The sequence below is a fragment of the Alnus glutinosa genome, chromosome 2 (assembly GCF_958979055.1).
Source record: "Alnus glutinosa chromosome 2, dhAlnGlut1.1, whole genome shotgun sequence".
Lineage (NCBI taxonomy): Eukaryota > Viridiplantae > Streptophyta > Magnoliopsida > Fagales > Betulaceae > Alnus > Alnus glutinosa.
In genome coordinates, this window is record NC_084887.1 from 24,507,264 (window position 1) to 24,629,061 (window position 121,798).

At 36.9% G+C, this 121,798-nt stretch overlaps 8 protein-coding genes and 1 long non-coding RNA gene across 11 annotated transcripts in view; 4 read left to right on the forward strand and 5 right to left on the reverse strand.

Annotated features, from left to right (window-relative positions):
- The window catches only part of LOC133860396 (uncharacterized), a 2,962-nt gene extending 950 nt beyond the window's left edge, over positions 1-2,012 (reverse strand). The window contains exons 1-2 of the mRNA XM_062296012.1: positions 1,805-2,012; positions 1,273-1,346 (exon numbers count right to left, since the gene is read on the reverse strand). Of these exons, the coding sequence (XP_062151996.1) occupies positions 1,273-1,346; positions 1,805-2,012 (282 nt within the window). The remainder of the gene's footprint in view (positions 1-1,272; positions 1,347-1,804) is intronic.
- Positions 2,013-10,733: 8,721 nt separating this feature from the next.
- Positions 10,734-12,052, forward strand: LOC133861877 (protein EXORDIUM-like 3). The gene has a single exon (XM_062297696.1). It carries the CDS (start codon positions 10,821-10,823, stop codon positions 11,835-11,837), a length of 1,017 nt encoding a protein of 338 aa, XP_062153680.1. The 5' UTR covers positions 10,734-10,820; the 3' UTR covers positions 11,838-12,052.
- A 2,359-nt stretch (positions 12,053-14,411) lies between these two features.
- Positions 14,412-21,163, reverse strand: LOC133859357 (protein LPA2). The gene is made up of 2 exons (XM_062294746.1): positions 20,680-21,163; positions 14,412-14,889 (listed from the first exon to the last, which is right to left on the reverse strand). Exons 1-2 carry the CDS (start codon positions 21,101-21,103, stop codon positions 14,744-14,746), a joined length of 570 nt encoding a protein of 189 aa, XP_062150730.1. The 5' UTR covers positions 21,104-21,163; the 3' UTR covers positions 14,412-14,743.
- A 1,121-nt stretch (positions 21,164-22,284) lies between these two features.
- On the forward strand, positions 22,285-28,747 carry LOC133861885 (uncharacterized). The gene is made up of 14 exons (XM_062297705.1): positions 22,285-22,620; positions 23,508-23,641; positions 23,739-23,888; positions 24,007-24,118; positions 24,212-24,515; positions 25,281-25,494; positions 25,680-25,769; positions 25,914-26,169; positions 26,349-26,461; positions 27,330-27,428; positions 27,515-27,562; positions 27,684-27,794; positions 28,070-28,160; positions 28,312-28,747. The coding sequence occupies exons 1-14, from the start codon at positions 22,386-22,388 to the stop codon at positions 28,410-28,412; spliced, it is 2,058 nt and encodes a 685-aa protein (XP_062153689.1). The 5' UTR covers positions 22,285-22,385; the 3' UTR covers positions 28,413-28,747.
- Positions 28,748-29,702: 955 nt separating this feature from the next.
- On the reverse strand, positions 29,703-60,068 carry LOC133861884 (mitochondrial intermediate peptidase, mitochondrial). 2 transcript variants are annotated; one of them, XM_062297703.1, is made up of 17 exons: positions 59,721-60,067; positions 59,530-59,611; positions 59,308-59,360; positions 59,104-59,158; positions 51,228-51,366; positions 51,075-51,129; positions 50,713-50,935; positions 50,342-50,437; positions 46,010-46,129; positions 45,777-45,902; positions 45,416-45,571; positions 42,682-42,798; positions 39,140-39,265; positions 38,990-39,057; positions 31,392-31,527; positions 31,118-31,283; positions 29,703-30,416 (listed from the first exon to the last, which is right to left on the reverse strand). In XM_062297703.1, the coding sequence occupies exons 1-17, from the start codon at positions 59,918-59,920 to the stop codon at positions 30,166-30,168; spliced, it is 2,169 nt and encodes a 722-aa protein (XP_062153687.1). In that variant the 5' UTR covers positions 59,921-60,067; the 3' UTR covers positions 29,703-30,165. The 2 variants fall into 2 exon arrangements, with proteins under 2 accessions (XP_062153687.1, XP_062153688.1); XM_062297704.1 differs by lacking the exon at positions 29,703-30,416 and having other exon boundaries at positions 31,124-31,283; positions 31,397-31,527; positions 59,721-60,068.
- A 12,349-nt stretch (positions 60,069-72,417) lies between these two features.
- On the forward strand, positions 72,418-82,472 carry LOC133861997 (probable serine/threonine protein kinase IRE). 2 transcript variants are annotated; one of them, XR_009899105.1, is made up of 18 exons: positions 72,418-72,904; positions 73,081-73,148; positions 73,258-73,434; positions 73,564-74,928; positions 75,502-75,674; positions 75,840-76,086; positions 76,600-76,692; positions 76,783-76,923; positions 77,029-77,121; positions 77,434-77,632; positions 77,730-77,815; positions 78,482-78,570; positions 79,497-79,548; positions 79,634-79,690; positions 79,776-79,937; positions 80,297-80,377; positions 80,749-81,107; positions 82,134-82,472. XR_009899105.1 is itself a non-coding variant. In XM_062297831.1 (17 exons), exons 1-17 carry the CDS (start codon positions 72,505-72,507, stop codon positions 80,836-80,838), a joined length of 3,573 nt encoding a protein of 1,190 aa, XP_062153815.1. In that variant the 5' UTR covers positions 72,418-72,504; the 3' UTR covers positions 80,839-81,221. The 2 variants fall into 2 exon arrangements, 1 of the variants encoding a protein (XP_062153815.1); XM_062297831.1 differs by lacking the exon at positions 82,134-82,472 and having other exon boundaries at positions 80,749-81,221.
- Positions 82,473-82,574: 102 nt separating this feature from the next.
- On the reverse strand, positions 82,575-83,621 carry LOC133860397 (NAC domain-containing protein JA2L-like). Its single transcript, XM_062296013.1, has one exon. It carries the CDS (start codon positions 83,619-83,621, stop codon positions 82,575-82,577), a length of 1,047 nt encoding a protein of 348 aa, XP_062151997.1.
- A 5,745-nt stretch (positions 83,622-89,366) lies between these two features.
- Positions 89,367-106,141, forward strand: LOC133861832 (uncharacterized). The gene is made up of 8 exons (XR_009899082.1): positions 89,367-89,505; positions 90,268-90,415; positions 96,008-96,103; positions 96,319-96,431; positions 99,730-100,274; positions 100,403-100,609; positions 105,360-105,393; positions 105,809-106,141. It is a non-coding gene; the product is annotated as an uncharacterized LOC133861832 (long non-coding RNA).
- Positions 106,142-111,579: 5,438 nt separating this feature from the next.
- Positions 111,580-113,247, reverse strand: LOC133861887 (MYB-like transcription factor ODO1). The gene is made up of 2 exons (XM_062297707.1): positions 112,932-113,247; positions 111,580-112,193 (listed from the first exon to the last, which is right to left on the reverse strand). The coding sequence occupies exons 1-2, from the start codon at positions 113,192-113,194 to the stop codon at positions 111,674-111,676; spliced, it is 783 nt and encodes a 260-aa protein (XP_062153691.1). The 5' UTR covers positions 113,195-113,247; the 3' UTR covers positions 111,580-111,673.
- Positions 113,248-121,798: the final 8,551 nt, after the last annotated feature.

A 121,798-nucleotide genomic window follows, 5' to 3' on the forward strand; every position in this document is an offset into this window, starting at 1 on the left:
ACTAGTTAATATATTTAATATGCTAACTATTTATTATGTTAGTATATCGACTAATTTTTTTTTTTTTAATTTTTTAATATAAACTTCTCATACTTCATTAATCAAGCAAAAAAAACTGACCCTAAAGAGGGATATAGGGACAAAATTGTTCCCTAGTTACAATACTAGTGATACTCTATGGAATATCCTCCAACGAACATAAATCTACATTATTATAAGTTGCCTCTTTAGCAAGTATATGTGCAGCAAAGTTAGCCTTTCTATGAACAAAGATAAACCTAGCAAATCAAAACCAAGTCATTTCCTGTAGAATACTATCTATAAAATGACCGATCTGTGATAAATGGGGAGGATCCGAATTGATTTCTATAACAATCTAAGCTGTATCTCATTCAAATATAACTTCAAAGAAAACCACTTCTTTACTAAATTGCATAACACTAAGAGCTACTATTACTTCAACAGACTTAGGATCTACCGTCACCAGTTGAGTCAAGCTACGAGCTCCCAAAAAAATTCTCATGCAATCCCGAGCAATAATCCTCATCCTTATACATCCATCCTTACTATTTAGAGAAGCATCCCAGTTTTCTTTTATTACTCCACTTGGGGGAGGTTTTTAGGTAAGTTGTCTTCTTCGTGATTCAATCTCCAATGGCTGAATGAGTTCCTGCTCATTCCTGTTGCATGGTTTAAAATCTTCAAGGGAAGCTGCCGCTTCTATATAAACAACAATTGGATGAATAAAGACTCCATAAAAAACCCATGCATTTCTTCTTAACCAAATTTGACGGGCAGTCTCTGCCATTAAATCTAAAACCTCTCTACTAAACCGTTGCAAGCAGTATTCAAAAAGCATCAGAAAATTAGTTCCCTCACTATAGCATCTATGAAAACTGGATGAACTTCCTCTTGAAACATCCTTGGCAGCAGGGCAGTTCCAGACGGCATATATAGTAGTTTCTTCTTCTATACCACAGGGCATTTTGTATCCTCTACCACCCTCCATTTAAATAAATTAGTCCTTGTAGGAAGCAAATCATTGCATGCATGCCAAATAAATAGTATTACTGGATTAGGTACGTCCATAGCCCAAACAGATTTCCAAACATCATGTCCCTTCGCCACATTAGAGCATTGTCCTCCGAATCTGTCCTATAATTCCTTCCCCAAAAGGTATGCATTGTGTAATGTGAAAACTCCATTTGTGATTCCCCTCCATATCATCCGATCATGTGGTAACAAATGACTCTAGGGAATATTGGAAATTACCTTAGCTTCATCTTCTGAGAACATTTCCTTGATTAGGTCTAAATTCAGGCCCTTCAAATCTTGATCTATCAAAGCTGCAACAGTGGATTATTCTTGGAGGAGATTGGACAGTGTACGTAGTAGGTGTTGGCAGCCACCTATCCCCCCACAGCTTGATGAAACTGCCATCTCCCACCCTCAACATCAGTCCTTGTTGTAGTAAATCCCTGGAATTGAAGATGCTCCCCCATGCAAAAAAAGGCCAACTCCCTAGAGAAGCCTCAAAGAAGGAAGAATTTGGGAAATACTTTGCTTTTAGAATTTGTGTTGTAATAAAAGAAGGTTCCTGAATTAGTCTCCAGCCTTGCTTTACTAGAAGGGCCTTGTTGAATAAAATTAAATCCCTAAAGCCTAGCCCTCCAACAACTTTTGATCTTCTCATTTTGTCCCAACTCATCCAGTGTATTTTAGAGTTTTTTGCCATATGGCTTTACCAAAAATTCGGCATCATACTATTCAACTCCTTACCCAAAGATCGGTAGTTGAAACACACCGATGTTGTATGTTGGAATAGCCTGAACAACCGCCTTCAGCAGTACCTCTTTGCTTGCACGGGATAAGAACTTCATTTTCCAGTTGTTGAGCCTTTGCGACACCTTCTTCTTAATATTATTGAAAGCTTGAATTTTGGATTTTCCAACAAAAGAAGGCAGCCCAAGATAAGTGTCTATGCGATGAGCCTCTGTCAAACCAGATAACATGAGTATTTTCTACTTTCTCTCATGGCTTGTGTTGCGACTAAAAAATTGAAATCTTTTGCATGTTAAGTTTTTGCCCCGATTCTGCTTCATATATGCCCGAAATTCTCAACAACCTTCTCCATTCTAACGAGTTAGCCTTGTAGAACAGCATGCTATCATCAGCAAAAAATAAATGGCTTAACCAAGGGCCCATGGGAGATGTAGGAACTCCTGTAATTTTCCCCTTCTGCTCTGCTTGGTGGAGTAAGGCACTTAGAGCTTCATCACATAATAGGAATAAGTATGGAGAGATGGGATACCCTTGTCAAATTCCCCTGGAAAGGCCTTATATGCCCCCACTGGATTCCCATTAAAAACAACAAAATATGAAACAGAACGAACATATGTCATCACTAAATGAACCCATTTATCATAAAGCTCATCCGAATGACAGCAGCATCCAAAAATGGCCATTCAACCCGATCATAAGCCTTACTCTTGTCGAGTTTTAAGCCCATAAGACCAACCTTGCTCCACATCTGTGTCTGCATAGTGTACATTGTTTGATATGCAGCAAGAATGTTGTCTGTGATCAACCTTCCTGGGATGAATGCACTCTGTGTATAAGAAATGATTTATGGCAACACTACTTTAAGTCTATTAGCTAGTACTTTAGAAATCAACTTGTATATCACATTACACAAGCTAATTGGTTTAAATTCAGTAACACTTCCAGGGGAGTGTAATTTTGGTATTAGAGTTATAAATGTAGCATTAATCCTTTCATCCATCACACCCGAGTTGAAAAAATGAAGGATGGCAAAAAACATACCTTTATGTGCACAGTAGCGCAATTGTATTGATAAAAGCAAGCAGAAAATCCATCTGGACCCGGGGCCTTCAATTGTGGCATTTGGTGTAAAGCATAGGAGATTTCCTTAATTGTGAACTCTGCCAACAATTTCTGGTTCATCAAAGGGGTCACTTTTCGGTCAAGTGCCCGAACACAGGCATCCACCTCCAACTCCTTTCCAGCAGTGAACAGGTCTTGATTGTAATGCACAAAGGCTGCTTCTATTTGTTCCTTGGAAGTGCATTGTCGACCATCCTTATCCTTTATCTTCCCTTTCTGATTGCGTCTATTTTTCTGGTTAGAACATGCGTGGAAATATTTTGAATTTCTATCACTGAACTTGAGTTGGTTTTCTTTGGCCCATTGTTTCCATTTCAATTCTTCTTGCTCAAGGATGGCATGCAATTCTTCTTTAATGGGGGCCTTTGCATCCGGTAAATCAGGATTGTCATGCATCTGGATTGAGTGCAGCTCCTAAATTTTGTTATGTATATGTTGTTTCACCCGACTACCTTGCTTACCCATTGCTTCACAGATCTTCTGCAGCCATTTAGTTTACCATGTATAGTGCACCCAAGGTCGGCCTCCCTCTATTTTATACACCATACCTTCTTGTTTATTTTGCCATGTTCCTTCTGTTTGGTCCAACTTGCTTCATATTTGAAAATCTTGCTTTTGCTCCAATGGATATCCTTTGTATTGGAGAATGCCACTAATAAAGGGTGATGGTCTCAGCTACTGCGGGCAGGCACAGACACCTCAACCATGTCAAACTGCAAGCTCTCCAGCAACTTCCTAGTGTATTGGCTTACCCCTATTTGGGATAAATCAGTTTGTGGTTGAGAGTGAACGTGGAGGTGTCCTTTACCACTTGAATCGACACGTGGGTAATATGTGTTTGATATTGGGTCATTGTCCTACTAGATATCACTGAGACCTTCCCCCAAGCTGTGCCACACCATCCGGCCTAAATCCGTATCCCACCTGCCTATGAATTTATTAGGAAGCTTTCCTATTTTATTCCCACCCAAACCTTCCAAAAAGTCTTCAGCTGTCTTTCCCTTTTAAGACTCATTTCCTATATTTTCCTTTCGTAACTCCCGCACATAGTCCTCCAAGAAAATGCTAGTAACGTTTCCAACATTCATGAGCGTATCTTCCTTAGAAAATGTCGCCTGTAACGTATGCTCCTTGACCGTATTGGGCGCTATCATCATCATGCTAGGGTTTCGACCCAGAGAATCACCATCGTTGCCTATACTGGGGGCTTCATCCATGGGACTCACCACCTTGTTACTTTCCGAGTTGTTACTAGATTCCCTTTGGGCCTGAAAGCCACCAGCATTCCCATCAGTTCTAGTTCTGCCATAGTGAGGTTCTCCTCCCACCCCCTACAATTGGGAAAGGTTACCCATAACCATTGGCCATATGGATATTCTTCTTCATTGCTTGGAGGCCGACGACTCCCGATTCTGTTGCACCTTAATTGACCATGTTTGATAACACTGCACTTGAAGCAGAACTTAGGTAGTTTTTTATACTTAAAAGCTACCCATATCGATCGATTCTGAACATAGAGCATACGTCCCCAAGCCAAAGGCTTATAGTTAAGTCCAGCATTCTTTTCACTCAGAGATATTCACCCTAGCCTACCTCGTCATCAATAATATCAACTTCCTCCACTATTCCAACCGATGCTCCGATCTTCTGGCCGATAACCTTTCCCATGCATGCAAGGGGCAAGTTGTACATTCTCACATAGAAAGAGGTCTGTTCGAAATTCATATTAGAAGGAGGTGTGAGGCCGTCAAACTTTTAGAGAGAGACCAGATTCCGAATAACCATGGCCTTCCTTCCATAATCCTTGATTTATCCCACTCGTACTCAAACTCCACGACAAACATGTTTTCTCCTACCATGCGAAACGACACCGCTTCCATTGGTCTCCATGCCCGAAGCAAAGGAGCTTTGAAAAACTCCTTCAGTACAATTATGTTTGCCAACAATTTTCCAACCAAACAAGCTTGCCCCCTATTCATTAATGGATCTAACTCGGAGGCCTCAAAAGATACCCCCGAATTTTCATCCTCCAATAATGAAAACTTTCCCCCAGATTGATGATAATTTCTCATCCATAGGGATGCACTCAGTCCCCACACACAAAAGAACGAAATAAAGAAGATTAGAACCAGTGTATCACCCGAAAAAATTTAAGCCCTAGATGGACAAGAGAAACACAGCTTCCCCCCTTTGTTTTAGAGAGAGACAAAGGGAGAATATTGACTAATTAGTTAATAATATAGTTAATATACACTAACATATTAACATATAGTTAAATATGTTATAACTATTTAATAGTATATTAGCCATTTTAATTAATATTTAGAATACTAACTATAGTTAACTGTAGTTAGTATATATTAACTAACTTGTCAATATGTTAATACTTATACAATACAATCTTATATTTATCTAGATTATTGCTATTTATGCTTAAATATTTATAATTTATATCATACTCATATTCATGTAACCTATAGAACATACTTATTACTTAATAAGTAATGCACATACTTATATTTATATACTTAATTAATATATAGGAAAAAAAAGAAGGAAAAATCAGTACATGTGGTTACATCGATTTGCAATAAGCTCACTGTTGTACATATAAAAATGTTATAAGAGCTCCCTAGTGTATGCAAGGATAACAAATAGGTTCCTGTGGTATGCAAAAATAACCCATAAGTCCATGCACAAATCCCGTCCAATTTTTTGAAGGAAACCGTTAGATGCCATGTTAACACTACAAGGAGCTTATTGCAAATCGGTGTAACTAGATTGACTAATTTTGTATTTTTCCTAATATATATTAACTAACTAGTTAACATGTTAATACTCTTATACACTATAATCTTATATTTATATAGGATATTACTATTTAATTATACTTATATTTTATAATATTTATTGAATCCTCAAGCTATGACAAGTATTAAAAGGAAAAATCGCTGGAATAAAGTTATCAATATATTTGTTTTTTAAATAATAAAAGGGGGAAGAAGAGAGGAATGGTCTAAAGAGGATATTTTCCGCTCTTGATTCTTACAGAAAAAATAAAAAGAACTGTAGGAATACTTCTATAGCAACTATGAAAAGCGACTTATTTAACAATGGCATATACCCGAAAATTAGCTCTTATGGAGACCTTAGAAGCTGTCCAAGGCAACGGCATGTGCCCAGATATTCTCTCAATTATCAATATTTCTTGAAGGGTCAGTTTGGCATTTCCTCAACAGATAAGCTCGATGGAACAAAGTTACATCGTACGTTGATTTATTTGTTTTCTTTTTCTTTTAACTTTGTCGATGTTTTATTTTTTATTTTTTGAAAGAATTTTGTTAATGTTTTATTTTTTTTTTTTTTTTTTATATAGGTACGTTAAGAAGAAATTACATTAAACTAGGGCTGGGCAACCCATAACGTTAAGAAAAAAACATTAAAACCTATGAATGAAAGTACGCGGAGGCAATGCTTCCGAAGATGCGGGCCTATTGGACCTTGACACGGATGCCAAGAACCTGGGCCACCATTAAAGGTGGTAAAGGGTGGTTGCAGAATCACAAGGATCCAAACACCACTGGGGTAACCATTACAGAGATTACAGTAGAATATACAACAGAAAATCCTACATAACAAAGAAATACAAAAAACACACCTAAACAAAACTGCCCAGAAATACAAAAAGAAAAAAAACACAACAACACAGCAGCAACCGGTCAGCAGAGGGGCGTGGGCTGGGAGTCCCCTGAGACAGCGCGTGGAGTCCACGCGCCTACACCAGAGGACCTCTCGCCATCGGCTAACACCACGCACGGCGCGAGACCACCAACAGAGGCGGGGGAAGGGGGAAAACCGGTTTAGTCCCTGGCGGCGCGTGCAAATCACGCTCCGGTTCGCGGGAGGCCGGTGGAACCGCTTCTGATGTCGATGGAGTCGGATGGTGGCGGCGAAGCTGATGGAGAGGCGCGTGCCCTGCAAATCATGGTGGAGGATCATAGATCTGGAAACAAAATTTCTAATCCAAGAACCCAACCAAAAGACACAGTGAGCACTATGGATGGAGGAAAAGACCGGTAGATGAGGAGTTGAGGAGCAGAGAAGCAAGAAACATAAGGCAAAAACAAGATCCAGCAAGAGAAAGGCTAGAGCATGTTGATGCAGGATAAAGGCTTCTTCAGAGGAAGAAGCAAGAGCCACAACGGAGGCGGCGGTAGAGGGGGATAAGGGGGAAAAAGGAAGAGGGGAAAAAGTAAAGGGAGAGAAGAGGGAGGGAAGCCCAGAGCTTCCCTCCCATGGCGATGGGATTATTTGGGGGTTCAGGGGAAGGGGAAACAGGAGAGAGAAGAGAGCGTTTATTTATTGATCGTCGTTTTTTTCTAGCAACTTTAAGACCGCTCGGAGCTTTTGGATTTTGAATGTATTTTGTTAATGTTTTAAATTACATATTATAATTACCCATAATTGATATACTTCTGTTGAAGTACTTGTAATCATAATTGAAATGTGATGATGTTACGTCTTCTTTTGAGACCCATAATTAGAAAGTTTTAAATAGTAGACAGGGTTGGTTTGGTAAAATCATTTAGAAGATTTTTTTTTTTTTTTTTTTTTTTTTTTCATGTTCTAAAAAAGGACATAGGGATTGGAGAGCTTAATAATTTTTCTTTCTTCTCTTTTTGACCCTCAGAAATCGTAAATTCAAGAATGACCTTATTGTAAGGACTGTGTTCTCATAAGAGGACATATCAATGGGGTCCCTTTGCTGTCGTAATTATACCCTGTAATGTAATTTTAGGAACCAAAATGATTGCTTCCGCTCCCCCCATTATTACCCAGGTGGTGGACGGAAGCAACTATTTCGGTTGCCGAAATAATACCCACCATTATAAACTAATTAATTGTTTTATTTTTATTTTATTTTACAAACCCCATTATAAATTTATTTGCTGAGAAGTCTAGTTGGAATAAAAAAAAAAATTAAAAAAAAAAATATCTCTCTTAACTTTTTAAGTACCAGCGCAATTAATAATAATAAAATAAAATAAAAAATGCTATTTTTCTTAGGTGCCTTTGTCAAATGTGGTGTCAATCCCTTTCAAATTTGTAGGCACCAAGCTAGATTGTACTACTTTTAACTTTCTTACATTATTTGTTTGAAGAAAAGACGTATAGCCACCATTCATGAGCTTACTGTACGATTGTCAAAGCATTGAAAATAACATTATACAATTTTGGTTTTGCTGGTGGTTAAGGTAAATGGTCAAAATTGGCAAAGATACGGATAACCGGTAGTTGATATACAAGTTGTGCTTTTAACTTGGGTGTTTTTGGTAAATTAAGCATATACGAAGAGTAACAAATTATGCGGTCATGACCTACGTAAGGCAGCAATATAATAATTATGGATAAAGTATGGATCGGGAAAATTCTTGAGAGTATTCATGATATTGTAATTTTAGAACATTCTACTCTTACTTTATAGAGATTTAGTCTCTTATTTTAGGGTCTAGAGTTTAAGAGCTAGGCTTTTCCCTAGGTGGAATATATATCAAAATACAAAAAGAAAAAAAAGAAAGAAAGTTATATATGAATAAAAAAATAAATCTGAAAATGGCATAATTAAAATCCAAATAACAAAAGAATATTCTATCTGTTAAGTATGCTTAACGGAAAAATCTTCCAACTTGTGCAAAAGACGATCTTGTACAGTACACCTTAACGAGTGCGATTAACATTATCATCAACATTTTGAACTCGAAACATCTATTCTTATACTATATTAAAAAATCTTCAATTTCAAAAGTTTAAATTTTTAAGAAAAATTTCACTTATAACTTCTGATATTCTATCACGTTTACAATTAAGTACTCAAACTTTTAAAAATGTCAATTTAGGGTATGCATTTTTCAATTTTTTTCAATATCAACTATTTGTTAGAATTTTTTGTGAAATCCTGTTAAAATTTTCAAAATACCCTACTTTTTTTTTAGAAAAAAAAAAAAAATTGTAAGGATTTAGGTGTTGGTAAGAATTTAATGGAATTTACAAGAATAATCATACCCAAATCTTTGATTTTTTTTTTCTTTTTTTTTTTTTAAAAAAAAATCACAGGGGTATTTTGGAAATCTTGGTAAGATTTAACGGAAAATTCTAAGGGAAAGTTGAAATTGAAAAAATAAATTTAACGATTGATATCCTAAATTGACACTTTTTAAAATTTTGAGTACTTAACTGCAAAAGTGATGAACGATTATGAGTTATAAGTGAAGTTTTTTCAAACTTTTAAGAACATGTTACGATCTTTAGTGTCCCACATGACTTAAGTACAATTTTAATAGTGTGTATATAAGTAAAGCTGATTTTCAAAAGTGAATTCTATCAAAAGTTTGTATAAGAAAATGATAATATTGTCATGTGCTGCATATTGACCTATACATAAATCAATATTTTAAGGAAAAATTAAACTTTACCTCCCAACGTATCACGCATTTTTCAATTTTGCCTCCAAAGTGAAAAATTTTGTAATAGACCACAACAAAGTTTCCTAATTTTGAAATATAGCCTATTTGTTACTTAACTCTGCCCTTATTGGCGGAAATAGACTCACTTGTAACGCACGTAATTTTTTAAGATCAATTCTTCCTGAAATATCCGTTAAAAAAATCAATTTTTTTTTAATAATAATAAAAAAAAATTGGGGGTGGCTTTAGCAGGTGGCCAGTCACCGCCAAATTGTCCAAACTCCAAAGTTACCCCTAATTTTTTTTTTTTAAAAAAAAATAATGATTTTTTTAGCGATATTTGGGAAAGAATTGCTCTTAAAAATCAACGTGCGTCATACGTAGGTCTATTTCTATAAAAAATAACGGATTTAAGTAACGGATGAGTAACATTGAAATTTTTTAAAATGTGGTTAGGGTCCATTGCAATCATATTAAAAAGAAAAAAAAAAAGAAAAAAGAGTGAAACATTAATGAGTAAAATGTAGTTTTCCATTATTTCCTTTTTCTTTTTTCTAACCAATCACCTAAATGAGTGTCCTAAGATCTAGGGCTATTATTACGTAAAGCTTATATAGGACAAAAAAATTGATGCCATATGATTCTCATAGAAGTCTCAGATAGTGCTTGTGAATATATATATACATATATGATATATTATATATTTGGAGAGGAACATTGTTTAAGTTAAAAGCACGAAAAAGCAGACGTAGCAATTTAATAGTGAGGAGGGCCAGGGTCGGGGTGACGCTCTCTTCTTTCTTTGTTGTGGACGAACAAATGAAAGTTGTCTTTGATACAGCAGTGGAACAATTTCAATTGTCGCCATAAAAACAAACCAACGGGCCTTATCTATCGATCCCAGCACCACCTGATCTTGACACATAATGGCTTCGCCAGGTGGCTACACTTGGACACAAGTTGGTCCGCAGCTGGGGGCCTGGACCACGCACCCTTCCTTCTGGTCCACCCACAAACAAGAATAATCCGAATCCCCGAATTACCCCCCCCCCCCCCCCCCCCCCCCCCGCTTCCACCCTTTTCCCGCGCTACAATGCGCTAAATAGTACATGGTTAGAGATCCACATCGGATCAGACGAGGACACTACCATCATGATGATCATGATCATCATCATGATGCTCCTCTCCCCCCCCGCCCTACCCCACTCCACTCCCCTGTAGGCCCCACTTTAAGAATCTATCTGTCCTCCATTACCCGCAAATCAATGCCCCCAATTTTTTTGAATAAAATTGGGAAAAAAAATAAAAAATAAAAAATATATTTATATAAATAAAAATAATACTCCATGCAACTCACAACATAAATAGCCTCACGGCCCTCACTGACCCATTGCTTCCCATTTTGAACTCCAAAAATTTCACTCCCTCACTCACTCTCTCACTCACACTAAAATGCGCTATCCGGCTAATTTCTTCCCCCTCACCCTGCTTATCGTACTCGTCTTCATCAGCCCGGTGATTGGGTGGCGGCCATGGCCCCACAACAAAACCGAAGCCTATGATTCAGTCTTTGGAGGGTCCAAGAAATACGAGGGCTCGTCGGAGTTCGTCCATTTACGGTACCACATGGGACCGGTCCTGACCGCCAACATCACCGTCCACACAATCTGGTACGGCACTTGGCAGAGGAACCAGAAGAAGATCATCCGCGAGTTCATCAACTCCATCTCCGCTGCCGATTCCAGGCAGCCCTCCGTGTCGGGCTGGTGGAAGACGGTGCAGCTCTACACGGACCAGACGGGCGCCAACATTTCCCGTAGGGTGAGTTTAGGCGAGGGGAAAAACGACCGCTTCTACTCGCACGGGAAAAAGCTCACGCGCTTGTCCATACAGTCCGTGATCAAGAGCGCTGTAACGGCCAAGACAAAACCGTTGCCGATAAATCCGCAGAGTGGGCTCTACCTTCTGCTCACATCCGATGACGTGTACGTCCAGGATTTCTGCGGCCAAGTGTGTGGGTTCCACTATTTCACATTCCCGTCCATTGTAGGGTACACGTTGCCGTACGCTTGGGTGGGGAACTCGGCGAAGCAGTGCCCAGGAGTGTGCGCGTACCCATTCGCCGTTCCGGATTATATCCCGGGGCTGAAGCCGCTAAAGGCGCCAAACGGTGACGTAGGGATCGACGGGATGGTGAGTGTGATTGGACACGAGATCGCCGAGCTGGCGTCGAACCCGTTGGTGAACGCGTGGTACGCCGGGCAGGACCCGAGCTTCCCGGTCGAGATTGCGGATTTGTGCGAGGGGATCTACGGCACCGGCGGTGGTGGGTCGTACACCGGGCAGCTCTTCAACGGGGAGGATGGCGCCACGTTTAACATGAAGGGGATCCGACGGCGGTTCTTGGTTCAGTGGCTTTGGAATCATGTGGTTAATTATTGTACGGGCCCAAATGCACTGGATCAGTAAAAATATCTCTCTCTCTCTCTCTCTCTCTCTCTCACTCAGTTTCTCTCTGCTGTGTATTTGGGGGTTTTGCAATTTCTTTTTTGGTGTCTTGTCGTGGGTTTGAGTTTTGGGAGTGATTAGTTAAGGTAGTTAAGTTTGTTAATTATGTAATAATTAATATTGTTGTATACTGTCTTCGTATACAAAATTAAATGGGTGTTCCCGCCTCATTTGAAGTGGGTTTGGTGGTGGTGATCCTTAAAGATATATTATTATTATTATTATTAATTAATTAATTGTGATTTCAATACTTTCCTTCAATTTTTTGAAGTGGGTACAAGTACAACAATTTGGTAAATGAAGGCACAGTACAGTGGTAGCTCTACGCGCTGTGAGTACTTAATGCACCCTACTCGCCCTCTACAATTGGTGGGGCCCTTTGGTAGCTGGTTGAATCGGCCAAGACAAAGAAGAGATTATACGGTATGGACCGTATGATTGGGGTTTAAACTAATTTTAAATTTTGACAGTTGAATAAATAATAATATCTATTTCAAATAAAATACATAAACGTTCATATTGCTGTTAATTCCTTCTTCTTCTTCTTCTTTTTTTTTTCTTTTCTTTTTCTTTTTATATATATATTAACAAAGAAGCAATTATGTTTTGTACTAAGAAGCAATAATGTAATGAATAAAACCCTTCGTACGTAAGCCCAAGGGGGTGGCCTAAATGGTAGGGCTAGAGGATTTTAGGAATATCATTGTTTGAGGTTTCAAGTTCGAATCCGGTTAGGTGTTATCTCTTTCTTGGAGCCAATTATTTGAGCGTTTAAATGCTCTATTCCTAATGTGGCATTGGGGTAGGGCCAAGAATTAGTTTTGTGATCAAGACTATTATTGTGCGTGATACAGCAACGAATATAGTATGGTCGATCATAAGTGATTTAAAATATTTTAAAAAGAAAACAAAAAACTTCAAGGAAAAAAGATATTTGTTAAAAGTAAAAATGGTCCCACATTCAGGCCAGTAGGCAACTATGCATAATATGCAACAACTCCCGGACGTACCTTTAGCATACTTTAGGGACCCACGTACTCTTTCTTTTTGCCATTTTCTGAGGCAACTTTATAGGAATTTGCGCCACCGGGCTTATGATATAAAAGTAATAATAATAATAATCTTTTGTTTTTTTGAAGGCTTTTTCAGTGTTACCCTTTCTCTAGAGGGGCGAGTTTTGTTACATACTTTAATACAAAGGGACCAATCGCTATTATCCACAAAAAAAGAGAGAAAAAGTGAAAAATGTCATCGAAGCGCTAATCCTGCCACTCTTCATTCTACAAGTGAATGGCTCAATGCTCGCAACACATCATTATCGTAATGGAAAAATTCAATTTTTTTTTTTTAAAAAAAAGTGCTCTAATCAGATATAAAAAAGTAAAAATAGTTTTAATTATTTTTTATTTTAAATTGTTTGTTAATGTTTTTTGTTTTGAAAATACAAAATAAAAGCTTTAACAAACAAATTGATGCATGAATCAGGTATCCAGACATGCATTTGTGTTTAGGGTATTGTGACCCCGACTTATTCAGAATTTTTAATGAGGTATGTTCTTGCAACTTGAAGGTGGTAAAGTTCAAAACCCGACCCGTTTTGGGGCAAAAATGTGACTTTTTGAGTGAGAAAGTAAACACACAAGAATCAAAGCCATAAAATGAAGCCTAAATTGGATAGATTATTGGTGCATCTGGTTTCTTTTTGTTCTTTGGTTTGGACTTATAAACTACTCAAGGGACAAACCTTCTTCCATTTCCATTTGGGTATATATGTACAAATGTATCTTAATTTATAAATATAATTTTAGGTCAATGCACCTTTTTTTTTTTTTTTTTGAAGAGAAATATTGGTAGATGTTGGAGGCTTTAGCAATTTCACCTAATGTTCAAATAGGAGGACTCTTGTTGAACCAATTTGGGTAACCCCACCTAAAAATATAAAAAAAGACAAATTGGGTTGAAGACCGAAAATGAAGTGGGATCAAAGTCATCGGTAAACGAATTTTGGGGAAAACCAGCTGGCTCTCACTTGTTATATATTTGACCACTCTTAAGAGTAGGTTGAATGCTGCTTCCTAAAGTGCACCACATAAAAAAAAAATATTATTCCTTTCTTATTGTTCAAACCAAAATTTATTTAAAACTTAGTTATAGAATTTGTTAATAGCTGGCATCGGCGGAAAGCGATAGCGGCGCCTGAGCTTGGCCTTTGACCTTAACCTCTTTTATTTTTTTTTTTTAAAAAAATAAAAAAAATAAAAAATGGGTAATGAGGGGCCTAGAGGGGTCTACCAAGGTGAGAAAATCTCATAGCGTGATCTCAGCTTTATCTATTATTATAAGTAGAGTAGTAGATGGGTGTTATTTTCTTTCTTAGGCTCCTATAAATTCTCAATGGGCCATAAGGGCACAGATTAATCTTAATATTTAGCCTATCGCATGTGCACATACACGTAATATTTAGATAGTTGGTGCAAATTGATTAAGCATTAAATGGGGAGGGGGGGAGAGCAATTATTAGAGAAGAGGGGGACCTCAGCCTGAATGTCATCTAATTCTCATACAACTTTGATGAAGTGACACCAAGAAACGTTGAATGGGATTAAGATCCACACCTAACTGGAAAGCGGCATTCTAATGATTGAAGGCACCCCACAAGTACATTTTCTAAAGAAACTCATCAATTGATGGCACCTAGAGTTGTTTAAAACTTGATATTTTCTTATCTGATTCATCTTTCTATCAAGCATGGCAGGCACAGTTGTACAACCTCCTAGCTAAAGAAACCAGTAAAAGATACTCACTTAGAAAATGTAACAAATTTCTCCTTGTAGAACCTGAAAATATCAGTCTATATTAACTGAATATCATTTCTCATCTTTAACTTGATCATTCTGCTGGTACTTGAGCACTCCATAAACAACTGTTCCCGCAACAAACAAGAAGACTGTTGGAGTAAAGGATGGGTACAAGTACTTCACAAAGAATTTATCCCACTCTTCTGGTAGGAAGCCTGTAAATGCAAATCAGCTACTCAGTTGCACTATACAAGCAAAATTAATATTAGCTACAGAAATCAAGACAGCAATCAGTTTCTAGATTTAGTATATTATTTTATAAATTTGCTTTAATTAACTGTTTTGGTCATATATGTGGAGGCAGTTGACAGGAGTGCATTAATTATATGTTTTTCAGCTTTATTATTAACTTCTAACCAAACTGGGGTCTGAAAGGGTGGCCACGTCCCCCAGCCCATAAGAGAAGATTAGAAGCAACATAAAGGAATCATGAGAAGCATTTTCTATGTATATGCTTTGAAAAAGTGAACATATGCAGTGGAAATAAACAACATATCTTTGCCAACAAAATTTCCATTCATGAAGTCGATTGCTCGATACTTATGGAGCGAAAAGCACAAAGGCTTTACAATACCAGGAAATTATTCGGTAGACCAAGAGAAACCAACACTATCTTCAGATAAGAAATACATAGTTAGTAATCCTTAAAACAATTTTGGTGTAAGACCTTCCCAGTCAAAGTTGTGTTGAGAAAAATTATATTAGAAGCCCCTTATTGAAGACAAAAGTAACAGGATATGCAAAAATCAGTTGGGTGGAAGACATTATTGAATTTTTGAAACGTACAAATGCAAGTATGAGTGGTTCAATTCCACATCTAGTAGTTACAAACCTAAGTGGTTAATATATAATACAAATTGCGAATTATACATGCTCAAGCTTCTGATTAAACGGTATCTAAACATGTTATATTAATACATCATTTGAGGACTCCAAGAATTTATCTTCCCTAAGCTGTTGTTGGCTTCTCTGGAAACGGCGTCAGTGTTGCTTTTCTTTTTGTTGTGCTGTAATGGGTCTTTCTAGATGGTTGTGTAGAAACAAAATTGTTCGAGCTCGCAATGGAAGAGGGTGTTTCCGTTTTACGTGTTTTTGAAAGGAGTAGGGGCTTTATGCGTTCTATATCCATGGGTAAAGTTATTGTGCAATGGTTGTTGGCTATAATGGAGGAGCTGCTTAAAGCAGAGGCCATAAAGGAATTCTTGAAGTCCTCCATAGTGGGCTCTAAAGCATATATCATACAGAGGAGTGCGAATAGATTCGGCCACTATTTGGTTGTCAAAGAATATGGCGGTGGTGGGCGGCACGATTCCATTGTTATACCAGAGGGCTGAGAAGGAAAAGAACGGAACAGTTAGGCACTTGAGCTTCGAAAGGTTGCAACTTTCTTCAGTGCGTCAATTGGTGGTGGACAAAGAGGTGGAAAGGGTGTCTTTCCAGCCATCATTCAGCGGTGGTAACAAAGTAATTCTTTCGGGGAAAGCTCTTTGTGAGAACACATCAAAAAATATGGAGGTGCATCCTTTGGCGCCCATGAAGCTAGAGAGCTGGGGATAGAGGTGGCACAATGGTCGTGTAAGGATTCTAGCGACCACCACTGATGATGCAGGGATGATGGTACGGGGGAGGTTAGCACAAGAATTTTACCGATGACGGCTGTCACTTTGTAACATGTGGCAGAGAGGTTTAAATGAGGAGGAGATAACAAGGAAGGCTACAATGACTAATGATTTGGAAAGTACAACTCTTTTGGAGAAGGTGAGTTAGAGGCAAAAATCGAGGGTGCTATAGTTAAGAGAGGGTGACAAGTGCACAAAGTTCGTTCATCGAGTGGCCAATTCAAATAGAAAGAATAATTCCATTGAGCAGCTGGTGGCTAATAGTATAGTTTGTTTAGATCAGACTAGGATCAAAGAACACATTGTGAATTCAAGCCAGTATACGATGAAACCCTAGCTAGGTTTGAACGAGCCACTTACACATTTGAACGAGCTGCGGCCAGTTTTTGTAACCTGACTTATTTTCAGTGTTTTCTTAGGATTAGGAGTCGAGGTAGTATAAATATGTTATGGTTGTCTAGAGCCTTAGCTTTGATGGGCTTTTGATGTTATTTTGATTAGTTATCAATGGGAAACATTTTTGGGAGTGGTTTTGTTTTCTATCCTATCTCGAATCCTTAATTGACTCTTGGTTTGGAAAGAGTTGTGATTCTAGTTTTGTTTGTCTTTGCGAACCCACCACCCCACGTTGCGTCAGTTTCTTTAGTAGCTCTTGTGGCCTAAGACAGGGAAACCTATTGTCTCCTTTTCTGTTCGTCATTGTTATGGAGACATTAGTAAAAATGATTTATGCTTTTGTGAATGTGGGTCTTCTATTAGGCTTCAACGTGGGGCCTAGGAGTGGTGGTGCTATCAATATTTCCCACCTTGATGTCTGCGGATGACACCTTGATATTTAGTGGGCCTTAGTTTTGATGAGCTTTTGATGATATTTTGATCAGCTATCAATGGGAAACACTTTTGGGAGTGGTTTTCTTTTCTATCTTATCTGGAATCCTTGATTGACTCTTGGTTGGGAAGAGTTGTGATTCTAGTTTTGTTTGTCTTTGCGAACCCACCACCCCACTCTGCATCAGTTTCTATAATAGCTCTTGTGGCTTGAGATAGGGAGACCTATTGTCTCAATTTCTATTCGTCATTGTTATGGAGACATTAGGTAAAATGATTTTTGCTTTGGTGAATGGGTGTCTTCTATCAAGCTTCATGGTGGGGCCTAGAAGTGGTGGTGCTTTTAATATTTCCCACCTATGTTTGCGGACGACACCTTGATATTTAGTGGGGCTAAACCATATCATTTTTGCAACTTGCGTTGTTTGTTTTTATGCTTTGAAGCGGTTTCAGATTTAAGGGTTAATCTGGCTAAATCAGAGTTGGTCCCAGATGGAAATGTCATTAATGTTGAAGGCTTGGTTAGTATTTTCGGTTGCAAGGTATCTTCTTTGCCTATGAAATACCTAGGTCTTCCCTTAGGAGCCTCATTTGAGGCCAATTTTATTTGGGACAACATTATTGAGAAGACAACATCATTTGGCTGGATGAAAGAGGATGTACTTGTCAAAGGGTGGGAAAGTTACACTAATTAAAAGCACTTTATCTAATTTGCCTACTTCATGTCTCTTTTTCCCTTCTTGGTTGGTGTTGCCAATCGTATAGAGAAGTTGCAGTAGAATATTTTATGGGGTAGCATGGGTAAACAGTTCAAATTTCACTAGGTTAGCTAGACTAGGGTATGTAATCTAATCACTGAAGAAGGGTTGGTGGTCTGAAATTTATTTGTGTTCAACTGAGCTCTTTTTGGGAAGTGGCTTTGGCGCTATCCTCACGAGAGAGAAGCCTTATGGAGGGTAGTTGTAGATTCTAAATACAGTATTGTAAGGGGTGGGTAGTGTTCAAATGAGGTCCATGGGTCGTATAAAGTGAGGCTTTGGAAAAATATAAAGAGGGGGTTAGGGAGAGATTTTTAGTCATACTAAATTTGAGGTAGGTGATGGCTTCAAAATTAGATTCTGGCAGGACGTATAGTGTGGGGATCAAGCCCTGAGCTTTCTAGTGCCTCTCATAAGTGGGATATTAACTTTCTTATAGCGGTTCATGATTGGGAGGTAGATCTCTGTGCCTCATTCTTCAATTTGGTGTATTCCGTCCGAGTGAGACCAGGTGGTGAAAACAAAATTTGTTGGGTACCTTCTAAGACATGGTTGTTTGATGTTAGATCATACTATATAGTATTCTTGTTCCCTATGATAGTACTCATTTCCTATTGATGAATATTTGGAAGAATAAGGTTCCCTTGAGAGTGACGTTCTTTGCTTGGTCGGCCGCATTAGGGAAGATTCTCAACATAGACACTCTAAGGAAATGACATATCATTGTGGTTGAATAATGCTGCATGTGTAAGAAGAATGGGGAGTTAATGGATCATCTTCTACTCCATTGTGAGAGCTCTTCGCTTGCTGGAGAGTGCAAAGTGCTAGGTTTTAGCTTGATGCAGTTTGGATGATGATACCGTTTTGCCTTATGTAGTGTTTTTGGAGGGAAAGAAACAATCGGAGATTTGAGGACCGTGAGACATTGGTAGAATTAAAGACTTTATTCTTTAAGACTCTTTATCATTGGGTTGTTGCCGTTGATTTTAATATTTTGAGCTTCTTTTTTTTTAGATCTTTTTTCTGCTTTTAACTAGGTCTCTCTTTTGTATACTTCCTATGTACTTGGGTTACGTTTTTGTATTACAGAAACAGAGTCGCAGAAACAAGAAGAGAAACAGAGAGGAAAGAAGAATGGAGAGGAAAATGAATCAAGATTGACAAAAGTTATGGTTGTTTGTTGTATTTGAAGATTACTAGACCAGACCTTTCTTATTCTGTGCAAATTCTTAGTCAGTTTATGGATCAGCCTTGCCAAATCCATCTTGATGTTGCTCATCGTGTTTTATGGTCCATCAAATCTTCTCCAGGTCAAGGATTATTTTTTCCTTCTTCTTCTACTTTTCAATTGATGGCTTTTTGTGACTCAGATTGGGCCGCTTACCTTGATACATGAAGATCAATTTCTAGTTATTGTATTTTCTTAGGAGATTCGCTTATCTCATGAAAATCTAAGAAACAAAACACGGTCTCACTCTTCTGCATAAGTTGAATATTGATAAATTTCTTCTTCATGTTGTGAGATAATGTGGCTTTTTTTCCTTACTTCATGATTTCCAAATTTCACATCCTCAGGCTGCCCTTTTATTTTGTGATATTCAAGCAATATTACACATTGTTGCTAATCCAGTTTATCGTGAAAGAACAAAACATATTGAAATAGATTGCCATCTTATTTGTGAGAAGATTCAATTGGGTCTCATTCGAACTTTTCATGTTGCTTCTAAACATCAAGTAGCTGACATTTTCCAAAGGCTCTTGGCAATTTTTCTTTACTCAATTATTATCCAAGATTAATATTCTTAACATTCAAAATTCATCTTGAGGGGGAGTGTGAGCAGATTAGCTTATCAAGTAAGCAAGATGAGCTGGAGCAAGTGAGTTACTGCATGAGCTGGAGCAAGATGAGCTGGACAAATTAGTTTTGTATTAGTTGAATCAGTTTTGCATTATTTAGATTATATTATTCTTTGTTATTGTTTCATTACTTGTATAAATATGAGCCATCGCTTGTATAAGATAACATAATGACTATGCACTTTCATTTTTCTCTCCATTATTTCCTCTCTATTTCTCTTGTTTCTGCAACTCTGTTTCTATAATATAGTACTTTTTAATGAATTTATGATTACTTATATTAAAAAAAAAAAAAGTGTGGCAAACAGGCTGCTGTACAATCATAACTAGTAATCCTGCAGCTTTGGTATGAAAAAAGGGCAAAAAAAAAAAAAAAAAACAGAGCTCAAGGAGAAGGCAGTGATAAGATATGGCTGAATAAAACCTGCACGCCTTCCAATAAAACAAAAAAAGACTAACTATTTATGATTGAAACATGACCCAAACAGGCTAATAGCATAGCAGCCCCTTTGAAATTGGGAGCCCCTTTAATAGTGTCAATCACCAATCCCAATTTGTTTCAATTTTTCTTTTCCTGAACTAGCTTGGACGATCTAAATTCTTAACTCTTTATAACCACCATATCCTAAGTTAATTACCAGAAATCGCAGCAGTTTTTTCAACTGAATTAGTGCAAGCATGCGTTAAAAATGGCTACTGATCTTCAACATCAGCATAAAAAAACTACAATCCTTAAACCTATGCCACAAGCCCCACAACCATGCAACAGATAAGAAACCAATAACACAAATTTAAAGCCAATTCAGAACACTGCGACCACTAGAGAATTGAATGCACTCAAAACAATTTTCAAGCTTAAAAAACTAAGAACAAGAATTCATACCCGAGGCCGCGAGAGCAATGCCCTCGACGAGAATGATTCCGCCGAGCCCCAACCAAGCAAGAAGAAAAGCACTCTCATTCCTACTCTCCTCCTTTGCCTTAACCTTATCTTCTTGGCTCACAAAAGCCGAGGGTTTCTCAACCGGTGACCGCCTAATTATCGATGCCCTCGGATTTGGTTTACTAGAAGGCCATGATGGCGAGGAAGATCCAAACCCCAGCCCAGATGAGCCGGTTTTCTTTGGTGGGGTTGCAGCAGAGGCGGTCTCATCGAGGTTGGTCGTGGGTTTCTGGGATTCTGACGGGTTCTGGGAATTTACGGAGTGTTTGGGTTTGGTGGGTGAGTGGAAAAGAGGTGTTTGAGGAAGATGATGATAGGGTTTGTTGGTGAAGGAAGAAGATGCAAAGTGGATATGTAGCGCCATTTTCAGTTTAGTTGGTTATGAACGAATGTGTTTTGGTTTTTGTGGGGTGTTTTTTGTGTGTTTCTGATAATGTCATTCGCCTCCCATTATATATATGAAATTTTCACAATACCAAAGACGCGGTCTCTGATAATTATACTTTAGCCCATTCAATTATTCTGCAATTACATTCACATCCTTTACATTTTCTTTTTCTTTTGAAAAAACTTCACTTATCACCACTAATCTTTTATTACTTTTATAATTACACCCTTCAACTTAAAAAATAGTGTCCCGTTAAATCAAGCAATTGATAAGTAAAATGTCTCTTATACTCCTAATATGTTTATAAAATTGCAAAAATACATTGATTTAATAATTAACAAAAAAAAAGCTTGAATATACCTGCCATGGGTCACATTTTTTCTTAAAGGAATTTCACATTTTTTGTCGAATTTGGATGGAGAGATTGATATTGCAAAAAATGAGAAGTGGTGATCCTAAATTGACACTTTTAAAATTTAATAGTATGATTGTAAAAATGATAAAAGATCAAAAGTGATAAGTGAAATTTTCGAAAAAAAAAATAAAAACACATAATGATAATTTTTAGTTGGTAAACCTAGGTATCGAAGATAAAGATTTTTAGCAATTTTTTGTTTAAATAACATATATAAGAGAGCTCACATGAGGCTTACTGCTCGAGCAAGTGGTCGAATAGCCTAAAATTTATTTAGATAGTTAAATCTCATATGCATTCTCTCACAATATATTGTCGAAATTATTAATCAATCGCTTGAAATGGGTATTGGTTAAATTTTCATAACATTAGCAGCTTACCACGAAGCCCAAGACAACCACTTTCAGTCTTAACTTGCTCAAGAGTCGGGACCAAAAAAGGTGGTTGATAAGAGTAATTCATATATATCTCGGCCTATTCTTTTGGCCTTGTTTGTTTTTGTAGCAATAGTGAGACGTGAATGACACGTAAAACATACTATCCACAACATATCAAAAATTGTATTAACGTGATAGATTAGTACTGAATTTTGATTCGATGATAATTTTGAAAGGCAACGAAAGAAACGATAGAATGACGTGTAAAATCATTTCTCTCCCCAAAGCAAAAAAAACTCGTAGGAGAAAACAAAAATTTGTTGCATTTATTCTCCACCACAGAACGCTTGCACCTCCTTCTTTCAAACGTGCGAAATCTCCCCAACTCCAATTCCAATTGCTTAAAAAACCACTCTGTTTGTTAAATGGACATGCACACTTCCTTCTCTCCTTTCCACTTCCTCCAATGCCGCTCCTCACTGCTTTCCCGCAGTCGCACTTTCCCTCACTTACCCTTTCCTCGCGAACCCCATGCCGTTGTCGCTCTTTCGGAGCCAAAATGACAGCGGCCGAGACAAACGGTGCGGCCATCCTGTGGTTCAAGCACGACCTCCGCGTCGACGATCACCCGGGACTCGTCGCCGCCTCCAAATATCGCTCTCTCGTCCCTCTCTACGTCTTCGATCACCGCGTTCTTTCCCGTGAGTTGCTTATGTACGATTATATATATTTGATTGTTTGGTTGGCTGTACCTTTGAATGTTGGTTTAGTGGTGGAAGTGGAGTGAGGAAATTTTCATGTCATTTGGATTTTAGAGTATTAGCTTAACGGAATTGAGGTCAATAAGGGGGGCGGGAAGTATTAGGAGGCTGATTTCTTGCGGTTCAGGTTAAGTCGGACGAATTTCAATTCTTAAGCTTGAAATTTGGTAAAATTTAGCCACAAGTTTTGGTAAAAGATTGAGATTTCATATTTTCTAAAGTTAGTTATAGAATATGGTAATTTGGATTAATTAGCAATTCGCAATTTTAAAATTTAAAGTTGGAAAGTAATAGACTAATTGAGCTTTGTTAAAGGAATTCATTGATTCTGTATCGTACTCCAGCAATATCAACCATTATACTGTAGTGCCTCATCTAGGCAGTGATATATAGTACTGAAGAGAATGGCGAAGGTTGATCATCGAGGTGGGATTAGATTCAAACATACGCCAATGCTAGGCTGTAATTATTTCCTACTTGTTGCTCAAAAACATACACCATCTATATCATATCAGCTTCTAATATTTAGAAACACTTCTTGTCTGTATGGATTGATGGCTCAGTAATTTAATATAATATGAATAAGAGAAATGTGAATTTGAACTTTCTGGAAGAAGGAAAGGGAAAAAAAAGGTAAATCATAATATTTCGGGATGCAGAAGCTACTTTAGGATAACAGCTTCATAATTGTTGGAAAGCCTCTGTTCTTCGTCCTGCTGTACGTTTTATTTGATTGTGGACTATACTGGTCAGTCTCTTTATGCGATAGTTAATCCCTGTGCTGTTACATTTAATTTAGAATGTTGATTATTTCAATAAATGTGCAGGTTTTTCCGATGAAGTGCAAGAGATGGTTCTTTTTGCGGTAGAAGATCTGAGAAAGTCATTGAAGGATCTGGGTTCTGATCTGATGATCAGGTTTGGGAGTGCAGAAAATGTCATACGAGAACTTGTGAAAGAGGTTGTTACATGTTAGGTTTGCTTCCTGTGATATTTAATAATCTCGGCATAAGCTCATCAATTCATTTTGTTAAATCCATCACCGAGGATTCAAACAGGTGAAAGCTACCAATATATATGCTGAAGAAGAAGTAGAGTATGACCTACGCGTGATGATGGATGCAGTCAAAGAGGCCTTGGAAACAGTGTATTGTCAGGAGGGTAGTGCAAGAGTTGTATTGTGGCAGACTCAATTTTTTGATATCAAGGTAATTATGTTTGCCTTGCTCTAAGTTTGGCTGGTTATTTGAAATTCTGATTTTAGTTTATTGTGTGGTTGAATATATATGTATAGTAATTTATTCATGCACGATTATGTTATTATAGAGCTTGAAGGACCTTCCTGCATCACATGATGACTTTAAGAAACTTCAATTCTCTATAACTTCACCACTTCCACCCCCAACATTACCTAGTGCGAAAATGGAACTAGATTGGGGTAAGTTCCCAAATGTTAGTGTTGATTTCTTGAAAGTTCCCAATATGCAATCTGACCAACCCTAGGGAATATGATGACTGTGCTATGAACTAGGTCCTCTACCCACTTTTGATGATTTGAGGGAATTTATGAATAACAATTGGTGCAAACCACAAAGAGTTTGGACTTCAATCAAGGAGACATCAGCTGAAAGCATATTGCAGAAGGAATTATTGGAGCCTGTGGAAAGCAATCAAAAGGATTTAAGTTTTGGGCACATCAAGGCAAAACAATTAGGTAAATCTGCTTTTGTCACACAAAAAGGAAATTTCGTGGGAGGTGGGACAAACACTGTGTTGAATGCATTGGCTGCTTACTTGAGATATTTGGAGGGAACGGCTCGAGATGACTGGAAGGAGTATGTGGTGACTATTTATTTATTGGTTTTTTTGCACTAGAATTGTCACAAAGGTATTGGAATTTGAATTTGATCCTGTGTGTGTGTGTATGAAATAAAATATAAAATATAAAGTTATGCTGGCTTTGTTCTTATATTATTTTTAATTTGTATATTGCTATTAGAACAACTCTTGGCATTAGAAAGAAGTTTATACAGCCATTTTCACCACTTGGGGGGTTGACTGCATAGCTTTTTCCTGTTGGAGGCATGTTCTTCCCTAACCTTGGTCTCATGGTATTGATCTTATCGAATCTTAATGTGAGTGGAGGTATTACTCTCTTAGTAATATATGAATTAATTTTTATTGTAGGTGGTGAGGCTGTTGCTTCTTGTATACTCCGTGTGTACTAGGGGTGCCGTACGCTGTTTTTTATAAAATTACAATTACTTATCAAAAAAAAAAAATGTTTCCAACCGATAATATGTACTAAATTTTTCCTTTTCTTTTTTCCCTAAATTTTTGTAGGACAGACGTACAAAAGGTTGTCATTCCTTGGCTTCTTAGACCTCCTATTGGTTAATTAGTTTCAGCTGGGTAACATGAAAATGACATATTTGTACTTTTGCTAGAATGCCTTAATGCTCAGAGTGGATATTATTTGCTATGATTTCAAAAAAAATGTTGTTTGTGAAGGATATAGTTAGCAATTAAAACTAATCACAAGCTGTTAAAACTTGGTTGTACGCTAAGGACATGTCCTTTTGGCTTGATTTCTTTTGCAGGGTACACGAAAGAGTCCACAATGCTGAAACTCGGGATGGAGCATCATTTATTGCACTCTTCGGCCCTGCCCTTTATCTTGGCATCATATCTAGAAGGAGAGTGCATTATGAAGCTATCATGTATGAGAAAGAACGAAATGCTGGATTTCTATCTCCTTTTGGATATTCAGCAGCCACTATTGCTGCAGCAATTGATGCTGTGTGCTCAATGGAGGTTCTAGTTTTTACAGTTTACTATATCAGTGACACACATTGTATTCTTTGGGACCTGCCTTTTAAGGATGCTAGTTATATTACTAAACTATATTTTTTTCATGTGCAAAGCATTTGTAACTATCTCAATTTTGTCTGTGTGTGGGTTTTTATTTTATTTATCTCTTTATCTACTTTTTGTTGCAGTGGTATTGGCTCATGGCTCTAAAAAGTCTTATAAGTTACGATGAAACATATTCTATTCGAATTTGGAGATGGAAGAGTTATCTAATTCAGGTATACAATTGAAATATCGTTCATGCATTTTGTAATTGATCTCCTATGTTTGGTCAAAGCAATTTATGCCCTTTCAATACTAGCCAAGATTAGATTGTGAATTTATGCAATTTAACCTTCCATTAAGAAATTATTCTTTTTCAGTACACGGTTTTCGGTCATGAAGGTCCTGCTATCCTTCTTGTGCATGGTTTTGGTGTTTTTTTGGAGCATTACCGTGATAATATATACGGTATAGCTGAAGGTGGAAAAAGAGTTTGGGCCCTTACAATGTTGGGATTTGGCAAATCAGAAAAGCCAAATATTGTTTACACTGAGGTCATGTGGGCTGAATTTCTCAGAGATTTTATTGTTGAAGTTGTGGGTGAACCAGTGCATCTTGTTGGTAACTCAATTGGTGGTACGTCCTAAAGTATGCGTACCTTGTATAGAACATCTGTTATAACTCTTCTCTTTCTCTCTCTCTCTCTCTCTCTCTCCCTCTCAGATGCACGGCGTATACACATATTATCATGTCTACTCATATAGTAGTTATTGCTCCCTGTTGGTAATCTAATTGTTACTATTCTCTATCTCCAGGTTATATTGTTGCTATTGTTGCATCTTTTTGGCATGCTTTGGCCAAATCTGTCGTCCTTATCAACAGTGCTGGCAATGTTACTCCAGGATACTCTTCTGTGCTATTCACTAAAGTAAGTCTACATAAAAACTAGTCAAGCTTTCTATCTTCAAGGATGGATATCACAAACTTGTGAGCTATTTGTTTGTTAAATTAGTAATGTTATATGTGGTTCTGTATCAGATTCCTAGTGTTGGAAATCTATTCCAAGTGCTATGCACATACATATCACACATTTATACTGCTCTATCTCTAATAAAAGAGTTTTTACTCCCAACTTACCATGGTTTTCACCCTTTGGAATAAATGATTTTAATATTGGACTGGATTATATATGAAATGATTACAAACAAAAAATTACGCTTGATTCAGAATTCAATTTAACCATTTGATGGTTTCTGCTGTATGGCTCTTCAGATGTCGTGAAGCATCCCAAACAATGTGAGACTAATAATATTAGAAAATGGAATATCCTTTCCATCATACTCACGTTTAGTCATCATTTCATATTAGTGTATATATGCATGTCTATGTGGATAAGGGTGTGAGTACTGCTGGATGGATTAAGTATATGAATATGCAGTATAATTTAGAGGAATGTGCAAAATGAGATGGATGGAATGAGATAGATGGGGGAAAACAGCCAATAATTTGAGATACATTACCTCTAATGATCAAGTATTTCCCTTTTTCTTTTTTTTGGATACAACTTAGAATACTATGTATTGAGTAAATCATTATCATTTTGCTGACCCACATTTTACTCCACACTCAGACTAGGGGAGTTTTTTTTCCTAAATACTGTATTCCATTGCCATATTTCCATTGTACTTTAAGCCAGCGCTTTCATTTCGATTTATTTACTGCAGATTTTTCATGCTACTTCAGTCAAATTATGATATCCAAATATTTTATGTCTTAGTAATTCAAAATTGTTTCAGGAGAGAGGAACTTCAGGGGCTTCATGGTTGGGCGCTCGACTTCTTTTGTTCTACTTGAGGTTGAGACTTAAGGACATAGTGAAGAATTGTTATCCAACTGTAAGTATGCCTTTATTGCTGTTGAACTTACACGTTGCTTCTGTAATATTTCTGCCATTTTGATCTTACTACATCTTGCTTTGCAGAGGCGGGAGCGAGCAGATGATATGCTGATTAATGAAATGCTAAGAGCAGTATCCTCTTAATTAATGGAAAGTTGTATTTATATCTATAGGTCTAGCAATTGGTGTTGCTACCTATTAGGCTCCGAAGAAATATCTTGTTTAACAAAACCATTACCTTAACATAAAGTAGTCATATGATCCTGGTGTGCCAGTCGTTTTGGAAAGTTTTTTCAGCTTCAATCTCTCAATTCCTTTAAATTATCTCTTGGAAGGATTCGAGGATAAGGTTTTAATTATCCAGGTAACTCGTAACATGCAGAAAGAGTCGATAGCTTCTGTCTGTGTCATTAGTGGCTTTGATTGTTCATTAAAATTACAAGAAATGTACTTTCAAGTCCTTACTTCCTAATGTGGTAGTGAAAATCACTGGTCCAAAACTTAATTGTGATTTTCACTGTCACATCAAGGAGTACGCACTTAGAAATACACGCAACATTTCTCCAAAATTACTTGCTAGTTATTTCTTTTAATTTTTTTTTTTTTCCTACATTGATTTTCTTTCTTTTTTACTACTAGGGGATGAAAGATCCAATCACCGACTCCAAGTCCAAATTGGCTATGGTTAAAGAGCATTGTGGTGGAGTTGCAATCAGGGAATTGGATGCTGGTAACTAAATACTTTATCCTTAAACTTTGTTGCTTCTTTTCCTTTTCCTTTCCCTGGTTGTCTGCCCCTCAAGCAAAACAACCACCTCTGGCACTGGTAAAATAGTGTTGTAGCATACTCTGATTTGATGAAAATCATGTTGATATCCCAGGCCATTGCCCGCACGATGAGCTGCCAGAGGAAGTGAATTCTATAATCTGTGAATGGGTAGCGTCAGTCCAAAGTAAACTTCCCGCTGAGAGCCTCTTGTAGATAGAATTGGTGCTTGTTGGGATTATTATTCTTTTGGTGTTATGTGCACGTAGAGTTTAGGAGCAATTCAGTAGTTGTTAGGTATTGGGTCTGTTAGGAAGTATTATCTATGTAGGAAGTATTATCTATGTAGGTTGTTAGTTTATCTCTATCTTTGTTAGTAATTCAATTCTATTTGGCTTGTTAGTAGGTTATGAGGTTATCTCTAGCTTGTTATCTCTATCTCTTTGTTAGTCGAGTCTTGGTGTCCTGTTCTAAGTAGAAGTCTATTGTATTACTTTTCTTTAAATAAGTTGCATTGCTATAGAATAAAACGAACAAAGAAATTATTCAAACTTTATGTTTGTGAGTTCCGAGTACCTCTAATTGCTCAACCAAGGAGATCTAGAATTCCTCGAAAATCCTACCATATCTATTGTTCTTATTGGTCCTCATCCTACATTACATAAGCACGTAACATTTGGCCTTTCATTTCTTTTGAATTGATTGGTTGTCCCCTATTTGAAATTAGCCAATCATCCACATTCAGAATATATGGTCCGATCAAAAGAAAAAGGTTAAAAAAAAAAATAAATAAATAAAAAAAGAAGAAGAAAGAAATTGATTATATACAACGCAGATCAGAGAATCAGTCGACACGTAGGACCAACTAAGACTAATATCCATTAATTTTAGATGGAAAATGATAGATTTACAACATCACCACAACAACTGTATAACACTCCCTCACATGGGGTGGGGCCCAGTGTGTGGGGACCCACTCCCATGTGAGGAAGTGTTGTGCAGTTGTTGTGGTGGTGTTGTGTAGAAATCAAATCCCATTTTAGATTCTCATTGTCAATGGTTTTTGAAATACAGTTTGTTAGATATGCATGCATGAGCGATATATGTAATGCTAGAAATTACTTTTGTTTCTTACAATTCTAATGTGATAGGCCAACTAATCTTTGAATCAGTCATTAATAAGTAAATAAATATAAAATCAAAGGTCAATTAAGATTGTCACATAAATAAAAATGTATATAACATTACCTTTACTCATGTATAGAATACCTTCTAAATTTGCTTCAACAAGGAAAGAATTAAAAAGGATATAAATTTCCTACAAAATGGGTTATAGGATTTCTTTCAACAATCTCTAAAAGTGCCACGTGTTCTTCGAGCAGTTGAGAAACACATTTATTTTTTTTAATAATGCTATTAAAAAAGCATGGAGATGCCTTTCTCATTTTCTAGTAGAATGAATATATATATATAGAGAGAGAGAGAGAGAGAGAGAGAGGGCATGCATTTCGTTTTCGTAATAGTAGAAGAGAGATGTTAAATTGACAAATGAGATCTGGGAAAAGGCCCAAAACCAGTCAGGGAGGTCTAAAAGTGAAACGGAAGCACTGTTGGACAAAACATAATTCTTCCCAACACGTACTTAATTCAACTAAAAAGAAGAGTAAATCTCTTTTTCTGTCACCACCTATCGATGAGCCAAAGAAGTTGAATATTGCTTAAAAAGAATGCAATTAAAGGATACTCGTTTTCTGCATCATACGCATTTGAGTCCCTCACAAGACTTCGCCAGGATATTTGCACTTGCTCAAATTGATCAGAGATGATGTCACCATGACATCTTCGTGTTATGGCTCAACTCACCTGCTAGAGGAGCCGCTGTTTTCTCCGTCCAACCTCCACCAGTTGATAATCATGCCCTGTTCATTTTTCAGTTTTTCATTCCAAGTGGTGGCAAGAGGAGCTGCTCTTAAAAACCTTCACCCAGTTTCATCTCATCACAAAGACTCGTTATATCTGGGACAATTCCTCCATCACAATACCTTAAAATACCTTCTCCTACTAGACCATTCAACAAACTAGCTGGTTCTCTAGCTCCCCCATGCTGTAAAAGTCTTTTTCTTAGAGCAGTTCCTGTGGTTAAAGATAATGGATCCTCCTGGCACAGCTTCTGCCACATGGTTGCAGCAAAACATTTGGCATACAAATAGCTATAATAACCTAAAACACAATGAAAATCATTCTTATCAAACACGGAGGCAAGGAAAAAATGAAAAAGAAAGAAAAAGAAAGCTCTCCAGAATGCAAGCACGTATTAACCTCAAAAGCAGCAGGGATTTTTTAGATCATGATTATAAAACTGGGAGAACGTAGAACGTAATTTATCACTCAATCAGGGGACTGGAAGATTGAAAAGCACCGGACTCCATGACACTATCAAGTGGTTCGGTATAGGTTCTATTTAGAGAAAAATGAAATTCCAATATCTTACATAAAACCTACATAACGAAATATGAAGGATTACTTGAAAAAGCAAAGTGGAGGCTTCTTTAGGCATGTGTTTGTGCCCAGAATTGGACAAGTTAACATGTTATAATTGCCCTTGGAGTATCGAAAATGGGGCATTATCTGATCTTTATTTCCCAAAATTCCATAACTACTTTTAAAGCTATAGCTGGGTCCAGGCACTCATATATGGTGGTATCTACCATTTCTCTGGTAAGAAACAAGAAATGACAGAAATTCGGATATACCAGAGATGTTTTCACCAAACAATAAAATACTCTCAACTTCACAGAGGAAGAGATGTACCACTAGGCTACAAGCTTATTAGTATATTCAAGATACTTTGTAAGAACCATATATGTTCAAATTTGCAATCTTCAGTGCAATTCTGGAAGTTTGCAAGATTTCAGACGTACCTGCACCATAATTCAGAAGGTGATTGAATCGGCTCTGCCAATGTGTGCCCTCCACATGCTTCCAACTAGTATGCTGTCTTTTCAGATCTGCAACAATAGAACTTGTATCTCTTGGAGGGACTTGCTGCTCCCCAAAAAGCGTTTGATCAATTAAGGCATAAAAAATCTGACAAAAGGGAAACAAGCAATCAAAGATCAGTGAATGTTTTTCAAAGATAAAATTGCTTGAAGGCATCATTTGCTGATTCATTTTGGCCTTGACACAAATGTGAACCTGACGTTGTAGTTCAGTTGCAGCAAACATCTTTCTGGCACCCTGCATGGACTCTACCAACTTCTCAGGAATGATTTCGCCAGTCGAATAATGTCTAGCAAATGTCCTCAAAACTCGATAGTCCCATGCAAAGCACCTAGCAAATCACAAGAATACGAGGTTGGCTACCATCAAGGCAATAATTTAACTACAAATTCAATGTACTTGATACATGAATATATCCATAAGCACATTGGTGTACATAAACATGTATGATGACTGCAAGGATGTGAAGGGGATAATCAGATGAGGTGTTTACAATGTGTTCTCACTTTCAAACAGTGAGATTGCAGTTGAAATATGCCATAGTTTGAATGGAGATTCCAGATACATAAAAACCCAGATAAGACATGCAAAAGACTAGGATTTCATTTATGATGTGCAGTCAGATGCAGACGGGGAATAACAAATTTGTTATATGATGTTAGATCTAGTAAGTTGAACGCAGTCATGTTTCACACAGAAAAGAACCAGAAAAAAGAATCTCTTGAATGAGTTGTGTTCTTGATGATTTGGAGAAAGAGAGAGCGTTATGTGATGAAGAGAAGCCGAGGAAAGACAAAGTTATCGGTGATTTGGAGAGGGTTACTTTGTTGGAGGCAAAAGTCGATAGCGCTTTGGCTAAGAGAACGTGACAAATGCACAAATGTTTTCCATCTATTGGCTAACTCGAATAGGAGAAACAACTCCATCGAGTCATTGTTGGTAAATAAATCAATTTCTTCATATCAACTAAGATCAGGGAACACATTGTGTATTTCTATAATAATCATTTACCAACCAGTTTAGTTTGTGGCCCATGCTAGATGGCCATGCTTTTGATTCCATTGATGAGAAGGCCACTTAGTTAGAGAAACCGTTTGAGGAGAGTGAGGTACTGGAGGTGGTGAAAGGTATGAATAGTGATAAGGCGTCGGCCCTGCTGGTTTTACTATGGCTTTCTTCCAAGCTTGTTAAGATGTGATTAAAGATGATGTTACGAGGGTATTCCATATTTTCATGCTAGAAGTAAGTTCGAAAAAAAGCCTTAATGCCACTTTTATCGCTCTCATTTCGAAGAAACCTAGCGTAGTGGATAGTGTGAGAGATAAAGAATAGAAGCAGCAACGTCTTCCATTCGAAGAAACTAGCTAACGAGTAGCTTAGAAAAACAAAGAAACCGAAAAATTCACTATTATTTCATATTTCATTCTCAAAAGCTTATTTGCAATACATCGATCATTCTTCTTATAATATCAACCTAAATCACGTAAAGATGGAAACTAAAACCTAAAGAGTAAGTGAATCATCTAAAAAGGAAAACATTACAAATGGTTAAATCTTGAAAGGCAATAAAAGACTAAACAAAATGACTAGTCCTAATCTTTATGGATATTATTGATGCTAAGATTAATGCTAAATAAGAAAAGAAAATTGGTTAACACTCTTGTTTGAACAACAGTGCAATCGGTCGATTCTACCAAGAATCTAGGGACTACATAACGCAACCTTGTTCGAGCGAGATGTGGCCAGTTGAGTCGGTCTGGCCTCCCAAAAGCCCACGATCGCACTCTCATTCAAACATGGTGCGATCGGGCTATTCTACCCTTACTTTCGAATGTGAGTGCAATTGGACCATTCTGCCTCGACTTGGAATCCGTCCTACATTAAAACCTGGGGCTGTTGATGTTAAAGATTTTAAGACCTATTAGTCTAGTGAGTGGGATTTATAAGATTATCGTCAAAGTCCTAGCCAATAGGTTGAAAAAGGTTATAGAGAAGATTATTTTGAAGCCCCAGAGATAGGCAAATTCTAGACTACATTCTTATAGCTAATGAATGCATGGATAGCAAGATTGAATATGGTGAACCAGGTGTGCTTTGCAAACTGGATATTGAGAACGCCTACGATCATGTCAATTGGGAGTTCTTATTGTACTTGCTGAGGAGGTGTGGTTTTGGGGAGAAATGGCGTAATTGATAAGGCCTACGATCATGTCAATTGGGAGTTCTTATTGTATTTGCTGAGGAGGTGTGGTTTTGGGGAGAAATGGCGTAATTGGATAGCGAATTGTATTTCTTTGGTGCGCTTTTTTGTTTTGGTGGATGGCACTCCCTCCAGATTTTTCAATAGCTTCTGTGGTTTAAGACATAGAGATCCTTCGTCTCCATTGCTCTTTATCAATGTAATGGAAGCTCTAAGTAAAATCCTAATTGCTACTATAGATGGTGACTTTCTTTCAAGATTTATTCTACGGTCCATTTGCGGATGACACTTTTATTTTTTACGGGGAAAACCCAAAACACATATGTTATCTGCGTGCCTTATTCTTATGCTTTGAAGTAGTATTTGGTTTGAAAATTAATCTGGCTAATTTGGAATTAGTTCTTGTGGGTAATGTCAATAATTTTAATGGGCTGGCCAGTATTCTGGGTTGTGGGGTGTTTTCTTTGCTTTTGAAGTATCTTGGTCTTCCATTGGAAGCTCATTTTAAGGCCAAATCAAGTAGAGACGTCGTTATTGAGAAGAGTGAGCATCGTTTAGCTGGATAGTAGAGGATGTAATTGTCTACGGATGGGAGGATTACCTTAATCAAAAGCACTTTTTCTAATTTGCCTACGTATTTCATGTCTCTTTTTCCCCTTCCTGTTGGTGTTGTCAATTGCATAAAGAAGTTACAGTGGGGCTTCTTATGGGGTGGGTTAGGCGACGAGTTCAAATTTCACTTTGTCAGCTAATCCAAGGTTTGTTCCCCAATTTCTAAGGGAGGGTTGGGGATCCGAAACTTTCTTTTGTTTAACCGTGCTCTTTTGAGAAAGTGGCTTTGGCTCTATTTGCATGAAAGAGAGGCCTTGTGGAGAGTCGTAATGGACAACAAATATGGCAACTTGTGGGGTGGGTGGTGTTCTAATGAGGCCCATGGGTCTTATGGGGTGGGGTTATAGAAACATATCAGGAGGGGTGGGGGGGTGGGGAGAGGGGGGTTTCTAGTCATACCAGGTTTGAGGTGGAAATAGCTTCAAAATTAGATTCTGGCATGACATGTGGTGTGCGGATCAAGTCCTTAAGGAAACTTTCCCAAATTTGTATAGTATCGCTCACGTAAAAGATGCTTCTGTGGCAGATTACTTGGAGTTATCTACTGATCCCATCAGTGGGATATAGGCCTTTTTTATAGTGGCTCACGACTAGGAAGAGTACGTATTTGGTTCGCTTTTTAATTTGTTGTATTCTTTTAGATTGAGACAGGAAGGTGAAGACAAGCTACGTTGGGTCCCTTCTAAGAGAGGGATGTTTGATATTAGATCTTTCTATAACGACCTTGTACCTAATGATAGCACTCATTTTTCTTGGAAGAGTATTTGGCGGCAAAAGGTCTCCTTTAAGAGTGGTGTTTCTTGCTTGGACAGCCACCCTCGAAAAGATCCTCACCATGGATAACGTAAGGAAATGACGTGTCTTTGTGGTTGATTGGTGTTGTATGTGTAAGAGTGGGGAGTTTGTGAATGGTTCTACTTCATTGTCAATTCATCAGTGCTTTGTTGTGTGCTATTTTCAGTAGTATTAGGTTAACTTGGATTATGCCTAGAAGAGTAGTAGACCTTTTCGCTTGTTGGAGAGGGTTGGGAGGCAATCCTTTGAGTGCAACTGCGAGGTAGATGATTTTGTCCTGCTTTTTGTGGTGTCTTTGGAGGGAAAGAAATGATATATTTTTTTAAGATCGTGAGAGAAAGGTGGTGAAACTAAAGTCTTTCTTTTTTAAAACTCTTTTTTTTTTTTTATTAAGTAAAATATATTGAAAAGGCGCAAAAGGGCGCAACCCAAAGTACACAGGATGTATACAAGGAACCCCTAATGAAAAGAACATAGAGAACATCTATCTAAAAAATCAAAATAGGAACATTCATGCATTAACTTAATTCTATCTCTCCACATAAACAACATTTGAAGCATTTTTCTCTTCAGATTCGACAAACCAGTCTCACAATCTTCAAAACAGCGTGCATTTCGTTCCCTCCAAATGCACCACATCAAACACAACGGAGCCATGCGCCAAATCTGAATCAAAGTCCAATTACCCTTCTGGCCCCTCCAACTCCCCAACATATCTTTCACCGACCCCGGCATTACCCACTCCACCCAAAACAATTGCAGGATCGACCTCCACAAATCTGTAGCCACCATACAATGCAGAAATAAATGGTCAATGGATTCTCCAGCGGTCTTACACATAGAGCATCAATCCATCACGATAATGTTTCTCTTACGTAAGTTATCCAAAGTTAAAGTTTTCCCTAAAGTTGCCGTCCAAACAAAGAAAGCCACTCTCGGGGGAACATTAACTTTCCAAATACTTTTCCACGGAAATGAGGACTGAATAGGATTAGACAAAATCTTATAGTAAGACTTTACCTCAAAAGATTTCTTTCGCGCTGGCACCCAACACAACTTATCCTCTCCCTCGCTACTAACTTTGAAGGTGTACAACATCCCAAAAAACCTACTAACCACTTCAACCTCCCAATCATAAACTGAACGAGAAAACATAATATTCCATAAGATGGTGCCATTTTGTCTCTGCATAATTTCCTCCACCCAAGCATCCTTTCTTCTAGCAATAAGGAACAATTCTGGAAAGAGATTCTTCAAAGGAATTTCCCCACACCATACATCATGCCAAAACAAAACTTTCGAACCATTCCCGATCTCATATCTCACATGAGCAGCAAAAGCATCCCATCCCCTCCTAATACTTTTCCACACGCCAAACCCATATGAACCCCCAACCTCTTTAGAGCACCAACCACCCCTCAAACTACCATATTTTACATCCACCACCTTTCTCCAAAAAGCATCTCTCTCCATCGCATATCTCCATAACCATTTACCCATCAAGGCTTTGTTAAACATAACCAAATTTCTCACTCCTAGCCCCCCCGATGCTTTTGAAGAACAAATCGTACGCCAGTTAACCAAATGAAATTTAAATTCATCTCCAATACCACCCCAAAGGAAATCTCTCTGAAGTTTCTCCAAACGATTTGCCACTCCCACAGGAATAGGGAAAAGAGATATAAAGTACGTAGGTAAACTTGAGAGAGTGCTATTGATCAAAATTAACCTCCCCCCTTTAGATAAACACACCTTTTTCCACCCCGCTAGTCTAGCTTCCATCTTCTCAAAAATATTATTCCACATATTAGAATCTTTATACTTAGCACCCAACGGAAGACCCAAATATTTTATCGGAAGCGAGGCCACACCACACCCAAGAATACTAGCCAACTCCTCTACATCCCCTACCTCACCCACCGGAACCATCTCAGACTTGGATAAATTGATTCTCAAGCCCGAAACTGCTTCAAAACAAAGCAGCAAACACCTCAAGTCTCGGACCTGATCAACAGTAGGATCACAGAAAATCAACGTATCATCCGCAAATAATAAATGGGAAACCATCAAAGCATCTTGGGAACTCGATCCCACTGAGAAACCCGATAACCGCCCACTATCCACTGCCGCATATATCATCCGACTGAACGCCTCCATCACCATCACAAACAGGAGCGGAGACAAAGGATCCCCTTGTCGAAGACCCCGAGAACTACGAAAAAACCCTAAAGGCGACCCATTTATATTTATGGAAAAACAAACAGTAGAAATAGAATGAGCAATCCAGCCAACCCATTTCTCCCCAAAACCACATCTTTTTAAAACATAAAGCAGAAACTCCCAATTGACATGATCATACGCCTTCTCCAAATCCAATTTACAAATAATGCCCGGAATTCCAAAACAAATCCTACTATCCACGCATTCATTGGCCTTTTTTTAAAACTCTTAACCATTGGACAGCTGCTTTAGATCTTAATTTGTTTAATTTTCATGATTATCTTGACTTGTTTTCTCTTTCTAGTTAAGTATATATTTTGTATACTCATTGTGTACTTGGGTTGTGCCTTTGGCGCTTTTTAATAATATTTCGATTACTCACAAAAAACAAATTATTATTTAATACTTGATGACGATTTTTACAAAGCAAGATGCTAATGAAGATAAAAAGCTATTTGTTTCTCATAAAATTTGGTGTGCATATATCATATATGTTGTGTGCACGCACTTATTCTCCAACTAAGGTGGCTTTCTTCGTATGGTCAGCAGCTTTGGGCAAAATATTGACGCATGATAACTTGTGTAAAAGGAATGTTATAGTGATTGAGTGGTGTTATTTGTGTAAGAAGAGTGGGGAGTCTATTAATCATTTGTTGCTTCACTGCGAAGTCACTCGGGATCTTTCGAGCTACATTCTTATTTTATTTGGGGTAGAGTGGGTTATGCCACGAACGGTGTTGGGGTTGAATAGTTGGGGGGTGGCGATTGGGTATGGTTGTGCTAAAGAAACTTGGCAATTAGCTCCTCTAAGCTTATTGTGGTGTATTTGGCGGGAGCAGAATGCACGGCTCTTTGAAGATGTAGAGACCACTATAGTGGAGCTACAGAAGCGGTTGTTCAATACGTTACATATTTGGATAGCATCCTATCATAGCTTGAATGTTTTTACTTATGTAGATTTTTTAAATTTATTCTCTGTTCGTCCCTTTTAGGGGCTCCCTTCCTTGTATACGTCTCGTGTATAAGGGTTACGCCCCTCTGCGCTTATTTTGAATAAATTGCAATTACTTATCAAAAAAATAAAATAACTTATTCTCTCCTTTACTGGTAAGACACAACCTTTTACATCCCACCACTTGATTGCATAACTAATTTGGCGCCGGTCCCTTAAATTACACACCATTCTTACCCCCACATTTATAATGTATTACTTATGTTTCTCATGGACTAGTTCATCTCATTTGTCTAGAGTATATTCTGCACCAATTAAGAAGCTGGTTTCCCCAAGAAATGGAAATAAAAGGCTGAGGGTTGTTGGCCACATTGCCTTGTGTTTTTATGTAGTTGGTGTTTTGTTTAATATTGAAAACCAGATTACTATAACCCCACTGTGGGCCACTGGGGGGAGGGAGTATAAAGAGAAATTTGGCGTGCACTCTAGCAATATATTCAAATATTCTATTCTCTTAAATGAGTTCCTTCTGCTAAATTCATAGGAGAGACCATTCGTATTAATAAAATATTCTATATTTCGTGGAATTTGTTTAAATCATGCACATAATTTTTCTTTCAGCTAAGCCATTCAATTGTTCCAATTCTTTTCTTCATATAGCTATGCATAAATATGGATGATTAAACACACTTGGAGGCTTTGAGTTTGAAACCTGAAAGTTGCATTTAGAACAATTCTACAAAGTGGGACAGCTCAACACATTTTCACCTCAGTTGATTATTCTCTCTCAATTTTCGAAGACAGAACAAGACATATTTTCTCATCAGAAGTTGAAGTAAACTTACTTAGAACAGGAAAATCACGCTATCACAAGGTGGCATGACAAGTAGAACCTACTCAAACTATTCAAATACATTGTCTTCTTATATTTCTTAAGTAATCTTCTTAAGCTAAATGAAGATATAACAGTAATTGCAGCATTATAAATCTAGGTAATTTCAGCAGTCTACTCACTCAAAGAGGTTAGAAGGTGTTTCAGCTAAATCAAGAACCACCCTGGTACCTGAAAAATGCTGGTAATCCTACAAGAACATATGAAAGATTTATTATGATAAGGAAAACAAGACTAATATAATTGTTTGTAATTTGAAAATAATAGAATACCGTTCTTGACAGCAATGAATGAAGAGCATGTCCAAACTCATGAAACAGAGTTTCTAGTTCCCAATGGTTAAGCCTCACAGTTGATGGATTATGTGAACCAGAAAAATTGCATACAAGTGCTACCACCTGCAGTATCAGTAAAAACCAAAGCTAATCAAGACAACAAGTATATAAAGATCATGGAAATAGTTCTTACATAAAATTGAAATCATGTATCCCTCCAATCACACACATTACCCCAATAAACAACCACTGAATTTTGCTTAAAATTGCTTTCCAGTACAGCGTAACTGATTAAAACAGGAATACTAGAACTATCAAATGAACCAACAGGTTGTCCAAAATTGAAAATATCAATGAAAACTAGGGAGTACAGAAAGTAAGAGACCTTATGATATCCTCTTCCAGACAATGCTCCCTAACAAGTCGCTACATCTATCCCCTAGACTTTGTCCCTCATCTGAATTCTAGATATCATGTACTAGGGCATCTTAAAACCAATATGGCATTCCCATATTGCTCTCATGAAACAAGCCATTGTCTCATGGATATTAGGAAATTCAAGACATCATCAACGACTGTAACCAACAGTGTCCATGTTGATAGTAAATGAAAAAAAAAAAAAAAAAAAAAAAACTAAGTTGCAAATTTTTTTCAAAGAAAATAAGTCCCTAGATATTCATCACCACTAACATGGTCAGTCAAACTAAACAGGCTAGTATATGCATATTTACAGCTTAAACCCAACAAATCCTAATACCTACCACTTCATGTTGGATATAGAAGTCCTTCACTTGCCTTTAAGCTTTATCGTGTGCTATAGCACCAACAAGTCACCTCAATCTTTATTCCTTTATGCATATCTCTTCCATAAGATGTGTTAAAATCTTACCCACAAAGCATTCTAATCAACACATTGGTTACAGAAGTCCTTTACTTGCCATTAAGCTCTATCATGTGCTATGACACCTGCAAATCAACCTAAATCTTTATGCATCTCTCCTCCATAAGATACGTTATGTTTTCACCCAAAAAACTTGCTAATCAGAGTCTGCAAACTCTCTACAGCTATAATTCCCATCATATGTATGTTGACAGAGGAATGCTAGGTATCCCAAATTTTTTTTCCAAAAGTTGGTTCCCAAATGATGTGTCACAATCTCATGTGATTTATGATTTTGGAAAATGTGCCACAATCTCATGGAATTGTGACACATCATTTGGGAACCAACTTTAGGGAAAAAAATTTGGGATGTTTAGTATTTTTCATGTTGACATCAGAAAGAAGGGGAAAAAGGCTCTGGTGTCTACAGAAACAATTGTTAACAACCTGACTCCAAAAAATTTCCGCTTCAAAAGTGCAAATAAGTCAATGATGTCACTTGCACGGGAAAAAAAGAACCCCTGATAGCACTTGTTTTGGCCAAGTTTGCTACTTAGATTTGTTAGCAAATGATCAACAAAAAGACCTTCCAGATGCAATTTATGGAAGCAAATGGGATTTCAGGTTGCCTTGTCCCCAATTCCTAGGATACGGATACAATGATGAATTATAAAGTGACTAATGATTGTCTTCCCCACCCCAAGAAAAAAACAAATTACATTAACAAATACATACTGAAACATAGTTACATTCATTATCATTGAAACATCTATACAACAAAGAGCACATAAAAAATGTAAATGAGGGAAGATATGCTGACTTGAGAGTCATGCTCCTCTTTCTTACTGTCACACCTCTTAGATATAGGTACAACAATTGGCATGTCAAACATATATCCCATACCCATATCCACCAATGATTGTTTGGTATGTGTATCTCAAACATTTTTAGCATCCACGAACATAAACAACAAATCATTGAATCTCTCTTTCACAACTCAATTTCTAAACCAATGCAACATTGCAACCATGCTCATCATCTGTAATGACCCAAGGAAAAGCGTTAGCCACATTTGCGCTATCACCATAAAATAACTAGTCAATTTGGAGCTTCCCTAAAATCTCTAATAAAGCCCAATTTCACTTAGTAACCAAACAATGTGGGAGTTAGCACTCATGATTATCTTTATAAATCACCCACTCTATGTGTACAAACTCCATAAAACCCCTGACGTCCTCGTCGAGGCCACGTCATGTGGTGCTCCAGTACTACATGGCCTAACATTACTAGGTGGCTCTGACACAATTTTTAACAACCCAAGAAAAAGCGCTAGCCATATCTGCGCTACCTTTTGGAGTGATAACACAGATGTGACTAGCGTTTTTCCCTAGGTTGTTACATCATCATTGGCACCACAACTTAAGGTTTGTTTGGTAGGAAGGAAAAGGAAGAGTAGATAATCATTTAATTTTGTTTAGTGTAAAGGATAATAAGAGAGCGAGAAGGGTAAAGTTAGTAGATGGATTTTCAAATTTCCTTTTTCTCTTCTACCCAAGATAGGCAGAAAAGTTTTTTTGATAAGTAATAGCAATTTATTGAAAAGCACAAAGGGGCGCAACCCTTATACACAGGAAGTATACAAGAGAGCCCCTAAAAAGGTCGAACAGAAAATAAATTTAAAAAATCTACAAAAGTAATGACACTCAAACTATGATGTGGCGCTATCCAAAAATATAAAGTATTGAGCAACCGCTTCCGTAGCTCTACCATAGGTGTCTCTACATCTTCAAACAGACGAGCATTCCGCTCCCTCCAAATACACCATAGTAAGCATAGAGGAGCTAACCGCCAAGCCTCTTTAGCATGACCACTCCCAATTGCCGCCCCCCAACTATTAAATAACTCCAACACCGTTCGTGGCATAACCCACTCAACCCCAAATAAAATAAGAACGTAGCTCCAAAGAGCCTGGGCGACCTCGCAGTGAAGCAACAAGTGATCAATAGACTCCCCACTCTTCTTGCATAAACAACACCACTCCATTACTATTACATTCCTCTTACGCAAGTTATCATGCGTCAATATTTTGCCCAAAGCTACTAACCATACGAAGAAAGCCACCCTTGTTGGAGCCTTAACACGCCAAATATTCTTCCAAGGAAAAAATGGAAGAGAAAAGTATATTAAAAAAAAAAAAAAAGAAGCACGGAGGTGACAAGGGTGTTGTGTTTTAACCAACTTACCCTTTCCCTAAACATGTATGGGTACTAACAGTAGAAGACTACTTCAATTTTCTTCACGTCACCCAAATATGAATTGAAAAACAAAAAGCAACCCTCATTTCTTCCCATCCCTTATAATTTCTTCATCCTTCCACTTTTTCACCCCTCCTCTCAAATGGAGCCTTAGAGATTTTATAAACCTCAAATAATTAGGATTACACCAACGCCCATCGATAGTTGCTAGATGCTACATACAAATTCTTGCAACTTGATTTTTTTTTTGAACTTTAATTATTAATGGAACATTCCAAGTTTTTTACCAATATCATCTGAGGGAAGTACTAGTTAAAATGATGGCTAAGTATTGATTGTATGATGAAGAGAAAAATATAACATCTAATAAAACTTGACTAAAGGAATAATATACTTTTACGTACAGGAAGCTGGTAATCTGTTTCAGATATCCTGCGGCCCCCTTTAATTGCAAAATGAGCACAACCCGGATATTTTCCCTTCCTTGAATATAAATCAAGGTACAGATACCCCAAGTCACCCTGAAACATAAGTGTAGTGGCACAATTCAAGAATGAGATATATGGGAGAATAGGCAAACATATTTGGACATGTACAAGAGTGGAAACTGCAAATAATATACATGCAATCATTTAGAGAGAGAGAGAGAGAGAGAGCGAGAAGAAGAAGAAGAAGAAGAAAAAGAAATTACTTGTGGAGTTGCATTAAGGCCAATCAATAGTTGTTATGACCAGTACAATGCCATTCATTACTGAAGAAAGTATGTATTTTCTACTCCCACAAAAACCTAGAAGTCAAAATTAAACTGATTCCTACCCACCGGACAGAACGGATGGGAAGAATAACAGCATTCATAAGTATAGAAAAAAAGGTCAGAAAAACTTGAGTCCTTATAATGAAGAGTTAGAAAGTGTGTGGTCCAAATGAGTGTTTCTTAGTGATGCAAAGGTGTTCAAAATCAAGTCTTAAGGTTTCAAGTTGTTTGGTGTTAATCCTCATGGAACTACTATAGCAGACTATGGCTGTATCAAATTTTGTAGTGCACACTAGCATTTCTTTTCCATTGACTTTGTAAAAATCCTGTTAGTGCTAACATACTGGTGAATTAGTAGGGTACTTATGCCCTTTTGATTTGTTTGAAGATTAAATTTATAATTGACGTTAATCTCTTCAAGACCCAAAATAATGTAGTCATCATCCGTCTCAAACACAAATGCTGCAAAAAACCCCAGCTGTGTCTGCAATAGTTCCTCTACTTCTTCATCATCCTCCTCCTTTATCTGTAATAATGATAACCAGCTACCAAAGTCCCAGTGAAGTGAACAAATCAAGGTCACCCTCAGTTAAACCCATTCGAGGCATTTTAAGTTTACTCGTAAAAACTTTACTCAAAGCTTTTTTACTCGTAAAAACCATTTTTTTCCAAAAAAAAAAAAAAGAAAGTTGAATTAACAAAAGGCCTTTTCTTGAATTTCTTTTTATTGAAGTATTATTCACTTTTCATATAATAAGGAATAAATCAAGAGATTGATTGTGAGGAGTAAATCATTTGTAGCAACCTAGTAGTATATTAACTTGATATTCAAATTCAAATTGATAAATTAATAGTTCACTTTCTATTTTCAAATTATTTAAATTCCATTATAAATATACATACTTTCAATGTGTTTCATTTCAAGTCAATAATAAAGATTTAGCCCCTTGAATTTTGTGTATGGTGAACTTATGCCTCTAAAATTGAACCACCTTAGTTTTTAGTGTTCTTTCTTCCTCCATCTTCATCTTCATTTTATATAATATTTCAAATGTTAACATGGTACCAAAGCAGTTCAATTGGATCGTCCTTGAATCTCTTCACTCAGTACATTTTCCTTCCGTTGATGATTTCTATAATCACTTTGTCAATCAATTATTGGTATCTACTACTTTTTTTTTCTAAATTCAATAAGAAATATTGTAGCTTCTTCATGCATATTGGTAATTTTGTTTATGCATTTTTCACTCCTAACACCTTACATCATAGCATGAAATCTTCAGCAGAGCATCTCTTACAGGCTAATCATTGGGGGAACGTTATCATTTTAATAGCATTTACTTTTATGTGCATTTGAAGTGCAAACTATTTCGAAAGAAAACTTCAAGCTTTTGAATTCATATCCTACAAGTTGTGCATCTCATCAAGGATTTGGTACACAATTAGAGGCAAGTGTTGGAGTATAATTCGCTTTTCACATCACAAGGAAACAATCAAGGAAATGATTGTTAGGAGTAAGTCATGGGATTGCAGCAATCTATATATTGAATTGAGATTTAAATTCAAAATATAACACAAGAAAAATTGATAGTTGATTATCTGTTTTCAAATGTTTAAATCCCTTATAGATATAGGTTCCTGTGATGTCTTACATATCAAGCCAATAATAAATATGTAGCCCCTTAGGTTGTGTATGGTTCACATTGACCTCTAAAACCAAACAGCATTAATGATTTGTATTCTTCCTTTCTTTGTTTTTATCTCTATGTTCTATAATATTTCAAATTTTAACATATAGCTGATGTGGTAGACTCACATGTTGTGGGCAGATGTTGAGCTTAAAAGTAATAAAAGGAGAAATACGAAGTAGATGTAGCTATAAAAATTAAAGAGAAGTGGTTCAGGAATTATTTGAAATTCTCTCAATCCTCATAAAATTTAGATTTTATTGTATATACACAACAAACTCAACATAAATAGACATCATTGTGTATATTTGAAATAGTCCCAAATTATTTAGTTTTTTATTTGGATGAATTATTTAAAGAGAATGATTTGGATTTAATTTTTTAATTTAAATGGAATGAATAAAGCATGAAACAGCACATTTTTTTTCTATTTATGAAATTCACGTTTGGATTTAAGCCTTATTAATATGTTAATTTGAATAATTACAGTATAGGATGTATGTTCAAGTTCAGAACACAAGTGATTTTGTTGGAGCAAAATCCTCAAAGCTCAAATCCATTATGTATTATTAAACCATTTATACTAACACATGTTCTTCAAATTCCTTGATTTTAAATCCTTAAATCCAAATGCAACCTAGAGGGTTTTTGAGCATATCAAGAATAATTTACAGTTCATATCATTCATGTAGATACCTCTTCAGGATGATGAAGAGACAATTTAAGAACATCTTCATGCCATGATTCACCTGGTGCCAGAGGGATGCTATGAAATGTTGCACCAAACAATGACTCCACAAGCACTTTCAAACCCTCGATACATTGTATCAAAGGAAAATATGACGCCACAACCTGCAATTGAAAAATCATGTAGTCCTTGAATTTGAAAGAAAGAAAAAAAATATATAGGATGTTTCAACAAAGATAGCAAGGTGATCTTATTGTAAAGCATAAGAGGAAACAAACTTAACATTGAAAGTTGGGAATTATAAAGCAACAAGAAAGAACCCTGCCCATCATAAATGACATGCAAAACAAACACAAGTGCAGGACTTACTGAAGAGTCCAAGTTATAGGTGGTAGACTTCATCAACGCTGTGTAGTATGCCTCATCCCATGGCTCTAAATCTCCACATTTTATACCACATCTTTCTCTTTTGAAATCCCTAATTTTCTTAAACTCCTAAATTGAAAATAACGTCTCATTAGAGTACAAAAACTGCAAAAATCGACAGCCACTATGAGTTGCAAGACTTTCACACCTTAGAATGCCTAAAAGAAACATCATACCTCCTCAGCCTTGGGCCAGACTATCTTGCTTATCTCATGCAAAAAGGACATCACAACCGTTGGTGACGAAGCCATATTAGGCTTCACAGCAAACTCAGCATAAGATCTACACCCCATTATCTGCATTCACCAATAATAAGAAATATGAATGACTTATAACATTAATCAAAAAAACTTACAATAGTTCATATTTACCATAAAAAAAAAAAAAAAAAAAAAAAAATCATACAAACTATGAAAATAAGTGGATAAGAATTGAAATAATGTATTACATAATCAATATTAAAATGCCTCAAAAATTTCCTTCTTGAGATATAAAACAACTGTAGACGGCTACTTGTCTACGTATAGTTGCAATAATCCCAAGTTGAAAAACAACGAGTGTCATTTTGATCAAAATTTATAAGTGATCGTTAAATAAAACTCTTAAGAGACCCCCAAAATCCATATTCACCATATAGACTTGCACCTTTCTCACACAGACCATCCATGTATTCTTTTTTATAAGTAATTCAATTTTATTAGAAGGCGCAAATGGACCCAGCCCAAGTATACAAGGAGTATACAAGAGAGACACATAATTAGGGAGAAGAAAAAGAACACAAATCTAGAAATTCCATAAAATTAGAAAAACGAGAAATGTTGAGTGCAACTATCCACCCATAAAGCATTACTTAAAATTTTAAAAAAAATATTAAAAAAAAAAAAAAAAAAAAAAAAAAAAAAAATCCACCCATAAAGAGTTTTGAACATCATAGCTTTTAACTCTATTACTGTTCTTTCACAATCTTCAAAATCTCTAGCATTGTGTTCTCCCCAAATGCACCACATCAAACATAGGAACCATCCTCCAGACATCTATACAATGATGGCTACCAAACCAACCTCTCCAACTAGCCAACAATTCCACCACCCGTTGAGGCATAACTCACTCTTATCTTGAAAAGACTGAAAATCGATGCTACTTCGCAGTGGAGCAAAAGATGGTTGATGGGTCCTCTACTCTTCTTGCACATACAACACCAATCGGTCACTATGATGTGGCTCTTTCTAAGGTTATCCAAAGTCAAAATCCTCCCGAACGTTGTTGTCCAAACAATGAAAGCCAACCTCGGAGGGGCCTTGTTTCTCCAAATGATCTTCCAAGGGAAAGAAAAGCCCATGGGAGCTAAACGCACGATAAAAATATCCAACCTCAACCATCAGCCTTTTGGAAGGGTTCCAACAACTTCTAACCTCACCACCTTGACTCATCCTAAATGAGTACAAAAGATTAAGAAATGAAGTGACCTTCTCCACCTCCCAATCATGCACTAGTCTAACGAAGGTGATATTCCACTGAAAGGTATCATTAGGAAACAACATATAGTCTGCCACCGAGGCCTCCTTAAAATGATCTATATTAAACAACACCAGGAAAGATGCCTTCAAGGACTGATCACCACACCATATATCTTGCCATAATTCAATCTTAGACTCATCGCCCACCTCAAATCTACAAATCTAGAGAAGTCCCCCCAACCCCGCTCTCTTAATGTCTTTCCACACCCCAACCCCATAGGATCCAAAAACCTCATTGGAACACCACCCTCCCCACATGATGCCATATTTAACTTCGACCACCGATCTCCACAAAGCCTCCATCTCTATGGCGTAGCGCCATAACCATTTTCCCAAGAAAGCTCGGTTAAACAAATGCAAGTTTCTAATCCACAAACCGTTTGAAGATAATAGAGTACAAATATTTGCCCCATTGACTAGATGGAATTTAAACTCATCACCAACTCCACCACACAAAAAATCCCTCTGAAGTTTCTCAATACGGTTAGCAACTCCAACAAGGATGGGTAAAAGGGACAATAAATAAGTAGGCAAATTGGAAAAAGTATTTTTAATCAAAGTTATCCCACCACCCTTTGGCAAAGTCGCTTCCAACCTGCGAATTGATGTTCCATCTTTTCAATAATACCATTCCATATAGCTTTTGTCTAAACGAAGCCCCCAATGGCAAACCCAAGTATTTCATAGGCAAAAAGGACACCCTGCGACCAAGGATACTAGCCAAGCTTCCAACATCTTCCACGACGCCAAAAGGGACTAACTCTAATTTAGCCAAATTAATTTTCTTCCTTGAAACAACTTTAAAGTATAAGAAGAGGAAACATAGGTGACAGAGATGATCAGGATTTGCCTAACAAAAAATCAAGGTGACATCCGCAAATAAGATGTGAGACACAAGGAGCTTATCATTATTCCTAGACCCTACCAAAAATACCTTATTAGAGGCCCCTATCCACAGAGGCAGACAACATTCTACTCAAGGTTTCCATGACAATGACAAACAGCATAGGGGATAAAGAATCCCCTTGTCTCACGCCACAAGAGCTATTAAAGAAGCTGAAAATAGTTTTGTTTATCAAAACAGATAAACGCATTGTAAAGTTACAATGAGCAATCCATTCGCACCATTTCTCTCTGAAGCCGCATCTCCTCGACAAATACAATAGGGAGTCCCAATGAACATGATCGTAAGCCTTCTCTAAATCCAATTTGTAGAGCACATCAGGAACCCCTGATCAAATTCCACTATCAAGGTATTCTAATGAGGATGTCTTAGTAAACCACCAAAAGAATCAGCAACAGCGTGCTCTACCTTTCTTTTCTTTTTTTAATAAGGCATGGTCTCTAGCCGATTGAACTACCCCTTGGAGTTTAGTGTGATCTACCTTGTTTAGGTATCCACTTCATTCACATGATTATTTCTTCAATATATAAATTAATTAGCGAGCTTTAACTAAATATTATCTATAACTTTTTTTAAAATTGAAGAATCCTAATACACCCTCCTTATACTAAGTGCAAAGATTCGTGATACAGTACCTATACCTTAGAAAGGTTATTACATATTTTACCGATTTTATTATGTATCCCATTAACTTATCTTGAGTGCACAGATCTCGTGATAACCTATACCTTAGAGAGGTTATGTGCTGATATTTCGTAAAATGAAATTCGACACACATGCTTGTTAAATCTAGTTTGACTGTGTTTACATCAGAATGACTTAAATGCATTCTTCTTTATTTTCAATAAAGAAACATATGTCTAAGGCCAAAATACTTAGCTAGCAATTTCTTTGTGCTTTATTTCTAAACTTCTATTATCACTGAAATTTTATCCTCATTCACAAAGTTTAAAATCCCGTTCTTCAGAAACTTTGGCCAATTGCAATTTTCCCAATATATATTTGCACATAACAATAACCCCTAATGGGCGTAAAAGCTTGAGAAACTTGCCTGAATCTTTCCGAATTGACTATCAATGTTACTGGTTTCTACATCTTACAAATTTGTTTCTTATTTATTTTTTATTCAGGATATGGGAAATGAATTAGTTTCTTTTTTGAGATGGACAAGACTAATTAATTTTAAGGGAAATTATGTCATGACCCTCTCGTGCTTTGCACTTTTTTATGTTTTCAATTTTGCTACCATTTAGGCTCATGCTTCAGACATTTGTAAATCGAGACCTTGGTGTTTTCTGTCACATACACAATAGAAACGGTATGAACATACAATGATATTCCTCAGGAAAAAAAAAAAACACACTGTTGGGCCGTGCCAACCATGGCCGTGGCTGGGTGAAAGGGCACAACCCAGCCATAGCTGTGGCTGGGACGTGCCGAGTAATTGCTGACCCACCCAGCCACGGCCGTGACTAGCACAACCCAGCCATGGCTCTCAATGTTATCAAATTGGAAACTAGGGTCTCAATGTCAAAAAGTCTCCCTGATTTAAACAACTTGATGAATACTTCAAAATTTTATTTCTGCATATATTTTGACAAAATAATGGAGTTTTGATTATTCATTTGGTTGATTTTTATTTTTTATTTTTATTTTTGGTGATATGAATTCACGGTTAAATTTGTATCAATGGAATTGATTATGTACTGTTACATACTTCATTGCCATATCATGCTTTTTAAAATCATGCCCACACAGAAGCACACACATGATTGCTTCACAATGGTATACATAAGTTGACCATTATGAACTGCATGAAAGGAAACCTCAGCATGCTGAACTAAGGCACTGAAATTAGGCTAGGTTTTAGACCCATCTTCTGATAGTCAAAATTTAATTTGTCACCAGCTTGTGTGTAATTGAATCCTGGAAGAAGATGGGTGAAAGAATGACCAGAAATGGTAAAGAAATTTTTCCAAGGTGGCAAATTTAAAAGTCTCAACTTCAAGATAACCAAAAATTCAGATGTAATCAGATTGCATTCTCTATTATATAATTTCCAGAAGTTGCAAAAAAAGGTAAAGAACCTGAGCTAGCTCATGGCGGGCAGCTATAAGCTTATCAAGAACGCCAAGGTTTGCATGCGGGACAGAGTTGCCTTGGACATAGACCATTTTCCTAACCTGGAAACAAATACAGGGAAAAAGAAATGAATATCGATAACTATAACTAGAAGGGGGTAGCTAATGCAAAAAAGCTCAATTGTCTCAAAGGGATCCTAAGTTCTTTTACCAAGTAAAATCATAATAATGCATCAAGAGTATAAGTAACTTGCCAAATTCTAGCAGCCATAAACCCACATCTTGCTCATGTTAATCAAATTTATGCATAGTCCTAACTATGCCAAGATTCAGAAAACAAAAGTAACAAATATTTTAAAAATTAAGATGAAAGCTACCTCATCATCTGACGCCCATTGCAGAACAGAAGATAAAGTATGTGGATCTGTTGTTATCTGGAATCCCTTCTCTTTCATGGTATCCCTCGGCCGCAATGATTCCTTTGATATAGCAGATGTGGAACGGTAGATGGGTTTAAGGAGATGGTGCAAACTTTTGGGGATGCGTGACCGAGGAAATATATCAACAGAACCTGGGTCAATAACAATATTTTCATTGAACCTGACCAAACCCAAATACATACAAGATCAGAAACAGTCGATACTTAAACTGACTTCCCTTCAGTGTCTTCATAAAAGCACTACAATCAAAAGACACATCAAGAAATAAATGTTTAGATTGATTACAAAATCATACTCACTCCCTGCACAGCTGAGAAATTTCTATATTTAGTTGATTCACACGATCTAATTTATCTGCAAAGCAAAAGCAAAAAAATATGATTTCCTGAAAGATAAAATCTCTCATGTAACAGCAGTGGTCGTCAACCAAAAAAACAGAGAAAAAAGCATACCAGCAGAGAGATGGATTCCACCCCTCTCAAAGTCAACACGTAGGTAACGGGCTGCCCTTTGAGCTTCATCCGTGAGCAGATTACCTTCTTGCTCAGCTTTTCTGACTGCATCATACAGTACATGATTTGTATTGAGATACTGCATGCAGCAAGGAAATAGCAAGTGTCACTGGCAATAAATCATGACTGACAAGCATAAAACCTATGACATTGACAACACTTCTAAACCATAGCTGCACTAAGATTGAATGAATCTTCATCAATTCTTGGATTATTCTTTTTATATACGCTGGAAAAGGTTTCCTCTTTTTTCTAATATAACTGTTTACTACTAATCAGAAAAACATTATGCTCAGTAACAAACAAATTATTGTAAATTAATTGGCCCCAAACAAAACTGTTTATGATTTCATATAAAAATCTAAATACTTGTATGGAATCACATTGCAGGATATCCAAGAGCGGTGATACCTAACTGACGCAAGAAGGTTGGTTACATCAGAACACAGGACGGCCTACAATTCAACTCAGGGTAAGCTCGACGTAAACTTGTGTATGGAAATTGAAATTATGAGGATTAAGAGATAAGAATACAAATGGGCGTAAAATAACAAAGAAAGAGCAGAGTAAAAGATATAGAAAGAGAATATATGGATAGATGCGTTTTAAGGTGTCTTACATCACTAGAACAAAAAGAGTGTCCCTTTGTGATCTGAGATCAAATGAAATCTCACCACAAGAAGGGGCATTGCATCTGACCACACAAAATTAAGAACATTATTGCAAGATCTCACTTAAAGCAACATCTTACTGCCCTACATATAGTGTCACTAAGAGAGCCACTAGAGTTTGAAGAAGTTAGGGACTAAGTAAGGAAATTGTTTAAGGAAATGAATAAGCTACTTGCCACAAAGGTCGCTAATAAGAAGCTAGACCTCCTAGATACAAAAATAAAAATAAAATAAAATCCCAGTGTTAGAGAAGACTACAAGAAGCCCTTATGTCTAGTACAGTACACAAAACTCTAAGCCTATCAAAACCTTGAGTGGGTCTCATTTCAGTTTCATGCCAAACCAAAAAGGGCTTCTCCCACGAAGGTTGCTAATATTCTTGTTACATCCATATTTTTTTTTTTTAAAAAAAAAAAAAAAGTCCTGTAAAGAACATTCACATCAACATGGGTTATGAATTCAATAAGATCTTTATAGGATAGGGTTTCATCCTTCTTTCATAAATAAAGATTTTATATATATAGCCTGTGTTCTGAAACATGTATTAAAACGGCAAAAGGTTCACAGCATGTATAAAACATGATAGAAATTGCATTCAAAAACTATGCCTAAATAAAAGAAACTTTTAAGCTTTCTCTAACTTCAAATGTGCCCAACCAATTACGGCTTGAAGGGAAAAACTCTACTGCTGGTAAATCTGGCTGCTCTTTTTTCTTCTAACTGGAACCCAACAATCTGCTCCCCCTAAAGTACTTGCTATTTAATTTTTGGTCAAAAAAGATCTCATTAACAACAATGTGAGAGAGACATTGAAATATGAATTTTATATACATCAACTTGTTTTTAATGAATTTTAAAATTTGATCCATAGTTTCATTTTTTCAACAATGCTTTGTTGTTTTGTCCATTTATGATGTACATATTATGGTCTTATTAAATTTTGGTATTAGAGTTCTTTTAATTGAATTTTTTACATTTGTGTGGAAACATATTAGGAGGGGGTGAGGAGAGTCTTCTTGAGATATATTAGATATAAAGTGTAAAGTGGGCGATGGATCTAAGATTCGTTTCTGGCATGATGCTTGGTGTGGGGATCAGCCATTGAAGTTCCGAAGTTATTTGGTATTGCTCGTTCTACGGAGGCGTGGGTTGTGGACAACATGCTGTTTTCCGATGGTGTTATTCAGTGGAATGTGTCTTTTGTCAAAGCTGTACAAGATTGGGAGGTAGATTTGGTGTATTATATTCATTCAGATGGAGACAAGATAGTGAGGATTGTATTCGGTAGATTCCTTCAAAGAGGAAGAAATTTGAGGTGTGGCCGTTTTTTCATGAGTGATAACTTCAGGGGGTTCTTCTTTTCTTTGGAGGAGTGTTTGGAAAGTTAAAGTCCATTCGAGAGTGAGTTTTTTTGTGTGGACAACAACTCATAGGAAGATTTTGACATTGGATAATTTAAGAAAGAGAAGAGTAATAGTGGTGGAATGGAGTTGCATGTGTAGGAGGAGCACGGAATCTATTGATCATCTTTTACTCCATTGCAAAGTGGCAAGAGAATTATAGAGTGCAATCTTGACCCTATTCGGAGTCCATTGAGTTATGCATGCAAGGGTGGTACAATTGTTAGCTTGTTGGCAAGGTCAGGTGGGTAGTCACTCAATTCTAAATGTGTAGAGGATAGCCCTGTTGTGCTTAATGTGGAGTATAGGGAGAGAGCAAAATGCTGAATGTTTTGAAAATCATGAGAAGATGAAGGAAGAGCTCAAGAATATCCTAGTCAAATCACTTTTTAGTTGGACTGAGGCATATAATATCTCTCAATCTTCTAACTTTTCTGAATTTGTGGATTTTTGTAAGGGGGACTTTCTATGTATATATCATGTGTAATAGGGTTGCGTCCCTCTGCACTTTTCAATGAAATTAATTATTTATTAAAAAAATTGAATTTTTTACATTTAGTCCACCAAACAAGACAATAAATAGTAAAACCCAATTTTAGTTTTCTTTATAAGTAAGCAAAGATGTTTATAAAAAGTGTAAAGGCCCATCATTTCCGTAGAAGAGTATTTGGCATGTTAAGGCTCTGACAATGGCAGCTTTTTTTGCATAGTCAGCAGCTTTGGATAAAATTTTGACACATGATAACTTGCGTAAGAGGAATATCATAGTGATTGAGTGGTGTTGTATGTGTAAGAAGAATGGAGAGTCTATTGATCATCTGTTACTTTGCTGCGAAGTCGCCCGTAATCTTTGGAATTACAATCTTATCTTATTTGGGGTAGAGTGGGTTATGCCACGAACAGTGTTGGAGTTATTGACTAGTTGGGGCGCATCGGTTAGGTATGGTCGTGCTAAAGAAGCTTGGCGGTTAGCTCCATTGTGTTTATTGTGGTGTATTTGGCGAGAACGGAATGCGCGGCTCTTTGAAGATGTAGAGACATCAATGGTGGAGTTACGGAAGTGTTTGCTTAATATGTTATATATTTGGATAGCGTCCCTTCATTGCTTGAATGATTTTACTTATGTAGACTTTTTAAATTTATTCTCTTCTCGTCTCATTTTGGGGCTCTCTTGTATACTTCCCATGTATAAGGGTTGTGCCCCTCTGCGCTTTTATTGAATTGAATTACAATTACTTATGAAGAAGAAAAAAAATGTGTAAAGGCGCCCCTAACCCAATATTTGATAACATATACGTAACCTACTATTATAATTGGGAGAAGTGTGAAGGGAAAGGAGAGTTGAGGGATGGGTTTTGATCATCCCATGTTCATGGCGAAAAAAATTACTCACAATGGTGAAATCTCATCCATGCGAAATTAAGAGGGTGATCCAAATCTGATCAAGACCAAATAACCCTAATTTAAAAGTTTTAGAACTAAGGGAACGCTTTACATGGGTCCGAAGTTTACCTGACAAGGGTACACGAAGTGATCTTGCCTTGGAGGGATTCCCCGTCATAAAAAATTAAAAAAAAAAAAAAAAAAAAAAAAAAAAAAAAAAGAGTTTTAGAACTTATGCATGAAATAAAAATGAAAAGCTTTGGAGGGACAAAAACCTCAAATTTGGCCACTTTACTTTCCATTCAAAATATGACAAGATTGGGAAGGCAAAATCAAAGAAATAAGAATGATAAAAGAAATTTTTTTTTGATAAGTAAATTGTCTAAATAAGTAAAAGAAATGTTATAAAGAAAATTTAACTTCACTGAAGGAGCAAATCTAATGGGTGACAGCTCATCCTTAATGTTGAAGGTTTGGCTAGCATTTTGGGTTGCAGGGTATCTTCTTTGCCTATGTCTTCCTTTTGGAGCTTCGTTCAAGGCTAAATCTATTTGGGACGACATGATTAAGAAGACAAAGTGTTGCTTGGTGAAATGGAAGAGTATGTACTTGTCAAAAGGTGTGAAAGTTACCTTGATTAAAAGCACTTTATCTAATCTGCATACTTACTACATGTCTGGTGTTGCCAATCGCATAGAGAAGTTGCTGCGGGATTTTTTATGAGGTAGTATCGTAATGATTCAAGAAAAGCGCTAGTCACATATGCCCTATCACTTCAAAAGGACTAGTCAATTTAGAGCTCCTTTATAAAGCCCAATCTCACCTAATAAGAAACCAATGTAAGACTTAGCACCCATAAGTGCCTTTATAAGCTACCCATTTCATGCAAGTTATTCATCTTCCCAATGTAGGACTAGAGTTTTACAATCTCCCTCCCCCTCCTTAAATCTCTGACATTCTCACCATAAACACATCATGTAGTATTGAAGGTGGGTTGGGGATCCAAAATTTACTTGTGTTCAACCAAGCTCTTTTTGAGAAGTAGCTTTGGCGCTATGCTCATGAGAAAGATGCCTTATGGAGGGTGGTTGTGGATTCAAAATATAGCAGTGCGTGCGGTGGGTAGGGTTCAAATGAGGTCCATGTCCGTATTGTTGTGGGGCTTTGGAAAAATATCAGTAGGGGCTTGAGGGAACTCTCTAGTCATACTAGCTTTTAGGTGGGTGATGGCTCCAAATTAGATTCTGGCACCACAGGATCAATCCCTCAAGATAATTTTTCCGGACATGTTCAATATTGCACGTTTTAAGGAAGTTGTCGTGACAGACCATTTGGAGCTTTCTAGTGCCTCTCATCAATTGAATGTTAACTTTCTGAGTAAGTGGCTCACGATTGGGAGGTGAATCACTTTAACTTGTTTGACGTCAAATCATACTACAATGTCCTTGTTCCCCATGATAGTACTCCTTCCCTTAGAGGATTATTTGGTAGAATAAGGTTCCCTTGAGAGCAACATTTTTGCTTGGTCGGTGGCATTAGGGAAGATCCTTACCACGAATAATCTAATGAAGTGAGATGTCATTGTGGTTTATTGGCACTACATCTGTAAGAAGAGTGGGAGTCAGTGGATCATCTTCTACTCCATTGTAAGATTTGTCAGTGCTCTTTGGAATACTATCTTCAGCAATGTAGGGCTAGCTTGAGTTATGCCTAGTCGGGTGGTAGACCTCTTCGCTTGCTGGAGAGCACGAGGTGGTAGGCCTTAGTTTGACGCAGTATGGAAGATGATACCATCTTGCCTAATGTGATGCCTTTGAAGGGAAAGAAACGATCAGAACTTTGAGGACCGTGAGAGGACACTGGTGGAATTAAAGGTTTTATTCTTTAAGACACTTTTCCATTGGGTTGCTGCCTTTGACTTTAATATTTCTAACTTTCATATTTTTCTAGATCTTTTTTCTTCTTTTAGTTAGGTGTCTCTCTTGTAAACATCCTATGTACTTAGGTTGCGTCTTTGCGTTTTTTATTGAATTTTCGATTACTTATAAAAAAAAAAAATTTAAAAAAAAAAAAAAAAAAAAAAAAAAAAAAAAGATAATTTAACTTAATTTTCCTCTATAGTTCCTTATGGGCATCATATAAAATTGAGAGGAAGTCTATAAGCTCTCCTCTCATTTGCTCCCTGTTGCTATGCCCCACCTCTTATTTCTCTCTAACTCCAAGACATAGCATTTAACGTTCATTAGTGCAAGTAAATTAATATATATGGTGAAGTGGTATGTAAGGCATCAAGAACTTATCCATTCCAGCCCGCTTCATGATTCCATTCAAAGTCTGCCCCTGCTGAACCCATATAAAGGTACAAAGAAGAGGGCCAAAATAAGTAGTATTAGAAACTGGATAATATTTTTGTTGGTTCCACTAGAGGCTACCATCTTAGGGATGAAATCAAGGCTGTGACTGTGATTGTGGTTCTGAAGATTAACTATATCGCAAAGGTCAATAAGTCAGCCATAATTAAAATTTATATAAGAATTTAATGTAACTTGTGCAGACTGGTAGTAATCACCCAATTAATTTAACTAGAAACAATTAAAGCTAACATAAACTGGCATAGGTCCTTAAATGAATTGTTTTTCTACCCAGGAGAGGAAAGCAAATATTGACCGTGGCTTTCTTTGAATAAATTTCTTTTTAATTAGTGAACTGGATCTGTACCTTCATTTTTGTTTACCATATAATTTTATTGCTTGGTAGGGTATCACACAATATTGTGATGTACTACTTTCTACTGGTGAGTAGCTAATAAATAGAATTTAGCAAAACAACAGCGCCTACTATAATAATAATAAAAAATAAAAAATAAAATAACAAATATATTTATATATATATATATGCACAAAATATTAGTTTATGCATATATATATATATATGCACAAAATATGTTCTAAACTATATATAATAAAACACCAAAAGGTTAAGAACATGTATAAAACATTATAGAAATTGCATTCACAAACTATGCCTAAACAAATAATTGGCCTACTGTTTCTTCTTCGAGTTGGATTTAATCTCTCTCTCCATATAAAACCTAGCTGCCTCCAAAAACTTACCAATAAGGACAGTCACCTTCCCCTAAAGATTCCGTTATTTAGACAAATGTAGTATATATCATTTCACTAATTTCCAACTCGCCCCAAGCCTGAATTCTTCTATCAACAAAACAAGTTGCTTTAATTTTACTTATAACAGATACGACCATGCTAAAAAATGTTCACACAAGTCTGCCAGTAGTTCGGAGCCAACTGCAACAATCATGAGAGAATTTATTGAGCAAAATCCTTAAATGAGGCTCTTCATTTGTTGTATTGCGAGGTGAGCGTATAGTCTAAAACTCAATATACAACAAATGAGTTATATCTAGCAAATATACAACAAATGAGTTATATCTTGCAACCGAACTACTAGCATAATAGTGTTGCATGTGTAAGAAGAGTGGGGAGTCGATGGATCATCGTCTACTTCATTGTGCTATTATCAGTGTTCTTTGGAATACTATCTTTAACAATGTAGGGCTAGCTTGGGTTATGCCTAGTCAGGTGGTAGACCTCTTCGCTTGCTGTAGAGCACAAGGTGGTAGGCCTCAATTTGATGCAGTATGGAAGATGATAATGTCTTGTATTATGTGGTGTCTTTGGGGGAAAAGAAAAGATCGAAGCTTTGAGGATTGTGAGAGGACATTGGTAGAATTAAAGGCTTTATTCTTTAAAACACTTTACCATTGGGCTGCTATCTTCGACTTTAATATTTATAACTTTTATATTTTTCTAGATCTTTTTGCTGCTTCTAGTTAGGTGCCTCTCTTATATACATCATGTGTACTTGGTTTTTATTAGTTATCAACAACAACAACAAAAAACTCAATATACATGCAATGCAATAATTGTGCAATGTATGTTGCTCCAACTTAATACTTGTGCAGCCAATCAATCACATTTAACTCTTATTCAATAAAGTCTTCCTCTGCCAAAAAATATCATTACCCATCAACATCTTCAAGCTCAAGGATATCCTCTACAGTCACTATATATTATGTAATGTCCCATGCTACCACTCTTTGCCATTGTTAACATTTGTATTTTAAATTTCATTTCACCTTCTAAATCCCCTTAGAGACACTCCATATTGAACATTTTGTCATCATTAGAAATTCATATTTGTGCACACAAGCACATGCTAACACGCACACGACAATAATAATCTAAATGTTTACACGTCCAAAGGCAGTGGTAGAATAAAAGTTGCAAAATGCTAGTTAAGATAAATCTGATCCAAAACAAAATGGATCCCCAGTCACCTCACATGTAGATACTCATTAATTCTCATCGATGCCTTGTTAGCCTCCTCGACGAACTCCCTGATTAACCAAAACAATCAAAATGCATACACATTAGAACAAATAATTTAAAAAAAAAAATTAAAAAAAATTAAAAAAAAAAAAAAAAAAAAAAAAAAAAAAAAAAAACCTTTATTATGACTACTAATAATATTTCACAAATGATCAACCTGTCCGGATGAGTATTTCTACAAAGCTCCGCTGAATCAACCACCGAACAAACCTATCAAATCAGACACCAACTCTAATAAATTAATAATAGCTTTCTTATTCTCATACAACAGTACAAACATAAATATACATCACATGCATACATTTACAGACATACATACACTTACAGTACAATATGCATAATACATACATAAGTACGTACATATAATGATGAAACCTACCGTATTGGAAATCTCATCCATGGCTCGGATAATTTCGGGGGACGAAGGCATGCCGGAGATGTATGAAACAAGTTCCCCAGACCTTAACAGATATAAAATTTAAAAAAAATCATACGTTAAAATTCAAATATTAAAAAAATCAAAGTTTACAATTTCCTTCAAATTTCTTTTCGATTAACGTTTCGTTTTACCTTTCGATGGCATCGTCGACGAAACGTTGAAAGCCTTTGGCGGACTTCAAGTGGTCGAAGCCGTAGAGGCCGGTGGAGGCTCCGGTTAGCGAAGCGACGGAGGTGTATAAATGCCGGATCCTGAGAGGACCCGGATGGTGGGATCCGAAAAGGGTTTTCAGACGGAGAGTAGGAGCGGTCCTGCGCATTAAGGGCCACATGATTCGGTAGGGTTGGGTCGGTGGCCACCGAGACACTGTGGTTGGACCAGTTGGTGGTTGATGGGGAAGTGGCGCGGTGTAGTCCGCCAAGTCGCCAAGAGAGACTTACGGCGCCCGAACAAGTTTTTGTATTTGAATTTTGGGGGTTGTAAATGGGTCGCCGGATTGAGTTCAGGTGGACACGGATCGGATCCTCGGGTCGTTTAAATTTAGAGATAATTGCACCATTAGTCCTTTGGGTATGTCATAATTACAAATCACTCATATGGTTTAAAAAGTTTATGGAAAGTCCTTATGGTAAACTATAATTACAAATCGATTTATGGAATCGAATTCCGTTAAAAATTTTGACAAATTCTGTTAAATGTCACGTCAGCGTCACGTCAAACCAATAAAATGACGACATATGTCCATCTGAATAAAAAAATATAAATTTATCAAAAAATAAATAAATAAACTTATTTTTTTAAAAAAAAACAAAAAACAAAAAAAACAAAAATGGGGAGGGGGTGGCTGGGCCACCCCCAGCCTTTGGGGAGGCCACAGCCACCCCCAAAGGTGGCCGGGGGTGGCCAGGCCACCCCTCCCCTTTTTTTCTTTTTTTTTTTAAATAAGTTTATTTATTTATTTTTTAATAATTTTATATTTTTTTATTTAGATGGATATGTGTAGCTATCTTATTGGTTCGACATGTCGCTGACGTGGCATTTAACAGAATCTATCAAAAATTTTAACGAAATTTGACTCCAATTATCAATTTGTAATTATAGTTTACCACAAAGACCTCCTATGAACTTTTTAAACCATAGAGGGTGATTTGTAATTATGGCATACCTCAGAGACCAATGATACAATTATCCCTTAAATTTTATTGCAATCTCCCTACTCCCTAGTCTATTTGCGAGTAATGCATCGTGTCATTTTTGTGTCTCTTCAAAAATAATGTATCTTTTAAAATTATCATTAAATCAATAACAATCTATCACAAATCTAATAGTAAATTTTAAAAATCACATCATTTTTTTTTTAATGGATACAAGATAAACACAATAATAACATTTAGAATTACTCGTTTGCTTACCATTATTTTTGAATGTCTTTTATAATATTTTAATTGCAATGCCCTCCTTTAGTGACTCATTGTTATACAACTAACATCCAACTTTATAATATGGCAATAAAAATCAATCATTGGATCAGTAGATTCAGCACTTGTAAAAAATTAATATTAAAAAAAAATAATAAATGATTGTCACTGTCACACCATCCTAGTTGTATGGCAGTTGTATAACAGTACTAAATAGCATTATTCTATCAAAAATATCCCCATAAGACATTAGAGAAAACATTGCAAGACACATAATAGTTAGAGGAGGTAAATGTAGTTTTCTAAACTTTTTTATTATGTAATTTATCAAAGAAATCACATGATAAAATTATGCCAATAATAAATCATGTGATCAAATTTTGTGAATATGGTATAGATAGTTTTAAGAGAAAGTAAAAAATAAAACATTTGTATATGGGTTTTTACGCGTTAATCATATTTAGGTTTTAACCAATTTAGAAATTAAATTTTGATGTCAATTTTTTTTTGTCTAAATTGTTGACTATCTCCGTTTGTTTGGATGTGCTTGGTGCAATCGAAAATGATGGTTAATAAAAATTATTTTCATTTTGACCCAAAAAGCCATTTTAATTTTTGCAAAATGATTTACGATTTTTAAAATCATAAGTCATTTTCTGAATTTAAACTTCTCATTATTGTATGCACGTTTGTGGGAATCAACCACTGCTGGCCATTGGGGTTTATTGGTAGCCCAAATCTGTCACCGAAGGTCTCCGAATTTAGGGATCTAATTGCCAAAATCTAGCATAGTGGCAAGATTCCGACAACTATGCCATATTCCGATACTGGTCGAAATCCAGCCAGTGTGCCAGATTCCAACGATACTGACCAGAACTCGACGCACTGGCCAAATTCCAACTAGTGTTGTCGGAATCTAGTCAATGCTAACAGATTCCAACCACCATCGTCAGAATCTCGTCATCGGTCATTTTTGTCGTCGGTGATTTTTTCGTATGAGCTAAATACCAAAAAATATTTTATTTCATTGAAAATATTTTTAGATAGGAAACATTTAACGTCGAAACAAATGGAGCATAACTTTTTACTTCATTAGTCAGTCGCCAAATCACCCGCAAGCCGCAACCACCTATTTAAAAGGAAATGTTGTATCTCGACACACTATAGTTGGTGGTTGCTACTTGATGGGGAGGTGGCGTCGTGCAGTTTGCGAATAGAGACTTGCGGCTTTTGATGAAGCTTTAGGTCTCGTTTAGTTTACGAAATGAGATTTCCATTGGGAAAAATAATAGTTATTAATGAGAATCAAAGAGAGTAAAACGTAATAGTTATTCATACTCATTAGTTTGGTAATAACACATATAATCTAATTAGAATCGAATCAAAATTACTAAAAAAACCTCACATTATTATTATTATTTTTTTAAAAAAAATCTCAAATAAAAAAATAAAATTAAACGTGAAAAAACAAGTGGGTGGCCCATGTCACCCCCAAATGCTTCGGGGGTGGTCAAACCACCCTAGCCAACCACAGTATCACGTTGGTTTCTTCTTCTTCTTTTTTTTTTAAAAAAAAAAATTGAAAGAGAATAAAAAAAATAGAAGTTTTTTATTTATTTATTTATTTATTTTTTCTCTCTTTGAAAAATGTAGTAGGAATAGTTATTCATCTCATTTTTTAAAGGAATAGGTATTCCTTTTCGTAAGGGAATAATTATTCAAATAAGAATAACTATTCGAATGAATAGACCTCTACCAGGTCTGTAATGCGAACCAAACAAGACCTAAGACCTTAGTACTTGGGGGTTGTAAATGGGTCGTCGGGCTGAGTTCATGGGGATATGGGATCAGATCCTCGGGTTATTTGAATTTTTTGGGTTATCTACATTTACCCTCTAATTATAATTATTTTTAGAATGTCTTTCCTAATAGTTCAATCTTTTCAATGTCCCCCAATTTGCATGTGGATTAATTGCAATATCCCCCTTTTCGCGACTCAAGGGTACAAAAATATCCCCTATTAGATAAAAATTACTTACCTTTTCTAAAAAAGATAAAAATTTTATGAATAATATTTTTGTCATTTCGGGTCGCATAAAAGGGCATTCCAACCAAAATGGTAGATTGAGTGAGAGACATTGCAAAAATTAAAGCATTGGAAAAAAAAAATGCAAAAAAAAATGATAGTTAGAGGAGGTAAACATAATTTTCCCAATTTTTTTTACTAAATATTTAGTAAATAAATCACGTGATAAAATTTTGCAAGTATTGTATAGATAGTTTCAAGAGAAAGGAAAAAAAAAAAAAAACATTCTTTTATGAGTTTAAATGCGTTAAAAATTTACTACTTCATTTTATTTTGAAATCACTATTTAGGGTGGGTGTAGGTCCCATGTGACATCCCAACAAATGTCTCATATCGGGTAAGTGGATTATGAAAATGTTACACGAGTACTAAATCTTACATTAATTATTTATTATATAAGAATAAATTTTAGAAGTAATTTGAGGAGATCCAAATATAAGTTTGACTAATTATTTTAGAGTAATGGTAGATGTTTAGCTTTTGTTTTCCCAATGTCCTACCAAATGGTAAACTAACATAATAATACCATATGCCTTGGAACACTAGTGTGACTTTGGTACTTTTTTTGCTTAATTTTTGCTATATATAATTGGAATTTCGCATAAATACCTCGTAAATACGTGGTTGGAGATGACTTGGCGGATAGCTAATGCAGAATAAACTCAATCGGTAATGTGGACGAAAAAGTTGATGGAGGGAGTGTTTCTTAAAGTGATTAAAAACTAGACACTGAATTTTATTTTATTTTATTTATTTATTTATTTTTCTTATAACAATGAATAAAGTCTTAAGATTTTATGTTATGATGTCCAAATTCATAAAAGGTGAAGATTTTGCTTCTTCTCGTGATTTAAAATTATTTATTCTCATTCATTTCACATAAATTTAATATACATGTTCGAGTTAAAATTCTTTTATTAAACAATTTATTGAAAGGATCATCCTACTAATTAAAATATAAAAGAGTCACTGACTTCGAGATATGAATCAACTTATTTTCAATGAATTTTGACATTTGATTTGCAATTATTTGTTTGAAGATATATATTTTTATTTACCCTAAAAATGAAGATGATAAACATTTTGGGGAGTTTTACAAAAAATAACACATAACATATTAAAACACTACCAAATCAAAAAACTTAAGCACATGGGTTTGAATAAACTTCTAATAAAACCATAATATAATTGACGCCACACAGATTTTTAACAACATAAAATAAAGACAAAATTTACCTTAATTCAGAATCTCACTAAACTAACGATAAGAATAGATTGAACTAAAGTCTCACTAGCATTGATAGAGTCTCACCACCGAAGAGAATATGAGTCATACCCCAAACAAAATATTTGTTTATTCATCAATCATATATAATATGTCCCCATATGTAATACCCCCAAAATAAATGCACATATAGATACATTTATTTAAACGGTAATGATAATTCAAAAAATTGATACCCTTAGGTTAATTTACGTAGAAAGGGTTTCCAACAAAGTATTTACAAAATTCAAGTTAAAAATACTTCAACAAGACGAATGTATTGAATTATTTTATGTTTTTTCAAATGATCGAGGTTTTTTCCTGAACGTTCGACCTTTCCTCTTGAACGATCGAAGTTTCCCCTCGAACATTCAAGCTTTCTTATCTAATGATCGACGACAATATGCATGAAAATTTTTAAAATAGTTTTTAACTTCTTGTATGCCCATATGTCCTATTTAAGGACCTACGATAAACCTTAGGTCTCATTCCATCCCATTTCTCAGACCAAGCCTTCAAGAGAGAGAGGAGAGAGAAATGAGCTAACTTGGAGGTTTTGATCCTCTATTGTTTGATGATTATTAGTGATATTAGGAGATATTTATGTTTTGTCTCAAATCATTATTTTTCGATTCTGCTATAGTACTATACCCTGATAGTTTTTGTGTACAGTGAATCTAGCTAATTATCATTTAATTAGCGTGGAGACACTATAAATAATATTCCATGTTAAATATTTTAATTTTGAGAGCGTTACAATAGTAGGCGCCTTGAACTTCGTTGAAAGGGGAAACTCCATGATTTTGGCGATGAATAGTGTTAAAGTGAATTCAGACCAGTGAATTCAGACCCCATGCAGCCTCCACGTACTCAGCTTCTCATACAACAAATCCAAGTCAACAAAGCACATGTGACAGCCCCTGCTCTCAGGAAACATGTGTCCATATAGCAGCCCCTGCTTTCAGGAAACATGTGTCCATATAGCAGCCCCTGCTTTCAGGAAACATGTGTCCATATTTCCTGCAAACAGCTGCAACTATAGCAGCCCCTGCTTTCAAGCTTTTCTGCACTCTGCACAGCCACACACCTAAGACAAACCTTTAGTTTTCTCTCAGCTCTTGTAAAGACCTTTGTACAAATGCTTGAAGCCAACTTGGCTATATATATACATACAAACTCTCTGTTCTGGTTCAAGCAACCAAACAGATTATCAAGCCTTTTTCTTACATGGTATCAGAGCATTTAACAAGCCAACGCTCTTCCATGGCCACTTCTTCCGCAAACTCCTCTTCTTCAACCACCACCATTCCTTCCCCTGAATCTACTGCATTAGCCTTTACCTTACCTAACTCAACATTTCTCAACATTGTCAAGCTTGATGGCCCCAACTACCTTGATTGGGTGTCTCAATTTCTGCCCATCCTTCGGTGCAATGATCTTTTGGGGATAGTAGATGGCTCTGAGCCTTGTCCACCAAAAACACTGACCAATGCTGACACTCAAGAACAGCAGCCGAATCCTGCCTATGTCTTATGGCAGAAAAGAGACCAGCAACTTCTCAACTGGATCATATGCTCGTTAACACCATCTTTGGTGTCCTCCATGTACGGGCTAAACACCTCCCACTCAGCTTGGACCACTCTAGCTACCCGGATTGCTTCTCAATCAAAGTCCCGCATCTCACACCTCAAGAGGCAGCTCCAAAACTTGCAGCAGGGAAGCAAAACCTGCACTGAGTATCTCAATACAGCAAAGAAGTGGGCAGACCAACTGGCTGCCGGGGGAAAACCTGTGGATGATGATGACCTCATCTCATTCATCACAAGTGGTTTAAATCCTGCCTTTAACTCTTTTGTCACCATCTTTAACTTTTCCTGCCGTGACAAGGAAATGAGTTTCTTAGATTTTCAGGCTGAATTACTAAGTCATGAAATTTTGCTAGAAAACCAACAACAACACTCCATCACCCCAGAAACAGGATCATTTGCTCTCTACACCAACAAATCACCAAATACCAGTTTTCACACGGCTCACCCCAACAGCACTCGAACACCATTTGTTCGAACACCATTTGTTCCCTCCAACAGGAAGCCTAAGTTCACTCCCAGAAGCCATCCTTCACCCAAGTTTTCACCACATGTCAGCAACAACACCAACTCACATCAAGGCAACTTTGGACCTAGACCAGGAGGTTCTCAGTTCACCACTCAGCAAGGTACCCGCACTTCCTGCCAAATTTGTGGAAAACCAAATCATAGTGCATTGGATTGTTACCACAGAATGGATTATGCCTACCAAGGCAGGCATCCTCCAACGCAACTTGCAACAATGATGGTCCAGACCAATGCTGACCTTGGAACTCAAGATTGGCTTGCAGACTCAGGAGCCAACACTCACATCACTGCCGATCCAAACACCATCAACAACCCTGTTCCTTTTGAAGGAAATGAAACCGTGGGAGTGGGGAATGGTACAGGTTTGAATATCACAGCCACTGGCTCAAATCTAGTTAACTCTAATCTTGCAAATTCCTCATCTAAATTTCTACTCAAAGACATTCTTCTATGTCCCTCTGCTTCGGCTAACTTGTTATCTATCAACAAATTCTGCATTGACAATCATTGCATGTTTGAACTCACTGGCTCCTCTTTTACTGTCAAGGACACACTGACGGGAACCGTGCTGCTCCAGGGACCCAGTGAGAACGGGTTGTACCCCATTCCTCTACACCGCATCTCTCAAAATAAGCTGAAGGGATTTGCAGCTCTCCTAGGAGTCAAGACCACTGATATGGTATGGCACCAGAGACTTGGACATCCCTCCATTGCTGTCTTCCAGCATCTTTTGAGTCACCAACACCTTCCCTTGGCTGGTTCGGTTGACAAACTTAGGATTTGTGAGTCGTGTCAGCTTGGCAAGTCCAAGCAACTACCCTTTTTGTGAGTCATCTAGGCAGACTTTTGTACCCCTAGAACTTGTACACTCAGATGTTTGGACTTCTCCCATTCCATCTCTCACTGGCTGCAAGTTCTATGTCATCTTCGTTGATGATTACAGCCGATTTACTTGGTTGTATCCCATGTTTAATAAAAGTGATGTTTATCAATGCTTCCTTAAATTCAAAGCTCTTGTGGAAAAGCAATTTAACACTCCCATTAAACAGTTTCAAAGTGATAACGGAGGTGAATACACATCCAACCAATTCAAACTTTATCTCAGTCAAAATGGCATCTTCCACAGATTGACTTGCCCCCACACTTCACAGCAAAATGGAATAGCCAAAAGGAAGCATAGACACATTGTGGAACTTGGCCTCACTCTCCTAGCCCAATCAGGTTTACCATCAAAACATTGGGTTGATTCATTCTTAACAAGTGTCTACTTAATAAACAGGTTGCCAACTCCAGTGTTGAAAAATGCATCTCCATTCTCCAAACTCTTTGGTACACCTCCCAAGTATTCTGCTCTCAAATCCTTTGGATGTCTTTGCTTTCCTCTCTTGAGACCGTATACAACTCACAAACTCTCATTTCGTAGCAAACCATGCATCTTCATAGGTTATTGTGCTAACCAACGTGGTTATCGTTGCTTTGATCCTCAATCTCAGAAAATATACATCTCTCGCCATGTGGTTTTTGATGAATCCAGGTTTCCTGCCAAGGATACAACTCTCTCACAAAGTCCCTGCAAGCTCACGGCCTCTCCAGGTACTTCTCTTATCCCTTTGCTCACTATCTCATCCACTCCTCAAAATTCAGAATCTTGTCTCAACTCACAAATAAACTCTCAAACCCCATCAACTCAACAATCTCAATCAGCAGACCATCAAATTGATTCACACTCCCCTTCCCCATCACAGCAACTACCTTGCACAGTCTCTCATTTCTCTGCAGACTCTATAACTGATTCTGACAGTACTGTACCCTCATCTCCTCAACCAAATTCCTCTTCCCCTGCTGCTGTTCCCATTCAACCAAACCACGTGGTTACTAGATCCCAAACCGGCACTCTCAAACCTAAACTGTTCCCTGACTTCAAAATGTACCAAGTCTCACGATACCCTCTTTCAACCTTTCTCTCAGCACTGTCACCCCTTGAACCTTCCACTTTTAAACAAGCCTCCACCAAACCCGAGTGGATTGAAGCTATGACACACGAGTACAATGCCCTGCTTTCCAACCAAACCTGGACCTTGTGCTCACGTCCCTTGCACCACAATGTTGTAAGAAACAAATGGGTCTTCAAGGTGAAGCAAAAATCTGATGGCAGTGTGGACAGATTTAAGGCACGATTAGTAGCCAAGGGTTTTGAACAAAAGAGTGGAATTGACTACCATGAAACCTTTAGCCCGGTAATCAAGCCAGCTACAATCCGGTTACTCCTTGCTTTGGCTGTGCAATTTGATTGGCAATTGAGGCAACTTGATGTATCTAATGCCTTTCTTCATGGAGTGTTAGAAGATGAGGTGTACATGGAACAACCTCAAGGATTTGTGGATCCTTCTTTTCCCAATCATGTATGCAAGTTGCATAAGTCCATTTATGGACTCAAACAGGCACCAAGAGCCTGGTTCAAGAGGTTATCTACTGCCTTGTTAGAGCATGGATTTATTGAATCTCATGTGGATTATTCCTTATTCATTTATCATGCTGGTTCAATTCATATTTTCCTGTTGATCTACGTAGATGACATCATCATCACAGGAAACCATCCTGCCACTATTACTCTGCTTATTGACAAACTGCAATCTGACTTTGCCTTAAAAGATTTAGGTGACCTCAGTTACTTCCTTGGCATACAAGCAGTCCGAAACTCAGAGGGTCTTCACCTACGCCAGTCCAAGTATGCAATTGATCTCCTCCAACGAGTTAACATGGCCGATTCCAAGCCCTATCGTGCTCCATGCATTGCAGGTTCTAAAATGTCCAAGTTCGATGGTGAGGCTCTTTCGGATCCCACGGCATTCCGGCATGTAGTTGGTGCTTTGCAGTATCTTACACTCACTAGACCTGATCTTGCATACTCAGTAAACCAGTTGTGTCAACACATGCACAATCCGACCACAACTCATTGGACTGCAGCCAAGAGAGTGTTACGGTATCTTAAAGGATCAGTTGATAGTGGCTTGTATTACAGCAAAGGAAAAGTCTCCCTCAATGCCTTTTGTGACTCAGATTGGGCTGGTAACCCTGACGACAGACGCTCCACTACGGGGTTTTGCATCTTCCTCGGCTCCAACCTGGTTTCTTGGTCTGCCAAGAAACAGCATGTTGTCTCTCGGTCAAGCACCGAGGCCGAATACCGCTCTATGTCTCTTGTCGTTGCAGATTTGTTCTGGCTTCGCATGCTTTTTCGTGAGTTGCGCATCTCACTCCCTTCTCCTCCCACTTTGTGGTGTGACAATGCCGGGGCTATTGCACTTGCCTCCAATCCTGTCTTCCATGCTCGAACTAAACACATAGAAGTAGACTTCCACTTCATCCGGGAAAAGGTTACAAATCGAGATATTCAAATTCAATATATCTCCACTTTGGATCAAATTGCCGATCTCTTCACCAAAGGGCATACTGCCGTTCGGTTCTGCCTTCTCCGTGACAAACTGAGAGTTGCTCCACCCCCTCTCAGTTTGCAGGGGGGTGTTAAAGTGAATTCAGACCAGTGAATTCAGACCCCATGCAGCCTCCACGTACTCAGCTTCTCATACAACAAATCCAAGTCAACAAAGCACATGTGACAGCCCCTGCTCTCAGGAAACATGTGTCCATATAGCAGCCCCTGCTTTCAGGAAACATGTGTCCATATAGCAGCCCCTGCTTTCAGGAAACATGTGTCCATATTTCCTACAAACAGCTGCAACTATAGCAGCCCCTGCTTTCAAGCTTTTCTGCACTCTGCACAGCCGCACACCTAAGACAAACCTTTAGTTTTCTCTCAGCTCTTGTAAAGACCTTTGTACAAATGCTTGAAGCCAACTTGGCTATATATATACATACAAACTCTCTGTTCTGGTTCAAGCAACCAAACAGATTATCAAGCCTTTTTCGCACATGTGACAGCCCCTGCTCTCAGGAAACATGTGTCCATATAGCAGCCCCTGCTTTCAGGAAACATGTGTCCATATAGCAGCCCCTGCTTTCAGGAAACATGTGTCCATATTTCCTGCAAACAGCTGCAACTATAGCAGCCCCTGCTTTCAAGCTTTTCTGCACTCTGCACAGCCGCACACCTAAGACAAACCTTTAGTTTTCTCTCAGCTCTTGTAAAGACCTTTGTACAAATGCTTGAAGCCAACTTGGCTATATATATACATACAAACTCTCTGTTCTGGTTCAAGCAACCAAACAGATTATCAAGCCTTTTTTCTTACAAATAGGTGGTTGGCGTTCTGCAAGAACCCGTCCACAGTGGAGGAGTGTTAGTTATTCATCTTTTGAGACATTTCTTCTATATTGGCCTGAAAGTCGTTCAGGCGAGGGTCGACTCGGCTACCTTCCTCATTGGAGCCTACTTGTTTTTTTTCCTTCGACTCCGTTGGTTGACTTCATCCTTCTCGGGCTCCTCCATTGGTCTCATAGTCTACTGCCTCATTTTCCCTCAGAGGGGAAGGACTTAGACTTCTCTCGCTATGATGAGACGATTATGGGTTTATTTGCTGGAATTGAGTTATGATGAGCTAGTTCTACTGCATCATCTGGTCCATGTTTTGGGCCATTTGATGGAGTTGGATTTCCATGAAGGAAATGCCTTGGTTATGGGGAATAGATCCCCTTGAGGGTACTCCACATTCCTTCTTGCACTCCTCGACTTGGTAGTCACCATGTGATCTTATAGAGGAAAAAGGGGAACAAAGATAAAACAACTTCGTTCCCACAGACATTGCCGGCTGATGAACCTGAATTTGTACGACTATTTCCTTGGCGAGGGGGACCTGCAAACACTGAGAAGAATGGCTTATAGGTCATACCTCCAATGCTTAAGTCAGAAAGATACTTTGAAAAACTCCTATTCTTTTAGGGGAAGAAGTTAAAGATTAGTGTGTGCTTCGAATGAGTGAAGTATTTACATTTCCTTTGAAATCACGTTCCTTCCAGACGAAGACAACCTTCCTCACGTAGCTCTGTCACGTGTTGTCCTTCGACTGGGTTGCGTATAGTGAATTTATATATGGGGGGTAGATAATCGGCTATGGTAAGGTGTGTCCTGGTAATGACCTATCATATGTTGCGGGTCAAGCGACAATTACTGCCAACTTCCTTTGTGATGTATGAGAGTAGTGTTCCCATACCTTCTCCATCGTAGGTTGCCCAAGAAATTTGTTGACACATCTTGGGTTGCCTCCTTTTTAGGGAAGAGGAAAAATTGGATGCTACGCGAGCTATTATAATTCTTTTGCTGACAAGCTAATTTGGGTGTGAGCTTCTCATTGTCTGGGATGGGCTTCTTAGCCCGTGCTCAACGGGGGAAATCGAGGTTTTCAAGATATAGTTCAATCCGTTGGACCACGCTTATGAAGCGGAGGTTATTAGTTCGAATCTTCCCTCCCTTTTTTGTATGGACATATAAAAAAAAAAAAAAAAAGCAAAAAATAAGGGTGAACCCGAGGCATAAAATTGTGTATTAATTATTAATTTTTAAAGTCTAAAAAGAACATTCTAAAATATTCATAATTTTCCATAAGGACCATAACAATATTGAGTAATGATTCACTACCATCTAAATATATAACTTTTCACCATCTTACTTATGTGGCAAGGTGGTCCCTCACCTTAATTTATTTTTAAAAACTATAAAAATTTAAAAAGTAATGAGAGACCACCTTACCAATGTGACAAAATAATAAAAAATTATATCCTTGAGTGGCTTTGAATCATTACACAACAATATTTACCGAGTATTCCACAAACCATGTAACCACGCGGAAACCAACCCCAAAGATTTTGTATGGGTCCCACCCCGCACACACTTAGCGGGAAGCACGTTTTGAAACCGACCGCGATGGCCTCCAACCGAAATCAGCTTACTTGTCACCCTCTAATCCCCCACCCTCTCTTTCCCGCGAAAATCTCTCCCTCTGAGCCCTTCCTAATCCCTCTCTGTCTCCAATACACTCGGAGAAAATGCAATGAAGGACCCTAACCCGATCACTCATGTCCGACTCAGCTCCTCCGCAAGATCCGCCGACGACGTCGTCGTGGTTGCCAACCGCGACCCCTCCTTCCTCACGAGCCAAGCTCCGCAAGATCCCTCAGATCCCAATCCACCGGTCCCCGAAGCATGACTACGCAACGCGAAGCGACGACGAAGAAGACGAAGAAGAAGGCGAAGACGATGTTTCACACACCGAGGATGCCGATTCTCCGATGCTTGTCGCGTCGAAGCTGGGGCTCAACCACATTCGCACCCGCTCCGCTCCTTCGCCGCTCCGGTTCTCGTCGTTGGCCGGTACACTTTCGAATTTGGGGGACGATTCCAACAGGACTAAGGCCACGGTCCCGGCTGAGACCAAATTGGCCTATTCGTATCAGCCAGACACGTTAATAGAACAAGGTACAGATCACTTTGACAATGAATTACAACTTATTGTTAAATTATTTATGGAAAATCATTTTTACTCAGTTCTTTATGGAGTTTTCAATGGGATTGAATCGTGGAATTGTTTGTTTTGAGGGAAATTCATGGGAACAAAAAAGGAAAATTAATTGGTTTATGACGATTATGTATAGGGAAAAAGGTTCAATGGAGTCCGTCGAGATCAGTGAAAGCCCCATCGCCACTCAATCTGGGGTTGGAGGTTAAGAAATCGTTAACTAAATGAAATATTTTCCCTTTTTCTTTTTGAAAGGTGGTTAGTTGGTGGAATTTAGGTAGCTCAGGTATGTGGCATTGTGGTGTTCTTGCAGGCTAATCATGCAGCCTTTGTCAAGGAAATCCAATCGCCGCGTTTCCAGGCAATACTGCGTGTCACGAGTGGGCGTAAGAAGAGAAACCCTGAGATCAAGAGCTTCTCTCACGAACTCAACTCCAAAGGAGTTCGACCATTTCCGGTTTGGAAGTCTCGTGCATTTGGGCACATGGAGGTATCTGCATGGTTGTATTGGTTATTAATTTCTTGATGTGCCTTACACATATGGATGCCCAATTAGTGTTGTTGTTATTGTCATATTTTACACATTTCAATATATCTACTTTCCTGTAAAATTTCCTAGGAGATTATGGTGGCAATAAGGACAAAATTTGACAGGTTAAAGGAAGAAGTTAACTATGATTTAGGTGCATATGCTGGAGATTTGGTGGGTATACTTGAGAAGACTTCAGACTCTCACTCTAAATGGAAAGAGGGTGTGGAGGATTTGTTGCTGGTTGCAAGGCGCTGCGCAATGATGCCGTCTAGTGAGTTTTGGGTGAAGTGTGAAGGCATTGTTCAGAATTTGGATGACCGGCGTCAAGAGCTACCAATGGGGGTCCTCAAACAAGCCCATACCCGCCTTCTTTTTATCCTCACTCGGTGCACCCGACTTGTGCAGTTCCAGAAAGAGAGTGGTTATGAAGAAGACCACATACTGGGACTTCACCAACTCAGTGATCTTGGGGTTTATTCGGAACAAGTTTTGCAGGCTACACGGCAGGAATTCAGTGGGCCATTGAGTGGGAAGGAGGTGAATAAGAAGCAGATGAAAAAGTCACATGGGCAGGAAAAGGGCAGTCAGATTAAGAAGCATGGTCAAGTAGATCAAGATCCCAGTAGTGGAGCTGATGGTGTGGAAATTGGCACTGCCAGAAGTGCTGATTCATCTTCAAGCAGCTATAGGATGTCATCTTGGAAGAAACTTCCAGGTGCTGCTGAGAAAAACCGGAAAATTCATTATGCTGTTGATGCTCCCTCCAAGGATAAACCGGAAAAGTTGCAACATAAAGATGAAAGAAAAACTGGGGGTGATGACACCATTGAAAATCTGGACAGTCCATTATGCCGCCCTGAACATTCAGAGGCTTCTTCAGGGTTACAAAGAGTTGGACTCTGGGATCAGCAGAATGTTACGTATGAGAGTTTGATGATCTGTCGTATTTGTGAGGTCGAGATACCAACTGTGCATGTAGAAGAGCACTCTCAAATATGTACAATTGCCGATAGATGTGACTTGAAAGGCTTAACTGTTAATGCACGGCTTGAAAGAGTTGCCGAAAGTCTTGAAAGGATCCTGGAATCTTGGACTCCAAGGAGTACGCCTGGAAGCACCGATACTCCTAGAGGAAGTTTCGAGGTTGCTAGAGTGTCTACATCTAGTATACATGAGTTAGATGACATGTCACCTAAGCAAAACAGCTTGTCTCATCGATGCTCTGAAGAAGTTCTTGATTGTGCTGCTGATATAGATAATAATTTTGTCATGGATGCTCTAAATGTTTTGCCCGAAATGTCATTTGAAACTGTGAGACCTGATCGATGCGCAAGAGCCTTGTCAGCAGGAAGCTTGACACCTCGATCAACATTATTAACACCACGGACCAACCAGATTGAATTGCTTTTGAGTGGACGGAGAATGCTAGCAGAGCTTGAGAATTATCAGCAGGTGTTCAATTGATAAAATTATATTTCCATATATTTTACCTTGTATTGTTTGGTTCAAGAGTATAGGGTTTGATATCTCCGTTAGTTTTGGTTTCTGCATAAATTTTGCGATCTTGCTTACGGTTTGTTTGGATCATTTACATCAACTCTGGTTCATAGCAGTAAATCCCCACCCCGCCTTCCCACAAAAAAAAAAAAAAAAAAAAAAATCTGAAAAAGCCCTCATATTGCTACTTTTCATTTTTTGAAACAATGACTGATACCAAAAATTTGACCATCTATCTACAGTGATCAACACATAGTTTTACTGTTTCTACATTAAATAACTTATTATTTCATTACCTTCCAAGAATTCGTGTTTTGTATTGATAAGCCTCTTTAACAGTTTCTCATTTTGCTTGGCCTTTCATAGGAATAATTAACATGGAGATTTTAATAACATTACTGGCAGAGCTAGTTCGATAACTGGCTGCTTGTTCGAATTTGTTCAAAAATTTTGCAATAGCCTTTTTCTGTAAAAAACAAGAACTTTTTTGCTGTAATTTTCATTTGTTAAACAAACCATGAATGACAGATAAACAAGTTGCTGGATATTGCTCGTTCTGTTGCAAATGTAAACAACTGTGAGTACAGTGCATTGGAGTATATGATTGACCGTCTGGAAGAACTCAAATATGCCATCCAGGACAGAAAGGTGGATGCCCTTGTCGTAGAGACTTTTGGAAGACGTATAGAGAAACTATTGCAGTGAGTCATCTTTTGATTTCAGACCATCTTCCCATGTGTTTGTGTTTAGCATCTCTAGCTTCTATTGTCCATCAAATTTTTCACGTAACTTTTCTGTTGGTGGGTTCATTCCTCTACATGATCACAATTTCTCTGATTTCATGTTTGTGATTCTGGAATTTACAGGGAGAAGTATGTACATCTTTGTGGGCAGATAGAAGATGAAAAAGTAGATTCAAATGGCATAGTTGATGAAGAGAGTATGATGGAAGATGATACAGTCCGAAGTCTGCGTGCAAGCCCCATCGATCCATGTTCTAAGGACCGGACATCAATAGAAGATTTTGAGATAATGAAACCAATTAGTAGAGGGGCATTTGGGCGAGTGTTTCTTGCAAGGAAAAGAGCAACTGGTGATTTATTTGCTATAAAGGTCAGCATCTGTACCTACCTGCATACCACCATGAAATGGCTGAAAATAGAAGTTGATATGTCAAGCTTTTATATATTCTGTAATTGGACACATCTGCCTACTCTTTTGTAGTATACAATATTTAGACACCATGCAGTAGTACGCACAGTTTTATGAGAAAGGGAAAGACCAAAATGTGTTCTTGCTCAAGAGCCCGTCTTATTGGTGGTAATGCCTTGTCATGTTGGCGATTATTTTAATTTCTCTTTAATTTCCTGAAGACGTGTATTCAGCATCTCTGCTCTACGGGATTTTATTTTATTTCTGCATTATTGAGTGAGTAGTTAGAATACAAGAGTTATTAAGTCTTTTTACCTTCGTTATGATATTTATTACTGCCTGTATATTCACATTTCAGTTTTTATGTGTGTTTGTGTGGTGCATATGGTCTGAAAGTGTTAATTGCTTGTGTATGGTTGAGAAATGAGAAAATCTTTATGTCAAAGTTTCTAATATGTTTTGAATATTTTACAGGTTTTAAAGAAAGATGATATGATCCGTAAAAATGCGGTTGAAAATATTTTGGCGGAGCGTGACATCCTTATATCACTTCGCAATCCTTTTGTGGTAAGCAGGTCCCACAATGTATTATCCTTTCAAGGATGCATTCCATTTAGCTATACACTTCTAATGTGTATGTGATCTTATGATGAACAGGTCCGATTTTTCTACTCCTTCACATGCAGGGAAAATCTTTATTTGGTCATGGAGTATTTAAACGGCGGAGATCTTTACTCTTTGTTGAGAAATCTAGGCTGCTTGGATGAAGACATGGCCCGTATATATATTGCAGAAGTTGTAAGGACATATTAATATCCTTGCTTGTCTTAGATTGCCTACAAATATCTGTCTCGGTGAAACTTTCTCACGAGCAGTACAAATATGTTCTTTTGTTTCCCTCAGGTTCTTGCTTTGGAGTATTTGCATTCTTTAAATGTCATTCATAGAGATTTGAAGCCTGACAACTTGTTGATTGGTCAAGATGGTCACATCAAGGTCAATATTTTGCATTTAAATTCTTCACTGTTTAAATGATTTAATACCTTCAGTTTTGGATACCTTATCCCTTATGTCTGAGTTTTAGTGTATGTATGTGGGAGTAGAGTTGATCTGTAACACATACCCTCTCTCTTTTGTTTGTTTGTTCTTGTTATGTTTCATTCGGTAGAATTTGTTTTGGAAGAAGGATACCTTCTTTGTTTAAGATTTAATGTGACATTTGTAATCTTTTTTTGTCTTCTATTGTATGTTATGCCATGAAGGTTTTATTTGTCGCTGCTCACAAATTTCTAATCCCTTCGGTTACAGTTGACAGATTTTGGGCTTTCAAAGGTTGGTCTCATTAACAGTACAGATGACTTATCAGGTCTATCAGTCAGCAGTACTGATTTCCTTGGTGATGAACCAAAAAGTCAGCCTTCAATGAAAAGAGAACAGCGCCAAAAGCAACCAGTTGTAGGCACGCCTGATTATTTGGCACCCGAGATACTTCTTGGCATGGGACATGGTCTGCAATTTATCTGCTGATTAGGGAGAAAATCTTCTATGAATGAACAATGTTCTTTTTCAGTTTTGTTTTATTAGCTTCACTGTTGTCCTTGCAGGTGCAACTGCAGATTGGTGGTCTGTGGGTGTTATTCTATTTGAGCTGCTTGTAGGTATTCCACCATTCAATGCTGAACATCCTCAGGTAGGCTAATTGAATACAATCTGAAAACAATCGTCACTAGATTTAGAAGGCTTTGGACAGCGGTGTAGGCTACTGATTTTCACTTTTTTTCTTTTATACACTGTCACCAACATATGTGCAGTTTTTTCACTAAAGCTTATTGCACTGAAAGCATTTCTCAGAGTTCTATGTATTTGTTTCAATTTAACATATGTCCATTTTTTTAAACTCCAGATCAGCAAGATACATTGCATTGATTTAGATATAGGGTTTCTTTAGAGTATACATATTTTAAAAATTGAAGAATTACATAGAATCAGCTTTGTGCCATCACAGGATGAGTGTAATGAGTCATACTCATTTAATTCTTTGTTTTATCTTTTCTTCCCAAATCTTCATTTGCTTATTTTGTTCAAATCTTGGTAGTTTGTGTGTTTCTTCAGGACTTTTGTGGTTGTAGTTTTTCCATTAGTTGTTCTTTTTGACTGAACCCATGACTTTATTGCTCAAAAAGGACCAAGTTTAACACTTCAGGAAACTACATACTGATTTATGGTCTGCCTCTTCACATTTGAATGGAGTTTTTTGATTCTTAAAACAGGGAATTGTAGCATTTAGTGTGGTATCATTTGATAATCATAGGTCTAGATCTCGAAACTGATACCAATGGATCCTCTGTATTTTCAGCAAGTTTTTGACAACATAATAAACAGAGATATACCTTGGCCAAAGGTACCTGAGGAGATGAGCTCCGAAGCATATGATTTGGTTGACAAGTAAGTTTCATAAGTTGATTTCTTCATTTTCTGAACGTATAATTTAGGGTGCTGCGGCTGTAATATCTGTGGCCTCTTATGCAAAATTTATCAGTATGTTTTTTTCATCTGAAGAGAGCTCCTTGTTATTATCAATTTTGTAGATGCAAATAGCTATTGGAATCACAACTTATGTTACTCATTCTTGATGGCATGTTTTATGTGATCAAAATTGGGTTGCATGGTTACTTCATACTTTTATTGAAATAGAGAGTATGAGATAGGACTGCTGAGAATTGCAGCAAGAAAGAAGGGAACGAAGATGTGTAGAGAATTTAGCAAGGAGAAAGGAAATAATAGCTGAGGATATCAGCAAGAATCAGGGGAAGAGCTTCTGAAATATCAGCAAAAAGGAAAGAAAAGAGACAAGACTAGGAAGGAAGAGAGAGAGAGGGGAGGGAGGGAAGATTCCAAGATAACTCATACAAACTCAAATTTAATTCATGCCATCACTCTCACAGTTCTATAAAAAGCAACTAGTACAGCTCGCAAACTGCCAGCACACTTTTAAAAATAGCTACTGCCAGCAAGAAGTAACTAGCACCCTTAATCTCCTTCATAGTGAAGTGCTTTCACCCTTAATTAAACCTAGGAAACCCTCACCACAAAAAAACCAACTAATTAGTTAATAACTATGCTAACAAAAATCCTCAAGCAGCTTATTATCCTAAGTTTGACTTTTCTAGATGAATATTCTTCAAAATAGTCAGCTGGAAACATCTATGCTGATTGCTGGTTGCTTCTTGGTTACTATGGCTGGCTGCTGTATCCCCAAGACTATTAGATTTCTTACATCATTGACCGGTCTTATGAGGCCCGCTTTTACCTTGGAATTAAGAAATACTTATCTTCATGTTACCTAAGATTGCTTGTGCACTCCATTTCAGATTTCTGACTGAAAATCCAGTACAAAGACTAGGTGCAACAGGAGCCAGGGAGGTAAAGTTTTAAAGGCCACTGGCATAATCTTTTTTGCAAGTCATAATGATGATAAAACTAAGCAGATCCTTGACATTCCTCTCAGGTGAAGCAACATCCTTTCTTCAAGGATATTAATTGGGATACACTTGCAAGGCAAAAGGTCATTACATTTTAACTTTGTAGAATTTTTTTGAAATAACTTTTGACAAGTATGTGAACTTCGAAACACTCTTAATTTGCTGCAGGCTATGTTCATACCAGCAGCAGAAGCACATGATACAAGTTATTTTATGAGCCGGTACATATGGAATGTAGAAGATGACCATGTGGTGGGGGGTAGTAGTGACTTTGAGGACATAACTGAAACATGCAGCAGCAGATCATGCAGCAACGAGCACGATGAAGATGTATGCTGTTTTTTCAGATATGATCTTTATGCATATGCACCTGGGGCATCAATGGACCAAACCATGAGCCTGGTTTCATTTGTACCGGTGTCTGTCATAGCAGAGCAAAGTCTGATAAATTTTTATCAATCTAGAGACAAAATGTACTCTGATATAACTCAATTTGATTTTAAGACACCCAAATTTGTATGGAATCACGTGGACTGGCAGATGGTCATATCCAAATATTTGCTAAGTGAAGCTGAAGATCCTAAAAGAATTATAACTGAATTTGTATGAAATATTTGATCTTTTTGCGCCTCTTACAGCCCTCTGTGATTATATTCTGATCTTCTCACCATTGTATGTCTCTGGATCAGGGTGATGAATGTGGTAGTTTGGCAGACTTCCATTGTCCAGCCCTTGCAGTGAAGTACTCGTTTAGTAATTTCTCATTTAAGGTAAGATCTGCCTCACCTGGTTATTCTCTTTTCATCATCAGGGAACATTAGATGTCCCATAGGAATGAAAATTTTGCATTTTTCTTATGCCGCTTTCAATATGATCCAATTATGGTTATGTGATTTTGATATGGGTGTGAAATTCTTGTTCGTATGTTGTTCGGGTATTGTGGGAGGTGATTTTCAGTGGTTCTTATTTTCAATAGTAGCAAAGGGTTCTATATTCTCTCCCTTGATTCATAAACTTATATTTTAGCATCATGGAGAAAAAATGGACTGGTTTCATTCTTAGTTTGCTGTCTAAACTTTAAACTTTTGATCAAGTTATTAGATCGCAATCCAATTTGAAATTTTATGTCCTGTCTTCTCAGAACTTGTCTCAGCTGGCTTCTATCAATTTTGATCTAGTTGTGAAGAGCAGCAAGGAATCACCAGAAGCCTCAAAACCATCCATTCCATGACAATTTTACATGGTTACTTTAGCAAACTTTTATTCTCATCTATCACCTAGCAATTCATCCTTTTGCTCTCAGCTTAGCACTTGCCTTTGGCTCAATCAGTGCATACGCAGTTTTTCGACGAGGAAGGTCTTCAACCTGAACAGTTATAAACAAAGGCTCATCTGGTCTGATATGGCTTTTATTTCTAGAAAAGCAGTTATTTTTCTTGAAGGAAAAGATAGGTGTATGTCGCCGTACATACTGACCAACTTATTATTAGATAGTAGCCGGTATGCTTCTGCTCTTACTTTATCTGTATCATTCAATTTTCCAATTTAAAAAATTGCATAATACAATACAAAAGATCATGTGTAATTTTTATATTATCCGTTTTTTTTTGTTTTTCTTTCGTGTTTCTTTGTGTCACACATTATTTTTGATAAATCTAAGTTCTGTACCCTTCTAGTTATTCAGAATTTGTAGGAGGTTATAAATCATATGATTAAGTGCATTAAATTTTTCATGGGATCTCTTGGAGATATCATTATTTTTCTTCAGACCAGATATCTAACACGAACCAAATGAAACTTTCTTGTATTTTAATATGCTTGTCTTTACATGTTTATATTCATCAAAAAATGGTCAGCTTGACCTTGGCCCTATAGAAATGCACAAGACTGCTGATCATGTGAGCATAACTATTTTGCTTTTCCACTCTTGGTTCTTGAGAACAGTTACAGTTTTGTGGGATGCTGCTTGAAACAAACCTTGGATTCAAATGTCAACTTCTAATTACTAAGATGAGTAGATACCCATGTTTGGGAAATTTGGGCCCGTTCTATTTTCCAGCTGGAGGATGGGGCAAGGACCGCAAAAAACCACACACTTTTTCCATGTAAGGAAAAAACGTGAGTCACGAAATATTCTAAAACCTTTATCATTCCCCTTTCAAAATTGAAGAAGAACACTTGAGTGTGTCAAGTATTCTGTTTCAGGTTCAACCCCTTTTTGTTTTGGAAGTTAACCTGTGTACTTGGCTACCTTGAAGACCTCTGAAAGTAGAAATTCAAATATCCTCAGGGGTTAACTATGTATGGAATGAGGTTAACTATGTAGGCATTGCAACCTAATTTTTCTTTAGGTCAGAATGATTATCATTATTTTGGTGCTAGTATGTTGTAAAAGACTTGCTTGCTTGTTAGAAACTTTGGCGATGGCTCAAACCAATGTTTATAATTAGAAAGCTACTTGTAAAGAAAAAGGAAATGTTTGCGGCCTAATATTTGTCATGCTGAAAGAAGTTGGGAATAATGCAGGAATAATTACGATGTAATTAAGCAGAAGTATCGTGGAAATCCTTGGTGATCAGTGGATTGAGGGGCACTGGGCTCGCCATGGGTACTACTGGACTAAAGCGACAACTCTTTTGCAGAGTTCTTTCCCTAGGAAAACATTTTTACAAGAAGTTTTACATGCAATGCTTCTTCCAAGGAATATGCTTTCAGAAGTACTGCACGAGTTTGTAGTTTATGAAACATAACCCATTGAGAATCCGAAACCAAACACCAATGTGATTTGGCATTTTACTTTCCTTTTTATTCTGCGGACTAAGAACCAAAATTATGGATTGAAAAAAGAAAAAGATCGAAAAAGAAACTTGTTATTTCAAATAATGAATTTACACATCCTTCATATCAACATCTTGTTGAACAAAAAATCATACAAGATTTCTGTTCTCTTGAACAGGAAGTTATAAACTAAGCAAATAAAGAACGAAAGAACTCATCATTGCAAATATCCTTCCATGTATCAAGTGGCAGATGCTCCCTCTCTGGAGTAGATGGTGGTGGGAGATAACCATATAAAGCATAAAAATCAGAATCAGCGTTATTATCATCGCTTGGTAGACAACCCATGTGGGTTTCCAAATCAGTCGTCTGAGTATTGTTTCCCATGTCTTCTCCACTATCCACAAAATTCTGTGGCAATAAAGATTTAGATGCAAACATTCCTAGTTCGGATGCATAAAACTCAGAATCAGCAGTGTCATTGGTTGCTATACAGCCCATTTGGGTTTCCAAATCTGTGGTCTCAGTATTGTCTTCCCCAAAATCCACCGAATTCGGTGAGAGTGTGACTTCAGATTGAGAGCTTCCTAATGATAATGGAATCTCAGAGGCTTGAAGCACATCGGATTGGACATCACAACGCATCCTTTTTCTCAGCTGGGTTCCATCCCCAAGTAGCAACTGGGGGCTTTCAAGGCATGGAGTTGGGGCTTCAACAGATGTTGAGATGATGGTGTGAGGAACGTGAACATCCTCAAAACATCTTTTGACCCCTCCTTTTGTTACTGGTCCCTTTTTATTGACGGTGCATAGAACCCAGGTGGTACACTGTTCCAATAAGACACCCGCCAGGGAAAACTCATGCATAATCCACTTGGATTTCTTCATGCGCGATTCCTGTTTTACATTGAAACAGAACTGCTTGTTGAGTCCAATCACATGTTGACCTTGATCGTCGTATATTTGGTTACAAGAGTTTTCATGCCAAGTCCCACAGCCAGCTGTTCTTGTCACGCGTTTATTGATTTTCTTTAGCCTTGTAAACAGGTAATGCTTCTCCTCCTCCTGACCATAAACAATATCGTCAAAGATTTCCCAGGGGGCTTTGTCTCCATATATATCAAACTCATGGATACCCTCCCATGGCAATTCTTCTCCCCTGACTTTCTTCAACAAATACTGGATTATAAGCTCTTCATCAAAGGGCCGAAAACGAAATCCCGGCGGCAGCAACATCTCTAGTTTCTTTCGATCACTCTCTTCTTTCTCTTCTCGTTCAAGACTACAAACGTTTCTAGGTATACGGATCAAGATCGCCGCAGCGTAATCTGTTTATATAGACCTATCCCGCACCGACTTACGAATTATGACCGTTATACGTAATTAAGATTTACGAATTATGACCGTTATTCGTAATTACGAACATAGCCCCGCCATAATAAGGAGGCGGCAAAGCAGCTAGAAGCGCTCGCTTTTAGCCCTTGAATTCTTATTCACGAATTAATTTTTGGAAAGCCAACATATGGACGACGTGTCGTACTCCATAGTCGTTTAAGGTATTATCTTATGGGGCCTGCACGACGCGTCGTCTTAGAGTTATTATTATTTTTTGTTTTTGGCGGGGTTTCTTCTGGGTGACGAGTCTGGTGACTTGTTGGTTCCTTTCTGGTTATTTCACGCATATTTGATTTGCTTGAGAGACTCAGAGAGATGAATTGGGTAGTCCGAAGCAATGGTAGTGATCTGATTGTGGTTGTTGGGATGGATGCCTGTCAGCCGTTCGATGTTTTTGAGGAGTTAAGCAGCACGGTAAAAGTGGAATTTTCATTTTTTACCGCCTGACAGTTTTTTGGCGAAAGAAAGCGGGAACGGTGCTGTGTGCGGCGCTGTTGCATAGAAAAGCGACGGCCTCAAAAGCTCCTCCACCAATTAGGTTTATCAACTACGCAATGGGGATGTGGGTCGCCTTTGTCTGTTGGTTTTGTGGGTAAGTTCTGCTGAATAGTTGGGATTTTGGAAGCGGGTCTGTTAAAGTTCTACTGAATCGTTGGGTTTTGTGGCTGTTGGTTTCCTGTTGAGCGAAATATATTCTTCTTTAATGTTAACCATCAAAAACAAGGAAGTCCTTGGGGGTTTCTTTTTGGCGGTGACAGGTTGTTTTTGGGTGGTCTTACGTTGTTTTTGATGTGATTGAGAAATGGGTTATTTAGTTGATCAATGTGGTGATCTGAGAAGGATGTTTAGCAGCCGCTAAATGTATTGCCATACGTTTTATGGACAAGGGGACCTATACGGGAAGGGTGTTGTATGCACAGTGACTACCTCCACAACTCTGACTGCCATCTGCCATTTACTGCTTCGGTATGCTCCTCCACCAATACGGCTTGATATACTACTAACCATTATTTTCTCTCAAAATCTGTGAATTTTTGATGTATTTGTTGGGGCTTTGGAGGTGGGTATGATTTTTTTTGTGAATCTTTTTACTGAATTATGGAAAATGAGGATGTGGGTGGGGTTTGTTTGTTGCTTTTTGTGGATGCGTTCTAGTGAATCATTGGGATTTGGGAAGTGAGTCTGTTAAATTTCTCGACTTCCTGTTGAGTTTGGTGGGTGGTTGATTTGATTTTAAGAGACTTGGGCAGTGCACTAGTGTTTGGCATTGCATTTGTTTGTCTAATTAATCTGTTTGCTTAGAATTGGAAATCCTATCACTTTTTAAATGCACAAAGGTAGTGACAGTACGATTTCTGATGCATAATGAATTATGAATGGTTCCCATTTTCCTTATATCCTTGCTGATTTTAGTTAATGTAGTTGTGAAGGGAATCATTTATTAGCTTTTCCTTCCAAGACTATTAGAAAACATTTTATTGGAAACCCCTATACTTCTTGTGTTTACTCTGGCAGTTAGACTATGGACCTGAAATAAGGGGAAATCTTTCTCTGCCCTGTGGGTGGGTGGGTAGGTCCTTTGATTAGTTTAACGTATTGGGACGATTTGTACTTGAAATCTGATACAATCTTAACTCTAAGAATCTTACAAACAATATAATAGCTATGTAAAACGGTAGTGATGCTATAGGTGTCATTAGTTTAATTTCACTCTATATTAATGTATGCATGTTGTGGAATGGAATGACATTTATGATATATGATTATTGTCTTTTGGCGTTGTATCAAGATTAGAGCAGAAGAAGTAAAGTTTTTGTTCAATGCTGCTATGGATTTTTATTTTTATTTTGTAATTTTTTTGGGCGCTTGAATTTTACATTTGTTTTTTTTCCCTATTTCTATTTGTTTAGAATTTGTTGCCATAATTTTGGACTTTGTTTTAAAATTATCAAGTGGTTGAAGCGAACTAAATGATGGTGTTTGTTGCTTTTTTTTCTTTTATTTCGAATGGAAACTTGATTTTGTATGGTTATATATTTTAGTTTGAAAGTTTTGCCTGAAAATCACTCTTTGTCACAAATTTCCTGTTTATGGTTTTTTTTTAGTTTTTTTTTTTTTTTTTTCTTTTTAAAAAAAGATCACAAATATTCTGGAAGCACCCCCCCCTACCCCACAATTTTCTTTCCCATAGATTCCCAAAAACTCTAAAATTTTGTACTAGTTGAATGGAATGTTCTAAACCTTATGATACTATTTGTTGGGTATAATTAATCAAAATATGATTAGATGAAGAAAAATATGATTTCGTTTGTGAGGATGTGGATATCTTCATTGGAGATTTGGAGAAACATACGGCAAAGGTGTCTATTTTTTAATTTTTATTTTTCTTGAAAATAACTCTGCTTCCTTAGCATTTCCAATATAGTTTGAACATATTCCTATGGAATAGGATGATGGTTAAACACTCAAGTAAGGGTAGTTTCGTTATGACTATCTACAATAATGCAATCAAAGCAAATATGTTGGAATGGTGCTTAGGAGATAGTATTTGAAGTTTTTAATTTGTATTCTTGTTAGTCTTACACAGTTAAACCTAATAAATTAGATTTTTTCAAGAGTTGGTATATTACTGAACATTTGTTGCCTATTAATTGGAAAAAGGTTGGAGTGCTACCAATAAGAAGTCTAATATAGGGCATGACTAGGTGTGTTTGACCGTGTTTAATTGGTGTCTATATGATTGCATTGATTGGCTGATCACCAAATATAGTTTTGGGTTATTACTGACAGCAAAAACAAGGAAGCGAGGAGCTTGGGTTACCATGGATGGGATTCTACTAGCGTATTTGAGTAATGAGAGGTTTCAGAAATCAAAATCTAAGTGAATGAATAGACAATTTATCAGAGTATGATTCCCAAAAACCCTAAAATTATGTACTGGTCGAATGGAATGACTCCTCTTCTTACCAGTATTGATATTGACTTATGTTCTGCTTAGAGCAACCTAGAGCTTGTAATTTAGTCAGTGTTATGGTTGTTCATGAGTGTTATAGTCCTCTTTAGGCATTAGATGAAGAAAAATATGATTTGGTTTGTGAGGATGTGGATATCTTCATTGGAGATTTGGAGAAACATATGGCAAAAGTGTCCATTTTTTATTTATTTTTTCTTGAAAATAACTCTGCTTCTTTAGAAATTCCAATATAGTTTGAATATATTCCTATGGAATAGGATGATTGTTAAACACTCAAGTAAGGGTAGTTTCCTTATGACTACCTACAATAATGCAATCAAAGCAAAGATGTTGGAATGGTGATTAGGAGATAGTATTTGAAGTTTTTAATTTGTTTTCTTGTTAATTCTTACACAGTTAAACCTGATAAATTAGATTTTGTTGAAGAGTTGGTATATTACTGAACATTTGTTTCCTATTAATTGGAAAAAGGTTTTAGTGCTACCAATAAGAAGTCTAATATAGGGGAAATCTTTCCCTGCCCTGTGGATGGGTGGCTAGATCCTTTGATTAGTGTAATGTATTGGATGGATTTGTGCTTGAAATATGATACAATCTTTACTCTTAAGAATCTTACAAACAATATAATTGCTATGTAAAACGTTAGTGATGCTTTAGGTGTCATTAGTTTAATTTCACTTTATATTAATGTATGCTTGTTGTGGAATGGAATGATTATTGTCTTTAGGTGTTTTATCAAGATTAGAGCTGAAGAAGTAAAGTTTTTGTTGAACGCTGTTTTCGATTTTTTTTTTTTTTGGGTGCCTGAATATTACATGGATGGGATTCTATTTATGTATTCGAGTTAAGAGAGGTTTCAGAAATCAAAATCTAAGTGAATGAATAGACAATTTTTTGGAGTATGACGAAAGTAGGAACCTTTAATGTTTAGTGACCGTTAGTCTGTAACTTTGAGTGTAACTACACCATTTGGACTGTTCCCTTTGAATAACTAGTCTGTGGGGCCTAAAAGACTAACCTAATGAAAGGCTTTCTGATTATTTATTGGAAGGTGTGGAAAATTTTCTCTTGTATCATCAAAACTCTTTTCCCCCCTGAAATTTGTATTGTTCCCCAAGAGACTTTATTCACTTTGTCATCTTAATGTCTTTACCTACTCTTTTAGTCAATCACAGAAGCGACAAAAGATACATTTTGGACAGACTATTAGGAATGTTTGGTTGGCTATTGCAGAGACATTAGTTACTGCTTTAGATGAAAACCCAGGGTTAGTATGATTCAAACTTCCACCCTACCTTAGCAATGTATTTTTCTTATATTTTGGTACATCTAAGAATTATTATTATTTTTTTTTCCATTTTTTGTTCTTTATACATCCATGTTGCTAGTTTTGGAGATGACAATGTTAATTGTCATCGGTTGAGCCGACACAAAAGTATTGGCATAACATTCTGCTACCGTCTTACTAAGGACAAGCCTTTATGTTATTATGAGTCATACAACATTTTTCATATCACAAGCACTTGTAATATTTTCTTTGCTTGCTCAAAGCATTAAACAAGCTTGTTTTATTCAATGCGTATACACTTCATGTAATTTAGTATATTGTTGGTCTTAATAAAAACATTGTTTTGATCATAACAGTCTCGCGCATTTTGTTGTGAATTTATTTAAATTTTATTTTCGTGTTGGCCTGGATCATCTTTAAAGATTTAAACTTAGAAATATTGTTATTCATTATACAATTGTACACTAAAAAGAGGCATGTGGATGCTTTTGATATGCAGACTGATCCTCATTCAGATGCTTGGGGAAGAATGATTGATGTTGGTATGACGACCGTTGTAAGTATGAGACTGATAATCTCCTTGTTATTTCAGTCTTTTTAACATGGTTAGTTCACCAAAAATGAGTTTTGTATGGCACCAATGGTTGATTTTTTGAAATCCCGTTTGTTTGTCTCCCCAAAAGTGGTTAGTCGCCTCCTATTGTCTATATTTTTGTAGGTAAAGCATTTCTTTTCAAAACCTAGGTGGTCCATAGCATGAAAAGGTTTGTGATTCCAAGGCATGATAATTAGGAAGTTTTGACTTAGTTAATTAGGGTTAAGGGTATGTAAATCACTTCATTAATACAAAATTAGGATAAGTTAAAATCATAATATTTTAAATCATGTTGCCCTATATGTCATGTGTTATAAATTAAACCATTAAATTATGCATATCATCAGGGGTTTAAATTATTTCATGAATTAGACCATGTAATTATGAAATTATTTAGCTCTTATGGTCTCCTTTAGAAGGCTTTGATCTAATTTTTACTAAGCTAACTAGGCGCAATGTCAATGGCATGCACATCTAAGCCCAATGCTTTGGGCCAACTCACATATTAAGCACACACCCTAAGGTGAGGGTGTTACACAATGCCTTCATAACAACCACAAACAACAGTGGCGATAACGGATCTCCTTGTCTCAATCCATGAGAACTACTAAAGAATTCAGAAATTGAGTTTTTTCAAATTGCATTGATAGGTATTTGGAGTATAAAGTGATAAGAGAGCAGTTTGGGAATCTATATAATTTTGTAGAAGAAGAAACACTGCCTGCTTAGAACAATTCTATGTGGGTTCCGGCTACTGTCTCATGGACATGTGATAACCGCAGTCGGCGAAAATAATTTGTGAACAACTGAGCAACTTAGGCAGAAGCTGTCTCACTTGTGCCAAAAGAAAGACTTGATTGTTAAACTGGTGAGTGCACCAATCTGACTTTTGCTTTCTGATGAAGTAAATGGACTACCTTGACAACTGTAGAATATGATTAATGTATGGAGGTCTCTCCAGTACTTGTTGGTCTGATTAAGTTGCTTATGAACATATTTTTTTGTTCTATCTGTGGAAGAATTTTTATTCCTGTGATTGAACTTTTGGTTTGGGGTTAGTTTGTATTTTTGGGGAATACTAATTTGCTTGGGCTTGCAAGGTATTAGGGAACATAGACATATGCTTTTATAGAAGCTAGAAGAAATACGTCGAAACTTTTTTGTTTTTGTTGTGTTAGTGTTTTCCTTCCTAGGTCAGCACTCATTTTATTTTTGTGCAGGGCACTATTTCATTGTAGTTAACGCATCTGTAAATAATACAAATTCATGGTTGTGTGTTTGTGCATGTGATGCAAAAGGGAGAGAAGTTTTTTTTTTTGGAAGGGGGGGGGGGTCGATCTATCTATTGATGCTTAGATGGAAGGCTCCATTTATCGTTATTGGTATCATTTCCTAAAAAATTTTGATCAATCACTTTGATGTGGGCTTCAGTGCTCATGAGGAATGCTAAGTGATTCAATGAATGTATGGCCTAGTACCATGTAGGCACCCCTTTGGAAGTCTAAGCATCTCGGCATGTATGTGGACCAACAATATTATTTTCTTACTTTCACCTTCCTGATATGCTATTCCTAAAAGCTAGTACATTGCGCTTTGTCTCAGTAACATTTCTATTTGCCAAACTGTACAGGATATTGACTCTAAAGACATCCCAGCTACGTGAAGCTAAGGACATAACGTGCAGTTCCAGATTTCAGTCAAAACTCACATAGCAGTCACAGAAAACATGGGCAAACATGGGCTTGATCTTTTCCTAACTTCAATACTTGATATTGCGTGTACAACAGTTCTCCTTTAGCTTGGTTGTCAACTAACGTTTCTTTCCTTTAGTTGTTGTAAGCTGTTGTAAGCCTCTATCAGCAGTAGTCTTCCTTAGTCTTCAACCTTGTACAATCTTCTATAAATTGAGAACAGAGCACACTAACTCTGCAAGACAATTAACAACCAATCAACTATTGTCTTCAACATCTATTATGGTATTAGAGCTGTAAGACTAACGTCTTCTTTTTTTTTTACTTTTTTCGTTTTTCCACCATGTCCACCAATAACTCTTGCATTCAATCTCAATCCCCACCCACATCTTCCCCTTCCTATTCCCTCCTTAACTGTAACCACCAAATCACCCTCAAACTCACCCGTGACAACTATCTTCTATGGCGTACCCTCATGCTTCCCTACTTAGAGTCAGGAACTTCTCGGTTATATTATTGGTGCCATCCAATGCCCTTCTCAGTTTATAGCCACCACTAGCAACTCCACCACTTCCGCTACTATCATCTCAAATCCAGCTTACTCTGCCAGGATTCTTCAGGACAAACTTATCCTCAGCGCCATCCTCTCCACTATGTTTGAGACTACACAAACACATGTTGTCAATCTCCACACCTCTCTTGAGGTTTGGTCTACTTTGGAGAAAATCTTCTCCTCTCAATCTAAGGCTTGCGTTATGCAGTCTCGGTATCAGCTCGCCACTTTGAAGAAAGGCGCCCCCTCCATTGCTTATTACTTCCAAAAAGTTCAAACTCTTGCTCACACTCTTGCCGCTATTGATGAAACACTAAAGGATTCAGAATTGGTCTCCTATCTACTGGCGGGTTTAGGATCTGACTATGATCCTTTCATCACGTCAATCACCACTCGGATTGACCCTATATCTCTTGATGAACTATTTGGTTACTTACTAACCCAAGAACAACGACTTGAGCATTCTTGTTCTGCAGGTGATTTGTCAGTCTCCAGTGTTAATGCTGCTCAACGAAACAACTCTGTCTCCCACAAGCAGCAGAGACCTCCTCATTTCTCTTACGGTGCAGGACGTGGCCATAGAGGTCGAGGTCGTGGTTGTAGCTTCCCAAACTCTGGTATTGGCTCCTCCTCTCCATCGAACCAGTCATCTCCCTTTTCCACCTCCACTCTCTCTGCGTGTCTACTCTGCTTCAAAGTCAGTCATACTGTAGCTAAATGCTACCATCGTTTTGATCACTCCTACCAAGGTGAATCTGTCAATCCCTCTGCCTTTCTCACGACTCCACAGGTGCCATTTGATTTGAACTGGTACCATGATACTGGTTCCACCCATCACCTTACTCATGATTTGTCCAACTTAAACGTGCGTGCTGATGCGTATCATGGAACCGATCAAATCCAAGTTGGAAATGGCCAAGGTTTGGATATTCTTCACACTGGTTCAGCTCTTTTATCTCCTACTCATTCCAATTTTTCTTTGCAACATCTTCTTCATGTTCCCCAAATTCAAAAGAATCTCATTTTAGTTAACAAGTTCACTCATGATAACCGGGTTTTTATTGAATTTCACCCATATTTTCTTTTGTGTCAAGGATCTTTGCACACATAAACTCTTCCTCCATTGCCCGAGTAAGGGGGGCCTCTATCCCTGGCCCTCCTTCTCTTCTCCCTCTGCTCGTTCCTTTGCCACTTATGTGGGTGAACATGTGTCTCTTGATCAATGGCATCATCGCCTTGGCAATCCCGCTCCTCTCGTGGTGCGGTGTGTTTTGTCTAGACACAATCTTCTAGCCTCATCAACTACAATTCAGCAAGTTTGTTCTGCTTGTCAACAAGGCAAACTTCATAGGCTACATTTTGGTTTTTCACCCTCTGTTTCCACTGAGCCTTTGGTTCTTCTCTTTCTTGATGTATGGGGCCCTGCTCCAACCTTATCATCTAATAATAAAAGATATTTTCTTTGTGTTATGATGATCATACCAAATATTTATGGATGTTTCCCTTATCTTGCAAATCTGATGTATCTCCTATCTTCCATCAATTCAAACTTCTTGTTGAAAACTTTTTCTCCGCACCATCAAAGCTGTGCAAACCGATGGTGGGGGCGAATTTTTTCCCTCACGAAAATTACCTGCCTCCTCTGGTATCTTTTATCGCCAAACTTGCCCTCTCACCCATCATCAAAATGGAAGTTTTGAGCGGCGTCTTCGTCAAATCGTCGACATTGGTCTTGCCTTACTCTCTCATTCCCATGTCCCTTTTCGGTATTGGGATGATGCTTTTGATACTGCATGTTATCTCATCAATCATCTCCCTGCCATTGCCACTCGCCCTCACACCCCCTTTGAACTTCTCTTTCACAAATCTCCCAACTACCGATTGCTAAAAACCTTTGGGTGTGAATGCTGGCCCTACCTTAGGCCATATAACTCCCATAAGTTCTCCTTGCGCTCCAAATCTTGTGTTTTCTTAGGATATAGCAAGCCTCACAGTGGCTATAAGTGCCTCGATATTTCCTCTGGTCGCCTCTACATTGCTAGGCACGTAATTTGCAATGAAACTACCTTCTCCTTCCACACCGTTTTACCCCCTACTGCACCTCTTCCCCTGCTGCCTTCTACTTCTCTTCCCTCTAATCTCCGGCTTCCAGCTCCTATTCCATCTGCACCACATGATGTGACCACTGCCCCTCATGTTCTTCCCACTAATATCTCTACTGCCCCTGCACCTCCTATACCGCACCCTCCCGCTTCCTCCCTCGAACCTTCCCCCTCCTATAACGACTTACCCCCAATGACACAATATTGTCCGCTTTTGGCTCCCCTGAACCAGACTTCCCAGGAGGTCACCCATCCTAGGATTGCTCTCGCAGCAGCACACTTAATTGCGGAGTTCTGATAGGTTCATGGCCATCACGGCTTTAAAACATGTTGTTTCATAAATAGTACATTTATACATATAAGCACATTCTTATTCCCAGGCGATGTGGGACGTCACAATCACCCCCTCTTGGGACCTAGCGTCCCCGCTGGCAACCCTCTTTGGGCTTGTGCATGCTCCCACCATCTCAAGTTGGGCAATGACTCTGATACCATTTGTAACGATCCACCCCCAATGACACAATATTGTCCGCTTTTGGCTCCCCCGAACCAGACTTCCCAGGAGGTCACCCATCCTGGGATTACTATCGCAGAAGCACGCTTAACTGCGGAGTTCTGATGGGTTCATGGCCATCACGGCTTTAAAACGCGTTGCATCATCATAAATTGTGCATTTATACATATAAGCACATCTCCATTCCCAGGCGATGTGGGACGTCACACCTCCTCTACTGGTCCCTCTACTACTCATCCTATGACCACATGATCTCGGCTTCACATTCACAAACCCAAAGTTCGAACTGATGGCCTGGTTAAGTATCCACTGCCACGAGCTCTCACTACATCCTTGAGTTTCCCTTCCAGTGTCACCCTCCTCTACTGGTCCCTCTACTACTCATCCTATGACCACATGATCTCAGCTTCACATTCACAAACCCAAAGTTCGAACTGATGGCCCAGTTAAGTATCCACTGCCACGAGCTCTCACTACATCCTTGAGTTTCCCTGCCAGTGAATCCACTTGTTTCTCTGAGGTTGTCAAACATGATGTATGGCGTAACGCTATGACAGAAGAATTCAATGCTCTTTTGAAAAATGGTACTTGGACCTTGGTTGATCCCCATCCTTCTATGAATATCGTTGGCTACAAATGGGTGTTTCGTATCAAACATAACGCCGACGGCAGCATTGACAGGTATAAGGCCCGGCTCGTTGCCAAAGGTTTTCACCAACAACCCGACTTGGACTTTGGAGAAACTTACAATCCAGTCATCAAGCCAATTACCACTCGTACTGTTTTATCTCTTGTTGTTTCGTATGGGTGACCCATTAAGCAAATTGATGTAAGCAATGCATTTTGAACATGGTTTTCTCACTGAGACTGTGCACATGGCTCAACCCCCTGGGTTCATCCATTCTCAACAACCCAAGGCTGTGTGTCTCTTACAAAAGGCTCTTTCTAGTCTCAAACAAGCTCCCCGTGCCTAGTTCTCCCAGTCGAGCAATCGGTTACTTGAACTTGGTTTCACTGCATCTAAAGCCGATAGCTCCTTGTTTCTCTTTCAATCTGCAGGTGTTCAGTTGATGGCCTTGGTGTATGTTGATGATATAGTTTTCACTAGTTCCTCCCTTGCTGCTCTTGATGACTTGATCACCATCCTCTCGGCTGATTTTCCCATCAAGGACTTAGGTGCCTTGCATTACTTTTTGGGTGTTGAAGTCTCCCGCACTGCTGCTGGCTTGCACCTCTCTCAACAGAGGTATATTGCTTCCCTTCTTTAGCGCACCAACATGGAGTCAGCTAAACCAATAACTTCCCCCATGTCAGCTTCCACCGCTCTTAGCAAATTTGATTATTTATCTCTCACTGATCCAAACCTTTACCGAAGCACAGTAGGGGCGCTGCAATACCTTGCAATCACCCGGCCAGATATAGCCTTTTCTGTAAATAAATGCTCTCAGTTCATGCATGACCCCCGTGACATTCATTAGACTGCAGTGAAGCGTATCTTACGCTACTTAAAACATTCCATTTCTTATGGACTTCTTCTTCGTCTGTGAAAATCCTTTCAATTGGTTGCCTTCTCCGGCTATTGTACTTTCCTTGGAAGCAATATTCTGCCATGGAACTCCAAAAAGCAACCCACGGTCTCCCGGTCAAGTACTGAAGCTAAGTATAAAGCTCTCGCCAATGCTGCTGCCGAACTACAATGGATTCAATATTTGCTGCACGAACTAGGCGTTCATCCCTCTCACGCTCCCATTTTGCTTTGTGATAATATTGGTGCTATTTATTTGAGCTCTAATCTCATGTATCATGCTCACACCAAGCACATCGAGATCGACAATCACTTTTTTTCGGGCTCGTGTGGCTAAGCAGGCTCTCTCTGTTAAATTCACCTCAAGCAAGGATCAACTAGCTGACATCTTGACAAAACCGCTTGTTTCTTCCTGGTTTAGCATACTCTGAGGCAATCTCACCGTTTGTGCCAACCCGTTGCAATTGAGGGGGTGTAATGACTCTAAAGACATCCCGGCTATGTGAAGCTAAGGACATAACGTGCACTTCCAGATTTCAGTGAAAACTCACAGAGCAGTCACAGAAAACATGGGAAAACATGGGCATGATCTTTTCCTAACTTCAAGACTTGATATTGTGTGTACGACAGTTCTCCTTTAGCTTGGTTGTCAGCTAACGTGTCTTTCCTTTAGTTGTTGTTAGCTATTGTAAGCCTCTGTCAGCAGTAGTCTTCCTTAGTCTTCCACCTTGTACAATCTACTATAAATTGAGAACAGAGCACACCAAATCTGCAAGACAATTAACAGCCAATCAACTATTGTCTTCAACATCTATTACAGGATTCAATGAATACCTGAGAATGATGAAGAAACCTTATCTATCTCACTTGTAGTGTAAAATTTGTAATTTTAGTGAATCATATCCAGGTTTTCTGTACCAGTTTTATTTTTCTAAATACATTAGTTCTTTCTCTTTCATGACCCTTTTTATATTTCTGACTCCAGAAACGATGGCAGAAAGAGATCCAGCTACTGCAATAGCGCTAAAATGGAAAACAACGCAATTTTCTGTTGCTGGAACCACCTTAGGTCCAAAGAGGGGTAAGCCATTTTATATTATATGTCAGTTTGTCTGCTCTTTATGCTGTTAGCATTTGTACTGTGATTTAATTAACGGTTGTGTTTACTTATGTAAGAGGTTTGATTTTCTTTGGTATTGCCAAAGAATTTAGTTTGCGAAAACATTGAATTATTCCTTTTTCTTTTATTTTTTGAATAGCGTCTTGAAACTTGTTTTTTCTGCTTTATTCATGCAGAAATTATATTAGACCTGGAGTTCATCTCCACATAGGCAAGCTACAGTGGTTCATGCAGAAGGCCTACCCCTGCCCTTATCCTCAAAAGTTGGCTTAGGGGTCATTCTTTTCCTGTATGTTTTTTTTTTCCCCAAGCCTTTAAGTTTCTTCTTGTATGTAAAAAATGTGGAGAGGTCTAAAAGCAAGAAGCTTTTATTAAGCACGAAGTCATTAATATCACGCACAACATTACACATAAAGATAACTCATTATTCAAGTAAGATCAGATTCATCACACATAACTATTTCAACTCACTAAGACTTCAGAATGGCACTAATGCTCTCACATCAAATTACTATCCTCTCTCACACAAAAAAACTGCCCACTTGCTAGACACATTACCCCCCACCTAACCACCTAGCACTCATTTACATCACACATGGCTTCACCTAGAACCTAGGACCCTATCAAACTCTTGGCCACTCCATTTTTCTCTTTTCACACATACAAGGAGACCTACCAACATTTCCTTTGATAGAAGTGGGAAGTAGGTTTAGCTGATCTTCCCAACCACTCATGAAACATCCAAGTAAGTGGGCGGCAGAGAGAATGTTTGAAGGTGGTGAGAGAATGACAATGATTTTAGGAAGATGGCAAGAGGCTATGATGAGTTATTTAAAGAGAAAAGTATCTAGGGAGAGAGAGAGAGAGAGAGAGAAGAGTACCATGTGGATTCATTTGCGTATGTAATCTTTCTTCTGTACTATTCCCTCATGGTACTAATGAAGATGAACGGAAGTAAATCAACAGAATTAGGCTAGGCAACTTTTGGGAACATAAGACTTTTCAATTTTATAGCATTCGCATCTTGAATGTTTTATGTTGTGTGTGAAAATACGTTTGATTTAGCTCCCATTTTCTGAATGCTATACGAAGAGCAAAAAGTTGAAGCAACTCATACAACAAAGGAGTTGTTCCTTGATATTTTCCATTGATATGCAAGTCCCCATTACTAGATCCACACACAGTAAATCTTAGAATTCTTTTGGCGGGGGTTCATTTATTTAAGTATCTGCTGGATTTCTTTTTTTCCCATTGGTATTTGCTGTGCGTTTGAATTGATTTTAGGAGACTTGGGTTAGTTTATTTATTTGTTTGGCGTTGCTTTAATTAATTGATTTGCTTAGAATTTGGCATCCTACCAATTATTTACATGTACAAAGGTAATTTTTACCATTTTTCTGGTGCATAAAGATTGGTTCTTAATTTGCTCATCTTATTACTGATTTTAGTTAATCTAGTTAAGAAGAGAATCATTTATTAGCTTTTGTCTTATTGCTCTTTCAAGATTATTGGAAAGATTTGATTGATTACCTCTATGCTTATTGTATTTGCTGCCTGTTAAACTGTTACTGGAGTATGGATCTGAACTAAGGGGAAATCTTTCCCTGCCCTCTGGATGCGTGGCTAGCTGTTTGTATCAAGGTGTTTGATTTGTACAACATATTGAATAGATTCGTATTTGAAATCTAATGCAACCAATTCTACGAATCTTAAAACAATATAATCTCAATGTGAAAGGTAGTTATGTTTTAGGTGGCTTAAGTTTAATTAAACACACACAAAACAAATCTCCACTTCTTATCCTTGTTGATACTTGCTTAGGGTATGTCGGGGCTAGTGTTTGGCTTTGCTCAGGTTCTACGCCTTTTTGTTTTGAAAGTTAACATGAGTACAGCCCTACCTTGAAGGCTTCTAAAAGTAGAAGAGTTAAGGATTGAACAAAGAAAAGAAAAGAAAAGAAACTTGTTATTTCAAATAATGAATTTACACATCCTTCATATCAACATCTTGTTGAACAAAAAATCATACAAGATTTCTATTCTCTTGAACAGGAAGTTATAAACTAAGCAAATAAAGAACGAAAGAACTCATCATTGCAAATATCCTTCCATGTATCAAGTGGCAGATGCTCCCTCTCTGGATTAGATGGTGGTGGGAGATAACCATATAAAGCATAAAAATCAGAATCAGCGTTATTATCATCGCTTGGTAGACAACCCATGTGGGTTTCCAAATCAGTCGTCTGAGTATTGTTTCCCATGTCTTCTCCACTATCCACAAAATTCTGTGGCAATAAAGATTCAGATGCAAACATTCCTAGTTCGGATGCATAAAACTCAGAATCAGCAGTATCATTGGTTGCTATACAGCCCATTTGGGTTTCCAAATCTGTGGTCTCAGTATTGTCTTCCCCAAAATCCACCGAATTGGGTGAGAGTGTGACTTCAGATTGAGAGCTTCCTAATGATAATGGAATCTCAGAGGCTTGAAGCACATCGGATTGGACATCACAACGCATCCTTTTTCTCAGCTGGGTTCCATCCCCAAGTAGCAACTGGGGGCTTTCAAGGCATGGAGTTGGGGCTTCAACAGATGTTGAGATGATGGTGTGAGGAACGTGAACATCCTCAAAACATCTTTTGACCCCTCCTTTTGTTACTGGTCCCTTTTTATTGACGGTGCATAGAACCCAGGTGGTACACTGTTCCAATAAGACACCCGCCAGGGAAAACTCATGCATAATCCACTTGGATTTCTTCATGCGCGATTCCTGTTTTACCTTGAAACAGAACTGCTTGTTGAGTCCAATCACATGTTGACCTTGATCGTCGTATATTTGGTTACAAGAGTTTTCATGCCAAGTCCCACAGCCAGCTGTTCTTGTCACGCGTTTATTGATTTTCTTTAGCCTTGTAAACAGGTAATGCTTCTCCTCCTCCTGACCATAAACAATATCGTCAAAGATTTCCCAGGGGGCTTTGTCTCCATATATATCAAACTCATGGATACCCTCCCATGGCAATTCTTCTCCCCTGACTTTCTTCAACAAATACTGGATTATAAGCTCTTCATCAAAGGGCCGAAAACGAAATCCCGGCGGCAGCAACATCTCTAGTTTCTTTCGATCACTCTCTTCTTTCTCTTCTCGTTCAAGACTACAAACGTTTCTAGGTATACGGATCAAGATCGCCGCAGCGTAATCTGTTTATATAGACCTATCCCGCACCGACTTACGAATTATGACCGTTATACGTAATTAAGATTTACGAATTATGACCGTTATTCGTAATTACGAACATAGCCCCGCCATAATAAGGAGGCGGCAAAGCAGCTAGAAGCGCTCGCTTTTAGCCCTTGAATTCTTATTCACGAATTAATTTTTAGAAAGCCAACAGATGGACGACGTGTCGTACTCCATAGTCGTTTAAGGTCTTATGAGGCCTGCACGACGCGTCGTCTTCGAGTTATTTATTTATTTCTTTGGCTGGGCTTCTTCTTAATTGCCTTCTTGGTGGTGAGTATGGTGACTGTTTGGTTTCTTGTGGTGGTTTCATGCATTTTTTATTTATTTGATTTGCTCGACACAGAGGTGAATTGGGTAGTCCGAAGAAGTAATGGCAGTGATCTGATTGTGGTTGTTGGGATGGATGCCTGTCAAGCGTTCGATGTTTTTGAGGAGTTGAGGAGCAACGTACAAGTGGAATTTTTATGTTTTTTACGGCTCGACAGTTTTTTGGCAAAGAAAGCGGGAACGGTGTTGTGTGCGGCGCTGTTAAAGAGCAAAACGACGGCCTCAAAAGCTCCTCCACCAATGAGGTTTATCAAATACGCAATGGGGATGTGGGTCGCCTTTGTCTATTGGTTTTGTGGGTAAGTTCTGCTGAATAGTTGGGATTTCGGAAGCGGGTCTGTTAAAGATCTGCTGAATCGTTGGGTTTTGTGGGTGAGTTCCACTGAATTAGTGGCCGAAGAGAATGGTAAGTCCAAGAAGAAGAAGACGAAGAAAGAGAAGCCCTTGAGGGTTTTCACTGCGGTGGCTCCTTGTTATGGGTGTGGGGCTCCGTTGCAGATTCGGATTCGGATGCTCCGGGCTATTTCCACCAAAGCTTAAGATTTTGTTATCGCAACCTTTGTAAGAAATTGAGTTTTGTCAAATTGCATTTATTGGTATCTTTATATTTGGAGTTTTATCCCCTGAGCATTTGAATATTTCAAGTTGAGAATGACGAGAGCGATTCGGGAATGTAAATAATTGTGCAGAAGAGAAAACACCGCCAGCTTAGAACTGTACTATGCGGGCGGTGCCGGCTACTGTCTCATGGGCACATGATAACTACAGTCGGTGGAAATGGAGGTTATCCCGGCGGAAAACAGTTTGTGACAGCTGAACAACATAATAAACCGAGATATACCTTGGCCCAAGGTACTTGAGGAGATGAGCTATGACGCGTATGATTTGGTTGACAAGTAAGTTTTACAAGTTGATTTCTTCATTTTCTGAATGTATAATTTAGGGTGCTTCGGCTGTAATATCTGGCTTCTTATGCAAAATTTATCCTTTTTTTTTATTTTATTTTATTTTTTTATCTGAAGAGAGCTCCTTCTTATTATCAATTTTGTAGATGCAAATAGCCGTTGGATTCACAATTTATGTTGTACTCATTCTTGATGGCATGTTTTATTTGATCAAATTTGGGTTGCATCGTTACTACTTCATACTTTTATTGCATCGTTACTCAGAAGTGTTGTTTGCAAAATCTAAAGGACTTTTTGACTCTCTTCATAGGCCATTTGATCAGTTTTGCTTTTTAGAGAGTCTGATATTTCTAATATAGGCTACTTCTGAATTGTTTCTTCTAAGAATATTCTAAGTATGACTATGCGTTCACAACTAATTTAGAGCTTATTCTGGCCAAAAAGGGAAAGAAAAGCACTAAGTTAGAGGTCGTCTTGATTAGGGATTGAATTTCAGAAATGGAATGTGGAATTAACTTATGAGTTAGAGATGAAATCTGGTTGGCGGCAAAGTACAGGGGTGGGAACCAGGTTCATGGACCTAGGACAGTGTTCATTTTAAATATAATGTGAGCAAGAAGCTGTTGCTGTAAATGCTGTTTCTGCCTTGGTTGTAATGCGTGTTCTAGTCTCATTGGAATATAGCTCTTTTAGAATAGAGAGTTCAACATATTTCCAAGTAAAGAAGCAGATTACCGCTTCCAATTAGAAAATCTAGGGGTCATAATTTTTTAAATGCAAAGGGTTGAAGAAGTCTATTTAGGAGCAGATCTGCCAAAGGAAGCTAAAAAAGAAAGGTGAGGCTACCTCTTTGAAGATTTGTGCTGTAAAAAGATCATAGCCAGTACTATTCTTTCTGTCCTCTTTTTCTTTGACTCTCACCTCATTGACGCAACTCAAGTACAGCAAGGATGTTTGATAAAAATGGAATAAGTTGACTGTAGAGTTCCTTGGGTGGATCTACAGTAGAGCATTTTGTCAAAAAGAAAGAAAAATTTGAACAGAACTGCTAATTCATTTAGCTGACTTTGTAGAGTTGGGATAATGTTATGATGAAAATAACTTACATTGAAGAGCATAAGCGCAAAAGATGTGCAAGTAAGTTGGAAAATGGGCTATATCTATTAGTCTTATTGCTATTGTGTTACAATAAAAAAGAATTGTCACTTAGGTGTGGAGAAGGCTTTACAATTACGCTGTCTTTTCAACTGTCCATAGCTGTGAACCTCCCCTATAGCTCTTTCTCAAGATGTTTAATGGAATTGGTAAGTATGTCACAATGTGATTTTAGTGAGCCCATGTGCACAGTAGCAGAGCTAAAATTTTAGTTCACCAGGGCAAAATAAAAATATAAGAGTTGAAAAAAAAAATTGATTAAAAATATTAAAGAATGTAACTAAAATTTGATTAAAAATATTTGAAGAATTGATTTAAATTACTTGCTGAATCACTCAAAATGTAGAGTTAAGTTGGACTATTCTTTATGGAGAGTTATAACCCAAAATTAAGAGGGTAGAGATTTGGTACAAGATTGAATACTGACATTGGAAAATTAAGACACAAAAGAAGAGAAACATAGGATAAACTTTGAAAGGACCAGTGAGCTTAGCTAGTAGGTTCTTTTTCTCCTTCAAGTCTTCCTAAGGAAGAATATTGGAGGAGATTAAGTCATTTTTCTTCAAATCTTTGTATCTTTGGACAGCTGTCTATGTTTCTCCTTTAACTATTAATTATAGTGGTTTCCTTGTTCTTTTTGCTCATTCTAGTTAGGTGATTCCTTTTGTATACTTCCCTTGTATTTAGGGACGCCTTTACAATTTTATTGATATTTGCCGTTTACTTACCCAAAAAAGAAAGGAAGAACATTGGTTTCATTGACATGTTCAATTGCCTCGAAAAGACTCATGTCAACACCAATATATGTCTTCAACGTGGACTTGTAGAGATGGAGTTAACCTTGCTCTATCCTCCTCCCATGAGTTTGAGCCACAAAGAATGAAAGAATGATAAACGACAAAATAACCCAACAAAGCATGAAAAAACCATTGTTATATCAGTGGCAATGAGTCTGGTGACTGGTTGGTTCCTTTGTGGTGATTTCATCCATTTTTTTTTTTTTTTTTGATTTGCTTGAGAGATAGGTGAGTTGGGTAGTCCGAAGCGATGGTGGTGATCTGATTGTGGTTGTTGGGATGGATGCCTGGCAGCCATTTGATGTTTTTGAGGAGTTAAGCAACAAGGTAAAAGTGGAATTTTTATTTTTTATTGCCTGGCAGTTTTTTTGGCAAGAAAGTGGGAACGGTGTTGTGTGCAGTGCTGTTACATAGCAAAGCAACGGCCTCAAAAGCTCCTCCACCAATGAGGAGCTTTGTCTGTTGGTTTTGTGAGTAAGTTCTGCTGAATCGTTGGGTTTTGTGGATGTTGGTTTGTGGGTGAGTTCTGCTGAATCATGGGGATTTGGGATTTGGGTCAGTTAAAGTTCTGAATCGTTGGGTTTTGTGGGTCGGATTTGGCTGTTGGTTGTTGGCTGTTGATTTTCTGTTGAGATTTGGCGGGTGTCTGATTTTATTTTAAGAGAGTGGGATAGTGTACAAGTGGTTCGCCATTGCACATGTGTGTCTAATTAATCTATTGGCTTAGAATTAAACATCCTATCAATTATTTACATGTATAAATGTTGTACCTGCACCATTTTCTGTTGCAAATTATCGGTTCCCAATTTCCTTATGTTCCTGTTGGTTTTAGTTAATGTAGTTATGAATGGAATCATTTATTAAGTTTTCCTTCCAAGAATATTAGAAAGCATTTTATTGGACATTCTTGTATTTACTCTGGCTGTTAGAGTATGGGCTTGAAATAAAAGGAAATCTTTCCCTGCCCTGTGGATGGGTGGCTGGGTCCTTTGATTAGTGTAATGTATTCAACAGATTTGTACCTAAAATCTGATACAATCTTAACTCTAAGAATCTTACAAACAATATAATGGCTATGTAAAAGGGTAGTGATGCTTTAGGTGGCCTTAGTTTAATTTCACTCTGTATTAATGTATGCCTGTTGTGGAATGGAATGACATTTATGATATATGATTATCGTCTTTTGGGGTTTTATCAAGATTAGAGCAGAAGAAGTAAATTTTTTGTTCAATGCTGCTTTGGATTTTTATATTTTAATTTTTTTGGATTTTTTTTTTTTAATTCTATTTCTATTTGTTTAGGATTTGTTGGCATAATTTTGGATTTTGTTTCAAAATTATCAAGCGGTTTAAGGGCACTAACTGATCATGTTTGTTGCTTCTTTTTTTCTTTTTCTATTCCCAATGAAAACTTGATTTTGTTTAGTTATGTATTTTAGTTTGAAATTTTTGCTTGAGACTCGGTCTTTGTCTCAAATTTCCTGTTTATGGGTTTTTTCAAAGAAAAAAAAAAGATCACAAATTTTGCATCTGATTCTGAAAGCCCCCCTACCCCACAATTTTCTTTTGCATAGGTTCCCAAAATTTCTAAAATTATGTACTGGTTGAATGGAATGTTCCAAATCTTCTGATTCTATTTGTTGGGTATATTTAATCAAAATTGCTTTATTTATTTAGTATATCCTATTGAGCAATATCTATAGATTCATTACATTGATCATTTAGGTATTTTTAAGATCTAAAATTTGAACCTAAAATATTTTAAAATATATCCAAATTTGAAGATATATGTCAAAAGAAAATACCCATCTTCTTACCAGTATTGATATTCACTTAAGTGTCCGCCTAGAGCAACCAAGAGAGGGTAACAGTTGGTCATAAGTGTTAATAGTACTCTTTAGGCATTAGATGAAGGAAAATATGATTTGGTTTGTGAGGACATGAATGTCTTCATTGGAGAAATCCGTTTCTTATTGTTTTTCTTGAAAATAACTCTGCTTCTTTAGAATTTCCAATATAGTTTGAATATATTCCTATGGAATAGGATGATTGTTAAACACTCATGTAAGGGTAGTTTCCTTATGCCTATCTAAACTAATGCAATCAAAGCAAGTATGTTGTAATGGTGATTAGGAGATAGTATTTTAAGTTTTTAATTTGTTTTCTTGTTAATTCCTGCACAGTTAAACCTGATAAATTAGATTTTTTGAAGAGTTGGTATATACTGAACATTTGTTGCCTATTAATTGGAAAAAAGTTTGAGTGCTACCAATAAGAAGTTATTATAGGGTATGACTAGGTGTGTTTGAGCGTATTAATTGGTGTCTATATTATTGCATTGATTGGCTGATCACCAGATAAAGTTTCAGGTAATTAATGAAAGACATGGGTTTAGATCGAATTAGACGATACTTAAAGCCAGGTCAAAGCTGGGTTCATAGTTATTGGGAGACTTTTACATTCTACTGTTACATCTCTCCCTCTTGGATGCGGACAACACCTCAAACCAAAGAAAAAGGAAAGTTAAGAACAAATTTTGTATATCCATGTCTGATTCTTTGTTGGAATGTGTGTAAAATTTTCTCTTGTATCATCAACAATCCCCCCCCCCCCCCCCCCCCGAAATTTACATTGCTCCGTAAGAGACTTTATTCACTTTGTCATCTTAATGTCTTTGCCTACTCTTTCAGTCAATCGTAGAAGTGACAGAAGATACATTTTGGACAGACTATTAGGAACTTCTTGAAGAACTTCCTCATGCTAATTATAATGTTTGGTTGGCTATTGCAGAGACATTAGTTGCTGCTTTAGATGAAAACCCAGGGTTAGTATGATTCAAACTTCCACCCTACCTCAGCAATGTATTTTTTTATTTTTTGGTGATGCATCTAGGAATCTTTTTCCCATTTTATGTTCTTTATACATCCATGTTGCTAGTTTGGAGATGACAACATTAATTCTCATCGGTTGGGCCAACACAAAAGTATTGGCAAAACATTATGCTACAACATTTCTCATATCACAATCACTTGTAATATTTTCTTTGCTTTGCTTAAAGCATGAATTAAGCTTGTTTAATTCAATGCATATACTCTTCATGTAATTTAGTTTATTGTTTGTCTCAATAAAAACATTGTTCTTGTCATAACAGTCTCGCGCATTTTGTTGTGAATTTATTTTCGTGTTTGTCTGGATCGTCTTTAAAGATTTTAACTTAGAAATATTGTTATTCATTATAGAGCTGTACACTAAAAAGAGGCATGTGGATGCTTTTGATCTGCATACTGATCCTAATTCAGATGCTCGGGGAAGAATGATTGATAATGTATCTTGTAAATATCAGTCTTTTTCAAATGGTTAGTTCCCTTTCAGATTAGAATTGTTTTTTCTTTTTTCTTATTTCGTTTCATTTTTTGTTTTTCTTGTTGGAGGTGGGTTCACCATATCACCTCAATAAGCTTTTTCGCTGATGCCCCTGCAATTGTTACATTACCAAATGCTTCTTTGAGGTGTCTAGCTGTTTTAACAACAACATAGGTTTTCTGAATAATCCTCCAAATAGTTTTTCACCATGTTTTGTCCTGTTGTTTGTTTGAGGTGATTTTTTTTTTTTTTTTTCCCACAAGTGTCATAGTTTTTCAAGATCTATGTTTTAACGCCCCGCCTTAATAAATACTTTATTTAGGCATTTTACACGCGGCGCTACTATTATTACCTTTAAAATATTTTTGCTCTGTATATATCTTTTCGAACATTAAACGTGACTAGAAAGTGTAAAGAAAATAACAGAGTGCTATCATAAACATAACTGCTTAAAAAATATTCAAAATGTGTACCTATGTTAGGTCTTAATAATTGCAAACCACTAAACTATACATCATTGGTCACCAAAAGACGACTATACATGCTCAAGTCGTCACTCGGGTCTGTCTAGTCCTCCACAAAAAAACTAGTTTGGATTGCAAAAGCTAAGTCTCAAATTATATATGCTAAGCCTCTTTTTAAAATTTCTCTTTTATTTGTCAAAAGTTATTTTGAATAAAAGCTGGTACGTAGCTTTGCGAAAACATTTAGGGTACGAACTCATAAGTACAAATATCCAAAAATGAGTGAGACTTTTTGTTTCATTACCCCAAAGATCACAATTTTTTTTTTTACTATTTTCTTTTCCAGTATCATATTAAAGCAATATACATATATAAATTCAATTCAATTCAATTACTAGAAGATAATAATGGGAAATCACATAAAATCAAACCATGCTCATGCATATATAATTTGTAAAACTTTATTCTTTATCTAGTTTATGTTTTTGAACTTGTGCTTTTCTGTTTACTTTTCTTTACAAGTATGCCCCTAGTCTGTGTCGAACTTAACTAGCTACCATGTTTGACCTAAGGTGTTGAATGTGTTTTCCATAATTCAACCTAAGTAGTGGCGGAGCTACATGGTGGCTTTTGGGGAGGGGGGGCTTGGGACCCCAAGCAACCATGTTTTCCCATTTTTTTTAATTTTTTAAAAATTAAAACTTTACCCCCTAATTTTTTTTAGTTTTGCCCCTACCTACAAATTTTTTTATTTTACAGTTTTGCCCCCTCCCCAAAATTCTAAATGCCAACTCCACCCCATAACCTAAGGGTGTCAAGAGTACCGCCCCCTCAACTTAGGGTTGTCAAGCATACAACTCCACTCAACGTAAGGCTGTGGATAGGGGTGTACAAACGGAGTGATTATAACCGCTCCGCAACCGCTAATCGCATAACCATTTTCGAATGCGGTTAGGAGGGCTATGGAAAGCGGTTAGTAATCGCTAATCACCTACCTATATATATAACTATGTTTACAACTTTGAAGCGTAACAGACTAACATGCATGTTTACACGATTTTTAAAAATTTAGTATTATGACCTGATTGTTTTGGTCTTGAGTTGTCATTTGGATTTGTAGAATGAGGTCAATTTGTTAAGCAAAATTCAACATCTAAATATAATTTCTTTATTGGGTTGCAGCGTTTATGGCGAGACAAGGTTTATTGTTTACGAACTGATGCAAAATAGGTGTTTGGAAACTCAATTGCACGGTAAAAACACATTAATCTCATTCTTTTTCTCGTTAAAAAACCTAGAAAATGGAAGATAAAAAAGAAAAAAAAAAAAAGAAAGAAAAAAAGGATGCAATTAAATAAAGCTAATATCTTTATTTTTCAAATCTCTTGTTGATATATAGGACCTTGTTGCCCTTTTTTTTTTTTTTTTTTTTAAAAAAAAGTTCCAAAAATTAGTAAATTCTTTTTTGAAAACAATTAAAACATGCACAAAACTGGTCAAAAACTAGTTCTAAACCCAAATTAAAAAACAGTTTTAAAATCGTAGGTTATAAACACAATAATCGCCTCCGCCTATGCGGTTAGCGGTTGGTAAAATGCAATAACCGCCTTAGGCTGTTGCGGTTAGCGGTTTTTAGCCAATAACCACTTGTTGCAACCGTTTGTACACCCCTAGCTGTGGAACATATACTTAAGGCTTTCGAGCATACTATTCTGCTCAACCTATGGCTGCTTTAAGCTAATTAACTTTCGTATTTTAAAACTTTTCTTTCTTTGAATATTGGTCTTCTTCTTTTTTCCCCTTATATATATATACACACGTAAAAGGAAAATTACAATAAATTAAGGTTGGGCGACCCAAACATAATAACTTGCAAAGACGTGAAAACAATGCATCAAATTAAGACGCAAGTCTATTGATTCTTAGCGCGAATGCCAAGAAGGCAAGAACCTAAGCCACAGTAAATGTGGTTAAATGTGTATATAGAGTCCAAATGACTCAAACGCCGGGTACGTAACAATTACAGAGAAAAATAAGGAGAAGATATAGAAAACAAAAGGCCCAGAAATACAAAAGAGATAAAACAAACACAACACTTCCTATTAAAAGAGAAAAACTAAGAGTAATTGAAAAAATAGATGGAAAGTTGAAACATTCAAATTGAAAAAATAGAGGGAAAGTTGAAATATTCAAATTGAAGGGAAACTTAAATTTTCATGAAATAATTTTCATTAATGATCACCAAATATAGCTAATTTCTAGGAAAAAATATAAAAAAGCCCATGAACTAACAATCGATTTTAGAATAACCCATGAATTTTCAAGTGTGCTAAATTGACTTATCAAACTACCAAAGTGTGCCAAAAATGACACTTTTGTAGTTATATTCCTATAATATCATTTTCATGTGTCATATTTTTATTAAAAAATAATAAAATTTAAATTTAAAATTCAAGAAAAATTAAATTTAAAACTCAGAAGGGGTGGTTGGAGCCATCCCTTTGGGCCAATGTGGCCCCATTTTGCCCAAAGGGGGTGGTCGGCCACCCCTAGATTGGCTATAGGGGGTGGCCGAAACAACCCCCAAAAACTTTAGGAGTGGTTCGGCCACCCACAGATTGGCCTGGAGGTGGCTCAGCTGCCTCCATTGGCTAAAATGGACGTGGCCGGCCATCCCCATTGGCCCAAAGGGCTAGCTCAAGCTACCCCTTCTGTTAATTTTTTTTTTTTTTTTAAGTTTTTAATATATTTATATTTTTCTTGATTTTTAAATTTAATTTTTTTTTTTAAAAAAAAATATATATATTTTTAATGATATGACACGGGGCAAGGGTATTAGAGGAATATCATAAAAAGTGGCATTTTTGGCACATTTTGGTAGTTTAATTGGTCACTTTAGCACACTTGAAAATTCAAGGGACTATTCTAAAATCGGTTGTTAGTTTAGGGTTCCATTAGTGATAATGCTCTCGGGTTGATCCTTGAAGTCTTTATCCACAAATTTTATCAGCATGCTTGATAACGGTGTAGCCGTTGTGCAGGTGATGGTTTCACAACTTACACTAAAGACTTAACTTTTTACACCAAAAGATATAGGTGTTGAAAAGTTTTACAACCCAAGTTTTGATCACCAAATATAACTAATTTCTAAGACTTATAACAACTTTCATACGAGGATGACTTTGAGGAGGAAGATGACCTTCAAATGGCTTTATAATAATTTTCTTTAGGAATTCACAAAACTGACCAAGTTGAATGAAAAGAATTTTAAGAAACTCAGTAAGATTGGACATGAAAATGAGAAATTGTTTGTAAAATTAGATGATTCTTGTGTTGCTTGTGATATTTTGAAGTCTGAGAATGTCATGCTTGTTGATAAGATAAAGTCACTTAGAGAATAAATTGAAAGATTCTAAGGAACACTTGAAAAAGTTCTCTAATGATAAAGTGGAAAAATTGTTATTTGGTCAAAAGCCTAATTCTAATGAATATGGTATGGGTTTTGATAAGTTTGGTGCTTCTACTTCACATAAGTTTGTTAAGTTTGTAAAAAGTTGCTTCTAATTTTGAAAGAAAGACTATAAGTTTGTTAAGCTTGTGAAAGCTGAACAAGGTCAAGGCTAATGTAGCCTACTTGGATAAGGGAAAAGAAAATGTTTGTTGAATGACTATGTGAAGCCCAAGTCCAAGGCACTTTTTAAGAAACATACTTCAGTTAAATTTGTTCCTACATGTTATCATTGTAGAATTATTGGTCACACTAGACCAAATTGTTTTCAACTTAAATCCTAAAAGCCTTGGAACAAGCGGATTTCACCTAGGAAAGATGAACCCGATTTTGAAAACCAGGTAAGAGCCTTAACTGAGCAAGATCATTAGTGAGAGATTGGTTGAGTTGTTAAAATATTCTATCCTTGACAAGAAGAATATCACTCAATTGGCTTGTGACCATGCCAAGACCCCACCGCTATAAGGGATTTTAGGTGAAAAAAGGAGACGATAATTTGTGTTTTGTTGTTCACATTGTGGTATCTCAATCGTGGTTGCTTTAACATTGTTGCATGAGAATGTTGCGCCTTAAAAGTGGGTTCCCACACGGGTTTTTCTTTTGTAGGCTAAATTTTGGTTGTTTCACCAACAATTTTACAAGCAGCCGAACACAAGCGTACAAAATTAGTTGGCTAATTGGTAGGGGTGTACATGTGGACAGATGTTAACTATTTGTATCTGCTATCCGCAATCATCCGCTATTCGCTATCCAGATATGCAGATGCGGGTAGCAAAAAGTCACTATCCGCATATGTGTATGCGGATAATGGTTTTAGGGTATGCGGAAATGGTTATTAACTGCATCCGTATACCCTTTATATATATATATATATATATATATAAGAACATCATTTTGGATTAGGTATAGGTTATGTTTACATTGGTTTAGTTGACAGTATTGCTTTCTAGTATAACACTTGGGCAAAAAGACAAAAGTAATATGAAATCAATATATTTTCAGAAGATTAGGGTTTAAAAAAAATTAAAGCAAGCCCAAAACACTAAAATTAGCCTAAATTATTTTCAAAATTGTTTAAACTATACCATGATAGAGACTCAAAATACTAAAATATATCCAAAAAAACCCATTACCTAATGTGTAGATAATGAATAATAACTACATGTATACCCCTACTAATTGCGGTGCGTCTCCCATTGATAGAATCTTTTAAAAAATTTAGAGTAAGAAATGGTTAGTACTGCATGGTCCATGCAAATGGAGGAAAGAAATAATACTTATAATATTAAAATAAAAAATAAAAAGAAGCAAGAAATTATTAGGACCAACTCATGAATATTCCTTTCCCATGATGTATTATTCAATTTAGGTTGCGTCTTATTCATTACAGATGCTTACATATATACTACTATCATTTTTATGCATCGGGGTCCTCTAGGCTCTAGCTGCTTCAACCACACAACTCTTTTGAGTGGGGTGAGCTATTGTGAGCCACATTAATATCTAAAACCTCAAAAGATTTTTTTTTTGGTTGCATATATAATCATTATTTTGCCCTATGCAATTAGAAACCCTAAATATTTAGTAAAGCGACGCCTTACCAACCAACCCATTTATCCTTTGGTGGCAATGATGGGACTGAGCAGCTAAAATTTCTATAGGCTTTCTAATTGCATAAGGTTGTAATTAATTATGTCATTAATTAAAATAAACTAAACCAGATTATTGGAGAACATAATTGGAAGCTTAATTGGCACTTTTTGGTCTTGTCAGAGCGTGCTACCGATGTCTACAGAGTTCATGATCATGTCCATGTCACTGAAACTACCAACCCCAAAGTCCTCGTCTCCAAAATCCTTCCTGTAATCCAACAACCATTCGGAGTTATCTTCAGGTGACGGCAATCCAAGATTACTGTAGCAGCTTCCGCTTCCACTGGTGGCCGGGGAATTCCAGAATGAATCGTCAAGAAATATCGTCTCCGACCATATGTAACTCATTAATGGGTCGTCATCGCCGGGGTCCGACGACGACCGAGATTCGTCGGTCGTCGAAGAATTTTCAGTTGGGACACTGGAGGAGACATGGCTACTACATACTGCTTTTTGTGACTCATCCTCATGATTGACTTCGAGATCGTGTTGTGGGGTGGTGGCTTCTTTAAGGAGAGGTTCATGCGTAAGTGGATCAATACCCATCTTAATCAGCTTTTTCTTGATGTGGGTGTTCCAATGATTCTTGATCTCGTTGTCGGTTCTTCCTGGCAATCTTGCTGCAATTTTCGACCACCTATACAAAATCAAAAGTATTTTAAGGCCAATTAAATTAAATTAAAAAACAAAAAGACAAAAGCACTTACGGAGACGTAAAGGAAAAAATAAATATTTTTAGTGAGATCATGGCACTTCTGCTTTATAGGTCATAGCATAACAAACCATATATATCCATCTCTTACTATTATTAGTAAGAACAGAAAATTGAAAACAAAAAAAAAAAAAAAAAACTTAGAAACATCAAACAGTTTTCGTTGTTTTTTTTTTCGCAAACAGTTTGCTAAACGCGTTTTTCTTAAAAACAAATACAGAAACTGATTTCTGAAATGAAAGACTTCGACTGCCAAGACAACAAAAGCATAGATCGATCATGTGCTAGCTAGCTGTTGTAAAATTCAGATTTTCTCGCGTCGCTCCTTAATTAGAATGGAAATCAAAATTTTCTTTCGACCAAGAAAACGGTGGAAAATGAAAATAAGTTTGTGATGGGGAATGGAAGGTCGTGACATTAGCATCTTTGACTAATTTACATTTTCTCGATCAATTTGATTCGCATGCATGTTCCGGTACACATCCAATGATTAAAGCAGCAGATCCGACCAAAAAAAGTAGGCCAAACTTTTCAAATAACATGTTAGAAAGAGAAAAGTCATGAATGATTGCAAAAACGTTGGCATGCATTAATTCATGATCAGTAAGACATTAAGAATATTGAATATGACAAGAGAATAATTAAGTAGCAAAGAAGAAACACCTATTGCCAAGACGGGCGTGAAGATCAATAACAAGTTGTTCCTCAGCTTCTGTAAGAAGGCCGCGCTTCAAGTCCGGCCTCAGGTAATTAGTCCAACGGAGACGACAACTCTTGCCGCAGCGCCTGAGCCCTGCAAGCTTCGGCACGGCACGCCAGCAACATTGGCCATGGGTGAGGATGAAATTGACTAATTTCTTGTCTTCCTCAACCGTCCATGGCCCTTTCTTCACTCCAAGCTTGTCACAACAAGGTTGCCTCCCCATCACTTTAGAGAGCCAGTACTTGCCACACCAGTCCACCAACTCTAGGAGAACCCAAGCCCCCCTCACCCACCTTTATATACTACTGACTTCCCTTTCTTGGGGTAAAATCATCCTATGTTTATCTTGGAGGCTAGCCAGTACTCCCACGCTTCTCTTAAACGTGTGTGAACGTATTGATATATATGTCAGTCTCAATCAACTCTTAAATTAACCATGGTTAAAAAAATAAAAATAATTTGATAATTTGTTAAGACTGTCATATCATCTTTGTCAGATAATTGTAAAATAACAATGTGGTATATAACATTACTCTTTATATTCGATACCAAGAAAATTGCTAACAAACGAACGCCAAATATTTTTATGACAGTTATTAGGATCAGGGACGGAGGGAGGGGGGGCTGGCAGGGGCCATGCTCCCCACCCCCTCTACCCACAATTTCCTCTAAAAAATTAAAAAATATAAGGTAAAAGTAAAAATTTAGCTTATTTGGCTCCTACCAAATTTTTTTTTTTGGCCCTGCCCATAAGATCTTCTAGCTCCGTCCCTGATTTGGATCTTTTGAAGTGAAATAGAAATGATTCATTTTATGGTTTAGATTAAACGTTAAATGACGTGGCATTATGTACATTATTAAATACAACATAATGAAAACTAGTCCGTAAAATAAATCATTTTTATTTCACTTTTATGATTTAGGTTTTTTTGAAATAAAAGATAATAATTACAAGTAGACGACCTCATCATAACTAATTAAGCAAAATGCGTATTCTATTCCTTTGTGTTAAGTTAATTATTTTCTTAGTTCATAATCATCTTTAAATTAAAGCTTATCTTAAATTTGGATTAACATTAAAGACAAGAATCGCAAAACTAATTAGGAGAAAGAGAGTTTTCTCCGTGTGGAAGAAAAAACAAATATATTTGGTACTCAATCTCTACCCTTTGTAAGCCCACACAAAGCCCCTTTCAAGGAAATCATGAAAAGAAAATGAGCAGTGCCCTTCCCCATTTCTACTGCAACGACTATTGAAAAATACATCTTATTTTGGCATTTTAAATAAGAAAAATGTTATATGTACACTTAATTTTAATTGTCACATCAATAAAAATGTACGTTTTAGAGAGTAAGTAGAGGTAGCATTTCTTTTCCATTAGTATGACCAGATAAGTTTGAATGGTTTGGCGCGTGAGTGCACGCACTTTCATAGAAAGGAGGATTGGAAGAGAGGCAGACAGAGTTGGCGGCCCCAACATCAGTTTCTGAAAGCTGCGTGGGACCTAAGATTTTACTTGCTCCCATTGATTTGATTCTTTAAAGGAATTAAGGATGCGGGGTCCATGATTAGGACGCTAGAAAGTGGGGCAACCAAGTGACCAACAGTCCAAATTTATTCAAAAAAAAAAAAAAAAACAAAAACAAAAACAAAACAAAAAACTACACAGTCCAAATACGTCCTTTTAATTTTCACTCTTACTCAAGCATTTCATCACCCCTTTCGTCAGCATCCCTCCAGCCTCATTTGTTCGGTTTTTTTCTTTTTCTTTTTCTTCCTAATTTTTATAACAAGAAACAATTTCCCTATGCCTAAATAAAACCAAAGTACTTACTTTATCCCTCATCTAAGTATTAGGTATTTTTGCTTTTTAACATAGATCAATAATGTGATTGACAATAGTTACCTAGCTATGACCATGCCATGGGGTGACAGGCTACCTCCAATAATTTTTTTTCTTTTTTGTTTGTTTTCTTCTCTTTTTATTTAAAAAAAAAAATTAAGATATTTTGTTATTATTTTCTCATATTAGGTGGCATTGAAACCTTAAGTATTACACGTGAAAAGAGGGCCATATGTCAGCACTCTAAAGTGAGTGACGTGGAGGTCTATTAAAAAAAAATAGACAAAAAATTTACAACAATAACAACTAATTTTTTTTTTATTAATGAAGATGCCATATGTGTCACTTTTTGAAACCAAGGGGACGGTTTGATCTAAGGCTAACCACAATATTTAACCCAAGAAAATTATAGGAGATTTTGACTTATATTCTCTTTTATATTTATATATATATATATATATATATCAAAATGAGCTAATATTCGTTTAATACTAGGGTGTTTTCAAAATTCTTTGTAATTATACCTCGTATAGTAATTAATTGTTTTAATCTAACGCCTCTCATGCGTGTAATAATTATTCACTGTGGAATTGTAAACTTTTTTTACATCATTTTACATATTGTTGTAGTTATTATTAAAAAAAAAAAAAAAAGCCACCACCAAGGCGTCCAAGCCGCCCCCCAAATTCAGTGAATCCGAGAATTTTCCTCCGAACCCATCGGGACCCACGCGTACAGAATGTCCAACCACCATCGGCAAATCCTCAACACAAAACAGCTGACTTTTTTTTTTTTTTTTTTTTTTTTTTTTTTTTTTTAATTTCTGATTTTTTTCTCGAGTCAAAACCACTGACATTGAAACCACAAACTGGGTTCAGATTATATAATGTATGTTGGTTTAGTACATGATTGGGGTCATATCAGCCAATAAAAAATAAATAACCCTCTTTAATTACAAAGTTATAAAAGAGTTGTATACTATTTGTAAATATAACAATTTTTTTTTTCAGAAAATCTTAGCATAGTCATTAGTCTTTAAGGCAAGTACGGTAACCATAAATGAAGAAACAGTAAAAGAATTTTATTGGAAGAAAAGAAAGGTTGAATTGAGATTTTTTTTCCAGAGAAAAATAATATTAAATTATCACTTATTTTAAAAGTTTAAAATTGTATAAATATGTAAATTTAATTATTTAATCAATATTTTAATAATCACCTTCACATATGAGTTAAAACTCTTTTTTAATAAATAATGTACAACTCATAATATTTAATTAAAAAAAAATGACAGAGACAATTTTCATTGGGTCTCGACATTGTAAAAATTTAGAGTGATTAACAAAATTACCTAGAGCAATGAGGGGCAAACAAGTAGGCAAATAGCCTTCAAAATTTAGAGTGATTTCTCCATAGGTTGTACGCAATAAAACTGAGCATCAACCAGAAAAGATAATCTTTCATCCTAGTACCCCTCCAACAATGCATCCCCAACGCAACAACATCATCCCAAATAGTGGGTGAATTCAAAACATTACAAATCTCCATAGCATGCTTTCACATTTGACTACCGAAACCACATAAAAAAATAAATAAATGATTCCTGTCTTTAATTCCATATATATCGACAAAATACACGTTTTACTTCACCCTTATATCCCCATTTTAAGAGCTTTGTGCCAATGGACAAAGCATCCATCATCAGCAACAAAGTCACAAATTAAAAGCCTATTTTGGGATGGAAAAAGAAAGCCAAACCAAATCCTACTACTCCATCAGGTTGTGTTTAATACAGATTGCATTCCAAGCATCCGAACAAGAAAACTTACATATTTTGAAATAGTTCAGTGAGGAGTAGCCTTTCCACCAAGAGAAACCAAACTCAAATGACTTTGAATCTCAACAAGCATATCAGATCGAGCAGGCCTTCACATCCATTACCCATCTTTAATGACCATAAAAAGCCCCTCATCAAGCTTGTGTTGGGCATCATAAATCACACGAGGCCTATATTTAGCATAAAGAACCCCATCGGATGACAATCATCAAACCAAAAGTGAATCTGAAAGCCATATCCAACATAAAACTTATGAAATGTGAAGCTTCAATTCTCAATTTCAATAGCTTACATCAACTCCACGTGCAGACATGGGGGATGCTTATATGCCAAAAGCTTATACCATACAATAAAATAACCTCCACTTAAAGCTACCTAAAGAGACTTGGCCCTCATAAAATGACTCCGAATGTGCCGCATCATGGCTACATGATTCTACTCCTCAAGCTTCTTTATATCCAACCCACCATATTTCTGAAGTAAACAAAGTATATTCCACGAAAGAATTAATTTTTTGCCTTAGTCGATGGCGTATATATATATACACTATATTCTAATAGAAAATTAAGCAGAAAACTAGCTATTTGCTATGTTACAACCCAATAAGTAATGTGCATTTGTTTTATGACCCAAGTTCAATTTTTTTTGAAAATGGCGCAAGTGATTCGTACGGCAGTTCTGAAATCATGATGAAAATTTTAAAATTTGGTTCTATGCATAATTTAGTAGCATATTACGTGAAGGTCACTGCTATGATCCTAACTCCTCAAGTACAATTTTAATATATATATAAAAGGTTTTTGAACACCTTTTTTTTTCAAATCAATTTTCAATGGTAAGTTATATTTAAAGTTTATGTTATTTGATATTAGAATTAGCTTACCACGACGTTCACACCCATCCTGTGGCAAACATATACACTAATACTACACGGATCTTTCATGAATTTTCAAATAAACTTTAAATCTATTGCTTATCATTTTTTATATATTAGGTTTTAATTAATTGAAAATCATATATAAATGAAAAAACCAGAGAAACGTACGTACAACAAAATTGTGCTTCTTTTCCCTGTGAAGCAAGTTGGATCAAATTACTTGCTTCTTTGTGGTGCAGAATTTGCCATTAAATAATAATTGTATCGATACGTCTCTATATAAGAATTGTTGTAATTAGCTTAATTTGTCTCCCTCCAAGCCTGAATTAAGGACGTCTCCAAACAACAAAAGGACACAAAATTAAGTCACACAATATTATATTAAAGCATGCTTATTAAAAAAACAACCCCCCCCCCCCCCCCCCACACACACACACACATATATATAATAATAACAGCATTAGGCGATTAATGATGTAATGAGTGGGTGACGGTGTCGTCATAATACTGATTAATTTCCCTGACAGAAAAACCTAATTAAAACGATCACTTTATATATGATTCAAAGGCCGGCAGGTTTAGAAATTTTAAGATTCTTTTTATATTAAGTTGGTGTGGTGGGGGAGTATGAATAGAAACCTGTCCCCCACCCATTGGAGTATGAATCCCGCAACATCCATCATTTTGCCATGCAGTCCACAATTTATTCTACGACACAGATATATACATACCTAATTCTATCCCCAGTTCAAAAAGTGGGTCAGACGGTCCCATCTGCCCACAATTTACACGGGGAAAATAAAATGTAGGGATAACCAACGATACTATTGCCTGCCTGCCTGCCTAAATGAATGTGTTTAATTTATGGGTGAAAATGTGAATGTGAATACGATTGTTAGTAATATTCACATTCGTATAATGTGATTATTATTTGTATTTGTGCGGTTATTAAATGTGAGTATTATCTGTTATTCATATATAATGTAATGAGCATTTTAGATTACTATCTAAATTTATATGCAAGATTAAATACTGGGGTTATTACTATATTCAAGCTTAAATAAAGTAAGATTTTACTTGTTACACAATTCACAATTATCAACCATAGAGAGTCATTGTCTCATAAAGTAATCGAAATTTCGATTACCAAAATAAAATAAAATAAAGTAAATGTAGTGAAGTATGACTTTGCAAATGATAGTGAAAAAAACCTGACATAATCTAAAGGTCTAAAACTTAACGAATAATTAATTCGGAACGACCTCATTTTAGTTGATTTAATTAAATATATATAATATATAGAAGAAATGTTGATAATGAGTTTTGATAATTGCATTTGTGTCGATCCGTATATACGGATAGCGGATACGAATGGTTATCTTCCATCCGCATTTTCATCCCTAAATTGTGTCGTATATCTTTTGAATAGCTAGAGTCTGGTTTTTTGTTGATAGATATAATTAAGCGAATGAAATGGCCTAATTAAAAATGTTTGGTATATAATGACTTGAATGGGTTGTTTGGTGATGATGATGATAGGTCGACGGCACATATGATGATAACTACAACAAAAGTTTTTTTTGTTCTCATTCATGAAAACTACGGATTTAGCTCGCCTCCGGCCAGTTGATGCCAACTGCCGATTACGATCTGTGGTTTCCATTTCAGTACTGTCTAAATAATCACGCTATAAATTAAATGATAAACAATACCGTGTGCATTTTCTGATTTTATTATTGTTGTTTGATCATGACTAGATGACCATGAATCTGATCGTCCAGCTGTGCTCTAATAAAATATGCTATTTTTATTTATTTTTTAGAACTTCCCTTTTAATGATACTGAATTATCGCCATTTTTTATTTAAGGTACTTGAACTTTAAAACATCTCAAACTATGGTATCTTCCATTTTTCAAAACGTCTCAATAACATGTCATCCGTTAAGATTTGCTGTTAAATCCTGCCCAAATTCTTAAAATACCTTTGTGTTTATTTTTTTAAAAAAATTTATAAAATTTTTCAACTATTCAGGTATGGGTATTTTTGCAAATTCTGTTAAATTTTAACCAATACTTAAACCTTAGCAATTTATTATTATTATTTTTTTTTAAAAAAAAATGATGGATATTTTGAAAATTTTGACAAGATTTAACGATAAATTCTAATAGAAGACCTGTTATTGAGACATTTTAAAAAATTGATACCCTAATTTGAAACGTTTTGAAGTTAAGATATCTTAAGCTAAATTTGGTACCTTTAATTGAATTTTTTTATTTTTTTTTTATTTTTTCTGGTTCATAAGGAATTCCAACTATATATGGGCTTTCTTGAGATCAGGCAAGGCGGTGTTTATTTTATTTATGAAACTTGAATTTTGTTGAGAAGCCCAACACCGCTCATGGATCAGTTCGGACCAATCATCCTCGGCCAAGCCCATCCCAACCCGACCTAAAACCAAACTTGGTCCATACTACTACAACATTGGGCGGAGAGAGACAGCTACAGACCTCCCGCTCGGCCCAAATCATCCAGTCCACAATGACCACTCTCTCTCTCCTTTCTCACATTTGCTCTGTGAAACTAACGTGAAAATGCGGATGCATTTATTAGTAATATTTGCATGTGATTATCACTTTTAAGTATTTGTATTCGCATTCGTACTGTTATTAAATGCGGTTATTATCCACATATGAAGTAATGAACGTTTTAGATTACTATCTAAATTTATATGCAAGATTAAATAATATAGTTATTACTATATACAAACTTAAATAAATTAAGATTTCATTTGTTACACAATTTAATTTCATTAATCATACAAGGTTATTATCTTATAGAGTAATCGGGATTTAGATTACTTAAAGAAAAATAAATAAATAAATAAATGTAGTGAAGTAAGACTTTGAGATGATAGTGAGAAAAATATAATATAACTTTAAGCTTACCAAAATTCAAAACGATGTCGTTTTAGCAAATTTAGTTAATATATATTATATATAAAAGGAGTGCGGATAACAAATGCGGGTGGTTATTATCGACCTGTATTTTCACCCTTACATAAAAATACTATTTTAATTGTAATGTTTCTTCATGTTTTAATTTTTACAATGTCCTCTTATCTCAATTTATGGTTACAATGTCCCCAATTGCATAATAATCTATCATTTCTGTTTTCTTAAATTTTTGTTTCTTGTTTTTTTTTTTTTCTTAATTTGAATTTATGTCATTTTTTAAAATATTGCAATCAAGAGATTGCAAATATGGTGATAGTTAAAAGGGTAAATATAACTTTTAGGGTAAAGTTTACTTATTCCCTTAAACTATTACTTAATTCACAAAGAGAAATGATTTTTGTAGACTTGTACATTTTTTGTACATAACTTTTTAAAATTAACTATTGGATTTGTAGGACCTACAAAGATCCACATGTAGGTCCTACAGATCCAATGGTTGAGTTAAAAAAGTGATGTACAAAATATGTATAAGAGATGTGTATATAATATGTCTCAATTGACAATATCTTCCAAACTTTCAATTTGGACAATGTTTTTCCAAATTACCAAAAACTGTCAATATTTTCACAAATGACAAAAATACCTTTAATAAAATAAAAATAATAATATTATTTTTTAAAAACTAAAACTAAAAATTAAAGAATAAATACATAAAAATCAAGGGTGGCCAAATTTAAAAATTAAAAGAATAACTAAAAAGTTTTTTCGATTTTTTTTTTAATTTTAAAAAAAATCTTTCTTTTATAAATAAATTAAAAAAAATGGTTTTTTTTAAAAAAAATTAAAAATTAAAAACTTCGTTATTTTTTTAAATAAATATTTTTTTTTAAAAAAAAAGGATTTTTATTTTTTTAATCTTTTTTTTTTGAATTTACAGGAGTATTTTTGTTTTATTGAAAAAATTGTAAATCCATTTATGTGTTTTTCCTGACTTTTGGAGGATATTAACAATGTTTTGATAGTTTGAAGGACATTGTTCCAATTGAAGGTTAGGATAATTGTATCATTGGTCCTTGTAGTTGGCCTAAATTACAAATTACTCCATATGATATCAACATCAATTATGAGATTCTTGTTGTTGGCTTAATTTACAAATCGATCATTGGAGTCAAATTATGTTTAAAATTTTGACAGATTTTGTTAAACATCACGTCAGCGCCAATAAGATGACGACACATGTCCATCTTAATAAAAAAAATATATAAATATATTTAAAAATAAATAAATAAATAAAATTATTATTATTTTTATTTAAAA

What these genes read in the sequence shown, in the direction of transcription:
- LOC133861884 (XM_062297703.1), bottom strand. Translation starts at nt 59,920, where the DNA reads ATGTGGCCCTTAATGCGCAGGACCGCTCCTACTCTCCGTCTGAAAACC. An exon ending in ATTTCTCAGCTGTGCAGGGA is followed by an intron (nt 50,936 to 51,074) that starts GTGAGTATGATT and finishes GGGTTTGGTCAG; the next exon opens with GTTCAATGAAAATATTGTTA. An exon ending in CCCGCCATGAGCTAGCTCAG is followed by an intron (nt 46,130 to 50,341) that starts GTTCTTTACCTT and finishes TGGTGAATGCAG; the next exon opens with ATAATGGGGTGTAGATCTTA.
- LOC133860397 (XM_062296013.1), bottom strand. Translation starts at nt 83,621, where the DNA reads ATGTTGCTGCCGCCGGGATTTCGTTTTCGGCCCTTTGATGAAGAGCTT.
- LOC133861887 (XM_062297707.1), bottom strand. Translation starts at nt 113,194, where the DNA reads ATGGGGAGGCAACCTTGTTGTGACAAGCTTGGAGTGAAGAAAGGGCCA. An exon ending in CACGCCCGTCTTGGCAATAG is followed by an intron (nt 112,194 to 112,931) that starts GTGTTTCTTCTT and finishes GATTTTGTATAG; the next exon opens with GTGGTCGAAAATTGCAGCAA.
- LOC133861877 (XM_062297696.1), top strand. Translation starts at nt 10,821, where the DNA reads ATGCGCTATCCGGCTAATTTCTTCCCCCTCACCCTGCTTATCGTACTC.
- LOC133861997 (XM_062297831.1), top strand. Translation starts at nt 72,505, where the DNA reads ATGTCCGACTCAGCTCCTCCGCAAGATCCGCCGACGACGTCGTCGTGG. An exon ending in AGACACGTTAATAGAACAAG is followed by an intron (nt 72,905 to 73,080) that starts GTACAGATCACT and finishes GATTATGTATAG; the next exon opens with GGAAAAAGGTTCAATGGAGT. An exon ending in TCAATGCTGAACATCCTCAG is followed by an intron (nt 77,816 to 78,481) that starts GTAGGCTAATTG and finishes CTGTATTTTCAG; the next exon opens with CAAGTTTTTGACAACATAAT.
- LOC133861885 (XM_062297705.1), top strand. Translation starts at nt 22,386, where the DNA reads ATGCCGCTCCTCACTGCTTTCCCGCAGTCGCACTTTCCCTCACTTACC. An exon ending in CGATCACCGCGTTCTTTCCC is followed by an intron (nt 22,621 to 23,507) that starts GTGAGTTGCTTA and finishes ATAAATGTGCAG; the next exon opens with GTTTTTCCGATGAAGTGCAA. An exon ending in TGTTGGTAACTCAATTGGTG is followed by an intron (nt 26,170 to 26,348) that starts GTACGTCCTAAA and finishes CTCTATCTCCAG; the next exon opens with GTTATATTGTTGCTATTGTT.
- LOC133859357 (XM_062294746.1), bottom strand. Translation starts at nt 21,103, where the DNA reads ATGGCGCTACATATCCACTTTGCATCTTCTTCCTTCACCAACAAACCC. An exon ending in CATTGCTCTCGCGGCCTCGG is followed by an intron (nt 14,890 to 20,679) that starts GTATGAATTCTT and finishes TTGCATTTACAG; the next exon opens with GCTTCCTACCAGAAGAGTGG.